This window comes from Pezoporus wallicus, unplaced genomic scaffold (genome assembly GCF_028554395.1).
Source record: "Pezoporus wallicus isolate ANWC-B61680 ecotype Strahan unplaced genomic scaffold, APGP_CSIRO_Pwel_v1 contig_3048, whole genome shotgun sequence".
NCBI classification, from domain to species: Eukaryota; Metazoa; Chordata; class Aves; order Psittaciformes; family Psittacidae; genus Pezoporus; species Pezoporus wallicus.
The window spans coordinates 12,976-157,154 of record NW_026636441.1 but is presented as its reverse complement, the minus strand read 5'-3'; the positions used below and the strand labels follow the sequence as shown (position 1 = coordinate 157,154).

Here is a 144,179-nt window from a genome sequence, read left to right as displayed (position 1 = left end):
AGATGGTTCATCTTTTTTACTTGCCCACTGGCCTGAGGCCTGTATGGAACATGTAGTTGCAAATCAATTTCTAATTTTTTGCTAATTTCTTGTAAAAATTTTGCACTAAAGTGTGAGCCTCAGGTACCCCAAAATGAGGTATTATCTCGTTAAATAATGTTTTAATCACTTGTTTTGCATTATTTATCCTACAAGGGAATGCTTCTGGCCAGCCTGAAAAAGTATCCATTAATACCAACAAATATCAATAACTCCCTTTTCTCAGTAATTCAGAAAAATCTATTTGCTACTGCTGTCCTGGACAACTTCCTCTCCCAATTGTCCCAATTTGATTTCTATTTTCATTTTTAGGATTATTCTTAAGACATACCTGACATTGTTTTGTCACTAATTGAACTGTGGTGTATAGATTACTTCCTACAATTTGTTTAAGTATTCATACGGAGAGTTGCTACCCCAATGAGTTTTATTACATTCCTCCTGAACTAACTTCCAGAATTGGTTATAGGGGATTACAGTTTGCCCATCAGGTATCTGAACCCCACCCTCTTTATTTTCCTGTCCTTTTAGATCCTCAATCAATTTTTTATCCTCTTTTGAATACCTGCGTTTAGTTTTTTAAATTGTTAGTTTGCCATCAGGGATTAAGGACATGATTTGAAATTGTTCAGCTGCTCATTTGGCTTCAAAATCGGCCAAATTATTTCCAATTTCCTGATCAGAGTCACTTTGTTGATATCCTTTACAGTACATAATAGCTACTTCTTCAGGTAGCTGAACAGCTTCCAGTAATTGTAGAATTTCTATAGCATGTTTAATCTGTTTCCCTTGTGTGTTCAAAAGTCCTTGTTCTTTCCAGATAGCACCATGTGCATGGACCACACCAAATGCGCATTTAGAATTAGTCCAAATATTTATCCTTTTATCTTTAGCCAATTCCAGAGTTCTCATTAATGCTATTATTTCTGCCTTCTGGGCAGAGGTGTTCGAAGGTAAAGGTTTATCTTCTATTACCTGTGAATTAGTGGTAATGGCATATCCTGCCTTTTGTTTACCATTTTTCCTGAAGCTACTACCATCAGTAAACCAAGAATCATCATCTTCCAGAGGATTTTCTTTCAAGTCTGGTCGGCTCGAATATACAGTCTCTATGGAGGTCAAGCAGTCATGTGTTAGTGGTTCTGTCGACTGTTGCTGCAAAAAGGATGCTGGATTCACAACGTTAGTGATCATAATTTCTATATCATCTTGTTCCACAAGTGTTGCCTTGTATTTTAAGAAACATGAAGGAGATAACCAGTGGGCTCTTTCTGCTCCAGGACTGCTGATACAATATGGGACACTATTCCTTGTTCTTCATAGGAATATAGACAAAAGGATTTAGTCACATCCGGAAGTCCCAGAGCTGCAGCTCTTATTAGCTCTGTTTTTAAATTTCTAAAAGACGCCTCTTTTGTATCAGACCATTTTAAAGAGGGAAAGTTTCCTTTCAACAGTTCATATAGTGGTCTTACCAGAACACCATAATCATGGATCCAAAGTCTGCATCATCCAGTCATTCCCAGGAATGTCCGGAGCTCCTTGATGGTCGATGGCCATGGAGTGTGACAAATGGCTTCTTTTCTAGCAGTTCCAAGTTCTCTCTGTCCTCCTGTTATTTCCTATCCTAGGTAGGAAACTCGGGTTTGGATTAGTTGGGCCTTGTTTGGATACCCAATAACCATTCAGTCCCAGAAAATTTAATAATTCCATCCTCCACTGGATACATTCTTCCTTTGTTCCTGTAGCAATTAATAGATCATCCACATATTGTAACAGAGTCCCCATCTGAACAGGTGGCTTTCATGATTCGAGTTCCAGTGCTAACTTATTTCCAAAAATTGCTGGACTATTTTAAACCCTTTAGATAATACCATCCAAGTTAATTGAGTTTTTCTTCCTGTGTCATGATTTTCCCATTCGAAAGCAAATAATTTTGGCTTTCTTTGGCCAATGGTAATCAAAAGGAAGCATCCTTTAAATCCAGGATGGCAAACCATTTCTGATTATTATTCAATTTAGTCAATAAGTCATATGAATTAGCTAGTACTGGATGAATATCCTCTGCAATTTTGTTGATTGCCCTGAGATCGTGAACCAATCTGCAACTTTCCCCAATATCACAGGCTGAACATCTGCAGCTTAACTTTCAGTTTTTCCCTGTTGTTTTCCAAAGCCAAAATTAAGGAATCTGGCAGAGCTATATTAATTGTGCATTCAGTATGTCACTCCACGAGATTTCTTAATGTGAAAAACATATCTGCATATATTACTTCATCCCATTTTCCTTGCCCCCTCAAAACAACATTAATTGCAACAATGTATTATAGTTCACAGTTCCATTTTTAGGCCATTTTTCCTGATCTTCCAAAGTATACAATGGCCACCATTGGTTACAATATTTTACCAATGTTTTCTTATTTACCGAGCCTCCAGGAGAGCCTCCAAGTTCTTTCCAGTGTGCCAAAATGCACCCTAAAGGCCTCTTTTTCAACATCTCTTCACTCTGCTGATTTTCCATTATCAATCTCACATTCACACACACAAATAGGATCCCACAGACACACTCCACACAGTTACAACACTTGAGACAAAGAGAGAGACTAAAATTCAAACGAACAAACAACAGTTAATAACACAGTTATAAAATCCTGTCACCAGTACCAAAATCACAAGACCAAAATCATTACTGTAAAAAGCCACAAAATAAGACAAATACCAGTAGAATCAAAAGCAATACTTCCTAACCCCTATGGCTCAGACCATATTGTAACTTTAATAGGGGGGTTTCCTTGACCCCTTTATAGTTGACCAGCCTGTCAATGTCCCAAGAAGGACGAGACCCTTGCGTCCAACCAGCCTGTCTGCGTCCCACTGTGGGAACCGTACTGGACAGCCCACTGTATCGGATGGTGATTCGACTAACCTATTCAGGGACCCACGCTGACATCCTCACTGAATCAAATCCCTTATGGGCTGTTGATAGCACACTGGACCCAAAACCATTTCCACAAGACACCCCTGTGTCTTGTAGGACCCAAACTACAAGATGCCCCCTGCTTAGTTATAACGGTCTGTCACTGATACCAAAATCACAGGACCAAAATCCTTAATGTAACAAGCCACAAAATAAATCAAATACCAACAAGATCCAAAACCATTTCCACAAGACATCCCCTGCGTCTTGTAGGACCCAAACCACAAGATGCCCCCTGCTGCTTGTGCCTGTATACCAGTAAAATCCAAAACCTTTTCTACAAGACGCCCACTGCGTCTTGCAGGACCCAAACCACAAGATGCCCCCTGCTTCTTGTGGGTGTATACAAAACAGATGCTAGCAGCTGGGTATACGCCTTTACCTACGATATTTCCTATCTTGATTTACGGAAGGCTTCCAAACCTTGTGTATGCTTACCAAACCAACCCAATTACCAATTTAGTCTTTATGCAAGATGCCCCCTGCACCTTACAGACTATACAAAAGAAAAGAATACGTTTTATGAGATGATCCTTGTCTGCTCCCGCAGTGATCCAAATGAGTTGAGGGGTCCCTTCGGGAAAAACTCCCGAGGGCCCTAGGGAGCCCTGTCCTCAGCAGGTCGTGCAGCCAAGCAGAGAGGGTCCCATCTGGGGTGCCAAATTGATTCAGAGAAAGCTCCAGGAATAAACTTGCCAACAAAGTTTTCAATCTGACAAGAAGGTATTCTTTATTGCAGCACCGGGAGACATGGGGGATAGCTCCTCCTAACATGTGTCCCCCTATTGCTACACAAGCCGCCCTTGTATAGTCACTGGGCATGCATACATATTCATGAGGCTACATATGGATTACTTAATTTTCCAGAAACTTCCCTGCATGCGTACAGAATTGTGGTGGTGGTCTCTGAGGGTCGTTTATTCTTCCAACAATCTTCATCACATCTGGCAGCCTTTGAAGCACAGTAGATGCTTATACCATCTTAATTGGTTCGTTAGCACCACAGACATAATAATCCTCCTGTCCTCCTACTTATCAGTTAGTTTAACTGTAGCCCATCCTGGACACCTGCCATTCCCAGATACTCCTTATCCTTGCGTCCTGTTCTTCTAGACTGTTTTTCTTAAAACTATGTCAACTATAACTATCTTCTACAAGAATTCTCAGTATGTTCTCTAGCTGTAGTATATTATTTTGTTCTATGTATCATGCACCTCAGTAATTTTCCATTGGAAAAGAAGGACCAGATTCCTCCCAGACCTTGGGAAAAAAACAGGCTGCGTGCTGGCTGCTGACATAGCCCATACCCACCTGGTGAAGACACTGCTGCTCCTGCTTCATGCTGAAATCCTGGGCAGAAAAACACAGCTCAGTCTTCCTGGTGGGCCCCAGGGTCAGCCTTTCATCCCATCTGCTATGAATCACCCACTGTGGCTTGGGACATGAGCAGACGGCTCCAAACCGAGCCACATTGGCTGAAGTCCACAGGGAAAGCTGTCAGTGTGCAACACAGAGCCAAGCAGCACTGGGCTTTAGGATCTGAACACATTACCTTTCCCCTCACTGCTATTACCTATCACTTTCCAGCTACTGACCCCAAAAGGGTTCATATCCCCTAGTTTACTTGCCCACCAGAAAGACACATGCTCCAGAAAAGCACTGTGCTGGATAGGCAGATGGGGAAAGTGATGCACAGGGATGGATCTGCCTGCTGAATCACTGCAGAGCAGGTCATGCACAGAGATATCTCCAAGTCCAAGACTTAATTTTGCTTTTTCCATGTGCTCCCCTGAAGCTGAACTGTAAAGAGGAACTGGTGTCCCATGGGTGGCTATCTGAGCTCTTTCCATTGGTGGCCTTTGGGAGAGGAAGAAGAGCCAGGATCTCCATAGCTGGGTTTGACCAGCTGATCCAAATAGTTTCACTAACACTTCTTCCACAAAACTATAGATCTTTGAATTGGTTTTCCAAAGCTTCAAAACCAAAAAGGAGACTTTCATCCTGCTCTGACATGTTCTCTCCCAAAGTCTGCATTTCTTTTCAAAAGCCTAAATTGAGGAGGACTGGGCTGCTTTCCCTTTTTAAAAAATCCTCTTAGTTTTTAATAACACCCACCATGCAGATGAGATCCAGGAGAGACCCCTGACATTTCACAGTTGAAAGGCTGGGAACTGCTGCAGAAAGGTTTCCCTTTTCTGAGGAGGGACTGATGATACAGGGGCCACCCCTGACAAATGTCAGTCATCCCTTTTTCTTCCAAGCATCCCAAAGGATGCCACAACCCTGAAGGTCTGTTTTATCCTTAACAACTCTCATTTCCAGGCTGAGAAAAGCCAGCTCTTTGCACATCTCTCCTGTTGTTAGTACCTCCTACACAGGGACAAACTAAAATGGGGAATACTGGACTTCACCCACGTCTCATCACCATCACATAAAGCCCAGTAAAGACCTGTCCCATCCCCAGCTATGCTCCTGTTCACACACAGCAGTGTGAGGGCTTCATCTCATTGAATTTGCTGCAGGCTGTCACCTACTGATGTGCTTTTCATTTACAACTGCCACATCGATTCTTCCCCATATGCATTTCAGCATGGTAGGCAGGTTACTTTAGTTGGGTGTCATGGTTTAAACCCAGTCAGGCAACTCATTCCCCCCCTTCTTTCTCTCCCCCTACTCGCGGAGGGACGGAGAGGAGAATCGAAAAGAATGCAACTCCCACGGGTTGAGATAAGAACAGTTTAGTAACTAAGGTAGAACACAAATCACTACTGCTACCACCAATAATAACAATGATAAAGGAAATATCAAAAGAATACAGCACCTCACCACCAGCCGACCGATAACTTGCCCCCCCAGCCCAACCAAGCACCGACCGATACCTCCTCCAGCTCTGCAGTCTCCCAGCCCTTCCAGCTAACTCCCAGTTACATCCTGGGCATGACTTGCTGTCGTATGGAATACCTCTTTGGCTAGCTTGGGTCAGGTGTCCTGTCTCTGCTTCCTCCTGGCTTCCCCTCCTCCCTGGCAGAGCATGAGGCTCACAAAGTCCTTGGCCAAACCAAAACATCATTGTTATCAGCTCTGTTCCCGAGCCAAAAATACTGCACTGCACCAGGTACCAAGGAGGAGAAAAATGACTGTTACTGCTGAACCCAGGACATTGGGCAATACAAGGATTGGGTCCAACTACAGGCAGAGATTTACTGGTCTCAAAAAGTACAGGACAAAGTCCCATTTTCAGTGATTCCTGGGGTCTGCAGGAACAGTAAGTTCCTGGCACCCTCTAATGGAAAATTGAAGTCACTGAATTACCATCCCCTTTGTCTGAGTCTTGGCTCCTGCATTTCTAGTTTTAAACTAATATCACAGGAATAAATTCTACCAGGTACAATATGCCTTGTGCCAGTGTGGACCCAGAGAATGTGCTGAACAAATGTCAAGGCTGCTCTAGGGAAGGAGAGGCTGCCTGGCAATCTCCCTCCAAGCCCTGAAAGCCAGCACACACAGGGATTGCCGCTTTACTTATGGAAATGCAAAACAATAGCTAATCAGCTCTGACATTTGTGCCTTGTTCATGAATTGAAAACACATGCTACTGGGCTAGTCATGTTACATTACTTGTCCCTCCCTTTCCCCCTCCTCTCCCTCAGCCACATTGATAGGGTGTCATTTTCCAGGATACTGTTCCAAGATAGGAAGTCTGGAAGCATCTCAAATCTCTGCTCAGGTTAGACTTGGCTTTGGAGCTGGTTTGTAAACAGAATTACTGCTTGAATTATAAGTTTTTTTTAAACCTTAGTGCTTCCTAGAAAGTGACGCCTATAGCCAGAGAAATCCTTCATGCAGCCCTTTGGCAGAGCCCTCTAAAAGATTTGTCCCTGGGTGGTGGGGGTACCTGACATTTAGAGGCATGGAAAAAGCCTGGGTGGTAACAAGCAGGGATTCCTGCAATGATCCATCAGCTTCATGCAGCCCATGGCCAAGCGGAGGGGGCATCATGTTGCTGGCTTTTGGCATCTCATGCAGGAGCTTGGCTTCAGTGTGAGGATCCCTAGATGGACCATGGGGAAGGACTGGCTTTTCCTTGGGCAACTTGGTGAGATCCCTGCCCCAGGTAAAGCATGGCATTTCTGCCCATTGCTGACCTGCCAATAGAGGATGCAGAGTATAAGGAGGACCCAGCCCATCAATCACGCTCTCACCCTTTACACACTATACTCAGAGATAAGCAAAATAATTTAAATAACTGTTTATTACAGTGAAATCTAATTTCCAGGAAACACTGATCCATGCCAGTCTCAAAGCTCTGGATTTACTGCAGCATGCAGGAGGTTTGCAAACATAGCAGTATGTAAGGTAGCATTTCCCTTGGCAAAAGGCTCCACCAAAATCAATGAAAGTGAAAGAAAAAAGCATACTGCCCCGAGACTGGCAAATTTGACATTGCTGACACCATTGATGCAGTAGTAGACTCCACAACTCATTAAAGTTGTAAAGTAGGTATGCTTTATTCAGCGCTAAGGCGCATGGGGGATCATTCCTCCAAAGGCATGTGCACCTCAGCGTTGTTCTCCTTCATATTTATCCTCTAAACTATTACATATTCATGAGGTTACTCAACACGCGTATACATATTCATGACCTATCCCCGCTTCATATTATAATGAGGTAAAAGGTCCTTGCTTGCATAGTGCCTTCTGGTGGTCATGGGCAAGGGTCTCGAGATGAAGAAAACGAGTCTTCCCTGAACTTTTCATCTCTAGCCATTGCACATGTTCCCTGGTGATTTAGTCACTGTCCAAGCTGCAAAGCTGATTTCAGCTGTTTTAGGGGTCCAGAGAACAGGAGCTACTGTCCCTTCCTCCTATCAATAGCCTTGGTCCTCCCACCCTCTTCCGGCAAGCACAATAAGTGTTGAGCATGTATTTCTTGAGTAAGCATGAGCAAGCAGTAACATTGTTAAGCAAGCGGCTTAACCCTAACCCCCCTGTACATCAGTTAACTCTTCACATCACCATGAGTTTAACACCTCAGAGCTACCTGCACATCTTCTGTCTCACAGAAGAGAGGAAAAAGCAGGATGCAAAATGCTAGATGATAAAAAAAACATAGAGGACCAGTATTCCCTGAGGGCTAGATCATTGCATGTATTTCACCCCTAAGTTTAAGGCACAGTTGATCACAGACCTCTGGAAGTGAAAGCTAGTACTCAAATTCAGTAAGTCTCTTCTAAAATCCCATTAAAATTCTTTTACTTTTAGAACCCCAGTTTCCACATCAACAAGACACACAGCTCTCTATGCAGTTTAGGGCCATAAACAAACCCTAGATTTATAGTTGTGGTATTAGATATAAGGGCTTTAAAAAATGCATGTAGTAATGAAGGATAAGTGCTGAAAGGAAACAAATTTAATGAGGAAAAGATGGTTCCTAACTCAGTTTAGAGCATAGCTCTGAAAAAAAGGAAAATGGACAAAACATCACCTGGGAAGATCCTACCTTTTCTAAGGGTCCTATTGATTTCAATAGGATTGTTGGAAATGGTGCCTTGCAATCTCCATTTCACCTATGTTTAAACTCTGTGTTTAAATGGTTGTCTTATAAAAGGAAGGAGGAATTGCCATTAGCCATTGTTTTCACAGCCTTGCTCTTTCTGAGGAAGCAATTAAGGCACTAACACTGGGCCATATTTTAATAGCCTTATGCATATTGAATCTCACCTGCCACACCAGTGACTCCACTGGCTCTGCTCTAGAGCACGTCCCTATTTAGAAAAGGACTTATACGTGTGCTAACTTGTCCTGGGTTCAGCAGTAGCAGTCATTTTTCTCCTTCTTAGTAGCTGGTACAGTGCTGTGTTTTTGACTTTCAGCCTGGGAATAATGCTGATAACACCGATGTTTTTAGTTGTTGCTAAGTAATGTTTACTCTGACCAAGGACTTTCTGAGTCTCATGATCTGCCAGGGAGGAGGGGAAGCCAGGAGGAAGCAGAGACAGGACACCTGAGCCAAACTAGCCAAAGGGGTATTCCGTACCACAGCACGACATACTCAGTATCTAAACTGGGGGCTGTTACCCAGAAGTTACCCCGATCACTGCTCGGGTTGGGCTAGGTATCGGTCAGCGGGTGGTGAGCGGCTGTATTCTCTTCCCTTGTTATTTCCCTTATCATTATTATTATTGGTGGTAGCAGTAGTGGTTTTGTGTTATACCTTAGTTATTGGACTGTTCTTATCTCAAACTGTGGGAGTTACATTCTTTCAGTTCTCCTCCCCATCCCTCCCGGAGTAATGAGGGGGAGGAAGGGGGTGGAGTGATCAAGCAGCTGTGTGGTTCTGGGTTACCAGCTGGGTTTAAACCATGACATAACTTTAAACATGTATTTTAATTCTAATAGCTTTCCTGAACTGGGACCATTGGCTGCTGCAGGACTGCCTGGAGGGGAAGATGCTACTCCATGAGATGCAGTCAGAGGGCAGGAATATGGTCCTATAGATCTAAAGAAATGCTGTCCTTACCCCTTGACATCAGCATATAAACAAAGATGCAATCCCATAAGGAAAGATATTAGCTGTGATAGAAGCAAAGAGGAAATTAAATAACTATCACATGTCATAAGAACAAGCTTGTCAGGGGAGAGAGAATTGGTGGGTTTGAGCTTGCAGAAGAGATTTGTATACAGCAGTGAGGAGGAGGAAATGAGGAAGGAGAAGAAAGGAAACAAATCAAAGAGCTATTTCAAGTTTACAGACAGAAGGTGCATGTTATTCAGATGTACCACATGTCACCAGTCTTCTGGTGTTTGTTATTGTCCTGGGTTCAGCAGTAGCAGTCATGTTTCTCCTTCTTGGTAGCTGGTGCAGTGCTGTGTTTTGACTTCCAGCCTGGGAACAGTGCTGGTGATACCGATGTTTTCGGTTGTTGCTAAGTGATGTTTACCCTGACCAAGGACTTTGTGAGGCTCATGCTCTGCCAGGGAGGAGGGGAAGCTGGGAGGAAGCAGAGATGGGGAGCCTGACCCGGGTTAGCCAGGGAGGTATTCCATACCACAGCACGTCATGCCCGGGGTGGGGGGTGACTGGGAGATACCCAGAAGGACACGGGCTTCCGGGTGGGACTTGTTTCTTGGCGGGTGGTATTGTATTCTCTTCCCTTGTTATTTTCTCTTATCATAGTTGTCGTTGGTGGTAGCGGTGGTGATTTGTGTTGTACATTGGTTGATGGACTGTTCTTGTCTCAACCCGTGGGAGTTGCAATCTTTCGATCCTCTTCCCCATCCCTCCAGGAGCGCGGAAGGGGAGAGGCCCCGGGGGGGGAGGGGGGCCCTCAATTGCTCTCAGCCAGGCACCACTCATTGGGAGTGAGTGAACAAGCTGTCTGGCTAGGGTTTAAACCACGACAGTTCTTTTTTGGCACCCAACGTGGAGCACAAGGGGTTGAGATAACGACAGATCTGTCCAGATTAATAGTCCCTTGTCAAAATTCTGATTTATTTGCCCTCAAGGTTGTTCCTCTTGATCTCACAGTTTCAGCATATCGTACTTTACTTCCATCCAGTATTTGCTGTATTAGTGTTTTTCAAGTGTGGGGCTTGAGCTAAGGTTTTTGTCTCATTGTACTTTATGGTAATGACTTGTAATACAATAGAATCATTGATCATGAAACTGATCGGGCTTATGTTCCCAGTGTGGTCACCACCTTTATACTTTGGGAGGTACATAATAGAAGTGCTTAGCAATTACACATCTTTTTTCTCCTTCTCAGGTGCTCAACCTGTGAAGGAGGCATTCTTTTACCCTCCCAGTCGTCCCCCCAGACCATTTACATTTGAGAGTTTTGAAATTTTTGAATGGCCTTTTAATGCTGTTGAGACTTGTTTGCTGATGGTGATGGGAATCACCATGCTAACACGCATACAGAGTGTGTTTTGCCCACTACTGATTTCAAGAGTTAAGCAGAGTCAGGTTTGGGTCTTGTCTGGGGTCAAACGATAGGAGGACCAAGAGATTTTCCCTGAGGCTGGACAGCCATGAGTGGCAGGGTGTGTGGGATAGTATGGGCAAGTATCTAGGTCAGTGGGCCCCTCCAGTACTTTGGAATTTCACTACCGAACAACTGCAAAATCCAGAAGAATTAGTAAAACACTTAAATGAGGTGTGTGGTCATTCTGGCCATACCAGAGATGGACAAATCATGGCAACGTGCTGGGGCTTGGCCTATGCTTACAGGGCCTTGTTCAACACTATCCAGCACCTTCAAAAGGAAAAAATGTCTCTGGATCTGAGGATCAGCGCAGCTTGAGTTCCAGGCACAGCAGCTTCACCACCCCCAGACAGTCGCTACTCAAACTTTGGCTGCAATGAACTGCGCAGCTACCCCAGTGGCAAGTACAGCAGCTGCTCAAACTTCAACTGCAACAGACAGCGCGGTTACCCCAGCTCCAAGCACAGCAGCCACACCACCCCCAGCAACAAGTACAGTTGCTACTCAAACCACAGTAATAATCACTGCAGCCAAACCAGAGGACCAATTCGTACCAATATTGGTTGCCCCTGTACGCAAGAGAACAAGCAAAAAAGAGGCAAAAGGGGTGAAGCAAGATGAAGAACCAATGAATTCACCACCCGGTCCAGAATCTGATCAGGAGTCATCATCACATGACGAAGAAGAAGAAGAAGAGGTAACTTCTCGACCTCGGACCTCAACCGAGCTGCGGAATATGCGAAAAGATTTTACCCGTCAACCAGGGGAGCACATCATCACCTGGTTACTCCGATGCTGGGACAATGGGGCCGATGGTCACAAACTAGAAGGTACAGAAGCCAAGCAGCTGGGATCACTTGCTAGAGAAGGGGGAATTGACAAAGCAATTGCAAGAGAGAAAAAGTCCCTCAGCCTTTGGAGGAGGCTCTTGGCAACTGTGAAAGAAAGGTTTCCGTACAAGGACGATGTTACGAGTCGTTCGGCCAAGTGGACTACTATAGACAAAGGCATCCAGTCTCTGAGGGAATCAGCCATCGTAGAGATGATCTATCACATCAAGCCGAATAACGGGGATACACCTATAGATCCAGATGAAGTTGAATGTACACGACCCATGTGGCGAAAACTTACACGGAATGCACCGTCATCATATGCCCATTCATTGGCAACAGTGACCTGGAATGACATAGTACCACTAACAGTGGATGAAATGGTTCATAAACTCCGAGAGTTCGAAGACAATCTCACCCCTTCCATCATCTCAGCTGTGAAAAAACAGTCCCAGGACCTCGAAAATTGAGGGACGATGTATCTGATTTATCCAGCTCCTCACGTGTACCAACACACGTCTCAGCTATTAACAAAAGGCGTCCTATTGTTCTAGAGAGGAGATACAGAAGGTATACGCCACGGGGTACCCTATGGTTTTACCTGCTGGATCACGGAGAAGACATGACAAAGTGGGATGGAAAACCTACTTCAGCTTTGGAGGAACGGGTGAGTGAACTGAAGAGGAGAGCAAGGGCCAAGACTGATCGTCCCATGAGAGCTACGGCTTCAGTCTCTGGTGAGCAGTTTCCCAGATGGAGTGGAAGAGCTGATTTTACTCCAGCTCCTGTGATAATGAAGAATAATCCCTTTCAACACGACTTAAGTGTCCAATGCTGTGACGACCATTAGAGGGGCCCTGCCTCCAGCCAGGTGGAGGTAGGGGACAATCGGATTTACTGGACTGTGTGGATCAGATGGCCTGGCACATCAGTCCCACAGAAGTATAAGGCTCTAGTAGATACCGGTGCACAGTGTACCCTGATGCCATCAAGCTGTCAAGGGGTGGAACCCATCTATATTTCTGGAGTAACAGGAGGATCCCAAGAGTTGACTGTGCTGGAGGCTGAAATCAGCCTGACTGGGAGGCAATGGCAAAAGCACCCTATTGTGACTGGTCCAGAGGCTCCATGCATCCTCAGCATAGACTACCTCAAGAGAGGGTACTTCAAAGACCCAAAAGGGTACCGGTGGGCTTTTGGTATTGCTGCTTTGGAGACTGAGGAAATTGAGCAGCTGTCCACCTTGCCTGGTCTCTCAGAAGATCCTTCTGCTGTGGGGTTGCTGAAAGTTGAAGAACAACAAGTGCCAATTGCGACCACAACAGTGCACCGGCGGCAATATCGCACCAACCGAGACTCCCTGATTCCCATCCATCAGCTGATCCGTAGACTGGAGAGTCAGGGGGTGATCAGCAGGACCCGCTCACCCTTTAATAGCCCCATATGGCCAGTGCGAAAGTCTAATGGAGAATGGAGACTAACAGTAGACTATCGTGGCCTGAATGAAGTCACACCACCATTGAGTGCTGCCGTACCGGACATGCTAGAACTTCAGTATGAACTAGAGTCAAAGGCAGCCAAGTGGTATGCCACGATTGATATTGCCAATGCATTTTTCTCCATTCCTTTGGCAGCAGAGTGCAGGCCACAGTTTGCTTTTACTTGGAGGGGTGTCCAGTTCACTTGGAACCGACTGCCCCAGGGGTGGAAACACAGCCCTACCATTTGCCATGGACTGATCCAGACTGCACTGGAACAGGGGCAAGCTCCAGAACACCTGCAATACATTGATGACATTATTGTGTGGGGCGATACAGCGGAAGAAGTCTTTGAGAAAGGGAGGAAAATAATCCAAATCCTGCTGAAAGCCGGTTTTGCCATAAAACGGAGTAAGGTCAAGGGACCTGCACAGGAGATTCAATTTTGGGAATAAAATGGCAAGATGGACATAGACAGATCCCCACAGATGTGATCAACAAGATAACAGCAATGTCTCCACCAACTAATAAGAAAGAAATGCAAGCTTTCTTGGGTGCAGTGGGGTTCTGGAGAATGCACATCCCAAATTACAGTTCGATTGTAAGCCCTCTCTATCATGTGACCCGGAAGAAGAATGATTTTAAATGGGGCCCTGAGCAGCAACAAGCCTTTGAGCAAATTAAATGCAAGATAGTTCATGCAGTAGCCCTTGGACCAGTCCGGACCGGGCCAGATGTAAAAAATGTACTGTACACTGCAGCTGGGGAGAACGGTCCTACCTGGAGCCTCTGGCAGAAAGCTCCAGGGGAGACTCGAGGTCGACCCCTCGGCTTTTGGAGTCGGGGATACAAAGGATCTGAGGCCAGCTATACCCCAACTGAGAAAGAGATACTGGCAGCCTATGAAGGGGTTCGAGCTGCTTCGGAAGTGATTGGCACTGAAGCACAGCTCCTCCTGGCACCCCGGCTGCCCGTGCTGGGCTGGATGTTCAAAGGCAGGGTCTCCTCTACACATCATGCAACTGATGCTACATGGAGTAAATGGGCTGCACTAATTACACAACGAACTCGAATAGGAAATCTCAGTCGTCCAGGCATTCTAGAAGTCATCATGGACTGGCCAGAGGGCAAAGATTTCGGAATGTCACCAGAGGAGGAGGTGGTGCGTGCTGAAGAGGCCCCACCATATAATAAACTGTCAGAAAGTGAAAAGCAGTATGCCTTGTTTACTGATGGCTCTTGCCGTATTGTGGGAAAGCATCGGAGATGGAAGGCAGCTGTATGGAGTCCTGGACGACAAGTTGCAGAAACTGCTGAAGGAGAGGGTGAATCGAGTCAATTTGCCGAGGTGAAAGCCATCCAGCTGGCCCTGGACATTGCTGAATGAGAAAAGTGGCCAGTACTTTATCTCTATACTGACTCATGGATGGTGGCAAATGCCCTGTGGGGGTGGTTGAAGCAATGGAAGCAGAGCAACTGGCAACGCAGAGGTAAACCCATCTGGGCTGCTGCACTGTGGAAAGATATTGCTGCCCGGGTGCAGAACCTGGTGGTGAAGGTACGTCATGTAGATGCCCATGTACCCAAGAGTCGGGCCACTGAGGAACACCAGAACAACCAACAAGTGGATAAAGCGGCTAAGATTGAAGTGGCTCAGATGGACTTAGATTGGCAACATAAAGGTGAATTATTTTGGCCCGGTGGGCCCATGACACTTCAGGCCATCAGGGCAGGGATGCAACATATAGATGGGCCCGTGATCGAGGGTGGACTTAACAATGGACACCATTGCCTAGGTTATTCATGAGTGTGAAACATGTGCTGCAATTAAACAAGCCAAGCAGTTAAAGCCTCTTTGGTATGGAGGACGATGGTTGAAGTATAAATATGGGGAGGCCTGGCAGATTGACTATATCACACTGCCACCAACCCGCCAAGGCAAACGCCATGTGCTTACCATGGTGGAAGCAACCACCGGCTGGCTGGAAACATACGCTGTGCCCCATGCCACTGCCCGGAACACTATCCTGGGCCTTGAGAAACAGATTTTGTGGCGACACGGCACCCCAGAGAGAATTGAGTCAGACAATGGGACTCATTTCCAGAATAACCTTATAGATATTTGGGCCAAAGAGCATGTCATTGAGTGGGTATATCACATCCCCTACCATGCACCAGCCTCTGGGAAAATCGAACAGTACAATGGGCTGTTAAAAACTACACTGAGAGCAATGGGGGGGGGAAATTTCAAGCATTGGGATACACACTTACCAAAGGCTACCTGGTTGGTCAACACCAGAGGATCTGCCAACAGGGCTGGCCCAGCCCAGTCAGAACTTTTACATATTGTAGAGGGGGACAAAGTTCCTGTGGTGCTTATGAAGAATTTGCTGGGGAAGACAGTCTGGGTTGTTCCTGCTTCAGGTAAAGGCAAACCCACTCGTGGGATTGCTTTTGCTCAGGGACTTGGATATACTTGGTGGGTAATGAGGGAAGATGGGGAAGTCCGATGTATACCTCAAGGGGATTTGATTTTAGGGGAAAACAGCCAATTAACTTAATTGTATGCTGTTGCCTGCTGTGTAATGCTTTTATAGCCCATCAACTAGATGTCTCCAGGTCACCAGCGACTAGCCCTGACTTCCCTCCTACCATCATCCCCACAGAGAATGAACTTTGATAGAACCCGATGAGTTCCGCAGTAAAGGAATGACCAGCATCAGCAGGCAACGATCCAATACTTCACACACCCTTTCCTGCCCTGAAAGATTGTTACAAGAGATGGAACCTGACATCATGGACCGAATGGACTCGGCAGCATTATAGGGATTCGTCCATGCACTAAGAAAATGATCTTTTTCTCTTGGTCTGTGTGTATATGGATGTATATATATGGGAGAGCGGTGGTGCATTGAAAATGTGGGATCCGAGCATGACGTGAATGGTATGGAATAAGGGGTGGATAATGTCCTGGGTTCAGCAGTAGCAGTCATGTTTCTCCTTTGTGGTAGCTGGTGCAGTGCTGTGTTTTGACTTCCAGCCTGGGAACAGTGCTGGTGATACCGATGTTTTCGGTTGTTGCTAAGTGATGTTTACCCTGACCAAGGACTTTGTGAGGCTCATGCTCTGCCAGGGAGGAGGGGAAGCTGGGAGGAAGCAGAGACAAGACACCTGACCCAGGCTAGCCAAAGAAGTATTCCATACCACAGCACGTCATGCCCGGGGTGGGGGGTAACTGGGAGTTACCCGGAAGGACACTGGCTTCCGGGTGGGACTCGTTTCTTGGCGGGTGGCATTGTATTCTCTTCCCTTGTTATTTTCTCTTATCATTGTTGTCGTTGGTATTAGCGGTGGTGATTTGTGTTGTACATTGGTTGATGGACTGTTCTTGTCTCAACCCGTGGGATTTGCACTCTTTCGATCCTCCTCCCCCTTCCTCTGGGAGAGGGGAAGGGGAGAGGCCCGGGGGGGGGATTGTGGGGCGGGCCTCGATTGCTCTCAGCCTGGCACCACTCATTGGGAGTGAGTGAACAAGCTGTCTGGCTAGGGTTTAAACCACGACAGTTATTTTAAGGATGGTCTTAGGAAGAAAATAAATTCCACTCTGAGGGTCCTTTATATCCATTTTAGGCAGTCTGTGGAGAAAAGCCCAGAAAGAGGAGCTGTGGAGATTCCTGCAGGCTGAGCTGATGGTAAATCCTCTGCTCTGTCCCCAGTAGACAATATTACTGAACTGGGGGAAGGAAACACACCAGCAGCTCCACCTCAGTTGGGTCAGGCTGGGGCAGAAACCCACCATGAGCACTGCGGAGCTGCATTGCTGCTGCTTGCCAAGGGATCAAAAGAACTGGGAGAAAAAAGGCATTTGTTACAACATGGATTGACTTAGTCAAAGTCCAGGCGAAATTTGCATGTGCCTACATGTAAATAGGAAGCTTCACTCTGGCCAGCAAGTCCTTACACAGTCCGCAGTGAAGAGACCTCTGCCCTGGGTTGGGGGAACAGAAGAGCTCTGCAGTGAGATTGGGGTGATTCACTTAAATGTGATCCCTTCAAATTCAACCTGGGATCAGGACGTCAGTCTGGGCTCTTCCTGCCCTTATGTCCTGGGTTCAGCAGACCAAGGACTTTCTGAGTCTCATGCTCTGCCAGGGAGGAGGGAAAGGCAGGAGGAAGCAGAGACAGGACACCTGATCCAAACTAGCCAAAGAGGTATTCCATACCACAGCATGTCATGCCCAGTACATAAACTGGGGGCAGTTACCCTGAAGGGCTAGATCACTGCTCAGGTTGGGCTGGGTATCGGTCAGCAGGTGGTGAGCGGCTGTATTCTCTTCCCTTGATATTTCCCTTATCATCATTATTGTTGGTGGCAGCAGTAGTGGTTTGTGTTATACCTTAGTTACTGGACTGTTCTTATCTCAACCCATGGGAGTTACACTCTTTCAATTCTTCTCCCTATCCATCTGGTAGTGGGGGAAGGAAAGGGGGGAGTGAGCGAGTGTCTGCTTGGTTCTGAGTTACTGGCTGGGCTTAAACCATGACAGTTCTTTGTGGTGCCCAACATGGTGCACGAAGGGTTGAGATAAAGACATATCTGACCAGAGTGTGTCTAATTGTATTTGTGATAAGCATTCATTGTTTTGGATTAATAGTCACTCGTCACAATGCTGATTTATTGGCTCTCAAAGTTGTTGCTCTTGATGTCAGAGTTTCAGCATGTCATACCTTACTTACAGCCGGCATTTGCTGTTTTAGTGTTTATCAAGTGTGGGGCTTGGGCTAAGGTTCTTGTCTTATTGTACTTTATGGTAATGACTTGTAATACGGGCGGGCTATGGCAGCAGGGCAGCATGGACATGGCCGTGGACTTGTACCTGGCCATCCCGCTGCTCTTCACTGTCCAGGCCCTCGTCCTTGCCTCCGTCTTTGTGAGGCTGCTGGGAGCCGAGGGGGAGTGGCCCCGGGAGTCGGCAGCAGCTGAAGCGGCCTGGAAGAGCGGCCCCGGGGACGAAGCGGCGGTGGGAGCGGGGCCGAAGGCCAGGAAGGAGGCAGCTGCCAAGCCGCAGGAGAAGGCTTCGGAGGAGCCGAGCCCCACGGCTGAGCCCATCCCCGCGGTGGCTGAGAGCATCCCCTGGCAGCCACCCACAGAGATCCACGAGCCCGAGCCCCAGGAGGATGCAGGAGACCACGCATCATTTCCCAGCAAGGCAGAAGAGGAAAATCTGGTCTCAGAAAAAGAGAAGCTGGTGGTGAGAGAGCCAGCAAGCACAGCAGCTACACCAGCCCCACATGGCCAGTGTGAAAGTCTAATGGAGAGTGGAGACTAACAGTAGACTATTGTGGCCTGAATGAAGTCACACCATCATTGAGTGCTGCCGTACCTGACATGCTAGAACTTCAGTATGAACTAGAGTCAAAGGCAGCCAAGTGGTATGCCACGATTGATATTGCCATTGCATTTTTCTCAATTCCTTTGGCAGCAGAGTGTAGGCCACAGTTTGCTTTTACTTGGAGGGGTGTCCAGTTCACTTGGAACCGACTGCCCCAGGGGTGGAAACACAGCCCTACCATTTGCCATGGACTGATCCAGACTGCACTGGAACAGGGGCAAGCTCCAGAACACCTGCAATACATCGATGACATTATTGTATGGGGCAGGCAATGATCCAACACTGCACACAGCCTCTCCTGCCCCGAAAGACTGTTACAAGAGATGGATCCTGACATCATGGACCGAATGGACTCAGCAGCATTATAGGGATTGGTCCATACACTAAGAAATGATCTCTTTCTCTCTGCCTGTGTGTGGATGTGGATGCATGTATATGTAAGAGCGATGGTATATTGAAAATGTGGGATCTGAGAATGACATGAATGATATGGAATAAAGGGTGGATATTGTCCTGGGTTTAGCAGTAGAAGTAATTTTTTCTCCTTCTTAGTAGCTGGTGCAGTGCAGACTTTCAGCCTGGGAACAGTGCTGATAAAACTGATGTTTTTAGTTACTGCTCAAATGTTTAGACTGACCAAGGACTTTCTGAGCTTCATGCTCTGCCAGGGAGGAGGGGAAGCCAGGAGGAAGCAGAGACAGGACTCCTCACCCAAGCTAGTCAAAGAAGTATTCCATACCACATCATGTCATGCCCAGGATGTAACTGAGAGTTACCCGGAAGGGCTAGGGGACTGCGGGGTTGGACAAGGTATCAGTCGGTGCTTGGTCAGGAGCAGGGGGAGCAAGTTATCGGTCGGCGGGTGGTGAGGTGTTGTATTTTCTTCCCTTGTTATTTCCTTTATCATTATTATTATTGGTGGTAGCAGTAGTGATTTGTGTTATACCTTAGTTACTGGACTGTTCTTATCTCAACCCGTGGGAGTTGCATTCTTTTGATTCTCCTCCCCATTCCTCCAGGAGCAGGGGGAGGACAAAAAAGGGGGGGGGGGGGGAGGGGGGGTGAGAGAGAGACTGTGTGGCTGGCTTACCGACAGGGCTTAAGCCTCAACAACTAGCCAAAGAGGTATTCCATACCACAGCACGTCATGCCCAGTGTATAAACTGGGGCAGTTACCCGGAAGGGCTAAATCACTGCTTGGGTTGGGCTGGGTATCGGTCAGTGGGTAGTGAGCAGTTGTATTCTCCTCCCTTGTTTTTTCCCTTATCATCATTATGATTGGTGGCAGCAGTAGTGGTTTGTGTTATACCTTAGTTACTGGACTGTTCTTATCTCAACCTATGGGAGTTACATTCTTTCGATTCTCCTTCCCATCCATCTGGGAGTGGGGGGAGGAAGGGGGGGAGTGAGCGAGTGGCTGTGTGATTCTGAGTTACTGGCTGGGCTTAAACCATGACACCTCATCACCAGCTGGAAGGATGATGTGAATGATGGTCTGCAGTTGTGCCTCTCTGAAATCATAGAATCATCAAATAGTTAGGGTTGGAAAGGACCTTAAGATCACCTAGTTCCAACCCCCCTGCCATGGGCAGGGCGTTGCAACCCAGAATAAAGTAGGAAGCAGAATGACATTGCAGTCTTCCATAAACACCAGCAGAATCAGGTTTTGTTGGCTTGCTTATGGTCCTGCTCCCACTAAAATCAAAAGGAGTTTTGGGGTTGGCTGCAGTGGGAATAGGAACAGTCCTTAAGGCACCAATTAGTACAGCTGGCTGAATAATGCATAATGAGCAGTTCATTCAGCTGTTTTAATCTCTTTTTCTATTCATGAATTGCCTGTGAACCAATCCAATTTTCTCAGTTTGGCCATCATTCAGAAGTTACTTGTGGGTTTCTTCAGGAAATTATTCCCATTGTGCAATTCCAGTGCATGACATGTAAATAGATGAAGCTTGCACAGAAGTGTTTAAAGCGTGGGGCTAGCAGGTGGGGCAGAGGACATAATCCCTCTTGCCCAAGCTGGCATTTCTGTAACCAACTGTAGCATGAATTTTAAATGTTGCAAGGAAATGCAACAGTAAATACTTGTGCACGTTCCTTTTCTTCTTCATGCTGTCTCCTTGAGCATTGTAATCCATCCTGCTTTTGCTCCTGTCACAGCAAGGACACCTTCCACCACCCTGTCCAAACCAAATGTGTTCCATTTATTACTTGGAAGGCAAACTGCAAGTGATGCTGCAGGCCCAACATCTGGCTTCTTTTTTTCTTTCCCTTTTCCCAAAGCCCATGAGATATTTTTCTATGTGCTTCAAAGCTGGGATTTGGTGTGTTTTTTTCAAAACCAAGAGCTCCAAATTCAGCATCTGTGAGAAACCTTACAGGAAATAACCTGTGTACACAGAAGTAGTTGAGTGAACATGCCATAGCAATATTTATCTTTTCCTTCCATGTAACAGTGCAGATGGCACACAACGCTATTGCACCTGTCACTGCATCCCAGCAGAAAAGGAGATGGGGAGTGCAGGGTGGATCTGAAGGATAAAAAGGCTTCACTGAGGCTGAGTAGGGAAGAAGAATGGGAGAGGTGGACAACGGACAGGTCAGAATGGGCGGTTTTATTTGGCAATAGGGAGCAAGGTTTTGGCAGAGGGCAGCCAGGAAGGGCATGAGGAGAGAGGCAGGGGATGATCAGCAGCAGAAACTTTGCAAGACGTGGGATAGAGCAGAGGAAATACAAGGAGGTAGCTCTGAGTAGCACAAAAGGAGCCAGCAGCTCAAGGGTGAAAGTCCACACAGGTGCCACTCACACACACAGAGCTGGTCCATCAGGTTTTATGGACATCAACAGACAGAAGTATGCTTTCTCTCAGCATGTAGTCCTGGGAAAGCACTCAGTCCCCAAAGAGAGGAAAGCTGGCTTGGGGTGGAACCCACCTGGGGGAAGATGCCCATCAGCTAACTCATCCCCAGTGAGACCAAGCCAGCAGTGGGTTCATCTAGGGCTTTGTAAGTCATTTTGGTAAAAAACTTAGAATTTCCAGGCCTAATTTCTGGCAGAAGTGCTAATATTTAAGCCACATTTAGGAGGTCTAAAAATACCAAACATGCAAAAACTACCCATTTCATGACCAGTGTTGAACAGCCTCCTAAAGGAACTGGAGAACTTCTAAAATGTGATAGCTGGAACTTCTGCTGTGGCCCTTGCTGGAGCTGGTGGAACCTCTCTAGAGCAGAGGGTTAGAGACCTTCCATTTGAGATCCCCTTCCTGAGAAGCATTCCATGTTGCATTGAATCATACTCACACAAAGAAAAAATTATCTTGGTGGATTTGGCTACATTTGCTCTGACATGCTGTTTAAAGGGAAAGACGTACTTCAGCTGGGCTCCTTGGTTAAACAGGATTGAGGAAATGGAGTACAAGATTTCAGACCCTTAAGACAGAAGGTGAGAACCAAAGGAGATGCATCCAGTATTGAAGAAATTTGCTCTGTCCCCTTGCCTGATGGAGGCATTCAGTGACAGCGTCTGCATGTTCTGAAAATCAGAAGAGGAAAATAACTGTGCTCTTGGTTATTGTTTACTGATTACTCTGACAAAGAATCTTCCCCAGCTGTTTGTCTCAAGCATGCACAAGGAGAATTTACAGGATGAGAGGAGATTCTGAAAACAGGACAATCTGGGGATGAAACAAGTAATCAGTTCTGGTGTCCTGAGGGCCGTGCTCTTATGGGATCATGGCTCTACAGACACCCCAGAACAACCTTCACTCACAACCCGATGCCTTGAGCAAGTGGTAACATGAGCTCTTACAAAGTTGATTTATCTTGCTGAACGCAGTTCCTTGCTTTGCCCACTGGCTAGCCAGGAATTCTTGGTGGCTTGTGACAGAATTATATGTCATGCTCTGTCTGGTTTCCTCAGGCTTCACCCAAAGCCACTTCTAATGAGAGGAAAGGCTCCCGGTTCATACACTACACTTCAGATTACGGTTTGTCTTACTGTCTGGCATCAAAGACAAACAATTTCTGCTCTGGGTGTGAACCACAGCTGTACTCGCTCTTTAGCAGCAAAATTCTCATGCAAACTTTCATTTGGGCTCAGGCTTAGACCTAATTCCCAAGCAGAAAAGTTTAAACTTTCACCTTCCTAAGGACCAGGTTGTTACCACAAAATTCAAAGAAACTCTCTAAGACTCAATTTGGAGTTTTAGAAAGCAACATTCTTTACTGCAGCCCTTGGAGTGCATGCAAATCATTTTGAAAAGGTGAGCGCACACATTACTTGACAATAGCAGCTATGTATTTAGCATACTCATACATATTCACACCTTTTCCATGAAATTATTTACATATGGTGACAGCCAGCATGGCTTCACTCAGGGGAAATGCTGCCTGACCAATTTGATGGCCTTCTATGATGAGGCTACGGAACTGACGGGAAGGGTTAGGGCAGTTGATGTCATCTACCTGGAACTGCAAAGAGTTCGACACTGTCCCCCATGACATCCTTGTCTCTAAATTGGAGAGACATCAATTTGATAGGTGGACAACTCAGTGGATAAAGAACTGGCTGGATGACCGCAAGCAAAGAGTTGTGGTCAATGGCTCAATGTCTGGCTGGAGAACAGTAACGAGTGGTGTCCCTCAGGGATCGGTGTTGGGACCGGTCTTGTTCAACATCTTTGTTGCTGACATGGACAGTGGGATTGAGTGCGCCCTCAGCAAGTTTGCCAATGACACCAAGCTGTATGGTTCAGTTGATACGCTGGAGGGAGGGAAGGAATGCCATCCAGAGGGACCTTGACATGCTTGTGAGGTGGGCTGATGCCAACCTTATGAAGTATAACCATGCCAAGTGCAAGGTCCTACACCTGTGTTGGAGCAGTCCCAGGCACAGCTACAGGTTGGGCAGGGAAGAGATTCAGAGCAACCCTGTGGAGAAGGACTTGGGGGTGCTGGTTGATGAGAAACTGAACATTAGCTGTAAGTGTGCGCTCGCAGCCCAGATAGCCAACAGTATCCCGGGCTGCATCAAAAGAAGCACGACCAGCAGGTCGAAGGAGGTGATCCTGCCCCTCTACTCTGCTCTCATGAGACCTCACTTGGAGTATTGTGCAGTTCTGGTGTCCTCAACATAAGAAGGACATGGAACTGTTGGAACAAATCCAGAGGAGGGCCACAAGGATGATCAGGGGACTGGAGCACCTCCCGTATGAAACTGTTCAGCCTGGAGAAGAGAATGCTGTGTGGAGACCTCATAGCAGCCTTCCAGTATCTAAACGGGGCCTATAGGGATGCTGGGGAGGGACTCTTCATTAGGGACTGTAGCGATAGGACAAGGGGTAATGGGTTAAAACTTAAACAGGGGAAGTTTAGATTGGATATAAGGAAAAAGTTCTTTACTGTGAGGGTGGTGAGGCACTGGAATGGGATGCCCAGGGAGGTTGTGAATGCTCCATCCCTGGTGGTATTCAAGGCCAGGTTGGACAGAGCCTTGAGTGGCATGGTTCAGTGTGAGGTGTCCCTGCCCATGGCAGGGAGTTTGGAACTAGATGATCTTAAGGTCCTTTCCAACCCTAACTATTCTATGATTCTATATTAATGAGATTTCCCTGGAACTAATTATATTTGCATCCTAATTTTGCATGCCCTTTCTTGCTGAGTGGGGGTCTCTGGTGGTCACCGATAGTCTTCCTCACTGTCTTAACTGAATGACCTCAGTGCTTGCACATGCTCACAAGGTCCTAGTGCTGAGTTAGCAGTTGGTATGTCTGCTGTAGAAAATATATGGACTCAGTCAGAGATCAACATGATCAGACAAAAAGCCCTTTATTACAAAGCCGTAACCCCTTAAATACTATTTCTTACATGCACTTACAGTGATTTGGCATATTATGATTGGATACATGTCTTGAAGACCCTTTGCAACTAGCATATAATTGGTTAAGCACAGGTGTGGGAACTTGACCTCGAAAGCTTGCCAACAGTCCACAGGTCTCATTAACTCAGTGAATTCCAGCTTCTTCTGATCTTGCTTGTTTAGGCTTCCTCAGGCCTCTCATGGCCTTGCTGTATCTTTCAGGATTTTCAGAGTTTATGTACCAATTATGCATTCTCCTGTGAGAACACTGTCTCCACATCTCCCCCTTTTTGTTTTACATATGTTTTGGGTGACCCTACTTGAGCAGGGGATTTGGGCTAGATCATATCTCCAACATATGCCAACTACAGGCCTGCCCCTTTTTTCTGCTGTATGGCTCTCTGGTAACAGGGGAGGCAATCCTTCACATCAAGGCCTGGTATGGCATGTGTCCCCACCGCTCCACGCCTGCTGGGTTGCAGCCAGCAGCAGAGCTAAAAGTTCTTCTTGGTGGCAAACACAGAGGCCAACCCAGTCTTGCCCTTGACTGTGATAGCAGGCATTTTGTCAGCCTCAGTCCTTGCACCTTGTTGCCAATGCACAGTTTCACCTGCTTCATCCAGTAACAAGTTGCAAGGCACACACAAATTTACATTAGCAGAGTAACTATTACAGGGTGCAGCAGCATGTTGAAGATGCTGATGGCAGGGAGGGACTAGCCAAAGAAATTTCTTACCAGTGGAATTCTCCCACCCTCTTAATTTGTTCCATCACCTGCTTTATAACACTACCATTGTATTAAAATCTTTCTAGCTTTTGCCTTAGCATTTTCTAGCAGCTACTGCAAATTTCCATACTCTAACATCTTTTTTACAAGTGACAAATCTATACAATACAAGGTGTAGTTTCTTATTAGCAACTAGCTAGTAAATACAGGTGGTTTTATACACAAAATCACAACCTCTAATAATAGCTACTTTACAAGAACACATATTTAGGATGTTACTTTTCATTTACCCCCAAGTAATGTTTTGCAGTCATTCGTTTTTCTCTTCCTCTATCTCATTCTGCTTGGGGTATTCACAGTCAGCTCCTGTAGCTGTGGCATCAGGTTTTTCCATTTGTATTGTTGAGGTCATGGCAAGGCTTGACAAACTTTGCAGGCAGTCGCCATGGATCTTGGACCTGTAGTCAGGTGTACACAAATATACCCCCTCCCCCAGGTTATCAGTTCTTGAGAAGTAGACAAGTTAAAGTGCATATTTGCAGCATCTTTCCCCCCCCTTTTTTTTTTTTGATCCCTGCAAAAGCCTGCCTGCTTCAGCAGCAACCATAAATACCTGCCAGCAGCCGCACTTTTACATTAACCCTTTCATGCCCAAAATGTTAAACAGCTTCTCATTAAAAACTTTTACATGAAGCCAACAATACACAAAACACCGATTGCCCTCAACACACACACACACATGTGTGGGGTCCCACAAGCACACGCACACAAGTACAATATTTGAAACACAAAAAGACAATTATTACTCCCACTACACAGTCCCACGTACAGAACGTGGCATAAGGACCCTGTGGAGACTAACAGCAAACCAGCTCCGAGAAGCATCATTGCAGTGCGAGGTGGCAGGATCAACCTTAGCGGGTGTCCCCACAGAGGCTCTGCCTCCCCCACAGCGCATGAGGCTTGGGCTTTTATACTGACCAAAATGCACACTCATTACGACACAGGTGGCCAGCCTGTGCTGGAAGAAGTGGCCAGCAATATCTACAAAGGTCTCCAAAGGTTGATAGAAACCTGGACATACTTATTTTTACCAACTTTTAGTTCATGAGTATCACAGAGAGACTGTATTAAATGAGTCACTGTATGCCCAATACCCCTGATAAGAGCATATGAAAGACCTTCCCACCACTGAAAATGCACACAATACGCCTGTATCCTGTGTTTGTCTCGCTGTAGGTTCAGGGGGGTGGGTGGGGGGTGGTGGATGGGTTTTTTGTTTTTTTCTTTTGTGTGTGTTTTTGTTTGTTTTTTTTTTTTACTTTAACGTAAAAAAGATTGCTCCCTTCACTTCAAGAAGGATTGAAAACATCCATAAAATGGAAGTCCTAAGCTGAAATTTCAATTAATTCAATCACTGACAAGGGGGGTTGTCCTGGGGTAGTGCTGACTCTTTCCAGGGTTTCACCCATCGAGCTGGCACCCACCGCAGACCGGAATCTGTAATTACACATATATAACCTCGACCAGTTAGTTTTACTTTCACAGGACCTTTCCAAATGCCGGTTTCCAAATCCTTGTATTGGACCAGAATACCTGGAGTTTTAGTCATATAACCTGAACCTAATGCCTAACCATGTATTATAGCAGGGGGGGGTCATTAAAGTCTCCTGTCAATTGTACAAAATTCATAACATATACAGCTTCCTGTGTCCTTGCTACCGGTGTACGTCCTTCTTCCCCCGTTTTTTGTTTTTTCCAACAACTTTTTCAAAGTTTGATGTGTTCGTTCAATAATAGCTTGTCCTGTAAGAGAATAGTGTCAATAGTAACATGGACATATTTCAATTTCCCAAAAGAGGGTACATGAGTCACATCCATTTGCCAAAGCTGGAGGCCTCGAGGGTTGACTTCAAGGACCGTAACCTACTGCTTGGCCTTGACAATCGGGACAAGATTAGTGATTTTTGTCATGATGTGATCTAAGGCCTCATACTGAGCTTTTGATAGAACTCTTTTGTCCTGCCTTTGACTCACCCTTTAAAAGGGGCATGAGATCGGTCAGATCATCATTTGAGATTTGATCTATTTTCAAATTTTCAGGGATGTTGACCAGAGGAGCATGTGTTTGCACCATGATCCCAATATTTCCAGTATAGTCAGCATCAATTACACCGGGTAATACAAAGATTCCTTTCCTTGATGTTGATGATCGTCCCAGTAGCAAAGCACATAACCCATGACCAGGAGGCCCATTTAATTTAGATGGAATACAATGAACAGAAGTATCAGTTATGGTAAAATCTATTGCTGTTGCCACGTCCACTCCGGCACTCCCTGTGGTGGCAGAGGGGATGCAGTCCAGACACCCTGATTTTGTGTCGTCGCGCGGAGTGGCATCACACGCACATTCAAGTTTGCCAACGGGGTTCTGTCTTTTTTAAACTTTGAACGACATTCAATTGTCTTGTGGCCAAATTTGTCACATTTAATACATTTGTCTGCAAAATCAGTAACACCACCCTGAGGGGGTCGGGTTGCTGAACTAATTTTCTTTACAGTACGCTGCTTTTTAAAATGTCCCATCCATCCACAACTATAACGTCTCGTACCTTTAGGATCCCCACGATCCCCCTGACCTTGTTGTGGCAGGGGTTTAACAGCAGCGGTGAAGGCAGTAGCCATGTATCCAGCCTTTTCCTCTGCTGTGCCCACTTTAGAACATGCATCCATCATTTCTTGAAGACCAGCAGATTTTGGCAAAATCTGCAAAATACTCTTACAAGCTGGGTTAGCATTTTCCATAGCCAGAGACATAAGCATCGATTCTTTAGCATTAGATGCCAGATCAATATTCTTTTCGATAGCCTCTGTCAATCTGTCAATAAATTGCATATAGGGCTCAGCAGGTCCCTGCTTTACTGATGTATATGAAGGATTAGGCTTTCCTGCTTCTGGCACAGCTTTCAGAGCAGCTAAAGCCAATTGCTGTGCTTGCTGTAAAACTTCAATTTTCATATGAGCTTGTACTCCATCAGGGTGAAATTGTCCCTTTCCCAATAACATTTCAGCTGAAACACCGTGCAAAGGGTGATGAGGATTACACTCTGAATTCTCATCTGCAGCCCTTGCAGCAAGCTCCTCAAACCCACTTTTAAAATGTAGGAGCTGTGAAGGAGTTACACTCTCCTCCTCAGGAGACTCCCACCCCAGCAAAAATTCTTGGGGACTAAGTTCAGGGGCAGTAGCAGCACGGAAAGGGTTAACATCAGTTTGTTTCGGTTGCTCAGTAGCCGCTACTGACTCCCAAGTATCAGCTGGAGCTACCGCCGGTAAAGGCATTGTTGACACAGGATAGGGGAAAGGCGCAGGGTCCTCAAACTTTCGTACTGTACTGCACGCCGGTTTTTGGCCAGAATGTTTTATGCCTGAAGCAGACGACACTACCATGGCTGTAGCACCGGGTGTTGAATCTAATGTAGGTGCCGAGCCCTGCTGTTGTGAAGGCGAGTCAGAGAGAGCTGTAAAAACAGATTTTGCTGCCTGTTTCTCAGCCTTCATTGCGGCTAGAGTCCCTTTTAGTAGTAACCAGGGGGCAGCAAGAGACTTCGCCTCTTTAAACCCACAAGTAACTTGATCCCACAGGCATGCCCCAATTATTTTCCAAGTCCCGAGATCAAAAGCTTCATTAACCCCTCCGAATCAGCTCTTTTTCTTTACTCCAGAGCAACAATCTTTTTAACAGATTATCGTCATATTCTATCCCTCTCACTGAGAGGATACGCTGGAAGAGCTTAAGGATGACCTTTTTTTTTTTTTCCCATCCTAACCCTCTTCCAACCCCTGTCGGCTGTTACCTTATTTGCACTGCGCAGTGTCTTCCGGGCTCACTAGGCTCCGTTCCAAGGTGACTACCTCCCGATCCTGGTCCTGCTGGATCGAACCCAGCCAACGTCCCTGCGGCTCTGCGTTTTCCACTTTCTTCGGTGCCACACGCTTTAATTCTTTCAGCTTCAATATGAAAAATATGGGGGGTCCCTGTTCGGGTGCCAGTTGCCACAGAAAATATATGGACTCAGGGGTCAATATGATCAGACAAAAAGCCCTTTATTACAAAGCCTTAACCCCTTAAATACTATTTCTTACATGCACTTACAGTGATTTGGCATATTATGATTGGATGCATGTCTTGAAGACCTTTTGCAACTAGCATATAATTGGTTAATCACAGGTGTGGGAACTTGACCTCCAAAGCTTGCCAACAGTCCACAGTTCTCATTAACTTGGTGAAATCCAGCTGCTTCTTATCTTGCTTGCTTAGGCTTCCTCGGGCCTCTCATGGCCTTGCTGTATCTTTCAGGATTTTCAGAGTTTATGTACCAATTATGCATTCTCCTGTGAGAACACTGTCTCCACATATGTCCTTGCTTCTGTTCTGTTCCAGTGTCTGTTATCATGAAGGCTGGCATCCTTGGTCTTATTCACTGCCTCCTTAGTTGTTATCAGTCCCATGATGTTCCTTCGCCCATCAACTGGACATTCTTTACTACCTACGTGTTAGCAAGTTAGAGCAGTTTGTTGTATTTTACTATGTTAGTTTAAAGCCACACACGCTATTGTTAGTTTAAACCTATAATTTAAGCCTACAAGGTAATAATCAGATACCTGACTTTAAGCACAGTGCAGCACTTTCAGGATGGATTAATGCTGGGAAAAAGACACCAATATAAACAGAAAAGCCACCAAAGAACTTGGTGTCCTTATGTCTACTGCTGCAAATCAATGCAAACCTTTCCTAAGGGACTGAGAGCACTTCCTCTGTTTTCTTCATTATCCCTTCCTCCAACAGACAATACTGGGCATGGCAGGAAAAGGAAGCACATATGGTTTGCACTCAGTTTTCGGATCGCTACAAGGAAAGGACACAAAGAGGCTGTGTGGAGAGAGACCCTCTCTCGGCAGGAGTCTGCAACACAGAAGCAGAGTTGTGTAGCTTTACAATATATGACATTATGCAGCCCCAGTAAGCGTCCTTTGACTGTTTACTCTTCCATTTAAGTATGGCTTCAATAAATGCAGTTGATGGTGTAAGATATTCCACAGGGAAATAAAAAAGGATAAACTACCAGCATCTGGAATTTTTGTGGTGCATCTTAGCAAGGTGCATAATCAGGTTTCCAATAAACCATCACCCAAATGAATAAGCCTTTTCTTCTTATACGATACCAACACAAATGTTCACATAACTCGTGACAGAAAGCAGTCTGCATTTAGGCACCATGTTTATCCCATAAAGATAAACCCAAGGCAAAATACAGTTGTGCTCCTAAAAACATTAGTGTTAGGTCTTTTGTTTATCTGCCTTGAAGCAATATTGCACTTGTTAAAATAAAAAACACTCCGTCTTCCAAGAAGATTGCCATCATATAAAAATCAAGTCTGGAATCATTCTTTGCCTGCCTGAGGCTGCATTTAAAAATGTTATTCCTGGCCTGCTCCACTTAAAGATCACCACCCATATCATTTATCTATCTGATGCGCAGTCTGGCTACCAGGCTGTAGCAGACATACAGCCAAGTCCCATAGAAAAACAGTCTGGAAAAAAAAGAAATTATGTGTCAGTCTGTTGGCTGCTGGATACTGTGAAATACGAGCTCACTCCTCTAAACAAGATAACAAGGTTTTATTGAGGGACAAAGTCAGTAAAGCAAAAGCAACAGTGCTGGGCGTGTGACCATAGACAGAGGCACACTGATTAGCATTTATTACAGGTTTATATACTTTCACTATTGCATTAGCCATATACATATTCATAATTCCCGTGTATAGGCAGGGAATATTATAACTTACTCCAGGAACTTATTATCATAAGTCTCCTCCTCTTGGCGTCTGCGCACTGCTCTGAGGTAATTGTGGGCAAGGGTCTTGAGGATGAAGTAAGCAGTCTTCCTCATGCAGACTGGGGTCTTCAAGATGAAGTAAGCAGTCTTCCTCACAGTGTACTTTTCACCTTTGGCACAGTTGGACCCCCCAGTAATCACAAAACTAGCTGAAACCAGCCATATCTGTAATTTTCCTGATAGCTGTCAAAGATTTAGAACAGTGTGACCTTCAAGCAAAATTTATTGCAAGCAAAACAGGATGGGCAGACAAGGAGTATCCAAAGCTAGCAGATGTTTGGGAGGCACTGTCTCTAAACTAACTGATAAGTAGAAGGATGGTGTGAAGTAATTCACTCATGTTTAGTGGGGCCACTAAATTCTGTTACCTCACCACAGACTTACAACACAAACATCTTCAACCTAAGTTAAGCTAGAAGTACTTTAACCATATATTTTCCAGGCACTAGCTTTCCTCATATCAAGCTCCTCCCCCTTCTCTTTTACCTTTACAAATTCTTTTGCTATGTGACTCCATTTTGCTCAGGAGTTCTGGCCATTTTCAACTTGTTGTCTAGTCTTGTGTCTTTAGCGAGCTTTGCAAACTCATACAGTTATATCCACATAGCAACACCTATGATTTGCGAAAGCCAATACATTTATGTGTTTATCACAATACCATCCATGCAACCCTTAGGCAAATCTGAAGATGATAAAGCTGTTTCAAAATGTTAACCAGAATCCCAGTTTAGAGTGGGAAGGGGGGGAGGGAATATCACCATTTGAAGAGGCCTTTTAGTGTCGCTTATTTCCACATTTTTTAAAGATAATTTGAAGTCAACTGCCCAATTGGCTTTGACTGCATAGCACGGCTTGGTTCAGGCAAATGCTGGTACCAAAAGCTTTATCAGGATTTTGGCATCACATACCCAGCAGCATCTCGGCCATACCGCATCCCTGCACCAATCAGTGCTAGGGGCGGGATTAAGAGGGGGGCTATAAGGTAGTGATTGACAAATCTCCGAGACCCTGTTTCTGTACGCGAGGAAGGGCGTAGGGCCGGTGTGCTGGTAGCTAAGCGCCAGGTGTGCGTAGACGGTTCAGCTAATCGCTGGGGCGGTGGGTGTGGTCCTCCGCAGGGTCAGGCCGGGAGTGAAGGTGCTCAGGCGCTCCTTCTTTTTCTGCCGCTCCGCTTCCGGTTGTGACTTCTCACTGTGGGATCCTTCCGCCATTAGCCGGCGGTGAATGTACAGCCCCGGCCCCCTCCGCCTACTTGCTGCCTTCCCGCGAGGGATTATTTCCCGCTGTTGTGGCGGCGGTGCGGCGGTTTTGGTAGGGCCCAGTGTGGCGAATGGAGGCAGCTGGCGCCCGGTTGAGAGAAGGAGCTTCCCGGTGAGGGAGGGAGAGCGTGGGAGCCCAGAGACCTGCTCGAGGCGGCCAGGTCCTGCCGGGTAGGGACCCTGCGGCCAGGCCACGCTTCAGCGCTCGGGCTCTGCGCCGCCGGTGGCCGCCCTCGGTGGCCTGTCCCTGTCTGCCGTCTGGGGCTACCCCCGCGCTCCTCGCTACCGGCCCCCCTGGCCACCCAGGGGCCAGGCTTGTCAGGGGGGCGGAAGCGCGGAGGGGGACGCTTCGGGGGTATTGAGGCGCCGGTCTTACGGATCCTCCTCGGGGCGCTGTTGCCTGACTTCGCCGCCGCGGCCTCCAGCAGGGTGTGCGCTCTCCGGGCTGGGGAAAGGCGGAGCACCATGGTGGAGAAGCGGTGCCCGCGGCTGCAGCGGGACGGTGTGTACCGCTGGTTCTCTGAGCTGCCTTCCCCGCAGCGTGTGGAGTTCCTCTGCGGCCTCCTGGACCTTTGCATCCCGCTGGAGCTGCGCTTCCTGGGCGCCTGCCTGGAGGACCTGGCCCGAAAGGACTACCACTCCCTACGTGACTCTGAAATCAAGGCCAACAACCCCGCCGACCTGGGGAGCCTCACCAACCTGACGGACGAGGTGGTACGCAGCAAACTTCTGGTGTCTCTCGCCCTGCTCGGGTCTGCCCACCGTGAGGCAGCCGGGGTCCTCTTCCGTACCCTCACCCACATCGATTCGGTCATCAACAACTATGGGCTACAACTCAACGACGGCCGCACAGGGGACGAGTTCCTGTTGCTCTTTACAATGGCATCCAACCATCCTGCTTTCAGCTTCCACCAGAAACAGGTCCTGAGGCAAGAGCTCACCCAGATCCAGAATATCATGGCCAGCACCAGCAAGAATCCCAGCACCTCTACCCTCGATGCTATGCCAACCTATCCTGGCTGCCCTAAGGTGGGTATGCTGCTTTTGCACACCATGATGGCACTGCTGCAGGGCACTAGATTGTGTCTTTAGCTATGTTTTTAAACCATTCTCTTAGTACAGGCATTCTAGTGGTAAATGGGAGCTCTTAGACTGGTGGTGACCACTTGCTTGGTTAATGATAGGGATAGTCAATTGAGGGCAGAAAGAGGGGATGCATGGGGTTTTTATGGGCTTGTGACCTTTAAATGGGAAGGGGGTCACAAGCTGATCAACGGGCAGCAGTGCAAGCCTTAACTGATTGCTTCTGGCAGTACATCTGCTGAGGGGACAGTCTTGCCAGTTATGTGGAAGACCAGTGATTTAGTAGAGGAAACAAACATATATACTATATCTAGATTTAGGAGCAAGCATCTGTTTTAATAGTTTTCTTGGAAGAAGTTGGAGAGGAGAATCAGCTTTGGGAGTAGCTTTCCAGTGGCAAAGGCATCTTGGCAAGTCTGAGTTTTGTTTAGACAACTGTGATGGCAAACACTTTGAATTTTTGATACTAAACTTGAAGAAATATCGTGGTTGCCCATCACCCTGAATCTCTCGGGATCTTAGTGGTTCACTGTCATTAAATTGCTGTTTGTTCGTTCAGCTGCCAGCAATTAAGCTAGACAGTATTATTTTAAGATGTGCTGCTAATAATTACGTATGTTACTGAATGCTCAAGTGCTCTTGGCCTTCTGCAATTTAAGGGAGTTAAACTGTATTTTTGACAGAATTTAATCTGCTTGAAAGCTCAAGCTAAGTACCAGTGAGGTGGGGGTATGTGATCAGTTAAACAGCCTCTAGCTTTTGAGGATACATGATATCAATCAGTAAATAACTGTGTTAACCTTCTATTAGGAAAGGTGGTGTATACTTAAAGGCTATGAAAATGCCTCTGTTGAAGTAGGATCCTAAATAAAGCTTTTTCAGAGGGCTCAATACAGATTTTGTTGAGTATTGAATTTCAGACTGAGATAGAAATCTATTCTCAGTCTTCCCCTGAATACATATTTTTATAATGGTTTGAGTACTGCTGCTTTAATTGTAGAATTTAAATGAGTATTATTAAACTTTATATTTCTCTTAATCTTCCCTTCCTATGTTAAAGACTGTGAAATATGAACTCACTCTTCTAAACAAGATAACAAGGTTTTATTGAGGGACAAAGTCAATAAAGCAAAAGCAACAGTGCTGGGCGTATGACTGTAGCCAGAGGTGCAAGTGATTAGTATTTGTTACAGGTTTATATACTTTCAGTATTACATTAGTTACATGCATATTCATAATTCCCGCATATAGGCGGGGGATATTATAACTAGCTTCAAGAATTTATCATCACAAGTCTCCTCCTCTTGGCGTCTGCACACTGCTCTGAGGTGATTGTGGGCAGGGGTCTTGAGGGTGAAGTAAACAGTCTTCCTCATGCAGACTGGGGTCTTCAAGATGAAGTAAGCAGTCTTCCTCACAGTGTACTTTTCACCTTTGGCACAGTTGGACCCCCCAGTAATCACACAACCAGCTACATCTGTAATTATTCTGATAACTAGCAAAGATTTAAAACAGTGTGACCTGCCTGCAAAATTTATTGCAGGATGGGCAGACAAGGAGTATCCCAAGCTAGCAGATATTTGGGAGGCTCTGTCTCTAAACTAACTGATAAGTAGAAGGATGGTGTGGAATAACTCATTAACGTTTAGTGGGGCCACTAAATCCTGTTATCTCACCACAGAATTACAACACAAACATTGTTCTTTAAAACTAAAGATACTTTAGAAGACTAGTGTGAAACAATTAATTCATGTTTAGTGCGGCCACCACATTCCACAGACTTAGAACATAAACATTGTTCTCTTTCTACAACCTAAGTTAAGCTAAAAAAGTACTTTAACTCTATGTTTTTCCAGGCACTAGCTTACCTTATAACAAGCCCCCCCCTCTTTCATTTACCTTTACAAATTCTTTTGCTATGTGACTCCATTTTGATCAAGAGATCTGAACCTTTTTAACTTATTGTCTAGTCTTGTGTCTTTAGTGTGTTTTGTTTGTTATTGTGAACTTGTACAGTTATATCCACATAACCACACCTATGATTTGCAAAAGCCAATACATTTATGTGTTTATCACAAAGACAGTGCTTTTTCCTGACATTTTCTTTTGAGGGGAAAGAACAAGGTATGGGAGTGCTTTTTCTTCAGTTTTAACCTTTATGTGAATAAAATATAGAAGGAAAGATTTCATGCCGAGTATAGAAGGGTATAATTAAAACCAGAAAAAGCTTCCTTTCAGATGCTTAACTACTTGCACCTTCCCTTATTCAAAGGCTGCATGGACCCTAGGCTTGAAAGGGAAGAATAAATCAGATACAAGTTTTCCCAAAATAAGATGAGTAAAGAAAAAGATAAATTTTTGTGGGCAGGAATATTTATTTTTTTAGAGTATGCTTTCAAAGCTTCACAATAGCCCACAGTTTATGTAGCTGAAAAACTGTCACTATATCAATCCATTGTACCATCTCTTGTGCCAGCAGTAAGGCACACAGAACAGTTGTTTTTTTTGTTTTTTTTTTTTGTTTGTTAGTTGTTTGTTTTTTGGTTTTTTTTGTTAGTTTTTTTTTCTGACCTCATTGAAGGGTTGTTTCTTTACAAAGTACTTGTTGAATACTGGTTGCCAAGTACAGAATAGTTTAGAGGGAACAAAAAAAGGTGGCTTTGCTTTCAGTCTGTTGATTATGCATTTTGTTTGAACAGACACAGGTTTCCCTTTTTAAGATTACTCTGTTCTTTTTATGTTGATAGCTGGGTAATTTTGCTACTTTTAGAGTAAGCACTTGGATTAAAACAGGAGTTGGATGAAGCAAGTGGAGAAAACAATGTCTTTCTTCATTCAGCCCAGTTTAAATATGCACAAATAAATTCCAGCACTGTGGACTTGTGATGTATTGTCACAACATAATTTGGTAACTTGTATTGTAACATCACCTTGGAGGAAAAAAACAAACGATGCAGATGTCAAGAGAAAGTGAGTGGCAGTGGGCTGCTGCCTGCCAAGAGTTCTGTGTTCTTTGTCCTCTTTGGAACTGGAAAAGAATTTATTCCCCAGTGCCAGCACTTTCTCATCACTCTTGTTGCTTTACTACAGCTTGAGCTATGTGAAGCCAGTACTTGAAGTCAGTGCTGTGTGTTAAATTGTGTGAATGCTGCTCCTATATTCTCAAGTGAAAACCTCTTTGACCTCATCCTTAAAAGTTAAATAGCAGAAATGAGCACCATTTGAGGTCCTGAGAAACTTTGGGACTCTGGAATGGCATGGTTGTATAACGGCATGCAAGTAGGGAGCTCCTTGGGAGCAGGGCTAGTTATCCATCAGCATTTCCCTTGTGCCAAGTGTGGGAATAGGGACTAACACTTGTGTGACCACCATTTTTTCTATATAACTAGAGGTCTGTTACAGTTTCTAGTGACTTGTACTTAAATTGTTTATTCAGGGAGAGGGAGTTGCAACAACAAAAAAGTTGAAGTGATCTGTTGTCTTTGCAGAAACAAATGTAAATGTGCTGCATCTCCTTAGTCCTATTAAAATATGATCCAACTTGATAGTACCTACATTTTTTCAGAGGATTGGAGCTTGCAGTCCTCCTTCCGTCTCTTATCTCTTTCACATCTAATAGTGAAATATCTCAAAAATAAATTGTGAAGTGACTGAACAGTTGATACAAAATTACTGTAAACATTTCATGACCCTTCAAGTTACTTCATATCACTAACCAACTTCAAATGTCTTCAACTACCCCAAAGAACTGCTTTTTGTCCTCTTTTACAGTCTGCTGCAATTGCTGAGTACAAGGAGGCTCAAAACAGCTGCTTTAATTTGTGCTCTTCAAGCTTATTCTTGTAATATATGAATCTTAACAGCAAAAGGTGGCTGTGGCTGGTTTTACGTTGGTCAGTAGTTATTAGATTTGTGGTTTCTACTTGATATTTCCAAATGAACATTGTTACCTTGCCATGAGGAGGGAAAATTCTGCCTTCTCTACAGAAGACTATGGTTTCAGTTTCTATAAAGATGATAATTTCTGCCCCTTGTCATAGAATCATAGAATGGTTAGGGTTGGAAAGGACCTTAAGATTATCTAGTTTCAACCCCCCTGCTATGGGCAGGGACACCACAGCACTAAACTATGTCACCCAAGGCTCTGTCCAACCTGGCTTTGAACACTGCCAGGGATAGAGCACTCACAACATCCTTACATCCTTGGGAAACACATTCCAATACTTTACCACCCTCACACTAAAGAACTTCTTCCTTATGTCTAACCTAAACTTCCCCTGCTTAAAATTTAGCCTATTATCCCTTGTCCTATCTGTGCAGTCCCTGCTGAGGAGTTGCTCTTCAGCGTCCTTACAGGTCCCCTTCAGATACTGGAAGGCTGCTATGAGGTCTCCGCTCAGCCTTCTCCAGGCTGAACAGTTCCAAATTTCTCAGCCTGTTTTCATATGGGAGGTGCTCCAGCGACCTTGTAGTCCTTACGGCATTCCTCTGAACATGTTCCAACAGTTCCATGGCCTTCTTATGTTGAAGACACCTGAATTGTACACGATACTCCAAGTGAGGTCTCATGAGAGCAGAGGGGCAGGATGACCTCCTTTGACCTGCTGATAACGCTCTTTTGATGCAGCCCAGGATATGGTTGGCTGTCTGGGCTGTGGGTGCACACTGCTGGCTCGTGTTGAGTTTCTCATTGACCAACACCCCCAAGTCCTTCTCTGCAGGGCTGCTCTGAATCTCTTCTCTGCCCAACCTGTAGCTGTGCCTGGGATTGCTCCCACCCAGGTGTAGGACCTTGCACTTGGCTTGGTTGAACTTCATGAGATTGGCATCAGCCCACCACTCAAGCATGTCAAGGTCCCTCTGGATGGCATTCCTTCCCTCCAGCATATCAACTACACCGCGCACCTTGGTGTCATCAGTAAACTTGTTGAGTGTGCACTAAATCACGTTGTCCATGGCACTGACAAAGATGTTGAACAAGATCAGTCCCAACACTGATCCCTGAGGGACACCAGTCCTTACTGGTTTCCAGCTGGACATTGAGCCATTGACCAAAGCTGTTTGCTTGTGGCCATCCAGCCAGTTCTTTGTCCACCTATCAAATTGATGTCTCTTCAATTTAGAGACAAGGATGTCATGTGGGACAGTGTCAAAGGCTTTGCACAAATCCAGGTAGACGATGTCAACTGGTCTACCCCTGTCATAGAATCATAGAGTAGTTAGGGTTGGAAAGGACCTTAAGATCCTCTAGTTCCAACCCCCCTGCCATGGGCAGGGAAACCTCACACTAAACCATGCCACCCAAGGCTCTGTCCAACCTGGCCTTGAACACTGCCAGGGATGGAGCATTCACAACCTCCCTGGGCATCCCATTTCAGTGCCTCACCACCCTAACAGGAAAGAACTTCTTCCTTATGTTCAATCTAAACTTCCCCTGTTTAAGTTTGAACCCGTTATCCCTTGTCCTGTCAAAACAGTTCCCAATGAATAGTCCCTCCCTAGCATCCCTGTGGCCCCCTTCAGATGTGTAGAGTGTGTTTGTTGTGTAATTCGTGCAGCCCATTTACTCCATGTAGCATCAGTTGCATGATGTGTAGAGGAGACCCTGCCTTTGAACATCCAGCCCAGCACGGGCAACCGGGGTGCCAGAAGGAGCTGTGCTTCAGTGCCAATCACTTCCAAAGCAGCTCGAACCCCTTCATAGGCTGCCAGTATCTCTTTCTCAGTTGGGGTATAGCTGGCCTCAGACCCTTTGTATCCCCGACTCTAAAAGTCGAGGGGTTGACCTTGAGTCTCCCCTGGAGCTTTCTGCCAGAGGCTCCAGGTAGGACTGTTCTCCCCAGCTGCAGCGTACAGTACATGTTTTTACATCTGGCCCAGTCCAGACAGGTCCAAGGGCTTCTGCGTGAACTATCTCGCATTTAATTTGCTCAAAGGCTTGTTGTTGCTCAGGGCCCCATTTAAAATCATTCTTCTTCTGGATCACATGATAGAGAGGGCTTACAATCGAACTGTAATTTGGGATGTGCATTCTCCAGAACCCCACAGCACCCAAGAAAGCTTGCATTACTTTCTTATTAGTTGGTGGAGACATTGCTGTTATCTTGTTGATTACATCTGTGGGGATCTGTCTATGTCCATCTGTCCTGGGTTCAGCAGTAGCAGTCATTTTTCTCCTTCTTGGTAGCTGGTGTAGTGCAGTGTTTTGACTTTCAGCTTGGGAACAGAGCTGATAGCGATGTTTTGGTTTGGCCAAGGACTTTGTGGGCCTCATGCTCTGCCAGGGAGGAGGGGAAGCTGTGAGGAAGCAGAGACAGGACACCTGACCCAAACTGACCAAAGAGGTATTCCATACCACAGCACGTCATGCCCAGGAGGTAACTGGGATTTAGCCGGAAGGGCTGGGAGACTGCAGGGTTGGAGGAGGTATCGGTCGGTGCTTGGTTGGGCTGAGGGGGGCGAGTTATCGGTTGGCTGGTGCTGAGATGATGTATTCTCTTCCCTTGTTATTTCCTTTATCATTATTATCATTGGTGGTAGCAGTAGTGATTTGTGTTATACCTTAGTTACTAAACTGTTCTTATCTCAACCCGTGGGAGTTGCATTCTTTTTGATTCTCCTCTCCATCCCTCCAAGAGCAGGGGGAGGGCAAGAAAGTGGGGGAAGTGAGCGAACGAGTTACCTGACTGAGTTTAAACCACGACACCATCTTGATATTTTATTCCCAGAAATTGAATCTCCTGTGCAGGTCCCTTGACCTTACTTCGTTTTATGGGAAAACCGGCTTTCAGCAGGATTTGGATTATTTTCCTCCCTTTCTCAAAGACTTCTTCCGCTGTATCGCCCCACACAATAATGTCATCAATGTATTGCAAGTGTTCTGGAGCTTGCCCCTGTTCCAGTGCAGTCTGGATCAGTCCGTGGCAAATGGTAGGGCTGTGTTTCCACCCCTGGGGCAGTCGGTTCCAAGTGAACTGGACACCCCTCCAAGTAAAAGGAAACAGTGGCCTGCACTCTGCTGCCAAAGGAATTGTGAAAAATGCATTGGCAATATCAATCGTGGCATCCCACTTGGCTGCCTTTGACTCTAGTTCATACTGAAGTTCTAGCATGTCCGGTACGGCAGCACTCAATGGTGGTGTGACTTCATTCAGGCCACGATAGTCTACTGTTAGTCTCCATTCTCCATTAGACTTTCGCACTGGCCATATGGGGCTATTGAAGGGTGAGCGGGTCCTGCTGATCACCCCCTGACTCTCCAGTCTACGGATCAGCTGATGGATGGGAATCAGGGAGTCTCGGTTGGTGCGATATTGCTGCCGGTGCACTGTTGTGGTCGCTATTGGCACTTGTTGTTCTTTGACTTTCCACAACCCCACAGCAGAAAGATCCTCTGAGAGACCAGGCAAGGTGGACAGCTGCTCAATTTCCTCAGTCTCCAAAGCAGCAATACCAAAAGCCTCTCGATCAGAAGGTCCCCTGTAGCACACGCAGTAGGTGTTTCTTCGCTGCACGAGTTGTTCTTTGTGGCTCTCATTTTCTTTTCCCCTTCCTTACAGGGTCATCTGGTGTTGGCATGGATTGGTCTTTTGGTTTATCTGCAGTGTCTTTCACTGTAATCAGAGTGGCTGCAGTTTCTGTCACCAGAGATGGAGTGGCTGCAGTGTTTGTTGTTGGGGTTGGTGTATCTGCTGTGCTTTGGGGTTGAGTATCTGTGTTGTCTGTTGCTTTGCCATGAGATCCAGTTACATCTTTTTCCAGAGACGCTCTGTATGCATAGGCCAGGCCCTAGCATGTTGCCGTCATTTGTCCCTCTCTGGTATTTCCAGGATGACAGCACACCTTGTCTAAGTTTTCTGCTAATTTTTCCAGATTTCGCACTTGTTCAGGGTGAAATTCCAAAAACAATGGAGGGGCCACTGGCCTAGGAGCTTGCCCATATGATCCCACACACCCTGCCACTTATGACTGTCCAGCCTCGGGGAAGATCTCTTGGTGGTCCTCTTTGATTGTCATTTAAACTTAGACAAGACCCGAGCCTGACCCTGCTTAACTTTTGAGGTCAGACAAAATAGGGTGTTCTCAGGGTGGTATGGCTGTGGGTAAAACACACACTGTATGTGTGGCAACATGGTGATCCCCATTAAAAGCAGCAGGCAGGTTTCATGGGTATCCAAAGGCAATCCAAAAACTTTGGAATTCTCAAATGCTGCTGTAAATGGCCTGGTGGGGGAGCAGAGGGTGTGAGGGAATGTTTCCTTCATAGGTTGACCCTGTGAAGAGTTAAATAAAGATGTGTAATTGCTAAAAATTCCCATTATATGCCTCCCTAAGTATATAGGTGATGACCACGCTGAGAACGCAAGCCAGACCACTTTCATGATCAATGATTCTAGCGTATTACAAGTGTCCTGGGTTCAGCAGTAGCAGTCATTTTTCTCCTTCTTGGTAGCTGGTGCAGTGCAGTGTTCTGACTTTTGGCTCGGGAACAGAGCTGATAGCGATGTTTTGGTTTGACCAAGGACTTTGTGAGCCTCATGCTCTGCCAGGGAGGAGGGGAAGCCAGGAGGAAGCAGAGACAGGACACCTGACCCAAACTGACCAGAGAGGTATTCCATACCACAGCACGTCATGCCCAGGAGGTAACGGAGAGTTAGCTGGAAGGGCTGGGAGACTGCAGGGTTGGAGGAGGTATGGGTCAGAGCTTGGTTGGGCTTGGGGGGTGAGTTATCAGTTGGCTGGTGGTGAGGTGTTGTATTCTGTTCCCTTGTTATTTCCTTTATCATTATTATCATTGGTGGTAGCAGTAGTGATTTGTGTTATACCTTAGTTACTAAACTGTTCTTATCTCAACCCGTGGGAGTTGCATTCTTTTCGATTCTCCTCTCCGTCCCTCTTGGAGTAGGGGGAGGGAAAGAAGGGGGGGAGTGAGTGAACGAGTTACCTGACTGGGTTTAAACCACGACAACAAGTAATTACCAGGAAGTACAGTGAAACAAGAACCTTAGACCAGGCCCCAGAGTTGGTAAACGTTAAACAGCAAATACTGGCTGCAAGTAAGGTATGACATGCTGAAATTGAGACCAAGCACAGCGACTCTGAGAGCCAATAAATCAACTCTGTGATGAGTGACTATTAATCTGAAACAATGAATGCTTATCACGAATATGATTAGACACACTCTGGTCAGATCTGTCATTATTTCAACCCTTCGAGTCCCATGTTGGGTGCGACAAAGGACTGTAGTGGTTTAAGTCCAGCTGGTAACTCAGGACCATGCAGCTGCTTGCTCACTTCACTGTCTCTGCTTCCTCCCAGCTTCCCCTCTCCCTGGCACATCATGACACTGAGAAAGTCCTTGATTGGAGGGAACATTACTTAGTAACAACTAAAAACATTGGTGTTATCAGTGTTGTTCTCAGACTAAAGTTGAAAGCACAGCACTGCACCAGCTACGAGGAAGGACAAATATAACTGCTACAGCTGAACCCAAGACACAAATTATTAGGGAACATGAATTGCGTCTCTATTGGGAAATAGCAGCTTTTTTACCTAAGACTTCCAGGGTTGTGTCATTGCCATCAAGCTCCAGCTGGAGCATTTTAGAATCACAGAATAGTTATGGTTGGAAAGGACCTTAAGATCATCTAATTCCAATAACCCTGCCTGTAGCTGTGCTTGGGATTGCCCCAACACAGGTGTAGGACCTTGCACTTGGCATGGTTAAACTTGATAAGGTTGGCATCAGCCCACCCCTCAAGTGTGTCAAGGTTCCTCCGGACAGCATCCCCTCCCTCCAGCATATCAACCGATCCACATAACTTAGTGTCACTGGCAAGCTTGCTGAGGGCGCACTCAATCCCACTGTCCATGGCGCCAAAACATGTTGAACAAGATCGGTCCCAACGCTGACCCCTAAGGGACACCACTGGTCTCCACTTGGACGTTGAGTCATTGACCACATCTCTTTGGTTGTGGCCATCCAGGCAGTTCTTTATCCACCCAGTGGTCCACCTATCAAATTGATGTCACTCCAATTTAGAGACAAGGATGTCATGCTGAACAGTGTTGAATGATTTGCACAAGTCCAGGTAGATGAGATCGACTGCTCTACCCCTGTCCATCAGTTCTGTAGCCCCATCATAGAAGGCCACCAAATTGGTCAGGCAGGATTTCCCTTGAGTGAAGCCATGCTGGCTGTCAGCAAGCACCTTGTTGTTTTTCATGTGCCTTGGCATGCCTTCCAGGAGAATCTGCTCCCAAGGTTTTGCCAAGCATGGAGGTGAGACTGACTGGTCTGTAGCTCCCTGGGTCATCCATTTTTCCCTTCTTGAAAATGGGGGTTATATTTCCCTTTTTCCAGTCATCAGGGACTTCACCTGACTGCCATGATTTCTCAAATATGATGGACAGTGGCTTAGCAACTTCTTTCACCAGCTCCTTCAGGACCCGCAGATGGGTTTCATGAGGTCCCATGGACTTGTGCACGTTCAGATTTTTAAGATGGTCTCGAACCAGATCCTCTCCTACAGTGGGCCCAAGGTCTTCATTCTCACAGTCCCTGCATCAGCATTCCAAGACTTGGGTAGTGTGGTCAGGGCACTTGCTGGTGAAGACTGAGGCAAGGAAGTCATGAAGAACCTCAGCCTTCTCCAAATCCAGGGTAGCCAGTTCTCCTGATAGCTTCTGGAGAGGGCCCACGTTGTCCCTAGTCTGTCTTTTGATTGGTACATACCTAGAGAAGCCCTTCCTGTTATCTTTCACATGCCTTGCCAGGTTTAATTCTAACTGTGCCTCAGCTTTCCTGACTTGGTTCCTAGTTTCCTGGACAGTATCCCTGTATTCTTCCCATGCTGCCTGTCCTTGCTTCCACCTTTTATAAGCTGCTTTTTTTCTTTCCAAGTTTTCTCAGCAAAATAGGATTGTTCAGTCTTAAAGACCTTTGCGTTGACCTCAAAATAAGTTGCTTTTAATACTCCCTAATATGAAACTGGCAGGACCAGAGTTGACTTTTTCCTCCTACCAGACTTCTCTGCTCCAATCCCTGAATGCACTCTTACATGTTGCCTGCATCACCCTCAAGCATGGAGGTCAGTTTATGGTTATGAAAAAACTTTTTTAATGGAGACTTCCAAAGCAAATATTGGCAGAAGCATTTACCTGTGGGACTTTCCCAGTGTATCACTGGCTGTTTTCATAAGCTGAGTTTTATGTGAAAACATTTTCCTGCCTGATCAGTGTAATCCTGTGTAATGCAGGACCTAAATTTCATATCTAACTAGGTATAGAAATTGTATTTTATTCTCTTGGGTCCTGTATCATTGTTGCATGCATACTCTAGGTAGTAAGCTGTATTGATTTTTAGTATCGGCTCCACTTCAAACTCAGTCAGCAAATACTTGGTATTAAACCATGTATTTTCTGTGTTCTGTTCAGTTATTTTTAAAAGGAGCATAATATTGCTGTTTTGGTAAAATTCTTACCACATGAAGTTTGACTTAGTTGTGTTCTTTTTATGAAAGACTGCTATATTAAATGTCAGGCATTGTCCCTGGGGAGAAAAGCTAACAGTTACTGAATCTGGCTTCACAGATTTACTGTTTTCTATTGACTTCAATTGTCTTGGACAGTGGCAGAGACTCTTCAGGTAGCAGTGGCTGAAAGAGAACCTGTTGAAGTAACTGTTCCTGGTGATTTTGTTGTGCAATTTTTTTTTTTTAATTATTTTATTTTTTTCCCTCCTGTGTGCTTTTTGATGGATCAAGGGGTTTAGAGAGCTTTCTAGAACTTTTCTTTTTGCTGTCCCAAGAAGATCTATGCCTGTTAGTATATCTATGATACTGAGGAAAAAAAAAATAACTGCACTGCTGGGGAAAAAAAAGAAATAAACGTTTCCTGGAAGGTGGAAAGGGAAAAATGTGATAACGGCTAAAGTTCTAGCAGTGAATTCTGGTACCTTGATATGTTTGTCCTCAACCCCTGAGTCAAAGCAATTGTTCCACTTCCTTGCTGACTCCTGGCGGTGAAAGGCTTCAGGGTGGCATTCTGTGATCCTTCTGTCTAGCCCTTGTTGGGAAGGATGTGCTTTTCAGTTTTGATACTTTTTTTATTACTATGGAGAATGAGGCACAGAGGAGTTCAGGCTGACCCTCAGTCATTAGGTACTGGTGAATTTTCTTTGTTATTATCATGGTTTAAGCCCAGGCCGTAAATCAGAACCACTCAGTCTACTTCCCCCCCTTTCTTCACTCCACTCCCGGACGGATGGGAAGGAGAACTGAAAGAATGTAACTCCCACGGGTTGAGATAAGAACACTTTAGTAACTGTCGTGGTTTAAACCCAGTCAGGTAATTCGTTCGCTCACTTCCCCCCCTTTCTTGCCCTCCCCCTGCTCTCGGAGGGACGGAGAGGAGAATCGAAAAGAATGCAACTCCCACGGGTTGAGATAAGAACAGTTTAGTAACTAAGGTATAACACAAATCACTACTGCTACCACCAATGATAATAATGATAAAGGAAATAACAAGGGAACAGAATACAACACCTCAGCACCAGCTGACCGATAACTCGCCCCCCAAGCCCGACCAAGCTCCGACTGATACCTCCTCCAACCCTGCAGTCTCCCAGCCCTTCCGGCTAACTCCCAGTTACATCCTGGGCATGACGTGCTGTGGTATGGAATACCTCTTTGGTCAGTTTGGGTCAGGTGTCCTGTCTCTGCTTCTTCCTGGCTTCCCCTCCTCCCTGGCAGAGCATGAGGCTCACAAAGTCCTTGGCCAAACCAAAACATCCTTGTTATCAGCTCTGTTCCCGAGCTGAAAGTCAAAACACAGCACTGCACCAGCTACCAAGAAGGAGAAAAAATGACTGCTACTGCTGAACCCAGGACAGTAACTAAGGTATAACACATACCACTACTGCTACCACCAATAATGATAAGGAAAATAACAAGGGAAGAGAATACAACCGCTCACCGACCACTACCTAGCCCAACCCAGCAGTGAACCAGCCCTTCCGGGTAACCCTCAGTTACATCCTGGGCATGACGTGCTGTAGCATGGAATACCTCTTTACTCAGTTTGGGTGAGGTGTCCTGTCTCTGCTTCCTCCCGGCTTCCCCTCCTTCCTGGCAGAGCATGAGGCTCACGAAGTCCTTGGTCAGACTAAACATTTGAGCAGTAACTAAAATCATTGGTGTTATCAGTGCTGTTCCCAGGCTGAAAGTCAAAAACACAACGCTGCACCAGCTACTAAGAAGGAGAAAAAATGACTGCTACTGCTGAACCCAGGACATTATCCACCCCTTATTCCATACCATTCACGTCATGCTCAGATCCCACATTTTCAATATACCATAGCTCTTATCTCAGTGCACTCTTATCTTACTGCATGGACCAGTCCCTGTAAAGCTGCTGAGTCCATCCGGTCCATGATGTCGGGCTCCATCTCTTGTAACAGTCTTTCAGAGCAGGAGATGCTGTGTGCACTGTTCAAACTCGTGAATAACCTGGGTAATAGTTTCCATTGCTAAGTTCACCCCTCAATCCTGAGTCCATCTCTGTGTTGCATCTCTGCCCTAATGGCCTGAAAAGTCATGGGCCCACCAGGCTCAAAATAATTCACTGTCCCCTTCAGCAGTTTCTGCAACTTGTCGTTGGGGACTTCATACAGCTGCCTTCCATCTCCGACACTTCCAAATCACTGGAGGGGCCCACTGGACTAGACACTTGCCCATACTGTCCCACACACCCTGCCACTCATGACTGTCCATCCTCGGGGAAAATCTCTTGGTGGTCCTCCTCTATCGTCGTTTAACCCCAGACAAGACCCAAAGCTGACTCTGCTTAACTTTTGAGATCAGACAAAATGGTCGTGGGTAAAATACACTCTGTATGTGTGCCAACATGGTGGTCCCCATCACAATCAGCAGGCAGGTCCCAAGGGTACCCAAAGGCCATTCAAAACCTTCAGAACTCTCAAATGATGCTCCTGTACTTGTCACTGGGGCTGGTGTAGCTGCTGTGCTTGCCGGCTCTCTCACCACCAGCTTCTCTTTCTTTGAGTCCAGATCTTCCTCTTCTGCCTTGCTGGGAAATGCTGCGTGGTCTCCTGCATCCTCCCTTGTCCCGGGTGCCCAAGGCTGGACCCAGCTGAGCCTCCCAAAGGTGGTATCTTGGTCTCCGCATCCTCCTGGGGCTTTGGCTTGTGGGGCTCGGGCTCGGCGGGCGGCTGCATAGAGATGCTCTCGGCTGCTGCGGGGCTGGGCTCGGCTGTGGGGCTTGGCTCTTCTGCTGCCTCCTCCCGCTGCTCAGCAGCTGCCTCCTTTCCCTCCTTGACCGCCCTGACCTCCTCCACCGGCAGCAGCTCCCTGCCGGCCTCCGGCCCTGCTCCCACCCCCGCTTGGTCCCTGGGGCCGCTCTCCCAGGCTGCTTCAGCTGATGCCGGCTCCCGGTGCTGCTCCCTCTCAGTTCCCCGCAACCTCACGAAGACGTAGGCGAGGACGAGGGCCAGGACGATGAAGAGCAGCTGGACGGCCAGGTACAAGTCCACGGCCACGTCCATCCCGCCCTGCTGCCGGATCCCACCCGTATTACCAGTTATTACCATAAAGTACAATGAGGCAAGAAACTTAGCCCAAGGCCCCCAGCCAATAAACACTAACACAGCAAATACCAGCTGCAAGTATGTCACAACATGCTGAAGCTGTGAGATCAAAAGCAACAAAATTGAGAGACAATCAATCAGCATTTTGATGACTGACTATTAATTCGAAAAAATGAATGCTTATAACAAATACTATTAGACACACTCTGGTTAGATCTGTTGTTATCTCAAACCTTTGTGCTGATACGGAGAAAACTCCAGGAACAAACTCACCACCAAAGTTTTCAAGCTGACAAGCAGGTATTCTTTATTGCGGTGCCGGGAGACACGGGGGATAGCTCCTCCTAACGTGTGTCTCCCCATTGCCACACAAGCCATCCTTTTATAGCCACTGGGCATACATACATAGTCATGAGGCTACGTATGGATTACATCATTTTCCAGAAAGTTCCCCGCATGCGTACAGAATTGTGGTGGTGGTCTCTGAGGGTCGTTTACTTCTTCCAACAATCTTCATCACTTCTGGCAGCCTTTGAAGCATGCGCAGTAGATGCTCATACCAGTTTAATTGGTTCGTTAGCACCAGAGACATAATAATCCTCCTATCCTCCTACTTATCAGTTAGTTTAACTGTAGCCCATCCTGGACACCTGCGGTTCCCAGATACTCCTTATCCCTGTGTCCTGTTCTTCTAGACTGTTTTTCTTAAACTATGTCACAACTATAAAGATTTATCTTGTGAGAATTCTCAGTATGTTCTCTAGCTGTACTCTATTTTTTTCTCTATGTATCATGCACCTCAGTAATTTTCCATTGCTACTGTTACAAAGCCATCAAACTTAACATTACTTAAAACTAATTCTAAAGGTTTCTATATTCCATTTTGTGATTTTGTGCTCCCTTGTTTCAGTGCCCCACGTTGGGCGCCAAAAAGAACTGTTGTGGTTTAAGCCCAGGCCGTAAATCAGAACCACGCAGTCCTCTTCCTCCCCCCTTTCTTCCCTCTGCTCTCTGAGGGATGGGAAGGAGAATTGAAAGAACGTAACTCCCATGGGTTGATATAAGAACACTTTAGTAACTAAGGTATAACACATACCACTACTGCTACCACCAATAATAATAATGATAAGGAAAATAACAAGGGAAGAGAATACAACCGCTCACCAACTGCTACCTAGCCCAACCCAGCAGTGAACCAGCCCTTCTGGGTAACTCTCAGTTTACATCCTGGACATGATGTGCTGTGGTATCGAATACCCCTTTGGCTAGCTTGTGTCAGGTGTCCTGTCTCTGCTTCCTCCCGGCTTCCCCTCCTCTCTGGCAGAGCATGAGGCTCAGAGAGTCCTTGGTCAGACTAAACATTTGAGCAGTAACTAAAATCATTGGTGTTATCAGTGCTGTTCCCAGGCTGAAAGTCAAAAACACAACGCTACACCAGCTACTAAGAAGGAGAAAAAATGACTGCTACTGCTGAACCCGAGACAGTTATTTAAAGTTATGACCTCTACTTTAACTTGAAATTCAAGAGACAATCAAGGTTTTAATCTGGACAATCAGCAGTTCATCTGTGAGCCAGGTGCTTTGATATGGAGGGAGTAGCCATAACATTAAGAGTTGAGTAAAAATAATTTAAGAATCTCTTCTGCACCCATTTGTGTGGTGCATCTTCTGGACTTTTTGAATAAGCCACTCTTGTGTTTAAATAATCTATAAATAATATAGTGAAACTATGGCTAGGTGGAACAGAGGGCTTTCCTTCTCCCTTGTCCTCTACAAAATGCTGTGCTAAGGGTAAGATTAGGTATAGTGAAGAATATTTTTATTCCTTTAACTCTCTGGGGTTGCTGTTCTATTTGATTAGTCTTCATGGACTGTTTCTGCTGATGAATAATTTCAGTTGAGAAATCCAAAGTCTTCTATTCAGATGTCTGATGCTGTACCCTCTTAGACCTTAAATGGTTGATGAATTTTTCTGCACTTATAAAAATGTCACTGCTGTGGTTTTATGATCTATAGCCTGGGCCTTTCTGGTTTGTGAGGCCAGCTTATCCACCTTTATTGTGTACTCTTACTGCTTTAGAAAACAAGCCTTTAACAGTTCCTGAACAGCAGATGCTTATTCTTTAATGGCATCTTGGCTTTCTTCAAAGATGTTACAGATCCCAAAAGGCCCCAAACAATTTACTTGTGACTTTTCAGAATCTTTATCTCACTGGAATGCCTTGTTCTTTATTCAGAATCTAGTGACTGCTTATTAGTAGTTGTGCTGAGCCAAATCTATGGGATTACAGTAATGTTTAGGTATGGTGAATGTTCCTCCCAGAAGTGATATGACACTGAGTTTCTTAAGTTGAACAAGTTGTACAAGTTCTTCCTGGGCATTTATCTACTGTTAAGCTTTTGCCAGTGGTTCTCCTAACTCTCCTAGGACACTGTCTTCTGCAGTTTGTAGCTCATGGGTTATTGTTCCTCTGGTTTGCTTGGCCTCAAATTAAAACAAAAAAGCTGTTACTACTTTGGAAATAAAACTTTGATTTGCAAAACATTTTTCATTATTTTACTTTTCCTAAGCAAATCCAAACCTTTGAAGTATTTGTATGTTTAAGTCAGTGGAAAAAAATATTTAAAATTTGGAATGAAAGTTTCAAGCAGTCGGATTCACTGGTTATAACCCCATTCAGCTCACTAACAAAGTGCTCCATTTGGAACTAATCAGAGCTTTGTGATTTTTCTAGGCCAATTTGAAACTGCTTTCCTTTGTGTGGCTGAATCAGATAGTATATGAGCTCAGTCAGTCAAGACATATGGGCTAAATTAATCTCTACCAAGTATATAAAAATTAAGTCTTTATGGAAAGAACTGGAGATTATGTATAAACAAAATGTGAACTTTAAACTGCACGTGATGCCTATTGTAAGGATGGTGTAGAGAAGGGAATACAAGATAAGAGGCAATATATTGTAGCAAACTGCTTGTTTAGAGATTTTTCTGATCCATGTGAATCTTACTGAGTTCTTACTCAGTTTCATATACTGTAAGTGTTTATATTTGCTGATTGTTCTGAATATTTAGAACCTGGTTGTTCAGGATAACATAGTCTTGCCTGAATCTAATTTTCTAGCTTCTGTTACTCGCTTGCTCTCATGAAATCTCCTATGGCCAGGAGGATGGTGGTGTCATTGCTCAGTCTGCTGGAACTTCCTCTCAGCAGCAGTCCACTGGAGTGAGAGTTTAATCAGCTCCAGGAGAGAGGTGGTGTGGGATAAACTTGGGTAAAGGCTGACTTTGGCAAGGAGACTTAAACTATTCTTCACCTTCCCCCCAAGCTTGATATTTAATGTCTGGTCTTCCTAATGGGAAAGCTTGATACTAAGTTTTTGTTACTGCTGGAAAGCTGTGCTGAAGCAGCATACAAGTAAACTTTATTTTTTGATCAAAAAATAGACAGTGTTGAAAAGGAAAGCAGGTACTCGTAATCCTGCTTTCTTCTGACACTCATCTGTCCTTCTGGATTGATTTCTTTGCACATATAAGTTTTCTTATGGATGCCAAGTATACCAAGTCTTTACTTGTGATACTGCGTATATTTATACTGTGTATAAATCTATAAATGTTGATGCGCGGATTGACTCCACAACTCGTTAAAGTGGTAAAGTAGGTATGCTTTTTATTCAGCGCTGAGATGCACGGGGATAATTCCTCAAAGTCATGCGTGCCTCAGTGTTGTTTCCCTCTACATTTATTTTCTAGAGTTATATATATTCATAAGGTTGCACAATACGCCTATACATATTCATATCCTATCCCCGCTTCGTATTATAATGAGCCAGAAGGTCCTCTGCGCCTGCGCAGTGCCCCCTCTGGTCATGGGCAGGGGTCTCAAGATGAAGTAAATGAGTCTTCCTCCTCTGGGTAGGGGTCTTCAAGATGAAGTAAATGAGTCTTCCTCTTCTTGTACTTTTCACCTTTTTAGTCTTTATGTGTGGCCTTAGAGACTGGTCAGTGTCCCAGCCGTAAATCCTCTACTTCTCCCCTTTATCAGTAGAGTTTGATCAGTGTCCCAGCCGTAAATCCTCTGCTTCTCCCCTTTATCAGTAGATTCAGGCGTCTGCTTATTAACAGGACCGGAGGTCTCTGTTCTGCTTAGCAGGCATTTAGTCCTTTTGTTTAAACAAATTCCTCTAACCCCCTTGTACAACCCTCCTGTACAACCCCCTTGTACAATCCCCCTGTACTACCTCCCTGTACAATGGTCAAGCCTCTGTATCAATCCCCTCTTTTTCTTTTAAAGTTAGTAAATTCTTTTACTATATTATTCATGACAGAGCTATCCATGTTCCTTCTATCGATTTTATACAAGGTACAATCATAAAAGGCCTTGTTTCAGTATGTCCCTGAACCATCCAGTAACTCCTAGGTTATTTAACCACTCATCCAATCTGCCTCCAACAATTCTAAGCTCTTGCATATTTTCCTGCAATTTTTGCAGCTTAGCATGAATTGATTCAGAATGATCCAACATGCCAAATGATGTATATCTGCTTCTGCGGAGGCTGTCCTTCATGTCCTGGACTAAATGCCTTTTGGAGGCTGCAAACAGGGACAATTTACCTAGATAACATGGTCCTCCAAAGGGTTTGGTAGGAATCCCTGGCCATGCATGGTCTCCACATATCAAGAAATATCCTGGGGGTAGAGCTTTAGGTATTGTATCGTACCATGTCTTCCCACTAGTTACCTTGGTCTTAGGGACTTTGCTTGACCATGTATTAAGTTATACAGCTCTGATTAGTCTTGTCAGATCCCAAGAGTTGGAGTAATTTAAGTTTCTTCCATTTGCGCTGATGCAACTGTCCAGTCGGTTCCATGAGCTCTCTGGACCATTTTGATCACTGTGCTAGGATTTAGAATCGAGTCATTCCTAACCCATCCCCGAAAATCAAAGGGGTTCAAGTATGGTATACCAATTAGGCACGTTTGAAAGGGATTTTCCACCTGTGCCAAGGTCGGACAAAAATCAGTAATCCCAGTCTTGTTTGCCCATGTGAGCCAGACATTCGTATTTGAACCCAGTATTGAAGTTTCTTTTTCTATGGCTTGGACCATGGTACAGGTATAGGGGATTAATATCAATAATCGCTCCATTTTAACTATTCTACTTAACTATATATGTTGATTACAATTGCAACATCGTATTGACACCCATGAATCACTCTATTTTTTTTTTTTTTGTTTTCCCAGATTGACCAGAAATTTTAGGAGATAAACTTCTCCCACTTCCAGAAGACTTTCTCCTTTAAACTGGGACCGATATGGTCTTCCACATAAAATTTTTACATAGGATAGCCTCTGGTACTCCAAAACCTACAAGGGAATGCTTCTGGCCACCCTAAAAAAGTATTCGTTAACACCAACAAATATTGGTAAAAAAAAAATTTATTTGTCTAATTGAACTATGATATATAGATTCCTTCCTTCAATATGTACATCTAAGTATTTATAAAGACTTGCTATCTCAATGAGTTTTATTATGTTCCTCCTGAACTACCATCCAGAGTTGGTTATAGGGGATTATAATTCACCCATCAGGTATCTGAACCCAATCTTCTTTGTTTTCCTCTCCTCCTCTGAGATCTTCAATAAATTTTCTATCCTCCTTTGATTTTCTAGGTTTAGATTTCTCAATTGTTAGTTTGCCGTCAGGGATTAAGGGAATGAGTTTAGATTGTTAAAATCAGCCAAATTTCATCTTGTTGATATCCTTGACAACACATAATAGCTACTTCCTCAGGTAGCTGAACAGCTCTCAGTAGTCGTAGCATGTTTATTCTGTTTCTCCTGTGTGTTCAAAGGTCCTCGTTCTTTCCAGATGGCACCATGTGCATGGACCACACCAAATGCATATTTAGAACCAGTGGGCTTCTTTCTGTTCCAGGAATGCTGATACAACACAGGACACTAGTACAGTAATTTTTGTCCCAAGGTAAATAAGCGGGCCTCTTCAATATTCATGACAACTGCTGTCACAGCTCATAGGCATCCGGGCCATCCTTTGCTCACTTCATTCAGCTGTTTTGAAAAATACACCACTGTTCTCTTACAGGGTCCTAGTTTCTGAGTAAGGACCACCAAAGCTATTCCCTGTTCTTCATAGGAATATAGCCAAAAGGGTTTAGTCACATCCAGAAGTCAGAGCTGCAGCTCTCATTAGCTCTGCTTTTAAATTTCTAAAGCCCTCCTCTGCTGAATCAGTCCATTCCAAAGAGAGAGGGGTTTCTTTTAACAGTTCACATAGGGGTCTTACCAGAACACCATAATCATGCATCCAAAGTCTGCATCATCCAGTTATTCCCAGGAACGTCTGGAGCTCCTTGATGGTTGTCAGTCATGGAGTTTGACAAATGGCTTCTTTTCTAGCAGTTCCAAGTTTTCTCTGTCATCCTAGGTAGGAAACTCAGGTTTGGATTAGTTGGGCCTTTTGTCTGGTTACCCAATAACCATTCAGTCCCAGAAAATTCAATAATTCCACCATTCACTGGACACATTTTTCCTTTGTTTCTGTGGCAATAGGTCATCCACATATTGTAACAGAGTCCCCGTCTGAGTGGGTGGTTTCATGAAATTCCAGTGTTAACTGAAACAAGATAATGCTGTCCACGTTAATTGGGTTTTCCTTACTGTGTCAGGATGTTCTCATTCGGAAGCAAATAAATTCTGAATGGTAAACAAAAGAAAGAGTCCTTTAAATCCAAGACGGCAAACCATTTCTGATTCGATTTAGTCAATACGGATTAGTTATTACTGAATATCCTCTACAAATTTGTTGATTTCTGAGATCTTGAACCAATCTGCAACTTTTCTTTACTGGCAAGATAGGAGTATTATATTCCAATTCACATTCATGATTTTTTTTTTTTTTTTTTTTTTTTTAATTCCCTTTCCTGCAATTTTAGGGGCTATTGTTTTATTCTAATTGGGCAGGCCCCCTTTTTTATTTCTACTTTAACAGGCAAAGCATTTTTCGCTTTACCTGGAACTTCAGATGTCCATATTCCCAGGTATACCTGGATTAAGGATTTCTTCTATTTCAGGGAGGTCCTCCTGTTTGCTTTTTCTGTTGAATTAAAGATAAACTCAAAACTGCAATTAATTGATTTTTAACTCTTTAATTCCATTTTGCCTTCTTTAAATGTTGCTTTTTTCCAATTTGTGCCTCTTTTTGCCTTTTTTTTTTTTTTTTTTTTTTTTTTTCTTTTCCTTGGTGGCCAGTAGCTCCCACATCTGTAACAAATTCTTTTCCCTCTGAATTAACGCCGAATAAGTTGCTCCTGTATCCACTAAAATTCCACTTTATTTCCTCTGGTCTCTAGTTTTAATTTAATCAGTGGATCTACTAGGGCAGATTCCCCAGGTCCTTTGTCCATGGCATTCTTCCCCCAGGGCAAAAACTCTCCACAGCACCCGGTCCCATAGGAGAAAAACCCACTTCCCCCACCTTTGCCCGACATTCCTCCTCCACCAGTTTCAAAACATTCAACAACCCCTCAGTCCCGTCTATCAACATGTCTGTTCCCACTTGTTTGCCTGCCCCAGCACTCATTCCGTGCTCAAACACAGGAGCTGCTCGAGCTCCCCTCCTTTCCCCTTTGGTTTTCCCTTTTTTTTTTTGTTTTTTTTTTTTCTTCTCACAGCTGCTCACCCTGCTCTGCAGGGGTTACAGATGCCTGCCTCTGCAACAGCACTTCTGGTTTTGTTGCTTGTTGCGAGTGACAGAATCTCCTCCTCCTTATCAATATCTGATAGGACAGGTATAGAGGATGCTCCTCTCAGAGGTATCTGTGATATATAATTTTTCTATTATTTATTTTCCTGATTCAACTTTTAAACATCATTCTCCCAATATCACAGGCTGAACAACATCTCTTCAGCTTAGCTTTCTGGTTTTCTCTGTCCTTTTCCAAAGCCAAAATTAGGTTTTTCACTTTAAGAAACCACCCGGAGTGGCAGACAGGATGTGAAATTAACATAGCTCTGCCAGATCCCTATCTGTATATAGTACTTCATCCCATTTTCCTGGCCACCTCAAAACCAACATTAATTGTAGCAATGTATTATAATTCAAAGTTCCATTTTTAGGCCATTTCTCCTGATCACAGAATTGTAGAATTAACCGGGTTGGAAAAGACCTTTAAGATCATAAAGTCCAACCATTACCCCAGGACTGCCAAAACCACCACTAAGCCATGCCATTAAAGGCCTCATCTCAATGTTTTTTTTGAACGCTTCCAGGGACACATATTCCACCACTTCCCTGGGCCACCTGTTCCAATGCTTGATCACCTTTTGGTGAAGAAATTTTTCCTAATACCCAGACTAAGCCTCCCCATGCCCAGCTTGAGACATGAGATTAAAATGTGATTTTTTTTTTTTTTTTTAACCTCTTTCCTATAATTCAACCATTTTCATTGCTTTATATAATTAAATTCACTAAGAGTTACCAGACAGACAATGGGAGCTGTAGCCCCATTTTCTGATCTGATAAATTTAAAATAAATAAATTATACATGTACACACTGCCATAGAGGATCCTCTGCCTTAGGCATCAAACATCCTTAAAGAACTGCTATCAAACCCTAACACACGACAGACAGAAGGAGGAATCCAAGTCAGGGAAAATTCCATATCAAATTGGAAAAATGCTTAGCAGTCTCCAGAGCAATCCAAGTCTGGAAAGGCAAATCAAACACATATAGATGATGACCATGGGAAAGAGTCATTTCATTGACACACTGTTCTCTTTCCATATCATTCCTGAATGTCTTATGGGTTTTTTACGGATAAGCATATAATAAATAGGGGGCTAATACTTGTCCTCTGGTACTCAACTTCAGAGACTTCACACCAAAATCCCAATTAATACTTTCCCAATCTCATAAACAATCACAAGCTTGGCAATGAATTTTTCAAAAGTAAGCTTTTTACACTCACAATATTTTTACAGATAGGAACATCACAGTCTTCATAAAATTATATACCTGCACACAAGACCTGATATTCCATACGTATGCATCAAGTACTCAACTTTATCCAGAGAAGTTTCCTATCAAATTTTACAAGTTAAAAATAACAGGGGTGTACATCATGCAAAATTACAGGAATGGAGAATTTTACAATATTTTATCAACGTTTTCTTGTTTACCGAACCCCCAGAAGACCCTCCCAGTTCTTTCCAATGTGCCAAAATGTAACCCAATGGGCTTTTCTTCAGAATTCCCTTATTTCGACCGGCTCCCATTTCAAACAATCTTTTACAAATCTATAGCTTCTCTTTCCTAGTGCTCTGCAAATGCACTTAAAAATGAGAGCACCTACACACAAGTTTTATGATATTCTCAGGGGTTCAGTAAAATAATATCTCTGGGTTCTGCAGATCAGTTCCCCTGTTGTTAGATCATAGTTTCGGTTCCAGCAAAATTTACACTAGTATCCACGGCAGGTTCCACTGTTCAGAAGTTAATATGCACCCATATGTGAGGCTACAAGCCTCTGGTACTGAGTGTAAAGTCCAGATCTCAAGAATAGGACTACAGATATTAGAGGTTATACTTTTCTTATACAGCCACTGGGGCGCAGAGAGGGAACTCTTCTTAAACCCCCATTAGCCACAGTTTACTTTTGTCTACTCCTCCCCCACCGCTTAAACACTAATCTTTAACACTAACGACAGACATACACACACAAAGCACTTGGGCACAACACAAAACAAAGACGCTTCGTCCGTCTCCGGCCGCTCTCCTCGCGGAGAACACGGAACCGCGGATCAGGACTCCACACTCGCTTCGTAGCTGTGCTACGTCTCAGTCACACAGAAACACAAACACACATGGGATCCCACACACTCACACTATGGTTCCGCCTTACCCTTCTCCTGCTTCCTATGGTAGCAGGTCTGTAATTTGAGATGCAGCGGAGACCTGGTGGGTTCGCCTACCGGTTCATCTGGCTTCCACTACGGTCATTAGCAGATCCTTCCTGGCTCCCAAAACTTGGGATGCAGCGAAAACCCGAACTCACCCGATCCACCCTCAGGATCGCTAGCGGCCGCTCTACCGGTCGGCGAGTCCCCTGCTTGCAAGCCCTACCTGCCAAGGGGAACTACGCTGTGCGCCAGACGTCTCTGCGCGCCTTACCAGCAGCCCCGGGCCACGCGTACGCCTTACAGGCCCCCTAAGTTTCAAGCATACCGTTTCTCCGCAGCCGGCACAGGTTGTTGTCTGTCCTCGCAGTGAGCGGACGAGGAGCGGAGCCTCCAGGCAAGCGGCCTGGGGCGCCTAGGATGTCCGCCCCTCAGCCGATCCTGCAGCCGAACAGAGACCTCCTGCCTGGCTCGCCAAATTGATGCGCGGATTGACTCCACAACTCGTTAAAAGTTGTAAAGTAGGTATGCTTTTTATTCAGCGCTGAGACGCACGGGGATAATTCCTCAAAGTCATGCGTGCAAATCCTCTGCTTCTCCCCTTTATCAGTAGATTCAGGCGTCTGCTTATTAACAGGACCGGAGGTCTCTGTTCTGCTTAGCAGGCATTTAGTCCTTTTGTTTAAACAAATTCCTCTAACCCCCTTGTACAACCCCCCTGTACAATCCCCTTGTACAACCCCCCTGTACTACCCCCCTGTACAATGGTCAACCCTCTGTATCAATGTCAGTCTTAAAATGCAGCTTACAATAGGTAATTTTAGAGTAAGTATGTGCTATTTTTAACTTGCATTACGTATTCTGCCTGATGTCAGTGTGTAAGGCTAATGGTAAGGTGAGCAAAGTATCGTTTTCAGCTTAAGTTGTACAAACTCACACTAGTCTCACATAAACAGGGTCTGAGTGAGCCTTTTTCCTTACAGAGACCTGTAGTCACTGGTTTTGGTTACAATGAATAAAGGATAGCTTTTCTTGTGATGTGGAGATGCAGGTTTTCTCCTGTGATTTGTGAAAGGCTAAAATGGATGCTAAATTCTAGTTACAGCTCTCTATACCAGGATTTTGCATTGATTCAAAATGTGCAATTGAATTTCAAGTGATGCATTAGTTAGCATGAGTGCTTTTGTTAGTCTTAACTACCTCTTTAAAGCACACTTTCCTCTTTATGGTACTTAAACCCTTGTGTTCAGTACTGGTAATATAACTGTTCATCGACTTCTGCTTCTCTTTACCTAGAAAACAAGAGAGTAATTGCCTTGCTTATGAGGCAGGCATTGAATGTTATACTGCAAGTAATAGATGTGGTTTTGTTGCTACATAATTGTGAATGCTCTTGTGGACAGCAGCTTGTGGGCAGTGTTTAGTTCTGCTTTTCCTAATGACTTCTGTTTGTTTCTGTAGCTTTAATGGTGAAAATAAGTTTTCTTATGGTAAATGCAGTTTAGAAGGTAGGTGAAGGCCATGAAGTCTGTTTTGATGATGCAGCCTTCTGCTTGGGCATTTTTAGTGTGCAATTTTTCATTGAAATAAGTCATGATAGCAGGCTTTTAAATTGCAAAGACCATTATTTTTTTGTTGAATTGGAATTCATTCCTTGTATTCTTCATGGAAATACTTTGAAATGACCAAACCAAGGAATTTGTTCACCACTTCCCATTGGCAAGCCAATGGTATTCAGCTATCTCCAGGAAAGCAGGGGTTCATCATGCTAATGGTTACTTGGGAAAACAAATGCTATTACTCAGAATGTCTCCTTCTTCCCCCAGCTTTTATAATGCTGAGCAAGATGTCATGTGGTCTCAAATATCCCTTGGGTCAATTGGGGTCAGCTGTGTACCCTCCTGTATCCTTGTGTGCCCCCAGCCTGTTTGCTGGTGGGGTGAGGAGCAGAAGCTTGGACTCTGTGTAAGCCCTGCTCAGCAGTAACGAAAACATCCCTCTATTATCAACACTGTTTTCAGCATAAATCCAACACACAGCTCCATACCAGCTACTGTGAAGGAAATTAACTCTATCCCAGCTACAACCAGCACAGTGCCATAACATAAAAATGGGATTTCCCAAGAGCCCTTTTCCCCTAGTTTTTTTCTTCAAGAGTTAAAACTGCAATGTGGAGAGGTTAAGGATATTGCAATATCTCTACAGTTGACTGCTGTGTGACTATTGTTTAAAAAATATTTATACTTTAAGTAGCTTTATAGATTAGCCAAAATAATCTAAATTTGCGAATAGCTGCTAACTAAAACAACTTCCCTGAACTGTTACTTGTGGAATATCGGTAGTAACACCCCTTGGTTTTAGAAGAAACAAACTTCTAACTGCCATCAAAGTGGTTCTGCTCACTCTGGAGGAAGGTGTGATGTTTGTACATTCCTTCAGTTTATTTTATTGGATTTTTGTGTTTTGTTTTTTTTTTCTTTCCAGGTCACTCCAAGATCCGAGACCCCCATCAACAGTGTCAGTACTAGTTTAGAAAATGTACTACATACATCAGCACATTCCAGTGAGGAGTCATTACCCAAGAGGCCTTCAGGGAAACACTCCAAAGGTGTGTCCTTTTCCACATGCGCACTTCCAATGGGGTAACAAACTCCTATCTCTTGGTGGCAATTGGTGTTATTTTAATTGTGATTGGAGACTGGAATCTTGCTTCTTCTCAACAAAGGAAGTCACAGAAGGGGTTTTGTAGTAAGGCTATCAGTGAAAAAATCGTTAGCAAGAGACAAATATGCTTATTTTTCTGTTGGGGAAATAAACAAGAACTTTCCTTATGAGCTGAAATAGCAGCTTAGCTCTCATGAAATATTTTCAGAGTGAAAATCTGACACTACACCTCTCATTCTTATAGTAGCAGGTTATTTCTTGGATGAAGCATATGGTGGTGAGTGTTGCTTTACTGGGGAGAAGGTGTTTAAAACAGCAGTTAGGCTTCTACTTCCACCTGTCTCTTGGCTCCCAAGAATATGTGAGAAGCTGAGGGAAGAGGAGTGGAAGACAGGAGAGAAAACTTGCACCTTTCTCTGCATATGTGTGCACTCTGAATGTTGTTACAAAATAAGTCTTATTTTTCTAATGCTGTATTACGTCCTGACCTGGCTAAAACCTGGGCTTAGCAAATTTGAGTTAACAAGTATGCATTCCATTTCCACACTCCAGGCTATGATTACAGATATTAAAATGTTGAGGTGAAAAAGTGACTAATAGTATTTTTTTTAATGCGTACAAAAAGCACTGTTAAGTGAGGAAAGTCTTTGAACTGTGAGCTGCTATTTGTGTAGCAAAGAGATACTCTTTGTGGTATTAATAAAAACAGCTCTGTGTGGCAGAGCTAATGTAGGGGTGTCGTGGTTTAAGCTCAGCCGGTAAATCAGAACTACGCAGCCTCTCTCTCACTCCCCCCCCTTCCTTCCCCGCTCCCAGAGGGATGGGGAGGAGAATCTAAAGAATGTAAGAATGGGTTGAGGTAAGAACAGTCCGCTAGCTAAGGTATAACACAAACCACTGCCGCTACCACCAATAATAATAATAATGAGAAGGGAAATAAGGGGAGATAATACAACCGCTCACCACCCACTGACTGATACCCAGCCCGACCCCAGCAGTGATCTAGCCCTTCTGGGTAACTGCCCCCAGTTCTACATTCTGGGCATGACGTGCTGTGGTATGGAATACCTCTTTGGCTAGTTTGGGTCAGGCGTCCTGTCTCTGCTTCCTCCTGTCTTCCCCTCCCTGGCAGAGCATGAGGCTCACAAAGTCCTTGGTCAAAGTAAACATGACTTAGCAACAACTAAAACCATTGGTGTTATCAGCACTGTTCCCAGGCTGAAAGTCAAAACCACAGCACTGCACCAGCTACTAAGGAAAAAAATGACTGCTACTGCTGAACCCAGGACAAGGGGAAATGCACCATCACAGCAGCATCACTAGTATATTGCCTTTAAATGTCATTAAAAATACTGCCGTGGACCATATGAATTTTTTACTTGGAGTTGGTCTTCAGAGTTCTGTTTCCTTCTCTGCCACTGGCTTGCTGCATAGTCTTGCAAATATAGTTTAATTCCACTTAAATGGCAATGAATGATTTCACAGCATATCTTCACTCAGAGAAGCTGATATGGATTGGAAAGGGTTACATGTCTCAAGAAAATGTTCTTAGCTTGCCTGGACCAGACCTCCTTTTCTGTGACATACTCAACTAGAATCCCAGAAGCTGTAAGCAGCAATATTTTTTTACAGCAGAATAGTGCTCTAAGTAGCTATTTTTCCAGCTGTAAAAACTGTCTGGGTAGAAGAAAATGCAGCACTAAGCAGAAGCATGGCTAAGATTTGTGGCTTCCATCTGATTAAAAATAGAACAGGGTTCAACACTGTTTTCAGTTGTACTCAGTGGTTGCTATTCCAATACCATATATGCCAAGATTAGTCATGGGTAGCATTTTGTGACCTTTCTGTCTAGCCCTTGTTGGGAAGGATGTGCTTTTCAGTAGGTTTTCCTCTGATCTGTTTTTCTTTTGTAGAATACCTGCTTAGTTTTCAGGGAATGTAGCTTTTATAGATTTTAGAAGAATTAGAATTTTAGAGGAATTTAGAATTTTATAGATTATTCATAGATTACCTTAGTAATAGCCATAAAAGGAGTCGTGGAACAAATACAATTTTCTTACTAACTGATACTCTCTTTTCTGGTTCACCAGCAACGGTGTTGAATTCTCCATGATATATGATCTGTCCGGTAGGGAGTTCTGCCTCTTAAGGTTGGAGTACAGCTGAAGATCATTTGCCTGCCTGGAGCCACCATTGCTCACTTACATATTTCTGATTCTCATAGCAAATAGACACATCTCTTAATGTAGCAGGACCCACAAACTTCATGGTCAGAAGTAGTGAGCTGCCCAAGTTCGTCATTCCTCTCTTGGCAAAGTACTGGAGCTGGAAGTGTCTCAGTTAAAAAGGCTGTAGCTAAACCAGAAGAAAAATGGGAAGCTCATGAAAGGTGCAGTATCCATGTGCTTAGCTGGCTTAGAGGCAGTTTGTATTAATCCAGTGAATGGTTTTAATCCCGATTTGCAGAAATGTTAGTAATTTAACATACTCTGTAGTTGAACAGTGAACGGGTTTATAGTAAGCTTGGACCTGAAAGCTGTCAGTGGCTGTATCTTCCCTAAACCACATTTTGAAAGTAGCTTTTAGTATAAAGTATTTCCAGTTTCTACATTGGAGAGAGATGAGAAGAATGGAGTATATTGCTGAATACTCCTTAACAAGCTGTGGTGGAGGTCTGTATGCACTTGTTTGCATTAAGTGGTTATCTGGAAACTTTCATACATGCTTCATGTAGAGACTTGTCAAATACATAACTTCTGAATAATTTCACCATCCTATCTGCACAGAATATTGCTGCCTTGGGAAACAAATTTATACAATGAGTGTCACTGAGAAGCTTTTATCTCAGAGGCCCAGCTAACTGTGGGAACACTCTCAAGCATGGGGCTCCTGGATCCATGCTGTAATGCCCAAGTTGTTGGGAGTGGTGACCATCTGGGGGCAATCATATGGTTATTTAGGAAAATTCATCAATTCTTTTATGCTGGTCCTTCAGTCTTAGTTAAAACCCCCTCTCCCTTCTGCATATAACGGTGCTAAAGCAAGGCAAACCAGATGGACATTTCTGCAAAGACACTAGGCACATCCTGTAGCTGTTGACATAAGCACTTTGGGTATCTGCACTTTATTTTATAAAGAAAAGTCCACATAAAGTTAAAAATTTTGGCCTATGCAAGTTTAGAAAAATTACAGATGGGTATTGACATAAAAGGAGGTGGACCTCTTTTGGAATCTAGTAGCTGTAACATGCAGTATGAATTCTGCTTTTAACTCATATCTTTTGGTGATTTAGGATTGTTCAAACCTGTTTTCACAGATGTGGAAGTAATTTTAATTGAAGGTAACTTCAGGAAGTGGAGACTTTCCCTGTTCTCAGGGATTGGCTATTGTTGTTGTTGTAAGCTGCAGACAGGCTTATTTACAGGTTTTAAGGTATTGACAGATCTCACAGGTCAAGGAAAACAGAGGTAAATACAGATTTTTGTGTTAACTGAAATTCCAGGTGTAATGTGTTGCTAGATCTTTGTCTCTTTCCACTATTTCTAGAATGTAGTCAGGTTTTGACTATGGTTTTAACACTCATCTGAACAAAATTATCAAATCCAAATGAAGATTGGGCATCTTTTGCATACTGTGTGAGCTGAGTTGTGCTGTCTTTGTTGTCTTGCCCTGGGCTTTTCCCCTCAATACTACAAGAGCTGAATCAGTGCAAATAAAGCTACGTGTGTCAAACTGGAATCAACGTTTCTGACATGAAGATGAGATTTCATGCTTACAAATTCTTGCCTTATAGGCACATACTTTAGCAACAATGCAGCTGTGTAGTGATGGTCCCTTCCATAGGCATGTTTATGTTTCCCAGCACAATGGCAACAAAGTCAGTAGACTTATTGGAGGGATTCTGATTCTGGTTGTCTGAAACTTAGGATTTTACCTTACATTTTATGGAGAGCCACCTCAAACCTTTTCCCAGTAGCAAGTGACCTGGGTGGTTAAAGGTCACTGGTTAAAAATAGTATATTCACTAGCAACTTCTGTTTTGTGGGCAGTCCTGTGCTGGTAGCTAAAGGAAATGAAGTTACTATGCCAAAGTCCAGAAGGAGCTATCAGACTTAGGGGAAGTCCCATTCACAGAGCTAATTTGTAACAAGCCTATGGATGTAGAGTTGTTCTGACTTTGTGTGGCAGTTCCCAAAAGAGAGTAGTTATCAAAGCCGAATGAAAAATTGAGCTTATTTTGTATTTTAAAATACAAAAGTGATAGGAATTTCCTCTCCACCAGAGATGTTATTAATTACTTTATGGTTCCAAGCAGAACAATTTGGCCAATAGGTGAATAGCACTGTAGGCAAGTACTACTCTGTGCATGTGAAATATTTTAGCAATGTATTAAACATGCTCAGTGACCACAGCATACTTTCCAAAAACACAGTGGAATAAAGTATATTAGACCAGATGTTGAAGTGCAGAACAAAAGAATCTTTATTATAAAGGCAGTGTAAGTTGCAAAATATTACTGTGCAGTCTTCATACTGTAATTTATTGTGATACTGAGTAAAGTTTTGATTTGTCGCAGCCTCTGTTTTAAATTTTCTGCAGTGGAAGTTCTGTCGTGGTATTTATAAGATGCTCATTGCTGCTATGAGGTTTTACAGGTGGCACTTACTACTGCTTTCATCCATAAAGCAATCTGGAAGATGATTTTCTCAACTGAACAAGTCTCATTTTGTGCAAAGTGACAAAACTTCCCCTATTCTTGTCTTTCCTGTATATTTATCTTGCCTTTCTGCTGTTGCAACACAAAACCTTAAAAGCCACTCTGACTTCAAATGAAGCAACTGTTGAAATATGATCCTTATATAGTGAAGCTGAATCACAATTCTTGCAACACATATCTAATGATAGGCACAAACTGCTTTCTGCGAATGGAGAGGTATAAAGCTTTTAGATGTGAAATGGGTGCAGTCAGCTTTATTCTACAATCTGTTCTCCCATTACTGTGCTCAGAAGGAGTACTAAAAACTTCTTGCTTAACTGAAGGTATACTGTTAGTCCATGTACAGGTTCCTGTAAAGCTTCAACAGTATCCCTGTTTAGAATAAATACATAGAATAGCACATGACATACTGGACAAAAGGAGCTTCAGTCTGTGGACATGAGGAAAACAAACTTGAGAGAAAGTGCATCTCAGTAATGTATTGATATAATTTTGGATTAATATTATGTTGCAAAATATATCCTTGTTTGCAGCAATCCTGTTGACCTTGGGTAGGATACAAGTTGTAGGTAGGTTAAGCTGATTATGTGCTGCAAGCTTTGGTATTTGAATTGTTTTGTTACAGTAGTCAGCAGAAATGTGTGCTATAAGCTATCCAGAACTTTGAACCACTGTTTTTGCTACCTGATTTATTTTCCTTGGCAAAATGTATTTGTATGGTCTTGCACCTTTTTTTTTTGTCTCTCACTTCCTTGACTCATCCTTTTTTTACAAGATGCCAGACTGCAGGAGCTCTCTTAGTTAATGGCAATCAGCAGACTTTTTCTCATGAAATACTGGCCACCAGTTGTTCAGCCTATTGAAGGCAGGGAGAAAATACAGGTGGAGGAAAAAAAGCTATGAAATCCTTTTGGTTCGGGGTTCAGACTTTATAGTACCTTGTTATGCATCAGTTATGTAGCTGGATTATTCTATTTTAAATTATATACATCATCTCCAATAATATTGGTTCAGCTACTGTTGGGGTAGGGCTTAAAGAAATATTTAGGCTATGTTAATCCTTCAGGAAAAATCTCCCTCTACCAACTGTATGTAATTTTTTAGCTGTTTGTATATGTTTTCCTTCATCTTTTCTCTGAAGTAGAACTCTGCCGCTAAACTTCAGCAATGTAGGTTGTTCAATCACACACAAGGCATTGTATTCCCAACTACTGCCTCAAACACAGTGGTTGTTTTATGAGTATCAAGTATTTAGAGTTAATTCTAGCAATCAAATCCAAGGGTTAGTGTACTTTAAAAAAAGATGTTTGGATGCTTCCCCTGTGCTAGAAAATTATTGTATATTAAGAAATTTCTTGATGCCTATATGTTGCATAAATCATGCAGCTTGGTCTTCTAGAGTTGTAGTTCACTTAAGGTTGCAGGTCTGATTTAGCAATAAAGACAATACTCAGGAGTTTTTAATTTAGTTTAAAAAAAAAATCAAAACCATTGCATTTCATCTGAAGTCTTTTCTGAATGTGCAGTTGTACTCTGTGCTTATGTAGGCAGGCATTGAAGCCCATTACCTGCCCCCCAAAACCAGGTTAAGTAGCTCACCTTTGGGCTATGTCACAGCTGGGAGTTCCACATTCCTGGGGTTGCACTTGGAGTCTGGCAAATTTATGTTGTTAACTGTTAATAAGTTAACTTTTGTACTCTCTAGAGATCAGAGTCAGTATGTATTTGTCTTCCTTGTTACTACCCTTTCCACATAACAAGACTTGTCAAATGAGATCAGGGATTGCTATGACAAGATGCAAAGGGGGGAGGAAGGCAGAGCAGCATGGACTCTTGTAACTGAATGAAAAGGAGGGTTCTGATCTGCTTACTCATGCAATAATTGTCATAACTTTTTTTGTGCAAATACTCAAAGGTGCTCCTTATTGATGTTTGGAAGTCAAGGCCTAGATTCCTTCATGAGGGCAGCCCTTTTGCGGTTCACCGGAACTTTACATGAGGACATGGTCTACGGCTTGCCCAAGAGTTGCAGTGAGTTGGCTTCAGTGGAAAGTCATGCTGTGTATGGTTACCAGTGGCTCCAGTTTGAGTTCATGACTCATTAATGCACACTTTAAGCACTTTTATTTATATATATACCATAAGCCTTGTTCACATACCTAGAATAATGTTTATATCAAGCATATGCCTAAGGGCATTATCTTGAAGCTGCTGAGTGGTTCTTTTTCTTTAGTCTTGCTTGGGTTCTTGATTATTTTGCCTCAGTAAAGGTGGTAGAATCATACTGCTTGGGCAGCTCTGTCAGTCCCTACATTATTAACTATTGACCCTCTTAATCAAAATTTCACAGAGGTATTTGGAGTTTTTATTTACAGTAGGACAGGGACAGTATTTACAGGGACACCTCACACTAAACCATGGCACCCAAGGCCTCGTCCAACCTGTCTTGAACACTGCCAGGGATGGAGCATTCACAAATTCCTTGGGCGACCCATTCCAGTGCCTCACCACCCTTACAGTAAAGAACTTCCTCCTTATATCCAATCTAAACTTCCCCGTTTAAGTTTTAACCCATTGCACCTTGTCCTATCACTACAGTCCCTAGTAAAAAGTCCCTCCCCAGCATCCTTATAGGCCCCCTTCAGACACTGGAAGGCTGCTATGAAGTCTCCACGCAGCCTTCTCTTCTCCAGGCTGAACAGCCCCAACTTTCTCAGCCTGTCTTCATATGGGAGGTGCTCCAGTCCCCTGATCATCCTCGTGGCCTTCCTCTGGACTTGTTCCAACAGTTCCATGTCCTTCTTATGTTGAGGACACCAGAACTGTACACAGTACTCCAGGTGAGGTCTCATGAGAGCAGAGTAGAGGGGCAGGATCACCTCCTTCGACCTGCTGGTCACGTTCCTCTTGATGCAGCCCAGGGTACGGTTGGCTTTCTGGGCTGTGAGCGCACGCTGCTGTTTCATGTTAAGTTTCTCATCAACCAACACCCCCAAGTCCTTCTCCACTGGGCTGCTCTGAATCTCTTCTCTGCCCAACCTGTAGCTATGCCGATGATTGCTCCGACCCAGGTCTAGGACCTTGCACTTGTCATGGTTAAACTTCATAAGGTTGGCATCAGCCCACCTCTCAAGCATGTCAAGGTCCCTCTGGATGACATTCCTTCCCTCCAGCATATCAACCGAACCACACAGCTTGGTGTCATCAGCAAACTTGCTGAGGGCGCACTCAGTGCCACTTTCCATGTCACCGACAAAGATGTTGAACAGGACTGGTCTGATTTGGAGAAAACTCCAGGAACAAATTTGCCAACAAAGTTTTCAAGTAGACAAGCAGATATTCTTTACTGCGGTGCAGGGAGACATGGGGGATAGCTCCTCCTAACGTGTGTCTCCCTTATTGCCACATCAGCCGTCCTTATATAGCCACTGGGCGTACATGCGTTTTCATGAGGGTACGTATGGATTACATTGTTTTCCAGAACGTTTCCTGCATGCGTACAGAATTGTGGTGGTGGTCTCTGAGGGTCATTTACTTCTTCCAACAATCTTCAGCACTTCTGGCAGCCTTTGAAGAAATTGCAGTAGATGCTTATACCAGCTTAGTTGGTTTGTTAGCATCAGAGACATAGTAATCCTCCTGTCCTCCTACTTATCAGTTAGTTTAGCTGTAGCCCATCCTGGACACCTACGGTTCCCAGATACTCCTTATCCCTGTGTCCTGTTCTTCTAGACTGTTTTTCTTAAAACTATGTCAACTATCTTATACAAGAGTTCTCAGTATGTTCTCTAGCTGTAGTCTACTTTTTTTTCTGTGTATCATGCACCTCAGTAATTTTCCATTGCTACTGTTACAAAGCCATCAAATTTAACATTACTTAAAACTGATTCTAAAGGTTTACATATTTCATTTTGTAATTTTGTGCCCCCCCTTGTCTCAGATCCCAACACTGATCCCTGAGGTACACCACTCGTTACTGGTCTCCAGCTGGACACTGAGCCGTTGACCTCAACTGTTTGCGTTCGGTCACCCAGCCAGTTCTTTATCCACCAAGTGGTCCACCTATCAAATTGATGTCTCTCCAATTTAGAGACAAGGGTGTCATGTGGGACAGTGTTGAATGCTTTGCACATGTCCAGGTAGATGACATCAACTGCTCTACCCCTGTCCATCAGTTCCGTAGCCCCATCATAGAAGGCCACCAAACTGGTCAGGTAGGGTTTCTCCTTAGTGAAGCCATGCTGGCTGTTGCCAAGCACCTTGTTGATTTTCATGTGCCTTGGCATGCCTTCCAGGAGAATCTGCTCCAAGATTTTGCTAGGCACCGAGGTGAGACTGACTGGACTGTAATTCCCTGGGTCATCCATTTTCCCCTTCTTGAAATTGGGTTTTATATTTCCTTTTTTCCTGTCCTCAGTGTCTTCACCTGACTGCCATGATGTCGTGGTTTAAGCACGGTCAGCCCTAAATCACGCAGTTGCTCTCTCACTGCCCCCCTTCTTCCCCTCCTCTGCTCCCGGAGTGATGGGGAGGAGAATGAAAAGAATTCAAGTCCCATAGGTTGAGATAAGAACAGTTTAATAAGTAAGGTATAACACTCATCACTACTGTTGCCAACTATAAAAATAAAGAAAGGAAATACCAAGGGAAGAAAATATTAACACCTCACCACCCACCAACTGATAACTCACCCCCCCCCCCCCCAAGCCCTTCCAAGCACTGACCGATACCTAGTCCAACCCCGCAGTGCACTAGCCCTTCCAGGTGACTCTCAGTTACATCCTCGGCATGACGTGCTGTGGTATGGAATACCGCTTTAGTCAGTTTGGGTGAGGTGTCCTGTCTCTGCTTCCTCCCAGCTTCCCCTCCTTCCTGGCAGAGCATGAGGCTCACAAAGTCCTTTGGCAGACTAAACATTTGAGCTGTAACTAAAAACACTGGTGTTATCAGCACTGTTCCCAGGCCGAAAGTGAAAAACACAGCACTGCACCAGCTACTAAGAAGGAGAAAAAATGACTGCTACTGCTGAACCCAGGACAGTATCTACTCCTTTTTCCATACCATTCACGTCATGCTCAGATCCCACATTTTCAATATACCATCGCTCTTACATATATACACCCACATACACGCACAGAGAGAAAGAGATCATTTCTTAGTGCAGGGACCAGTCCCTATAAAGCTGCTGAGTCCATCTGGTCCATGATGTCGGGCTCCATCTCTTGTAACAGTCTTTCAGAGCAGGAGATGCTGTGTGCACTGTTCAAACTCGTGAATAACCTGGGTAATAGTTTCCATTGCTAAGTCCGCCCCTCGATCCTGAGTCCATCTCTATGTTGCATCTCTGCCCTGATGGCCTGAAAAGTCATGGGCCCAGCAGGCTCAAAATAACTCACCCTCCCCTTCAGCAGTTTCTGCAACTTGTCGTTGGGGACTTCATACAGCTGCCTTCTATCTCCGACACTTCCAAATCACTGGAGGGGCCCAGTGGACTAGACGCTTGCCCATACTGTCCCACCTGTACTTGTCACTGGGGCTGGTGTAGCTGCTGTGCTTGCCAGCTCTCTCACCACCAGCTTCTCTTTCTTTGAGTCCAGATCTTCCTCTTCTGCCTTGCTGGGAAATGCTGCGTGGTCTCCTGCATCCTCCCTTGTCCCGGGTGCCCAAGGCTGGACCCAGCTGAGCCTCCCAAAGGTGGCATCTTGGTCTCCGCATCCTCCTGGGGCTCGGGCTCGGCGGGCGGCTGCATGGAGATGCTCTCGGCTGCTGCGGGGCTGGGGTTGGCTGTGGGGCTCGGCTCCTCCACCTCCTTCTCCCACTGCTCGGCAGCCACCTCCTTCCGTTCCTTGACTGCCCCGACCTCCTCCACTGGCAGCAGCTCCCTGCCGGCCTCCGGCCCTGCTCCCACCCCCGCTTGGTCCCTGGGGCCGCTCTCCCAGGCCGCTTCAGCTGATGCCGGCTCCCGGGGCTGCTCCCTCTCAGTTCCCCGCAACCTCACGAAGACGGAGGCGAGGATGAGGGCCAGGACGGTGAAGAGCAGCTGGACGGCCAGGTACAAGTCCACGGCCACCTCCGTCCCACCCTGCTGCTGGAGCCCGCCCGTATTACAAGTCATTACCATAAAGTTCCATAAGACAAGAACCTTTGCCCAAGCCCCACACTTGATAAACACTAAAACAGCCAATACCGCCTCTGCGTAAGGTTCAACATTCTGAAACTGTGATATCAAGAGCAACAACTTTCAGAGCCAATAAGTCACCATTGTGACGAGTGACTATTAATTCAGTCAGATCTGTTGTTATCTCAACCCTTCAGGTTCTTAAGATGGTCTTGAACCAGATCCTCTCCTTCAGTGAGCCTAACATCTTCATTCTCACAGTCCCTGCATCTGCCTTCCAAGACTTGGGTGGTGTAGTCAGAGCATTTGCCAGTGAAGACCGAGGCAAAGAAGTCATTAAGAACCTCAGCCTTCTTCAAATCCACGGTAGCCAATTCTCCAGATACCTTCTGGAGAGAGCCCACGTTGTCCCTAGTCTGTCTTTTATTTGCAGTGTGCTTATAGAATCCCTTCCTGTTATCTTTCACATGCCTTGCCAGGTTTAATTCTAACTGGGCCTTAGCTTTCCTGACTTTGTTCCTAGCTTCCCAGACAACATCCCTGTATTCTTCCCAGGCTTCCACCTTTTATAAGTTGTTTTTTCCCCTTGAGATTTCCTCAGCAGCTCCTTATCATTCCAAGGAGGTCTCCTGGCTCTCCTGTTGCACTTCCTTCTAGTTGGGATGCAACACTCCTGAGCTTGGAGCAGGTGATCCTTGAATATCAACCAACAGTCTTGGGCCCCCCTGCCCTCTAGGGCTTTATCCCATGGAACCTTACTGAGCAGGTTCCTGAAGAGGCCAAAGTCTGCTCTTTTGAAGTCCAGGGCAGTGAGCTTGCTGCACGCTCTTCTCACTGTCCTGAGGATCTCAAACTCGACCGTCTCATGATAGTTGCAACCAGGGCTACCCTGGAGCGTCACATTTCCAACCAGCCCCTCCCTGTTGGTGAGCTCGAGGTCAAGCATGGCACCTCTCCTTGTGGGCTCCTCTATTACTTACAAAAGGAAGTTGTCTTTCCCACAATTGAGGAACCTCCTGGATTGCTTGTGCCTGGCCATACTGTCCCTCCAACAGATGTCAGGGTGGTTGAAGTCCCCCATGATGACAAGGAATCCTTGCTCCTTATGAATTCATCTTGCTTTTATTTATTCTTATATCAAGATTTGTTCTGAATATGTGTACTGGGCAATATATTTCTCTTATTAAACTCTAGAAAATGACCACCTTTCTGCTAAAGTAAGGTTTGTCAATGAAGTACTTAATTTTGCATACTGTGAAGCCTGTTCAATTTGTCTTTAGTGGGAGTTGGATGATATTTCTGTTTATAATGAATCAGAATCGAGCTACTCTGGAAAAATGAAAATTTTATGAATAGTATGCTGGTAAATTCAGCCATGGCAAGGAGTTTGCCTCACTGTAATGCATTCCTCAGACAGATTCCTGATCTTGGATAATGCAATGTAGTTGTTAATATCTAATGTGAGACTATAAACTCATATTGAATACTATTTGCCTTTTTTATGCCTCTTCAGAAGCACAGGAGGCAACACTGAGGCATGTACATTCCTTGAAGGACTCTCTTGTATTGTCAGTTCATGTTTATGAAGTCCTGGAAATTCCTGCTGTAGCACATCAGTTGCTAATGCAGATGAAATTAAGAGCCATTACCTCAACAGCTATGGAAGCAATTGCATGACTTTCTGTCAGTAATGGAAACAGCATAAGCAACTTGAGCTTTTATTTAAAATTCTATTAAATGAGCAAACCCAGTTTTTCTCAAATCTTTAGGTAATGGCTTAGTGCAGCACATCTGGAAAAAATGTATCAGAGTCAGAATAAAATGAGTTGTGAAAACTTTACCTGTTGGAACTAATGCTTAAACCTGCATTTATACTGAAAATCCTTTATAAAGTGAGGGGGTGGGGGAAAGGAAATTTGAAATCTAAAAACTTATTGAAGTATAGAAAACATGTCAGGCAAGACTTCAAGACAAAATGATGGTGAATATTAACTGCTGATTCTTCTCTCTTGGCAATTCCTGCTGCAACCTGATGGCAAATAGCTCTCACTGGGACTGGACATTTCTATGTCTGCTGCTTGAAGATTAAGGGCTGTGTGAAATGTTCAGAAATACTCAGCTGTTCATTTCATCTCTTTAGAACTTAGCACCCTTTATAACATCTGGAAGTGTCTTTGTAAATAACCCCTTTCACTGCCATGTTAAACAGAGGGATACAGGAATTTAAAATAAATGGTTTGCTTATCCTTACAAAGTGAATTGGACAAAAACCAAAACCCACTTTTAAGAGGAAAATAAGTGATTCATGCGTTCCTAGAAAACCATAATGTCCTTGCCCATTTTATTACATGCTGTCACAAGTGTAATAATGACAAAATGGCAACTTTCTTGTGTATGGCATGCTTCATAAGCTTTTATAGCTGGTTAATTTTTAGCTGGTAGATATTCTTTCCCTTCTCATATCAGTTTATTGTTAAATCCCCCATTTTCCAGAGCATATTTTTCATTTTCACATACCTTTACATTTAGATTGTTTTTTCCAAAAGGTGGTTCTTTGAGGGTGATAGACTTGAAGTACAGTAATTGTATCAATAGCTGGAGTTTTTATAGGTAGTTCTATTTACAAATTAGAAATGTTTACATCCCTCACAGATTTTTTTTTTGGTGTGTGTCCATCTGAAAATTCATGAGAGCTTAAAGTAAATCTTGGGTTTCTTGCTTGACTTTTGATGTCAGCCTTAGAATTCTGATACTGTGGCTTTTCTCTGCAGGCATGAGAGGCTATTTTCAAAAGAATCAGACTACAGTAAGGAAAAGATACCAGGCATTGTAGGACTTGAGTTAACATTAGAGGAATTGGTGATATTGGGAACTGGAAACAAATTCTGGTTCCAAGTAGGGCAGTATGTCAAGGAGGAGATGCATTTTCTTTAGTACTGAGCACTGACATGACATATTGGTCTGGTTTGGAAATGAGGAGGTGAGTGGAGAGGAAAGATGAGAACATGTTGGAAAAAATAAAAAATAAAAAATTGTTTACTTTGCCAGCAATTTTCTTTGCTTTCCCTACTACTACAGCAAGTATTTCTTTACTCTGCTTCCCTTCTTTCTAAACTGGAAGTGACCTGTCCTGGGTTCAGCGGTAGCAGTCATTTTTTCTCCTTCTTAGTAGCTGGTGCAGCACTGTGCTTTTGCCTTTCAGCCTGGGAACAGCACTGATAACACACCAATGTTTTTAGTTGCTGCTCAGTAATGTTTCCTCTGACCAAGGACTTTGTGAGTCTCATGCTCTGCCATGGAGGAGGGGAAGCCGGGAGGAAGCAGAGACAGGACACCTGACCCAAACTAGCCAAAGAGGTATTCCATACCACAGCACGTCATGCCCAGGATGTAAACTGGGAGTTTCCTGGAAGGGCTAGTTCACTGTTTGGTCGGGCTGGATATTGGTCAGCAGGTGGTACTGTATTCTCTTCCCTTGTTATTTCCCTTATCATTATTATTATTGGTGGAAGCAGTAGTGGTTTTGTGTTATACCTTAGTTACTGGACTGTTCTTATCTCAACCCGTGGGAGTTACATTCTTTTGATTCTCCTCCCCATCCCTCTGGGAGCGGGGGAAGGAAAGGGGGGGGAGTGAGCGAGGACTGCGTGGCTGATTTACGACTGAGCTTAAACCATGACATGACCTTATTTAGTAAATGACAGGGCTTTATTTCCATGGAAGTGATCATGATTTCTCACATTCAGTATCTGGCACAAAGGAACAGATGGACTACAAAGAAGAAACAATGAATGTAATGATACTTATGGTAGTGAGAGAGACCTTTTGCAGACGGTAACTCACGAGTCTAACTGCAGGGCATGCAGTTAAAGGGGAGGACATTTTAATCAGTGTTCTCCTGCGCTTTAACTACCAGCTGATGCCAACCTTGATTCACAGATCAGAAGACAGTGGGTGATTTTATTATATTTTTTTAGACTGCAGATTCAAACTCTGAAGGAATTGGTGCCTTGTGTTCTTCAAGGATCACTGTGCCAGAGCTTCCGATTCTTGTGTTCTGGATATGGCTTTGCTCAAGGTTTATTGTAGTGTCTTGTTTATGTATCCATCAAGCTGGGGTGGTTCTTGCTTCACATCAGGGCTGGATTAATGTTTGTATGGCTCTAAGGAAAAGCTCTGGTTTATGTCAAAATATTTTGGATTCTTCCAGATGGTGGTCAGAAAGGCTCTTTGGACACTCTTTTTAGACAGAAACAAGTTCTTCTCCTTTGTTTTGCCTAAATAGTTAGATATTATTTCTTAAATTATATGTGCCTTCACTAACCTGTATCTCCTTTTGCTAATAAACAAATATTGAGTTGATTATAAATAGAATCAAAATAAAGAAAAAATTATGCTGAGGAAAGTCAAAGCAGTGAAATTTTGTTTATGTATTAAATTTTATTTGGGGTTGGTTAAAGAAAGATGGGTTCTGTTTCATGCAGGCTTCATGTGGTTTTCATACACTGCATCTGTTAAAAAATGCAAGAGCAGAGCCAGATATTGAGACCTGGATTAAGAGATTTGACAGTGAATGCTCCATCCCTGGCAGTGTTCAAGACCAGGTTGGACGAGGCCTTGGGTGATATGATTTAGCGTAAGGTGTCCCTGCCCACGGCACGGGGGTTGGAACTAGATGATCTTAAGGTCCTTTCCAGCCTTAACGATTCTATGATTCTATGATTCTATGGTAATGAAAGCGTCTAGAGTTGTTCATGGGTTGATGCTAAGAAGTAAGTTGAGACTAAAATCTCATTTGCGGATTGTAGGTAGTGGAAACTGGGAGAAGCTTAAGGGGTCATGCTGCCCCAAACCTGTGTGGAGCAGGGTATGTTAAGCATTTGATGCTAGTGCCATCAGATGCATTCCTGCAATGGAGGAGCTGTGGCTCCAGTCCATATGGTCATCTGTTACTGTGTGCCACACAAGTACAGGAGGAGAAATATAGTCAACTTTAGCATTGTTAAGGTGCTTTGTCAGATTTTATTTCTAATTTAATGTTCTCTTGCTCTTTTATGCTGGAAAGTCATATGCTGTAATCATGCAATACAGTGGTTTTGATTAAAATGATTTTTTTTCTCAGGTGCTAAGCTAAAAGGTTAACGTTTCAATTGCTTTCTGACTTGTTCTTTTATTTCCCTGGGGAGAAAAAAAAAAAAAGGCAGTAGACTTGCTGTGCTGCATTACTTTACTGGTGCGGATGCTATTTTTAACAGTAATTTGAAGGGGTAGTCCTTCTGAAAGGAAATGGCATAAAACACACCAGTGCCTTAGATATTATCTTCATTGTGTTTTCCACTTCTGTGGTTGAATTAATTTGTATCATTCAAGCAGAGATATAGTTGGACCCCACCATATTTGCAAAGTATTCAGACTTTGTTTTCATGTAAACAGTCCTGTGGAAGAGTGTAATAAGTGAACTTTGTATGCAAAGACAGTAGGTATGAAATGGATATTAGTGGCTTGGGAAGCTCAAAGTTTGTGTTCCTTCCTGTCCCTGTTACTAAATAGTTCAGGGATTTGATGGATCTCCTACTACTGCAAAAGATGCTGGGGAACAAGGGTGTTAAACTCTGGTTTTGCTAGAAGTGTGTTTTGCTTCATTCTGTAATGCATGCTGAAGAACCTAGTGCCAAGTGTGGAGAGTCAAAGCTTTAAAACTCTGAGATTTTTACTGGATGAGGTTTTGTTTGGTTTTTTTTTTGTTGTATTTTTGTTTGGTTGGTTTTTTTCCCCTTTCAGTTTCTGGGCACTCTCACTGCCTTGGCAAATACTAATAAAATCTACTTTCATCATCTTTTCCCTCTTACATTTGCTTCATAGCTATGTTAGAAATAGTTGTCTAATAGTTGACAGTATCTCAAAATAAGCTTAAATGCTGAATTAGAACTTTTTTCTGTCTCTTTGGTCAAATCTTGTCTGGGATTCAGAATGAAGGAACAATGATTTATACAAAAGTAGAAAAGGGAGCAAGAATATTAAAGCCTGAGATCAGGGACCTGAAAATGTACAAGGACATAATTGCCAACAAAAGGAGAACCTCACAGAAGTGGCTGTGCAGAGGTATATCCGTTTCTCGCTGAACTAAGTGCTTGAATGCATTTGTAGCTCTTGGCAAGACTGTATGTACTCATGGTTTTGCCTGTTCTAGATTAGTCCCTGAGCCTGGTGTTTTTACATAGTATGCTAACAGAATATTTTTTCATTGTTAACAAAGTTTTCATGTTATAATTCTTTAAGAAAAAATAAAAAAAAAAAGAAGCTGATATAAAATTATTTTGTCCTTGCTGGTTATTGCAGCCTTAGTCATGAGTTTCAAGATGCCAGTACTGTTCTCAAACATGCAGAAAACAGCACATGCTTATTTGCATAAGCATTAAACTGTATTGGTCTGGAGTTGCTGCCTTTTAAATAAGACTAGCTGCATGTATTCATGTGCCTTTGAGTTTGAAATGCACATTGCTGCTGTATTTTTGCTTCGGAGTTAGAAACTCTCTTAACTCCTTTAGGTAGCTGAAGAAATCCTTCAGCCAAGGTTGGAGCAGGCGGCATCTGACCTCAGAGCTCTGGTGTTTTATCACCAGGTTGCCCTTCAAGCCAGGGCATGCTGGCTGAGCAGCTGCTGTGCTGTAATCTTGCTGACAGGAGTCCAGCTATACTGACATATGGTTACTTGCTGCAGCCCACAAGTGGTATTTGTGCTGTAGAAAAAAATATATGAATATATGTATAAATAGAATGTATCATTAATATGTATACATGTAATATTCAGGTCCTGACTTGGTAACTTTTAAGCTTAAACTGTTGCTGGGCAAATACTCATGTGATGCAACTGTGATTGCAACTAATTGTTTTTATGCAGTGGGGACTGGGTCTTGTTAATAAAGAGTAATAGCGGATTATAATTATCAAAGTGGGACCTAGAAGACTTAAATGAATAAAATCTAGTGTGAGGAAGGAAAACTAATGGATAGTAGGCAACCTTAACTCAGTTCCCAATTTCCTCATCCTTCCAGAAAAGGTAGTTTGTTGGTAGTTCAAACTGCACCCAAAGGTGGCATCTTAAATTACTTCACTGGTGGGTTTGGGTGTGTTGGTGTGAGACTTGATTTGTCTGGCTGTATGTAGGACGCTGCTCAAAGCTTCAAATCAAAGGCTTTGATTCCCAGGATTCCCAACTGTGGAGACTACCTGAATGTGTCATGTTTTCCCCATCTGGTTTTCTTTCAGGGTGCATTGGTGAGGTTTGTATTCTCTTTTTAAGCTCAGGGTAAATATCTCTTCCATGTAGACATAGAAACTTCAAAGGCTTCAGCTGAATTGGGTTTGTTTTCTCTGATGATGTTTAGGATTTAGTGAAGCCTGGCATTTCTGGGGTTTGGCACACTTTAGCACAAAATCTGTCATTAGGAAAGGGCCTACACTACTAAGAGTGTTTTCCATGGAAAACTGACTTTGCAGTTTTAGTTTTGACAGTGAATATAGCATTTGGATTAAAACTAATCATCTGGCTTGCCTTGGGTTTGCGGGGGTTTGTGAATTATGTGCCAGAGAAAATTCTTTCTAGGGAAGTATAAAACTTCTCTAGGATAAGCTAACCTCTTAAAAAATAAGAAAGACAATATTTTCTTTAAAAGGAATCCAAGAACAGCAAATAAAATAATTACTTGATCAGATAAAACTAGACTAAATATACAGCAACCTATTAGTAAGTAAAAGTATTTATATACTAACTTGAACATCTCTCTTGATTGCAGAGATATTTTTACTACCATGGGCTGTGTAATTAGATATGGGCAGCCTGCTTATTTGAATTGCCTGTACAAGAATGTATGTCAGTCGTTACTGAAGCTGCCTTCAAACTGAGTGTTTGGGCTTATGGTCACTTTTGCAGGAGTACTTTTCAAAAGAGAAGTTACTCTAGTTAAATCCGAGAAGGAAGATGAGTCAGACACTGGGCTGGATCTCCAAGCAAATTCACAGCTGTATTCATAACTTACACATGCTTTGCTCAGTTGTATGAAAATAGTTAATTAGCTACTGTTACATGTACATTAGCTAGCTTGGGGAATTAAATTCTGAAGTCCTTTAAAAATGCAGCAGTCCCCCAGCCACCAAGCAACAAAATTTGAGCACATGCTTACTTTCAAACACTGCAACTAGTCTGAATTTGTTGTAGGATACCTTTAAGCCTTCAGTGTTGCAAGTATTTACCTAAAATCATGCTTGAAAATGCCGAAGTGTTTCCATGGTATTAAAAAGCATAGTTAAGTGTTCCTTTCTGGATATGTTCTACCTGATATTACAAAGAGATAAATCTTTGCTTGATTAGAGCTGCTTGAATAAAGGAATATATTTTACCTGTTGCTCAGTTGTCCCTAGCTAATGTCAAACTCTTGCAGACTCTTGGCTCTGTATCATAGCTCTCCTTTTGCCCAAAGCATTATTTTATATATTTCAACAGCATATCCTTGTAAGTATATGTTTCAAGGCGCAGCACCTGTTTAGTGACATGTATTGGTGCTCAGATTTGGTAAGGCAGAGGAGCTGTTACACAAATATGTCCAATACAGCATCCCTTTCTGGATAACTTATTCTGCAAAAGCTTTTTCTGGCCTTAGAAAAGAAAAAAGGCAACTTGTAAGGCAGTTCTCTTCAGTGGCAATGCAGGCAGCTTGGCAGCAGTAATGTGAATGCTAGTGCTCTTGGCACTAAAGTAAGAAAAAGCTTCAAATTAGTGTTTGAAGCTGTAGCTTGATTTTGAAAGCAGCTGACTGATTCTTCTGGGGTTTACATTTTCCTGTCCAGATGGGAGTCTTCTCCAGCCTTCAGTGCAGACAGCTTTTTGGTTTATTTAAGCTTTTTGAATCCAGTGAAGTTGCAAAACCATTCTTTAGACTGACTGGCTTTTGTGGTTGACTAAAGTGCTGACAGTATCATTCAGTAGGCTCAAAACAATATATGAATTCAATTAAATCTTAAAAGCTAAAATACAGATTTTATTAAAATATCTTTTTTTCTTGAGAAACATAAGAAGGTTGCTTAGTTGGCAAGTTAAATAAGCCAAATTGAGGAAATAGCAGGAATGTGAAAACTACTAGTTTGATTGGGGATGAGTGATAGAATTCCAGTGTATTGCTGCTTCCTATATGCAGCCAAAAGCAAACTGATGTCCTTGATTTTATTTTTTTTTTAAGCTGTGTGATTATTTCCTGTGGAATATTGCAGTTTGTAGTCTTAAGTCTGCCTTTTAAATTAAAGGAGGATTAATTTGTCACTTAAAGTCATGTTACAAATGTATTGTTTGTGATGTTAAATATTCTCTAAACTGGAAGGACCCCCATGTCTGACAATGAAAACTGACAGTTCTAAGAGCATTTCTTCTGCTAATGTTGCTCCTAATTTTTTTTCATTATGTCCATGAAGCTTTAATTTCCAGTGTCTTCCTGTGTGTGTTTGTAGAACCAACAACTGGCCAGAAGACTTTCTTGCTAACTAGTAAAACTAGTTACAAGTTTTTTCCTAGCTGTATCTTCCTTTTCAAGCAGACATTATGGAAAAGCTGCTGTCTGCTCTTCTACTTTTAGTCTTAAGAGATACCAGCAGAAAACAGGATAGTGGAACCCATTATGAGGCTGAACTGGGTCCTAACAAATACAGCATACCTTTAACTTGAATTCTGTTTTCTCCCTTTTTCTCCATAAAACTATCTTAGGAAGAAAAAAAATAACAACTTAGCATTGACTCTTAAGGAACCACAAGCTCTCGATCTTAAGAGAAGTAAAGGCCAAAAAGTGGAAATATAGGGAGCAGAAAGTGATATGACATGCTCAATAACTGCTAGCCAGTAATTCTTGGGTCATGCACTATGACAGATGCTGCTTGATAAGCTTCAGTTACAGAAATGGGCAAGAAGCAGAGGCCCCTTTTTGTCCTCTGCTAAATTTTCCCTCCTTTGTTTTTATTTTTTAATGAAAGCTGATGGTAATTTGTGGACACGGGAAAATTTGTCATGGACAACACAGAGACGATCAATGTGATCAAGCGATTGCCAAATTTATTACAAAGCCTTAACCCCTTAAATACTATTTCTTACATGCACTTACAGTGATTTGGCATATTATGATTGGATACATGTCTTGAACACCCTTTGCAACTAGCATATAATTGGTTAAGCACAGGTGTGGGAACTTGACCTCCAAAGCTTGCCAACAGTCCACTGTTCTCATTAACTCAGTGAATTCCAGCTTCTTCTTATCTTGCTTGTTTAGGCTGCCTCAGGCCTCTCATGGCCTTGCTGTTTCTTTCAGGATTATTCAGAGTTTATGTACGAATTATGCATTCTCCTGTGAGAACACTGCCTCCACATCTCCCCCTTTTTGTTTTATATATATTTTGGGTGACCCTACTTGAGCAGGGGATTTGGGCTAGATCATATCTCCAACATATGCCAACTACAGGCTTCTGGGCCTGCCCCTTTTTTCTGCTGTATGGCTCTCTGGTAACAGGGGAGGCCATCCTTCACATTAAGGTCTGGCATGGCATGTGTCCCCACCGCTCCACGCTTGCTGGGTTGCAGCCAGCAGCAGAGCTAAAGGTTCTTCTTGGTGGCAAACACAGAGGCCAACCCAGTCTTGCCCTTGACTGTGATAGCAGGCATTTTGTCAGCCTCAGTCCTTGCACCTTGTTGTCAATGCAGAGTTTCACCTGCTTCATCCAGTAACAAGTCGCTACTACAGCAAGGCACACACAAATTTACATTAGCAGAGTAACTATTACAGGGTGCAGCAGCATGTTGAAGATGCTGATGGCAGGGAGGGACTAGCCAAAGAAATTTCTTACCAGTGGAATTCTCCCACCCTCTTAATTTGTTCCATCACCTGCTTTATAACACTACCATTGTATTAAAATCTTTCTAGCTTTTGCCTTAGCATTTTCTAGCAGCTACTGCAAATTTCCATACTCTAACATCTTTTTTACAAGTGACAAATCTATACAATACAAGGTGTAGTTTCTTATTAGCAACTAGCTAGTAAATACAGGTGGTTTTATACACAAAATCACAACCTCTAATAATAGCTACTTTACAAGAACACATATTTAGGATGTTACTTTTCATTTACCCCCAAGTAATGTTTTGCAGTCATTCGTTTTTCTCTTCCTCTATCTCATTCTGCTTGGGGTAATCACGGTCTGCTCCTGTAGCTGAGGCATCAGGTTTTTCCATTCGTCTGTCCAGCTCATGGCAAGGCTTCACAAACTTTGCAGGCAGTAGGACACAAATATACCCCCTCCCCCAGGTTATCAGTTCTTGAGAAGCAGACAGGTTAAACTGCACATTGTTAACCGGCGAGGAGTTTGCTGCATCATGGCCTCTTTTTTTTTTTTTTTTTCTTTTTTTTTTCTGCCACCCTGATGCTGCTTAGGTGACAGCTCATAAAGCTTGTGGTTGCACTACCCCTCTCGCTTTTTCAGTTAGCAGTTCTTATTTCTATCTATTCCTCCAAGTCTTGGATTCACCCCCAGGTTACCTTAAACATACTAAGCAAGGCTCCTACCACGCACCCACTGTGTTGCAGGTGCTCTTTAGGCTTTGTCTGTGTTGCCTCTACAAACTGCCTCGATACCTCAATAGATTGAGTTTTGTGGTTTTTTTTTTTGTTTGTTTGTTTGTTTCTGTTTTTTTTTTTTGTTTTGTTGCTTTGTTGGTTGTTTTTTTTTCTTTGCTCCTCGGCTCTGGCATCCATCCTGGCCTTTCCGCTGGTGGAGCACCGGGAGTTGAATCGGAGGTCAGCCTTTTTTTTTTTTTTTTTTTTTTCCAAAAGTAGCTCACCATGCTTTGCACAGATACAGACACCGGCTATAAAAGCCTGCCTGCTCGGCAGCAGCTACAACTGCCTGTCTGCTTCAGCAGCAACCATAAATTGAGCGGCAGTTGCTCCTTTACATTAACTCTTTCATGCCCGAAATGTTAAACAGCTGCCCATTAAAAACTTTTACATTTTTTACACCAATCGCCCTCAACACACACGTATGGGATCCCACAAGCACACTCCACACAACTACAATATACAGAATGTGGCACAAGGACCCTGTGTAGACTAACAGAAAACCAGCTCCAAGAAGCATCATCACAGTGTGAGGTGGCAGGCTCATCCTTAGCGGGCGTCCCCTCAGAGGCTCTGCCTCCCCCACATCGTATGAGGCTTGGGCTTTTATACTGAGCAAAATGCACACTCATTCCAACACAGGTGGCCAGCCTATGTTGGAAGAAGTGGCCAGCAGTATCTGTAAAGGTCTCCAAAGGTCGATAGAAACCTGGACATACTTATATTTACCAACTTCTAGTACATGAGTATCACAGAGAAACTGTATTAAATGAGTTGTATATGGGGTCCCAAGTCCATGGTCCGTCACAGTATGCCCAATACCCCTGATAAGAGAAAATCACACAATACGTCTGTATCCCATGCTGAACTCGCTTCCCTGGAGGTTCGGGGGGGGGGGGGGGGGGGGGGGGTGGGTGGGTGTTTTTTTCTGTTGTGGGTTTTTTGTTGTTTTTTTTTTTTTACTTTAACATAAAAAAAGGTCACTTACTTCACTTTAAGAAAGGCTGAAAACATCCATGAAACGGATGTTCTGAGCTCAAATTTCAATTCATTCAATCACTGACTGACAAGGGGGGTGTCCTGGGGTGATGCTGACTCTTTCCAGGGTTTCACCCATTGAGCTGGCACCCACCGCAAACCGGAATCTGTAATTTACACACGTATAACCTCAACCTGTTAGTTTTACTTCCACAGGACCTTTCCAAATGCCGGTTTCCAAATCCTTGTACTGGACCACAATACCCGTAGTTTTAGTCATATAACCTGAACCTAATGCCTGACCGTGTATTATAGCAGGGGAGTCATTAAAGTCTCCTGTCAATCGCAAAAAAAATCATAGCATATACAGCTTGAGTATAAGAGGATTTTAACCCATATGTGGTCACTGCTTGTCAGGCCTCCTTAATTATTTTGAGATCAAAAGCTTCCCACTCTTTACCCCCTGCTGTGTAGTAAACACAGGATATGCAGAGAGGCCCATTGCAGAAAATTCACCAGTAATAATCACATCTTTGATTAACCCGTGCCAACAGTGCGCAGGATTTGTGCACCCCAATACCTCTCCCACCCCCTCCCCTGGTTGCCTTCTTTAAGGAAGGGGTTTTGCGGAGGATAAGGTGGTGGCACTGATAGAGATGTGTCAATCCCAGTCTCGAGGGCTTCAAGCTTTTTCATCAACTGTTGCAGCTGAGCGTCTCCAAGGCCAGTGAGTAGTTGCTGATGAACTGAGCAGACCGACCTGGGAGACGAAGAGTCAGAGTCTGGAAGCAGAGGATATAAATCTGGCTTGGATTCAGGGGACTCGGAGTCTGATCCTGGGCCGAACTCAGGGTCTCCGTTGTTCGCAGCTATGTCTTTCTTGTCAGGTGTCTCTTGTTCGGTATGTGGCCATCTGCGGACCTGGCTCTTGCTTTCATCGGCTCAGGGCGTTGATTTTTTCGGCGCCGTTCCAGGTACCACAGGAGGTGCAAAAGTCATGGCCACAGCACTATGATGGGGGTTAGGGGAGACAGCCCTTTCTGGAGCTGTGGTGGCAAATACAGAAGCTACCACCGCCCTTTAAAATTTCATCTCTTTCAAAGTCTCAAACACCAGTCTCCGAAGTGTAGAGTGTTTCAGTGCATCTTTGGTCTCTTTACTAACCTCGTGATCACAGGACCACTTTAACAGCCTCTGTAAGGCGGCTCTATCATATTGCAGTCCTCTCTTAGAGAGAATGTGTTGGAGGAGCTTCACCACCGCCTGTTCCTCTTTGGATAGCAAGTGCCCCATCTCCTCCCCGGCTGCTTACCTGATCAGGGCAAGATTCCCAAAGTTTTGCAGACGTCTGACTTCCCAGCGCCGGGGCAACGCTGAATTTCAGCCGGCTCTCCGCCCCCTCCTTTTCGTCGGACCTTCAAACTCATCTTCGTCGAGTTACCGATCGGAGGGTCCCTGTTCGGGCGCCACTTGTTGACGTGGGAGTCACGGACAACGCAGAGATGATCAATGTGATCAAGCGATTGCCAAATTTATTACAAAGCCTTAACTCCTTATATACTATTTCTTACATGCAGTTACAGTGATTTGGCATATTATGATATGATACATGTCTTGAAGACCCTTAGTGAGTAACATATAATTGGTTAAGCACAGGTGTGAGAACTTGACCTCGAAAGCTTGCCAACAGTCCACAGTTCTCATTAACTCAGTGAATTCCAGCTTCTTCTTATCTTGCTTGCTTAAGCTTCTTTGGGCCTCTCATGGCCTTGCTGTATCTTTCAGGATTATTCAGAGTTTATGTACCAATTATGCATTCTCCTGTGAGAACACTGTCTCCACAGTAATTAGTCCTATCTCCTGAATTTGTGTTAGCAGAATTAGTTCCTGCAGAATACTTGGTTTAAAGAGTTTGGTAATCAGAAAATGCTGCTCCATTTGGAGTCTCAGGTGAATGTGTGATTTTTTTAAGAGTGTTTCGATGAATTTTTTATTTTATTTTTTTGTATTGCTGTGGTCACTACTAGGTTTCAAAGCTATTGTACATAAAGTAGTCTCATCCCTGGAACACAGTCCATGATTTCCTGGATGGATCAGGCTTCATGGAGTATTTTGAAAATACTTGATGTGGGAAGAATAAGCAAAGATCTTATTGTGTTTTCATACCAAGGTTTTGGGATCACTTAAGTGTCCCAATTATGCCTCTTCACATTTTTTCTCAATCCATAACTATTGTATTATATAAAAACAGGTTAATATCTTAATAAATTACCCTGCTGTGTCTGGAGAGTTCTGAGAATATGTCATTTCTCTTCACTAATATAATAATGAAAGGTCATTATTATATGACAACTCAGTGTAGTGAACTGTAGAGAAATTGCTTCATACTTTCCTAGGTTTGACTTTTTCTAGAAGTAGTAAAATAAGTTAATTTTCAAAAAGAAACACTTCCCTACCTGTTTTCCCTCACTTTTAAGGAAATAATCTAAAGGTGTTTCTTGATGCTCTTGAGTGGAAGCTTTTTTCCCTCTAGTATAGCTATAGATAGACAAACTCATAACTGAGTGATATGCACTTGTCACTTAAGTTAAATTTACCTGATGCCTTTTAACTGTTTGATGCACTTACATTCCAACAATGTATTGTTTCCTGTCTTTTCATGTTCTTTCCCTCCCCAAAAGCACAGTTTCTGTAAGTATAAACTATTTCATAGCAGAGAGCATCTCTTGTCATTCTATTATTTGGACTCTGGCCCATCAATATTTTGATGCAGACTGGTATTTCTTAAAAGGAATAGTTTGTGAGTTAATGTGTCATGAAATAATCCAAGGTATGATTTTGCTGGTTGTTGAATTGAGCAGAGTTCAAGCTGAATGTTTTCAGTGTCATCCTCTTAATATTTAGGGATTCAGAACCTCTTAGGTCAAAGTCTGAAGTGAGGATTTGGGGACATGCTTCCAGTGAAATCTTCCTCTAAAGGAGTCTTGAGGACAGATCAACAGTGTCATCTCTTTCTTGGCTTTGATGACAAAACTATTACAAGCTAATACTGCAGTTCTCTGATTTATTACAAGGGATTTTAGTAAATAAACATGAGACTGACCTTATTTGAGGTCCTGGGATACATCATTACCATCAAATTCTCAGCAGCCTGGAAGTTCCTGATCAATACCGGAGTTAGGTAGATCTCAGTTCTCACTTATCTGCTCATCTTACAGACTTTGGCCAACCATTTCTGTATGTGCTTTGAAAACCTAGTATTTGATCTGCAAGTTTTCTTCAGGCTTCCAGTATTGTTGTTAATAAATAATTTCAGTTTTGAGAAGTACGAGGCTAGTGAAATAAAATTAGTTGATATGAAAACAGTCGTGTGTGTGTGTGTGTGTGTGTGTGGCAGAAGAGGTTCAATGTATTTGCTGATGTCCTGGGTTCAGCAGTAGCAGTCATTTTTCTCCTTAGTAGCTGGTGCAGTGCTGTGTTTTTGACTTTCAGCCTGGGAACACCGCTGATAACACCGATGTTTTTAGTTGGTGCTAAGTAATGTTTACTCTGACCAAGGACTTACTGAGTCTCATGCTCTGCCAGGGAAGAGGGGAAGCTGGGAGGAAGCAGAAACAGGACACCTGACCCAAACTAGCCAAAGGGGTATTCCATACCAGGCTTTGGGGCCTGGGCTAAGGTTCTTATTTTGCTGTACTTCATGGTAGTGACTTGTAATACACTAGAATCATTGATCATGAAACTGGTTTGGCTTGCGTTCTCAGTGTGGTCATCACCTCTGTACTTTGGGAGTCATGTAATGGGAATTTTTAACAATTACACATCTTTTTTTCTTCCTCAGCTGGTCAATCTATGAAGAAGACTTTCCCTCACATCCCCTGCTCCCCCACCGGGCTATTTACAGCATCATTTGAGAATGCTAACGGTTTGGAATATTCTTTGCATACCCATGAAACCTGCCTGCTGCTTGTGCTGGTGATCAACACCTTGCTACACATACACTGTGTGTTTTAACCATGACCATACCAACCTGAGAATGCCCTATTTGTTCTGATCTTGAAAGTTAATCAGGCTTGGGTTCGCATCTGGTCTGAGTTTAGACGCTAATATAGGAGGACCACTGTCCTGGGTTCAGCAGTAGCAGTCATTTTTCTCCTTCTTGGTAGCTGGTGCAGTGCAGTGTTCTGACTTTCGGCTCGGGAACAGAGCTGATAGCGATGTTTTGGTTTGGCCAAGGACTTTGTGAGCCTCATGCTCTGCCAGGGAGGAGGGGAAGCCAGGAGGAAGCAGAGACAGGACACCTGACCCAAACTGACCAGAGAGGTATTCCATACCACAGCACGTCATGCCCAGGAGGTAACGGAGAGTTAGCCGGAAGGGCTGGGAGACTGCAGGGTTGGAGGAGGTATGGGTCAGAGCTTGGTCGGGCTTGGGGGGTGAGTTATCAGTTGGCTGGTGGTGAGGTGTTGTATTCTCTTCCCTTGTTATTTCCTTTATCATTGTTATTATTGGTGGTAGAAGTAGTGATTTGTGTTATACCTTAGTTACTAAACTGTTCTTATCTCAACCCGTGGGAGTTGCATTCTTTTTGATTCTCCTCTCCATCCCTCCGGGAGTAGGGGGAGGGCAAGGAGGGGGGGGGTGAGTGAACAAGGTGTCTGGCTGGGTTTAAACCGTGACAACCACCAAGAGATTTTCCTCGAGGCTGGACAGTCATGAGTGGCAGCGTGTGTGGGATCGTATGGGCAAGTATTTAGGCTAGTGGCCCTTCCAATGCTTTGGAACTTTGCCACTCAACAAGTGCAAAATCCATAAAAACTAGTAAAGCACTTAAACAAGGTGTGTTGTCATCCTGGTCATACCAAAGAGGGACAAATCATGGCAACATGCTGGGGCTTGGCCTATGCCTACAGAGCCCTGTTCAACACTATCCAGCACCTTCAAAGGGAAAAAGATGTCTCTGGATTTAATGGCAAAGCAACAGACAATGCAGATACTCAACCCCAAAGCACAACAGCTACACCAACCCCGACAACAGACACTGCAGCCATTCCATCTCCGGTGACAGATACTGCAGCCACTCCAAACACAGTGATAGACACTGCAGCTAAACCAAAGGACCAATCCGTGCCAATACCAGTTGCCCCTGGAAACAAGGGGAAAAGCAAACAAGAGGCACAAAGAGCAACCCGTGAAGTGAAGAAAGATGAAGACCCAGTGTACTTACTAGAGGGGACAGCATCTGAACAAAAGTTATTAATACAGGAATCAGAGGAAGAGGGAGAAGAAGAGATGACTTTTCGATCCTGGACCTCGACTGAGCTGCGGAATATGTGAAAAAATTTTAGCCATCTTCCAGGGGAGCACATATTCACCTGGTTGCTCTGATGCTGGGACAATGGGACCGACGGTCACAAACTAGAAGGTAGGGAAGCCAAGCAGCTGGGATCACTTGCTAGGGAAGGGGGAATCGACAAAGAGATTGCAGAAGAGAAACAAGCCTTCAGCCTCTGGAGGTGACTCTTGGCAGCTGTGAAGGAAAGATTTCCCTACAAGGACGATGTTATGAGTTGCTCAGCCAAGTGGACCAGGATAGAGAAAGGCATCCAGTATCTGAGGGAATTAGCTATTCTAGAGAAGATCTGTTGTAGGCCAGATGCCAGGGATGCATCTGTAAACCCAGATGAAGTTGCATGTACACGACCCATGGGGCAGGAATTTACACAGAGTACGCCATCATCATACACCCAATCATTGGCATCAGTGACCTTGAGTGAGGCAGCACCACGAAGAGTGGATGAAGTGAGTCTTCAACTCCAAGAGCCTGAAGACTCTCACCCCTTCCATCATTTCAGCTGTGGAAAAACTGTCCCAGGAATTTAAGCAATTGAAAGGCGATCTATCTGATATATCCAGCTCCCCATGTGTGCTGACCCACGTCTCAGCTATTAGCAGAAGGTGCCCTACTGCCTGAGGGAGAATATACAGGAGGTACATTCCACAGGGCACCCTATGGTTTTACCTGTAGTATCATGGAGAAGACTTGAGAAAGTTGGATGGAAAACCAGCCTCACTTTTGGTGGAACGGGTGCGTGAATTGAAGAGAACACCAGTCAAGGATGATCCTCCCAAGAAAGCTTTTGCTCCAGTCTTTGGTGAGCAGCTTCCCAGATGGAGTGGAAGAGCTGATTTTCGTCCAATTTCTGTGATAAGGAATTCTAATCCCTTTCCTCAAGACCTAAGTGGAGAATCTGATGATGGCTATTAGAAGGGCCCTGCCTCCAACCAGGTGGAGGAGAGGGGCAATAGTTTTTACTGGATGTCCTGGGTATGAACTTTGATGAAACCAGAGGAGCTCAGCAGTGACCAGACGAGTTCCGCGGTGTCATCAGCAGGCAACAATCCAACACTGCACACCATCCTTCCTGCTCTGAAAGACTTACAAGAGATGGAGCCCGACATCATGGACCAGATGAACTCAGCAGCCTTATAGGGATTGGTCCATGCACTAAGGAACTATATCTCTCCCTTTGTGTGTGTGTGTGTGCAAATATATATATATATGAAACAGAAGCGATGGTATATTGAAAAATGTGGGATCTGAGCATGACGTGAATGGTATGGAATAAGGGGTGGATATTGTCCTGGGTTCAGCTGTAGCAGTTATTTCTCTCCTTAGTAGCTGGTGCAATACTGTGTTTTTGACTTTAGCCTGAGAACAGTGCTGATAACACTGATGTTTTTAGATCTTGCTAAGTAATGTTTACTCCAGTCAAGGACTTTCTCTTTCATGCTCTGCCAGGGAGGAGGGGAAGCTGGGAGGAAGCAGAGACAGGACACCTGACCCAAACTAGCCAAAGAGGTATTCCATACCATAGCACGTCATGCCCAGTATAGAAACTGGGGGGAGTACCTGGAAGGCCCAGATTGCTGCTCGGGTTGGGCTGGGTATTGGTCTGTGGGTGGTGAGCACTTGAATTCTCTTCCCTTGTTATTTCCCTTATCATCATTATTATTATTGGTGGTACCAGCAGTTGGTTTGTGTTATACCTTGGTTACTGGACTGTTCTTATCTCAACCCATGGGATTTACATTCTTTCAATTCTCCTTCCCATGCCTCCAAGAGTAGGGGAAGGAAGAAGGGGGGGAGTGGCTGTGTGGTTCTGAGTTACCGGCTGGGCTTAAAACCACGACAGAATAGATCTTAGGGTTTTTTTGGTTTTTTTTCATTCTTCATCGTAACCCCGATAAAAAGCTTCTAAAAGATCAGAAAGTTGAAAGCAGGAAAGCTTTCTGAAAACAAGCAAATAAATAAATAATAAAAATCCGTCTTTAAGTTCATACTTATAAGCAGTTTCTCAGGTTCAGTTCAGTTGATCATTGATGGTTTTGTTAAACAAAAGCAACCATGAACAACTTTAATTTCATGTTCTTGTAGCCAAAAATATGATTTGAAACTAGCAAATAAACTGTTTCTTGTCTGTTTTCCTCTCCCTCCTTTGCCTGTATGTATGGGATTATAAATACTGGTGGGTTTGAGGGTTGAGTGGGGAGACTTTGTGGGTTTTTGTTTCCAGTTTTGGACAGTCATATGGGATTACCTTCTGATGTCTTATGGAAAACAGTAATTGAGTAATGCTGCTTTTGAAGTGTTTCTTTTAGCAAAACTAAATGAGGTAGCATATGAAAGTCTTGGTGTTACATTTTTGGTTACCGCTTCCGTGGAAATAAGGATATGGAAAGTATTTTATTAGGTCCCTTTTGTTAAGTAGACCTTTTCAGCAAAAGTTCAACTGCTGTATTTGTGTTTGAATGCCTGTTTCCATGAAGGCACAGCTTCATGAATGAAAATTAATAAGTGTTTAAATGCAAAATCATCAATTATGATTATGTACTTGGCCTCCTGTATAACACAAACTAAAGGATTTTAGTTAGGATTCTTTCCTGCTTTACATAAATGCTATGATTAATTTTTACTTTCTTGTCTGGTACCATGTCTCAAGAGCTGTACAAGTTCAAGCCAGTCTCTTGACACTCAAATTTTACTACCTCAGTGCTGGAGAACAGTGTTTCCATGCCACAAAAACTGAACCTACAAGCAGTGATTTAATAAAAAGGAAAATTATGAGCTGGATATGGAGTATAATTACTCTTTCAGATGGTGTGGTAAATTCTTCCTGGTAGTTCAGTGTCATTCACTTTAATCCAGTTGCTCAGCTCTTGTGATGTGCTCCTGGCTTGCAGTCTTTTCTGTGGTTTTCATCTAGTGTTGTACAGAAGAAGCTCTAGACTCCCATGTATGTTTTCTTTTGGTAAAGAAAATGGCTTAAAGAAAGGTGTTCTTTTAAAGCTATTCATGTAATCAAATATAAAGCACACTGGTACAAATGATACTGATACGCACAGTAAAACTAGTGAAAGATGGAATGGGTGTTTGATTTAATTCTGATTGTTAGAGCTGAAATATTGGATGTTATGAAAAAAAGGTAGCCTTCGATCAGCACTTATGTGATTATCTCAATTTTATTTTTACTTTTTCAGGAGGAATACAAAAAAAAATCTCAGTGTAGACTGAGACATTGATCTGTCAAGTCCTTTTACTGATTAGCAGGGGTTCCTTTTACTGGTTAGCAGTGGCTTGATCTAGAAGTTGAAAAAGAGAGTTACAAAAAACCCCAACCTACAATGGGGTATTAAGGTGTCTTCCTCAAATGATGTCTCTTCTGCTCTTGCTCATATCCACTGCATGTTTTACCCTGACCTGCCAGGAGTGGCTAATCTGAAAATGTTTAACTCAGTCTTTCACTTTATGTAGCTGCTGATATTTTGGGAGTAGGAGGAGGTCCAATATCCTGCTCTTTCAGATGGAGAGGATCCTTCTGTTGTGGGGTTGCTGAAGGTCAAAGAACAAGTGACGATTGCAACCACAACAGTGCACCAGCGTCAATATCGCCCCAACCGAGACTCCCTGATTCCCATCTATGAGCTGATCTGTAGACTGGAGAGCCAAGGAGTGATCAGTAGGACCTGCTCACCCTTTAACAGCCCCATATGGCCAGTGCGAAAGTCTAACGGAGAGTGGAGACTAACAGTAGGCTATCGTGGCCTGAATGAAGTCACACCACCATTGAGTGCTGCTGTACCGGACATGCTAGAACTTCAGTATGAACTAGAGTCAAAGGCAGCCAAGTGGTATGCCACAACTGATATTGCCAATGCATTTTTCACAATTCCTTTGGCAGCAGAGTGCAGGCCACAGTTTGCTTTTACATTCAGGGGCGTCCAGTACACTTGGAATTGACTGGCCTACGGGTGGAAACACAGCCCTACCATTTGCCATGGACTGATCCAGACTGCACTGGAACAGGGGCAAGCTCCAGAACACCTGCAATACATTGATGACATCATTGTGTGGGGAGATACAGCGGAAGAAGTCTTTGAGAAAGGGTGGAAAATAATCCAAATCCTGCTGAAAGCCGGTTTTGCCTTGAAATGGAGTAAGGTCAAGGGACCTGTACAGGAGATTCATTTTCTGGGAATAAAATGGCAAGATGGATGTCACCAGTTCCCCACAGATGTGATCAACAAGATAACAGCAATGTCTCCACCAACTAACAAGAAAGAAACACAAGCTTTCTTGGGTGTTGTAGGGTTCTGGAGAATGCACATCCCAAATTACAGTCTGATTGTAAGCCCTTTCTGTCACGTGACCCAGAAGAAGAATGATTTCAAATTTGCCCCTGTGCAACAACAAGCCTTTGAGCAAATTAAACGAGACAGTTCATGTGATAGCCCTTGGACCAGTCTGGAACAGGCAAGATGTGAAAAATGTGCTTTACAGCACAGACGGGGAGAATGGTCCTACCTGGAGCCTCTGTCAGAAAGCTCCATGGGGGACTCGAGGTTGAGACAAGGGGGGCACAAAATCACAAGATGAGATATATAAACCTTTAGAATCAGTTTTAAGTAATGTTCAGTTTGATGGCTTTGTAACAGTAGCAATGGAAAATTCCTGAGGTGCATGATGCATAGAAAAAAAAGTAGAGTACAGCTAGAGAACATACTGAGAACTCTTGTATAAGATAAACCGTTGTAGTTGAGGTACTTTTAGGCCCTTATGACTTTAGTACAAAATGAGTGTAAGGAAAACAGGCTAGAAGAACAGGACATAAGGATAAGGAGTATCTGGGAATGGCAGGTGTCCAGGATGGGTTGCAGTTAAACTAACTGATAAGTAGAAGGACAGGAGGATTGTTATGTCTGTGGTGTTAATGAACCAATTAAGCTGGTATAAACATTATCTACTGCATGTGCTTCAAAAACTGCCAGAAGTGATGAAGATTGTTGGAAGAAGTAAAGGGTCCTCAGAGACCACCACCACATATTTGTATGCATGAGTGGAAACTTTCTGGAAAATGATGTAATCTCTACATAGCCTCATGAATATGTATGTATGCCCAGTGGCTATATAAGGATGGCCTGTGTAGCAATACGGGGACACACATTAGGAGGAGCTATCCCCCGTGTCTCCAAGCGCCGCAATAAAGAATACCTGCTTGTCAACTTGAAAACTTTGTTGGCAAGTTTTTTCCTGGAGTTTTCTCTGAATCAAGGTTGATCCCTCAGCTTTTGGAGTCAGAGATGCAGAGGATCTGAGGCCAGCTATACCCCAACTAAAGAAGAGATACTGGCAGCCTATGAAGAGGTTTGAGCTGCTTCAGAAGTGATTGGCACTGAAGCACAGCTCCTCCTGGCACCACGGTTGCCCGTGCTGGGCTGGAAGCTCAAAGGCAGGGTCTTCTCTACACATCATGCAACCGATAATACATGGAATAATTGGGCTACACAAATCACACAACGAGCTCGAATAGTAAATCCCAGTCATCCAGGAATCTGAGAAGTCATCATGGACTGGCCAGAGGGCAAAGATTTTGGAATGTCACCAGAGGAGGAGGTGATGCGTGCTGAAGAGGCCCCACCATATAATAAACTGTCAGAAAGTGAAAAGCAATATGCCTTGTTTACTGATGGGTCCTACCATATTGTGGAAAAGCATCGGAGATGGAAGGCAACTGTATGGAGTCCCCTCAGACAAAGTTACAGAAACTGCTGAAAGAGAGGGTGAATCAAGTCAGTTTGCAGTGGTGAAAGCCATCCAGCTGGCTTTGGACATTGCTGAATGAGAACAGTGGCCAGTACTTTATACTGACTTATGGATGGTGGCAAATGCCCTGTGGGGGTGGTTGAAGCAATGAAAGCAGAGCAACTGGCAACGCAGAGGGAAACCCATCTGGGCTGCTGCACTGTGGCAAGATATCGCTGCCTGGGTGCAGGAGCTGGTGGTGAAGGTACGCCACGTAGTTGCTCATGTACCCAAGAGTCAGGCCCCTGAGGAACACCAGCACAACCAACAAGTGGATAAAGCTGCTAAGATTAAAGTGGCTCAAATGGACTTAGATTGGCTACATAAGGGTGAATTATTTTTGTCCCAGTGGGCCCATGACACCTCAAGCCATTAAGGCAGAGATGCAACAAATAGATGGGCTCCTGATTGAGGGGTGGACTTAACAGTGGGCACTTGGAGGGTTGGTGTTTGCTTCTTGATGTTATTAAGATAAGTCCATGCACGTTTGATTAGCACTCTGTTATATAGATGAGTGGTATGATAAGGCCATGAGGAACTTTGCATTTAGTGTATTGTTTGGGTGCTTGTTGAGACGAAGCCTTGCTAAGGCTGGAGTTGAAAGCATCACACAGTGGTGTTATCGACCTTCCTGTCTGCTGAGCGAGGCAATCCTGAACTGTGCACCTGAAGGACTTCCACAAGCATCAGGTGCTCTCAAAGCAAGTCCTGGCACTCACAGAGAGTCATCACTTTTGCATGCATTTAAGAATATCTGCTTCATTGTTCTGATCTCTTTTTTTTTTCATAGTGAGTGTTGAAAAAGTAGAACTAAAGGGACTGGCACACAAGAAGAATGAAAGAAATGTTGAATATTCCTTTGAGGTAAGTTGTTTTTTTTTTACTATGAAAGAAGGGAAGATAATAATACTTAAGGAGGATTTAAGTTCTCAAACCTCATTGCTAGATCCCAGAAATTGGTCTAGTGGATCTCCTGTGAGATAGATGGTAGCATTTTTTAATCAATGATTTGGAAGTAGTCATAAAATGCTGGTTATGAACATATGTGGATGATGCAGAGATTGTCCAGTTAGTGGGATACAGGCAAAGTATCTAATGCAGCAAGTTATGGCTAAGTATATATTTAGGAGAAAATATCATGCCACACTTACAGAACAGTTATCTATGTGCTGAATGCAGAAGCTAGAAAGAATTTAAGTCTTAATCTGGACAAATGTGAATTTAAGGCACTTTAGGCACTGCTGCATATACAGAAAAAGAGGTGGGATGGTCATTTAGCTTTGCATGCAGCTCTGAGGGGAATGGAGACTGGTGTATTCTTCAGGCATTACTGGTTATAAAAGGGGTGTTGAGGAGTACAGAAAATAGCTCTGGAAATTATTCAAAGCTTGAGGAAAATGCCCTGTAGTGAGACACTTAAAGAACTTGACTGAAAGATGATTTTCAGTATCATATAAAAGCATTTTCAAAGGTAAGAAAATGTTATACTGTAAAGGGGGCATCACCTAAAAAATCCACTGTGCAGGCTGGAAGGGCTTACTCTCACTTGTCTGTATGGACGGGTGAGGGGGTCTAAACGGTAGGTGACAAGGTGCATGGGAGATCCAGCGCTGCATGTGGGCGGACCAGCACATGGGTAGCTCGAATTAGCTCAGGAGTTGACAGTCGTGGTCGGACACTTCCTGATTGCCTAAGCAGCCTTTTTTCCAATCAGATTTGGATATCCGACTTGCCCTTGGTCATCGTGCTTGTAGTAAGCGTGGTTAAAGCCCTTCCCAAATCTTCGCTCATGAAGCCAAGCCATCAATCAGTCAATCTATCAGAAAAAGGCATAACAGGAACTGTGGTCTGGAAATTGAAGTCAGACTAATTCAAACTGGAAATGAGAATAGTTTCTTTTGAATGAGGGTGGTTAGCCACAAGCTGCTAGAAATGGCTCCCGCCCCCCCCCTCCTTTCAGTCAGCTTTTGGAGGTCCAGTCATTGCTCATAGTTTCTGTGGAGGGATGACTTCATTCTGTGAAGCCTTGTGTTAATAGTGGAGACTGAATTCTGGGTGCTGGTGAGCAAGAATGACAAACTGCTTGTCTCCCATCTAGTTGGAATGATGTATTCCAAAATTCAAAATGCAAAGCCCAGAAAATGTCTTTGGTTTGCTTAATGAGGCAGCGGAGCCAAACAGTTGGTGAGAAAAGGAGAACCTGAAAGCAAACAGCAGAATTTCAATTCTCTACGACTTTTACCAAAAAGAAAAAGTTATTAGATAAAACTACCACCCAAGATAGAGCATCAGTTCAGCATCTGCTTGTGGTGTTGACAGTGTTAAACTCTGTGACTTGGATAATGTTCTGAATTTTCCAAATCCTGTGATTGTTCCAAATATCAATATTAGAAAGGAGTTTTTCAAGGGGTTTTAAAAAGTCTTTATGAAGTATGCAGTTGTGGTGATTCCAGTTGCATATTAGCATCTTGTAAAGCATCTTTTCTTATTATAAATTTTTCTATAAATACCAGAAATTGCTTTTACCAGCTTTTCACTTGACAGCTTATAGCTCAAAGAATAATATGTAGTGTAGTTTAGTTAAGCTAATAAATTGCTGTTTGCTTGGTTAGAAACCCAACTATTAAATGTTTTGCTTAGCAGCTTGGGAATAGAAGGTCAATAGTGTAGTTTAGTGTTTTCAGCATCACTTCCCTGCAATTATGGTTCATATTTTTGTTTTATAAGTATTGAAATTTATAACAAGTTGGCAAAATGGAAGTCATAGCAAATATTGGGTTATTACAAAGCTATAAAGTTCTAGTTTTTTTCTGAAATTTCTCATGAATCTAAAAAAGTATTAATTTATCATGAATGTAAAAAAAAAAAACAAACAAAAAAGCCCCACCAAACAACAAAAAACCCCACAGGCTTTGTAAAACCAGCAACTGCTTAAGTTCTCTTTATCTTTTCCTTTTTTTTTTTTGTGTAGCAGCTCTTTAGAGAGGAAATTCCTCCATTATGTAATATATTTTGAAATACTTTTCTCTCACCAGTCTTTTTGGCAGCATTCTGATGGCTGGAAAAACTTTCTGTATATTTTCAGTTGTCATTGAAACTAGTGTCATTTGAGAAGATGGTCGTCTGATTCTTAACACATAAACCCAGCTTTCTTCCCTAGCAGTTCTAACTGCTGAAGATCCATATGCTTCCCAAATGCCGTGAACAGATACTTGAAGTCTGAAGGCATTTATCATTGGTCAGTATCATGCTGATGTCCTTTGTGGCAAGAAATCCTGGCTTTGGCTCAGTTAAACTAATCATCTACCAAGCAATAAATGCCGTTGTATCTAAGAATGTAATGACTTAATGCATATGAGAAGGGATACTGAGCCTTTTCCTTCTTCTAGGGCATATACAAGATGGTGTCTAAAGAGCATAGCTAGAGCAGGAACTGCAGGTTTCCTTTCTAAGGCTATACCTTTCTTTGCAGTGGAGTGATTTACTGCCATCTTCGATTTTGCATGGCATATGGAGTTGTTTAACTATAAATGGGCTCTGTTGTGCTGTGGTGAGTTGTTCATATTGTATATCAGATTCTACAAAGCAGGTGTTTTAACAGTAATGAGAGGAAAAAATCTATTACTTAGTCTGTTGCTTAATGCAACATCTGTAGCATGCAATAGCTGTGTAAACTATGGAGTGCTTTTTTAAGCATTTAGAATAGCTGTTAAGTATAATAACAGCAAGAACAGGGCAGTGAGGGAGAACTGAGTAATAGTTACTTGTGCGCAAAGAAAAAAAATTTCCTTATTGCTGTCACACATTGCAAACTTTATTGCAGTCTGGGGGGTGACATTTGATACCTATTATTGATCTTTTGGAACCAAATTTAAATCCCTGACCGTTAGTTACTCAACTGAATACTATTTACTTCCTAAGGTCCTGTGGTCTGATTCTTCAATGACATTGGTAACCAAATCTTCCATTGAAGTGACTGAATTTATTTCAAAGGTAAAGGCAATATGAAAAGTACTTTGAACATGGAAAGATATTTTATTCCTGCATGTAGTTTTGTTAAATGACATTTTTAAAATTAGATTGAATTTCATAAAATGTTTGACTTAAAAGTTACTGTGCATCGAATCTCATATGAGTAACAAGTCTTCTTTTCACTTATTATTTGTACTATACTCTACATTTAGCTATCTCAGCTGTATCCAGAAGAAAACTTGGAGAAATTCATTCCTTGCCTAGCTGGTCCAGATTCATTTTACCTAGAACGGAACCACATGGACCTGGAATTGGACCTTAGGTATGCTGGGATTTCTGTTGTTGTGGTTTTTTTTTCTTGACACTTGGCTTTTTTCACCGACTGAAAGAAAAAAAAACCAACCAGGAAATAGAAATAATACATTCATATTCTAAATTACTCTCAAGAAATTACAGTCTGATCCTAAGCATTATTTCTTGATGTTCTACTAATTCCAGTGCAGAAGAATTTTCCACGAATTCTTTCTTCAGAAACATAGATGGTAATAATATTCAGTATTAAGCTTCCTGGAGAACTGACATTTCCTCATTCCTTGTTCAAAACAAATAGAGGATCGTGGGATTTGTAGAAGCTTGGTTTGGGATCAAAAAATAGCCCAAACTGCTTTAATAAAAAACAAAAAAAAAACCCAAACCCACAACAAACAAACCCACACCCCAAAACTCAGCAAAAAGATAGCTGCCTGAATAGTCATCCTTCTGTATTGAGGGATGGGTTGTGGGGATTTTCCCCCACCACCACCACTTTAGAGAGGTGTGATTTTTTGTTTGTTTTTTTGTTTGTTTGTTTTGTTTCGTTTTGTCTTTTTGTCTCAGTTTAGGCTGTCATGGTATTTATTTTATTTTAGTTTTTAAAAGGTAGGTGTGTATGTATATGTAATAGCATTACATTTGTGGAAGCCATTAACAAATAAGATGTTTTTAAAGCATTAGATAGTACCTCCTTGAATTATCACAAATCACTTGGCCATTATCTAATCTAAATCGCCATTTAAAAAAAAACTTCATCTATGCCAGGTCACATCAGTTCTCTCTTTCAAAATACTGAAATAGTTTTGCTAGGAAAATTTGAGGGACTTCATTATTTTCATCTACTACTGTCTGTATCTATGCAAAGTATTAAATGGCATTTTAAAATACTAACTTTTATTAGAGCTTCTGCTGAACACCTATTTTCCCTAAGTTAAGAAAGACCACAGGCAGAGCCACCATGGATATTGGTTTTCCACAGTCAGAGCCAATAGATGCATGCCTAGATTATTTTTCATGGCAAACAGCATTACAGACCAGTCAGTCTCACCTCTGTGCCTGGCAAAATCTTGGAGCAGATTCTCCTGGAAGGCATGCTAAGGCACATGAAAAACAAGGTGCTTGGTGGCAGCCAGCAGGGCTTCACTAAGGGGAAATCCTGCCTGAACTGGTGGCCTTCTATGATGGGGCTATGGTCTGATGGACAGGGGTAGAGCAGTTGGTGTCATCTACTGGACTTGTGCAAAGCATTCAACACTGTCCCACATGACATCCTTGTCTCTAAGATGGAGAGCCATCAATTTGATGGATGGACCACTCGGTGGATAAAGAATTGGCTGGATGGTCGCACGCAAAGAGTTGTAGTCAATGGCTCAATGTCCGGCTGGAGACCAGTAACGAGTGGTGTCCCTCAGGGGTCAGTGTTGGGACTGATCCTGTTCAACATCTTTGTCGGTGACATGGACAGTGGAATTAAGTGCACCCTTCAGAAAGTTTGCTGATGACACCAGGCTCTGTGGTTTGGTTGACACACTGGAGGGAAGGAATGCCATCCAGAGGGACCTTGACACGCTTGTAAGGTGGGCCAGTGCCAGCCTCATGAAGTTCAACCATGCCAAGTGCAAGGTCCTACTCCTGGGTTGCGGCAATTGCAGGCACAGCTACAGGTTGGGCAAAGAAGAGATTCAGAGCAGCCCTGTGGAGAAGCACTTGGGGATGTTAGTTGATGAGAAACTGGACATGAGCCGGCTTCAGTGTGCACTCGCAGCCCAGAAACCAACCGTATCCTGGGCTGCATCAAAAGAAGCGTGACCAGCAGGTTGAAGGAGGTGATCCTGCCCCTCTACTCTGCTCTTGTGCGACCCCACTTGGAGCACTGTGTACAGTTCTGGTGTCCTCAGCATAAGAAGGACATGGAGCTGTTTGAGCAAGTCCAGAGGAGGGCCATGAGGATGATCGGGGACTGGAGCACCTCCTATATGAAGACAGGCTGAGAAAGTTGGGGCTGTTCAGCCTGGAGAAGAGAAGGCTGTGTGGAGACCTCATAGCAGCCTTCCAGTATCTGAAGGGGGCCTACAGGATGCCAGAGAGGTCCTCTTCATTAGGGACTGAAGTGATAGGACTAAGGTTTAATGGGTTATAACTTAAACAGGGGACATTTAGAATTAGATATAAGGAAGAAGTTCTTTACTGTAAGGGTGGTGAGGCACTGGAATTGGTTGCCCAATGAAGTTGTGAATGCTCCATCAGTGTTCAAGGCCAGGTTGGACAGAGTCTTGGGTGACATGGTTTAATGTGAGGCATCCCTGCCTATGGCAGGGGTTTTGGAACTAGATGATCTTAATGTCCTTTCCAATCCAAGCCATTCTATGATTCTATGATTTTAAATAGTCCTTTCTGTGCTTTGAGGATCACAGCCTATTGATGAGAATTAGGGAGGGTAAGACAGAATGCGTGTTGCTGCAGTTCAACAAGCAACAGTTTCTACAAATCTAGGTTAATGGATCAGCAGTCTATGTTCACAGAATGATGGTTGTGTCTCTGGAGCAGAGAAAGAAGCTGTTCTGTTAAATGCTACATATTTGAAATATTCAGAAATGAACTGTGATTTTTCAAGGTGGAGAGCACATTTGTGTGCATGTGTATAGTTGTATTACTTTTTACTCAAAGACTTTTTAAACTCGGCAAAGATATGTTCAAAATTATCTCTTTTTTAAAACATTTTTCTATATATTTTTGAAATCTATAGAAGATTTGGCCAAAGTTTTTGCATGGCTACAAGTTTAGTCATGTTGATAGAACACACTTTATACTTTGCAAAGTTTTAGGATATTTTCCCCTAGAAGAGGCACAGTAATCCCAGAGAAAATGTGACATAAGTTTTACAGACTTTTTCCCTACACTGCCGGACTATGCCTCTGCTCTTTATCTCCAAGAGGAGAAAATTAAATAACATATCTATCTATACTTTATGGTTGTCAGATTTGTGAATTTGAAAGGAAAATTTCAAGTTTATATTTGAACATTTTCTGCCTTACAGGTGTTCAGTGTTCCTAAATTAAGCATCTTTACCAAAATACTCAACAGAGTTGAAAGCAACACAATGGTAACATGTTTAAGTAGTATTCAGCATATGAACATCCGTACTTTGATTCAGTATTGCATGGTGATATTAATTTGAAAGGTCTTTTATGTTTTAATTTTAAAATTTCCAATTTAATTTCAAAATGTCATGTACATTCTGTAATCTTGATTGTATAGGCGGCTGCAAATCAAATATAACAGAATGGGGGGGGTGTTTGCTTTTGATGAGCATGCAGGTGTTTGGCACCATTACCTTCCCATATGGTGAAAAATGACCACGTTAGAAAGTTCTTCAGCACTTCATCTCCTTCACAGCAACTTCAGAGCTCAAGTAAGTTTAAATAAAGTTTCAATTTATTTTTTTTTGTACTGATACACATTTCATAAACCAATGCCACTTGTAACTTCTGTTTCCTGTTTTTTAGATCCTGGTGACCCCTCCCTTTATAAAGTAGGAGCTACACTGGGAACATCTGGAAGGTGAAACATTTATTATGTTTAAATTTGTTCTGATTAGTTGTAAAACCCCATCACCTCAGGAACTATCTGTCATTGGCAGTTATGAAATCAGCAGTGGCTCTCTTGCCCTAAGAAATGTGTATATTCAGAGAGAAGAATTTAGGGAAACCTTTTGACCAGTGTTAACATGGGAGATGAGATCAGAGGACTGCAGTGTTCCTGCTGGCAGAAAAAGCCTATGAACACCTGCTCTAGGCAGCCTTTCTCTGAAGGTTTAAAGCTTCAACACTTTAAAGTTAAAGCTTTAACACTTCAGTGTTGAGCTGTGGTGATGGATGATGTCTTTGTGATACACTGCTTGCTGCAGAAGTTGTAATGGTCTCAATCACATACTTAGAAAGAATTGTTTTGCATCCGAATTGTAGGCGTGTCATCCCTAGTACAGGTCTTTGTGGGCAAAGGGAGACTAGATCATCTCTGAAAGGGTTTTCTTCTCTGTACAGCATGTTTGAATGTTTCCTTGTACATCAGGGTTTTTCATTTCAGAGGGAGGAGGAGACCTCTTCCAAGGGAGGTAGAAATCAGCTTTTGGAAAAGGAGGAAAGAAATTCTTTTGCCTTTTGTTAGGATTTAGCCAACTCAGAACTCATTCTCTTAAGAGGCAATTTTAATTTTCTCCAACAAAACCCAAGACCCTCCAAGGAGCCAATATTGTGAATTATTTTGCTACCTCCACATGTAAAATTTCCCACAGGATTATATTTGGGCTTCTTTTTAATAATGCGAAGAATTACGATGAACCATGGCCATTATCTCTAAACTTATTTTAAATCGCAGAGGTAGTAGAACATGCACTATCTGTGATTATAGAAGGAAACCTCTGCTTAAGCTAAAGATAATACTATTTGCCCTAAACTGCACTGGTTTTATTGTGCTGTTGAACAGCAGAGAGATAAATCTGTAACTTGGATCCAACAGTGCAGGTTTTACCAGAAATCCTGGAAGTGGTAGATTTGTATGGCCGTAGTAGCTGAACTATGGGTGAGATGGATTCAGTGTGCTAAACTGAATTATGTTATTGTTTTGCAGACCTATATGTGGAGTGACTGGCATTCAGTCTTCTCAGAATCACATTCAGCACTCAGCTGCTGCTGCCGTTGCACTACCCCACTGTTCCCATGCAGGAGGTACTGGCTCATCGTTGGCCTATCGCACCCAGGTGGACACCTCTTCTTCACCCATGTTAATGTCTTCCAGTCCACAGACCCCTCAGATGCAGGAGCAAAATGGGATCTTAGACTGGCTCAGGAAACTGCGGTTGCACAAATACTATCCTGTCTTCAAACAGCTCACAATGGAAAAGGTAGGGCAGTAGGTTAAGCAAAGGGAGACGGCTTTTAAATCATACTTATGTTCTCTAGTGCAGAGAGGCTGCAAACATCTGCATCAACAATTGCAGAAATTATTAGCAAATACTGTGAAGGTTTTGCTCTCTTGAAGCAATAATATTTTGATGAAATCCTTTCTATTTTGGCTCTGTGTTGTGTCCGGGGCCTGGGCTGTTCCACAGCTGCCTCCTGTTTCAGAATTCTTAACTGAATGCTTGAAGATCCAACTTGCATGCGGCCTTAGGAGCTATGCTTTGGCTCCCCCTGTTCATCTCTTTGATATGCAGTACATAACTAAAATTCATAAAGATTTTTTTTATTCTGCTTCTTTGTGGATTTTTCTCTGAAAATATTTGGTTATCCTGATTTAAAAAAAAATAGATTCAGAGACTTTTGACATGATCATTAGTGTGGCATGTACCTGCAAGTGAACGTGTGGTGTTTTTTTTTCTGCAGAAATTCTTGTGGAAAACTAATCACTTCTGTATTTACATAGTAAGAGTCACAAATGGTATCTTTGTTTGCTGGCTTTTATCTAAATGGAATACCTTTACAGCGTTTACCCAACTCCATCTATAAAATTCATGTCCTCTTACTGTCTTGAACGCCCTCCAGTGGAGCAAGTGCTTAGGTTGAGCTAAATCTAAATTGGGGTGGCTTTGTGCTTGCTGGTTGTAGTATGTTGTATGGATTTAATTATAATCTGTTACCAGAGTCATCTGATTCGATTTTCTTCATTATGTGAGGGAAATATATAGGAGGTTTTTTCCTTAAAAAAGTAGCAAAACTGTGCATATTCTAGCGTGTTTTAAAAAAGCATGTGTTGTTATGCATACTTTGCTGCCTTTAATTTTCATTACATTATATTATAAATGTGTATATTCCAATTTCATATTCTATGTTTATATTTTATTTTAAGATTTAGTTTTGGAGTATATTTTCTAATTAAGCTGATGAGATGATTGCACATTGATTTCTATGTTAAATGACACAACTAGGTAAACTAGAGTGGTTTTGTTTGGGGTTTGTTTGGTTTGGTTTGGTTTTGTATTCAGAGAATCATATCCTTAAACCCATTATAGCACAAAGTTCTATTTAAATTATGTATACAAATTACTTCATCTTTATTGTGAGTAGTTAATATAAGCACATGCCTAATTAATCTATGTATGTTCTTTCTTTTGTTCTGGTCCCCCACACTTTCTTCTACATTGATTCTATAGTTAAAAACTAGAGAGTTTCTTTGAATTAACACGTTAAAAAAATGGCTTTAAAGTTGCTTTTCAGAATTCATCTCTACTGAAAATGTACATAAGAATATTCCAGGCTGTAAAACTAAGCACACATTTTTTTCTTTACAAGTTTCTGAGTCTTACTGAGGAAGATCTGAATAAGTTCGAATCCCTCACCATGGGAGCAAAGAAGAAGCTCAAGACCCAGCTAGAGTTGGAGAAGTAAGTGTGTGTGTGGGAGCTCTTTTTAAGGCCATAAGATATTTAACACAAGTTCCGTGATGGTCTTTGCTTTCTAGAGCATAAACCTATCAGGATTCCCAGCTTTAAATATAGGTAATGCTTATCTCCCTTCCTCTGAAGTTGTTGGTTACTTTGAAAAGCTCTTACTGGATAATATTTAGTACTTAGTGGTTTACTGTTGCCTGTTCAGGGTTGTGGTAAGGATTACCAAATGGAAAGAATTTGTGAACTCTGTTTTAAAAGGATACAACGACCCAGTTGTAACATAAATACCTGTTGTCACCTGGTCTCAGGAAGACCACAGCTTCATGTGGTGAAGGTGATATAAAAAAGGTGACATAATATTGCCAGTGCTTTGTGCAGTATTAATAGCCCTTTGGGGAAACTGATGCAACAGACTGTCCTATTTTTTGCATCTCCTCTTAGAGGGAAATATTTATTCTGAAGCTACTGCAGTTACTTACAAAGTAATTAAAAACCCAAATCCATGCCCATTTATCAAAGCTCCTTGACAGCACTTTTCATCAGTTTTAGTTTTTCCAAAGTGTGTTTACGAAAAGAAAACTTTGGGCTGCATTTGGCTTTTCTCTTTGGTTTTGGTGTGCATGACTAGGCTTTAGGATGTGCTTATGTGATAGAATTTAGTCACTGTTCGGTGATATTTTCCCTTGTACAAATAAAAGCATTAGTAGCTTCTTGCCAGCAGTTATATTTGGACTATGTGCCAAGATTGATGTGTTTTCCAAATGTTTCCAGTTGAAATTAGCATAGCATTTAGTGGATTATTTAGTGGGCTCTGTCTGCTTCAGTTTCATTCAGAAATCGATTTATCTGTTGTGATTTAGCCAGTTTCTGTTTCCTCATATGCTTCTCCATCACCCTATAGAGAAAAGTCAGAGAAACGGTGCCTAAACCCCACAACACCTTCTTCAGTTACCAGCAGCGGTGTGGCAAGGGTTCCCCCTACTACACTCGTAGGGCAAATCCAGAGTATTCATGGCAACCATGCTTCAGGTAAGAAAGAGGAGCAGAGGACACTGCTCTGCTATCAAGGCTGAATGTGTCCTTGCACAAGAGTAAGCTCATTCTTACTGTGCTTTTTCACCAACCTGCCATAAGCTTTTTCTTCCAAAATGTCATTGGCTTAATGGGAGCAACCAAAAAGTCTGATTCCTTACTGTGAGGGTGGTGAGTCACTGGCACAGGTTGCTCAGAGAAGCTGTGGCTGCACCATCCCTGGCAGTATTCAAGTCCAGGTTGGACAGCGGTTGGAGCAACCTGGTCTAGTGCAAGGTGTCCCTGCCTGTGGCAGGGGGTTGGAATTAGATGAGCTTAAAGGTCCCTTCCAACCCAAACCAGTCTGGGATTCTGTGTATATGTAGTGCAATAAAAAGTAGTTTCCTCCTCGTGGTTTCATGTGAATGGCTGGCTGCACTAGTCAGCAACTCCAGACTTCTGCTCCTTAGCTGATGCATGTGTCTGTAAACCTTGACCATCACTGTATGTTACATGGTGTCATGAAACAGTTGTAATTAGGTACTGCCAAGTAGGCGTTACCACTCTTGTTTGCACTCCCTGATGGCTTGTACACCCTTTATCTGCAGAGCTGCGAGTGGATGTGGATCAGCCAGCACACCCACTGCCCCCTGAGGGCAGCTCTTCGGAGTACTCCAGCTCTTCTTCCAGCCCCATGGGGATCCAGACAAGGGAAGAGAGCTCGGACAGCGCTGAGGAGAATGAGAGGCGTAAGCAGAACCAACCAAAGAGGGTGCCTGTGTTGCCCAGCTTTGTCTAATGAAGCAGTTGTATTTATAGATGTTTCTGTCCCTAGGTTTAGAGATTCACTTAGATGGTTCAGAAAAGGAGAAGTCAGTGATGTTACTGAACCATTTCACTTCAAGCTCTACCAGACCCACAGCTCAGGTCTTACCAGTGCAAAATGACATGGGCTCCAATCCGTCCAGCCACCATGCTCTGCCCATGCAAATGATGTCAGCAACCTCTACTCACATCACCCCCATTCGGATGCTAAACTCAGTGCATAAATCAGAGCGTGGAAATGCAGACATGAAGCTACTTTCATCGTCTATGCATTCTCTTTTATCTTTAGAAGAAAGAAATAAAGTTTCTCCTGGATCTAGGAGCAGCATAAAAGTGGAAAAGAGCTTTGGAAATACAGTGGTGGATGTAATGTCTGCATCTTCTCCCCACCAGCCCTTGCAAGTGCTGTCAGGGGCCACTGAGAACATCTCACCCACTTCTACTATTAATTTTGGTCCTCGAGCCAAAGCTGTGCATGCTTCAACTCTGGACAGAGTGATAAAAACAGCTCAGCAGCCAGGATTAATAGTAGAAACGAGTACTGCTGCCACTGTAACATCCAGCACGGTCTTCCATGTGGCTCGTCCACCCATCAAACTCCTGGTGTCTTCATCTCTTCCTACTGATTCTGCCATTGCTGGACAGACTTCCTGCTCCAGTAATATGCAAATAACAGTGTCTCCTGCAATAATAAATCCTCGAACTGCTCTGTACACAGCCAACACCAAAGTTGCCTTTTCTGCAATGAGCAGTGTGCCAGTGGCGCCAATTCAAGGCAGCTTCTGTGCAAACAGCAACACAGCCTCCTCCAGCAGCCACCCCTCCATGTCTTTTGTGACCATGGCCAATCTGCCCAGCTGCCCCGCACCCAGCTCCAGCCCCACGCTCTCCTCTGTTGCCGAGAACAACTTCTACAGCAGCAGTAGCAGCAGTGGATCCGCAGGGAGCATCCCAGTACCAAACCAGAACCACCACCACCATCACCACCAGCAGCTTCAGCCGCCTGGGTGCATGGTGTGCAGCTCCTGCGGGTGTAGTGGGAACTGTGGATCAAGCGGTATGACCATCAGCTACACTAACTATTTTCAGCACCCGTTTTCAGGCCCGTCAATGTTTACTTTTCCATTTCTGCCCTTCAACCCTTTGTGTAGTAACAGCTACATCAACACGCAGCAGTACAACAGCAGCACAGCATTCCCCATGGTCCACACCACTTACAACAGTGGTATAGCACCAGACTCTGTGATGACTGGACAGTCGACGTTTGCGGTACCACCAGTGCAGAACTTTATGGCAGGGACAGCAGGGGTGTATCAGGCACAGGGAATGATGGGAAACAGCAATGGTTCAAGTCACAAAAAAAATGTGAATCTCTCCTGTTACAACTGCGGGGCTAGTGGTCACAGAGCTCAGGACTGCAAACAGCCTCCAATGGATTTCAATCGACAAGGTAAAGCAGAAAGAGGGACTGATACAAGACATGGCTTACACATGGAGTGCTGTGCTTAGCCAAGGGAAATGGGTGCATGCCCTGAGGGCTGGAGGGAGGCTGATGGCAGTGCCCTGTCTTTAACTTCTGATTTGCATAAACAAAAATTTGTTCTTGAAAGCTGGTGGGGTTTAGCTGTATTTGTAAATTGAACTTGGTTTTGTGCAGACCCAGTGCAAGGACACAGGGCCCAAGTATGGTCCAGGGTCAGACCTGGGTGCTCTGAAAGGCAAGGGGAGAAGCATGGAGGGAGGGAAGGAGCTTCTGTTGATAGGTTGCAGCTGAACTGTTGCTGCTTATACCTTGTCATCCAGGTCATCTTTGGTTCTAATGGCAAGTTCCCCTGGAAGTTTACCAGCTGAACAGCTCTGTTCCCCCTTTCCCTTCCTCCCCAAAATAGTAACCTAAATGAAGAATTACTGTTCAGATGCTCCTGAAGGTCCTGTGTTTGCTGCTATAATTTTTTTTTAGGGCATATTGCTTACACAGTTATAGCCCAGGCTTCTTCAGGAGAGAGATGAAATCCTTAATTTCAGGTGGGAAACTGCTAAGATAGAGACATTACTTTTGCTGAGAGCACTTTCTAGTCCCATTTTAATTTATTTTGATTGACATACTGTGGTGGGATAATTTGCATGTGGTATAGGTTTAAAAAATGAAATATGAACTTTTGACTGGAGGGAACTGCACTGAGGTGCTCATTTTACACAGTGTCTTGTCTGTAGTGGGTGTCTGTATTTGGTTTTATATGGTGCAGACAAGTATTTGAACACTATAAAAAGTTACTCTAGTTTTGAGGCAGCAATTGAGAGCACTGCTAAAATGTACATAATTAATGGTGTTTCTGTGGATAATATTTTGATAGTGGCCAATGGGGAAGAAGCGACACTGCCTCATCAGTCCTAATTCAGAGAACTTCAGAAACACAGTCCAATCATTTTTAATCTGAATTTCATTTCATTAATTAAATTTCCATTTAAACTATCCCAAATGAATTTTTGCCAGCCCTAAAACTATATCTAAGCCAGTGACGTTGACTGTGTAAAACCAAGCTTTGATTTTTAGCTCCACCAGCTGCAGATATACGTTTATCAGCCTCTTCTGCAGCTTCAGTGGCATGCTGCAAGCCAGTGTTCTACTGTAATATTGTTCTGTGTCTATGAAGCAGTTTGTTTTAGAAAGTGCAGGGAAGTAATGGATGTGAAGGGGTTGATGTTGTTTAATTCTTCTGTTTCCTCTCCCCCAGGTACGTTTAGGCTGAACTATGCTCCTCCCTCTGAAGGTCTTGACTCCACAGACTGATATTTTATCAACTGGCAAGAAAATACTGTAAGCCATGGAGATATAAGGAGACTGAAAAACAAAACTGAAACTTCAAGTTGCTGTTAAGCTTAATGTATTTTTTTAATCCAAAGGTGCTTTACTTTATTAGACTAGGTAGAAAATCTACTTAGGGGTGCATCAAACCCATTTTTGATTGCCAAATTCAAGCTTGGATCTTTTTGTTGGAACTTCTGAGTACGTGTCATAGGATTGATGGATGGTGGAGCTGGCCTGATGCGAGTACAACATCTAAGGTACTTTCTTTTTGCTGGAGCACGTTTCCATATGCAGACTTCTGAAGGTGAAATGTCAAACTCCAGGGCAACTACATTCTGAAGTGGAGGCTGAAGGTGGGAGTAGCTGTTTGCCAGAAGGACTCTGGCACCCTTGGGCTAGGTAAAATGTCTACTTTTTTTTCAAAAGTGATCAGGCACTGATCTCTGCGATTTTTAAGGATTACACTACGGAAGAATGTAAAACTCTTCAAGCTTTCTGCACTTGTAGCAGACAGTATCACTATGAGACCAGTGCAAGAGGCAAAAGTTCCAATTTTTAACAGTTGGCACCAGTAGGCTATGTGACTTAACCACACAATAAAAATCTGAAGTAAGGCTCTCCTTTCCCTTCCAGAAGAACACACATGGCAGTTTTGTTTTCTTCTGGAAACAAACTTGTACTTCATTGTCTAACTTATTACTAGATAGTGCTAGGTTCCCAGCAGTGGAATAAACTTAGTTTCCAAGGGTCCAAGTCCCAGAGACTCCAGAGTCATAAAGGCTTCAAGGATATATTCCTGTAATACACAAAACCTTTGTATCCTCTTACTGTACATAGGTCTCTTTCACAGAAACCTTATTATTCTGCTTTTGTAAATGAATTTTAAACCATCCTAAAAGGAAAAAAAAACAACAACAAAACCCTCTGGCAGCAGAGTTTGTAAGCTTTTGCTTTACTTTATATAAAAAATACCCCCTTGACTCCTACCCTGAAGCTTTTGCTACAGGATTCAGAAGTGGTAGAAGTCAAACATGTAAAAGGTAGTAAACTTCATTATTATCAAGACTTTGGAGGATTACTCGTCAGCCTCCGTTGCAATAGATTGTAGATGACTAGCTTTGGTGCTAACCACTTAGTGAACATCATTTGTGGGTGACAAATCTAAATTAGGACTTGAGAGGAAGCCAAACAAATCTTGAACTGCTAATTTGAAACAGTTTGGTCCTGTCTGGTTAAAAGAAGGTACTAATCCTCATGGTTCACCCAGGGAATCTGATGGCATTAGATGGGCGAGGCCTTCTCTTTAAAACATCTGACATCATAGCAACATTTGCTTACTGTAATTGAGAAGACACCTTGAAAGTCTGAAGCCTTGTTTATACTTGGAGATATTTCTTACACCCATTTAAACCACACCAGGACGAAGAGTATTTGTAGTGGTGCAGCCGATTTTGCTTGGAAGCAAGGGAAGTTGTATCGGAGAAGTTTGTAGAGCTGCCCTGAGGGGCCTTAGCAGTGAAACATTCATGTGAGGGGGTGACACACTAGCTTGACAGCTGAGACCTTTCTGGACCGTGTTCATAGGAAAGAAATGTTCTGGGCCATTCTTCAGTCCTGTGTTCTCAGAGAGAGGTTGTCAGCCTCACCAGGGAGGTGAGCAGGAATAAGGAGCGTTGCTGGAGAGGCACAGCAACATGAAATGGCCAGGAACCAAGCTCAGTCCAGGTAGTGATCTGTGGCTTGTAGTGGATTTGGCTTCATGGAAACCCAAATCTAAATTTGCCTAACATTCAGTTTTAAAACAAACAAAAAAAGAAGATTAATTTTTATTCCTATGCAATGAAGAAGAAAGATTTGTGTATCCCCAGCCCAGCTCACGTCCTGCAATACTGCATGCACTGTGGAGATTCTTCCTTCGCTCTGCCCGTCATAGAGGAGGTTCCCTGAATTCTAACAACCAACCTTCAGACCTACAACACTGAAGTGACGAAAACTGACAATGCAATTTACTTTGCCTTAATGAGCTTGAGACAACGGTAGGAACAATCTGTCATACTGTGTTACGCTAAGGAAACATGCAGTTTTCAGTGGTGATGTTTACTCTTTACAGCTTGGAGGGTCTCTCCAGTGGCCTGGAACATGTGCTGAAAGCTAAACCTTATTTTATTGGGGGGGGTGGATTCACTTCTTTTAAACAATATTTTAAAACTGAATTGTATTTAAGTAAACTGTATTTCAAAACACATGCAAGTGTTACAATCCCTCTCAAAATAGCAAAAATCAACAGCAAAAAAAATTAACACTAATTTCTGTACCAGTTGTATTTTGATTTAATGCCTAAGGCTGGGCTCAGTGTCTTGACTAATATTTCTCACAGTCTCAAAACTGTAACAAAAGGACTGTAAAACTGAATTTCTGTTCAGCAAACTGTTTCATTCCTTTCTTCCGAGCTTTCTTTGGGATAGTTTCCTTTGTGTAAAGTTAAGGCTGATGTTTCTTAAACTGGCTTCTGTGTACTTTTAGGGAACAGTTTTAAATGGTGGAGTCTGGGTTTAGAGTAAGTTCAACTTCAGAGGTCTCGAGTACCTTAAATCAGCACAAGTGTTTGATGAGCTAACAGCAATTCCCAAGCCTTCCCTACACCCAGTGAGCTGAGGCTCCAGATCTGTGAGCAAATGCTGTCCACTTTAAATTACCAAGAACATCCCAAGTTGGTAAGTCTGAACAGAGTACTTTAGTACCATAAAATAATCTTTACATCTGTTTTTAAAGGCACAAATCCATCTTTTTAACCAAAAAAAGCAAGGCAGCTTGTTTTAGAATTGTAGTTCCAGCTTTACTGGCTGAAAGAACCAGTTCTTAAAGCCTATTTTTATACATTGAGAGATGGGGATTTCAAGTAAAGCTATTTATTCCTGTCTGTGTCCTAGAAGTATCAAAAGAATTAATTCTCAAAATGGATTTCACTGTGGAATAGAAGTGATTTTTAAATATAAGGTGGAAGGGACTCCTGAGTCCTCTCCTGCAGGGGCACAGAGAAGTTAGTGCTCAAGGGAGTGAGTGATGTGCAGTGCATTCTCAGAAGCGGTTTCCATTTGGGAGTGTTGGTGATGGAAAGATTTTAAATAGGATGGAATTTCCAGCAAGCTCCTCCTTGCACTGGCAGTCTGCAAGTTAAGCGTTAATAAATAGGCTAGGCTTGCCACTGAACAGCAGGAGGGCAAAGAAGGAAGCCTTGTTTTAGCAAGCGGGGTATGGATCAGAGTTCCATGAGACTTCTTCAAACAGCATATTGCACTCCCCTTTATGTGAAACCTTTTCATACCATAGTCAGTAAATCTTGGCAATTTAAGTAAGTGCTAGACTTCCAAAAATAACAGTCTAATGCTAGGCCTTTACCATTGCCCCAGTTCCATTCTGTGCTATTCCTGGCTGGCAAGCTGCAGGGTGAGAGGGTACTTGGAAATGAAACGGGGCCTGGTGGCATTCAGAGCAACGCTCCTCCCCAAAATAAACCTGACGTCATCTGAACCCCCAGAGCATTGGTCCACTACCTGGTTTTTAGTCTGGAATGCTGTTAAATGATAAGGATGTGGACAGAGAAATCTGTGACTGAGCACTTCAAGAGGCCCAGAAATATGTTGGGTGGGTGAGGCCACAGCCCAATGACACCTCCTGTACCAAACCCTTGGAACTACCCCTTTGCTCCCTTCCATTTTTCCTAACATAAGGAAGAACCATGTTGGTACTGAAGCAGAAAGCAAATCTTGTGTGTTTGCAAGTGCAGTTTAACAGCTTCTCTTGAACATAACTTTCCACTAGGAATGAAAGAAACTCCTGTTACATTTGAGCCATTTCTTTTACTTCGGTCAATTCTAGTATTACAAATTGCGCATGTAACTTTATAAATATTTTAAATAGTTTTGGAAATATTTAATATTCAGCTAATTTGATTTTGAATTGTAAATGTCAGGTATTCTGGTATTGGGATTTTTATGTTTTATTATACTTTGTTAAAAGTAAAATTGTACATTTTTAGAATGTTTTTATCTGAGTAAATTTAATGTATGGAAAATAAAGAGTTAAACAGAATCCCTTTGTATTTTTTGTTTTGCTTGGGGGGGGGGGGGGGGGGTTGGTTTGTTTAAAGGGGCTTCATCTGTGTGAGGGCTTCTCCTGCCTGGCACTTACCAGGGGCTTTTCTTTTTGATTCCTTTAATTGCTGCTGCTGTCTCTCCACCCATAGACATCTGGTTGTGAAGCACAGACTTGTGCTTGCAAATGCTCCGTTCCCAGCTGAGCCAAGGAAGCCAAGCTGCTCTGAAAGGATTTGTTACCAAGAGTATCTGTGGCCCAACTCTGGTGCCTACCCATGGCAACATCATGGGGGGACAAGCAGGGAAGCTTTGGCCCCTGTTCTGTAAGAAGGTGGCAGCTGAGCCTCTGGGCTCCACTCAGCCACCTCACATCAGCCCTCATGTGCTGACTGCAGAGCAAGGTATGGGTTGGGGGTGAGCAAGAGGAATTGCCACCTTGCTGTGTCCTTAAACCTTCTGTGGCTGGTGCCTGGGCTCATTCCAGAGGAGCAGAGTCCCACTTGTGAGAGCATAAGGATTCTGAAGCCATGAGGGAGAGGTAGGTCAAGCAGGAACAGCAAAATGGAGATATGCAGGCACACCCTGGGCTCAGTGATCAGCACCAGCAGGTCCTGTACCCTAAGTAAGCTGTCTAGAAATAACCACACGAGCTGTTGGGATGTAATCCATCTGTATTGGCACTGTATTAAGTTTAAAAAAGCAAAATTTGTACAGGAGTATCAATCATGTAATTACAAGTATGGTTGTCAGTTATGAGTTAAACAATTCCTTACACGAACAAAACTAAACATAGAACAAGCTGCATTTAAAAGTTTACATTGGAGTACAAACACAAAGAACAATAAAAAATCCCAAGTCCGTCAGCCTTGTGAGGGCAATGCGTGCAGAGATGTGTAGGTAGTACAAAGTGTACACCTTGCTGAGCTAGAGTGCTGAGGTGCAGTAGTAGTATTGCTTCTTTTTTCCCCCATTATAATAAATTAGCATCCAGTAACAGTTGCAGTTAGTTCACAGACACATAATATACATGAGTAATCTCATCCTGCTACGCTTCACTTGACAGCAACTCTAGAGGAGAAACACAGGTCCTACGCCATACTGTTTCTCTGCACAGGCTGCTTCCCTGCTCAGGACAGGCCTAATACCAGGATCTTCCCAATCCCATGCAAGTGGCAGGAAACATCAGTGATGGCAAAAATTATTTGCTCATCTCTGGACAGCAGCTCCTGGGGCTGAGCTGCTTCCAAAAGCCATTCTCCCTGACCCAAAACAAGTGCCAGACTGGTTAAGCAGCATGGGCTGGTAATTCCAGTGGCAGGTCCGAGTTTAGTGCTAGGTACAACAGGAGGGGTACAACAAAGCCATTGGAGGGCTTGAACATGCCAGCCCTGCCGACAGAAGGAGCGAAGACAGGTGCTGCTCATCTCAGCCAGCTCTGGCCTGCTCCATGGCTGGCCACACACATCCCAGCAGCCCCAGTGCTGCTAGCAGGTCCCTCCACTGACTCCTCCTGACAGGCTTTGCTGAGCAACGGAAGGGGCAAACCTCCGTGCTGGGGGGGGGGAAATCTTTAGGAAGCAAGCTCATATGAATGGTGTTTCACTGAACACACAGGAATTGGAAATTCATAACAGACTGGAGTTTATTTCAATGTTACCTGTCCATGTATGTATTTTACATTTAAACACTTCCTAAACCTACAATAAAGCTGTGGTGTTTGGTATGAGTATTTCAGAAACTGACACCGTTCCTACATTTGAGGTGCCACAAAAAACAGAGACAAAAAGAGTTGGACTCTCCCAGCTCACCTCAAGCGCTCGCCTTTAATCACTGCAGCACTGACACGAGTCTGACTGAGCTGCAGAAGACAAAGCTCCACTCTGGAACATTAAAACATATTTGCATAAGAAGCCTTCCCATTATTTAAAAAAAAGAAAGCTTTAAGGAATCAGGGATATTTTCTATAAAACTGTCACAGAACACTTTAGGTACTCCCTGGTGCCTGTTTGCTTGTTAAAAGTCAATCAAGTGTCCCTTTATTTGCAATGGTCACATGCACAATCGGGTTCCATTCATAAAGTCCAGAAATGTAAATGTGCCTGTGTGGAATATTACAGCAGGTTTCAAAGCTGGAGGCGCTCATCTATACTGTTTGTCACAAACAAAGCAAAGTAAGATGAGACACCTGCTAAAGCAAGACTGTGCTAAGGTACTGAGAGCATAGGTGACATCTGTTTCTTTTCCTGGGGAAGAGTGGGGGTGACAGCCAAGGGTAAACCAGAATGCTAGGCTAGAAACCACTTGCATGTCTTAGACGGAAGACTACACTCCAAAAGTCTCCTGAGAGGCATACACCATGTACAGGAATCCATCCTCATCCTTCTCGCTCTTGTACACCTCGGATATGGGTGTGGAAACACTCACCATGCTGTGTCCATTCACCAGGAGGAAGAACGCCTGGTTGGAGTTCAGCTGCAGGCGTCGCCTGTGAGGGAGAGGTTAGGGGAGCAGAGGAGGAAGGAGTGTGACAGTGATGACTTGGCATTTCCACACACTTCATAAAGGCTTTACAACAGATGGCAAAGCAAAGTCCTCCACCACTGGCAGCAGTAAGATGACCCCACACAAAGCAGCCCTGCCACTGGAGAAGGCATTTGCTTCCCACCTCAAAGTTCTACTAAGTTCAACTACTCAGCCCAGTCAGACATATCCACTGGCAGAAGCCCTTATTCCTCTAGAAAAGCTCCACTTGACAAGGCTTCTAAACTGAAGGGAAAAGGAGAAGCCAAGGTGATCCTGGTACAACCAGGGCCTGCAGGTCCTTGGGCTCACACCTTAGCTCATTAAATCATAGAATCATAAAACAGTGTTGGAAAGGACCTTATGATCATCTAGTTCCAACACCCCTGACATGGGCAGGGACACCTCACACTAAACCATCTCACCCAAGGCTTCATCCAACCTGGCCTTGAACACTGCCAGGGATGGAGCATTCACAACCTCCCTAGGCAAACCATTCCAGTGCCTCAGCACCCTTACAGTAAAGAACTTCTTATATCTAATCTAAACGTCCCCTAAGTTTGAATCTGTTACTCCTTGTCCTACCAGTACAGTCCCTAATGAAGAGTCCCTCCCCAGCATCCTCATAGGTCCCCTTCAGATACTGGAAGGTTGCTATGAGGTCTCCATGCAGCCTTCTCCAGGCTGAACAGCCCCAACTTTCTCAGCCTGTATTCATAAGGGAGGTGCTCCAACCCTCTGATCATCCTCATGGCCCTCCTCTGGACTTATTCCAACAGTTCTATGTCCTTTTTATGTTGAGGACACCAGAACTGTACACAACACTCCAGGTGAGGTCTCACAAGAGCAGAGTAGAGGGGCAGGATCACCTCCTTCGACCTGCTGGTCATGCTCCTTTTGATGCAGCCCAGGATACGGTTGGCTTTCTGGGCTGCGAGCACACACTGAAGCTGGCTCATGTTCATTTTCTCATCGACCACCACCCCCATGTCCTTCTCCACAGGGCTGCTTTGAATATCTTCTCTGCCCAACCTGTAGCTGTGCCTGGGATTGCTCCGACCCAGGTGTAGGACCTTGCACTTGGCATGGTTAAACTTCATAAGGCTGGCATCAGCCCACCTCACAAGAGTGTCAAGGTCCCTCTGGATGGCATTCCTTCCCTCCAGCGTATCGTCCGAATCACACAGCTTGGTGTCATCAGCAAACTTGCTAAGGGCGCACTCAATCCCACTGTCCATGTCAGCGATGCAGATGTTAAACAAGACTGGTCCCAACACCGATCCCTGAGGGACACCACTCGTTACTGGTCTCCAACTGGACACTGAGCCACTGACCACAACTCTTTCCAACCCTAACCATCCTATGATTCTATGTGGAGGTGCAACCAAAGAAAGAAGGAAAGAACAACATATCAAAAGAGCTTCCTGTCACTTCTGCTCGCTGCCGAGGGGCAGCAGCAGCTGGGAAAAAGGCTTTATTTAGCCTTCCAGACACAGCCCTGGAAAGGGACCCTTTGAAACCCAATCTCTCATTACCCCAAAGACACCAGGCTTGGAAAAGGCAGCAGCTACCTGAGGGCTGGGAAAGACAGGCCTTGCTATGCACAAGAGGGGCTGGCAGAAGACCAAGTCCAGCTGGTACGGAGTTATCTATTGACAACAAAGCCAAAGCAAAAAGGTGGGAAATATCCTTCAGCTTGCTGTTAACCTTTTTGCCCAGGGCCTTTAATATTTATGAGAAATTCTGGAAGACTTGAGAAATCTAGATCCTGCTTCCAAAACCCTATCTCATTTTCTTGCTCGTGTAAGAGCTGGGATTTGTTCGCAACAGACAGTTTCTGTACAAGCCTTAGAGACAGGGGATTGTTTGAACAACCTGGACAAGTCTCAGTTTTTACAGCTTATGGCCTCCAGGAACCAGCTCCCTGCTACACCATGACCAACAAAAAGCAAACTCTGGTTTGTTGCTAACATTCAAGTTTACCACTTCAGAACTTTTACTAATCAACGACTATTCCTTCTAAACCAGGAGAAATGCACTTCTAGCAGAAATTTTGACCACACAACTTCCACTCCATGGCTATTTTTCCTGCTCTTGTAAGCAAAGCTGCAGCACCAGAGTTGAGCAGTCCTCAAGCCACAGTCTGTGCAAACAGCCGGGACAAAGACACTAGTCTGAAGGGGTGTTTCTTCAGGCCTCAACATCATCATTGAGGGAAACCTCATTTCAGGATCAAAGGGTGCCAACATCTACCCTGAGCAATAGCTCAGAGCTCTGGCTGTGAGCTCGCACTCCCCCTCCAGTGGGTGGGAAGAGGCAGGAACTCCAGAGAGGGACTCCCAAGTGGAACACCAAGAAGGCAGACTAAAATAGCCAAGCAGGAAGGACTGAAGCACTGAGCTGGAGGCACCACTGTTAGATGGGGATTCACAGACCCAGACTCTCTCCTATGTCTCAGGGAGACAGTTATTTCTCTTGAAAGCAGACTAACAGCTCAGCAATTTTCAGAGGTTTGGGGTTTGTTTCCTGAAAAGCCAAAGGAAAAGTACCGATTCATCCTAATGATGATACCAAGGGCCCATTAGATGAATTTTCTATTTAAAGAGTTCCCAAATGCATACACCAGGTGGAGAATTAAGAAAGAAACATAGTCTTAGGCTGATGCAACTTACACTGAAATCACAGCATACTACCTGATAATTTTGATTAGCTCGCTCATGTTGACATGATCTGGCACCAGGAATTTGGTCTTATCCAAAACTGGAAGCTGCTTCTCTCCCTTGTACCTTTCAATGATCACCTAAGGAAAAACACAAAAAGAAAGGAGCAGAATATGTGAAAGGCAGAAACCGTGCCTGGTGCCTTCATCTCCCCCCTCCATTCTAAACACAACAAAGTATGAGCATTTATACTAAACTCCATTTCCCCTAATTTGTGAATGCAGCCTCTCACATCTGAAAAGAAACAATTACTATTGTCTTCATGTGCTCCTCTTGTTCTGTTCACAAGAGTCACTGCTCAAAGGGGGAACAAACAGGGATTTAGCAGCACACATTCACAGCTTCAGTGCAGTTTTAGAACTGCAGTTAATTTGCTGGAATCATTTAATCTAGCATTGAATTGCCCAGCAACAAGGAAACCCATGATTTGTAGAAAAACGCTAAGAACTCACCAACAAAGTTTAAGTTGACAAGCATGTATTCTTTATTGCGGCACCAGGAAACACAGGAGATAGCTCCTCCAAGAGTGTCTCACTCAAGCACAAAACAAGCCATGATTATATCATCATCAAACATATATATTCTTTCCATTACATGCATATTCATAAAACTACTTATACATGACATCACTCTTCTAGAAAATTCCTCCCGCATGCACACAAGAATGTGGTAGTGGTCTTTGGGACTCCTGGTGGACATTTCTTCATCATCTTCCTCTTCATCACTTGGTCCTTTGGCTGAACTTTGGAGTTGGCCAGTCTTGTCCGTTTGCCAGCTCCTTAGTTGGTTCTAACTGGTTTCCCTAAACATTAACTGAAGGGTTCTCTTCCTTATCACTATTATAGAGTCTACCTGGGGTCCAGGTCACTTAGTTATAAGCAAAAGGTTCATTCTATAACAAGCTATCCTTCATTCTATCTTTCTTGTTCTTTCCCCATTCACCCAAGAAAAAGATAAAGCACACTTCACTCTAGCACATTACAATGGCTGATTAGGAGCTTGGGCTGCTACAGAAGTCTGCAAATTCAAGCAGTTTTCACTAGAATTTCACCACTTTACAGACTTCTCTTTCTAAGAACTACACCTCCAGATTAGTATGTGATTCCATTCACCTCCCACTGTAACTCGAATGCATGAGAGAAAGCTACTTTTGAAGACTATAAAACCTCAAAGGAAAGAACTTTCTCCTCCTTAATCTCAAGACAGCACGCTTAGGAACCACTAATTCCATCAAGATTGCTAAGTAGTAAATACCAAATTCACAAGGAAGTTGCAGATTTGCCAATTTAAGCAGCACCCTGCCCAGCAACTGTATGTAGCTCCTGCTTTTAAGAAATGATCTCAGAATTTGTGCACTCCTGCTTCCACATCCATGTGGGGTTTGTTGTTTCTAAAGCAACGGTAGCAACGTGACATCATCCGCTTGGATCATTTCCATGCTTACAGGGCCTGGCTGTGTTGATATTCAGAATCTGCACAGATTAAGAGATAGCAAGCCAATTTAATTATTTCGGAGAAAGACTTCCTTACAGCAGTATAAATAATTGCTGGCTAATTCTGGAAAAAAAAACCCACACCATTATTTTTAAAAAAGCAGACCATAACCAATAGATAATATTTCCAACAGCAAAATGAAGGATATTGACAGCATGGGAGGGATTTACCAGCTAGCGTGACACTGCCATTTTATCTCAAAGCTAGGACACAGACAGGCAACTCCAGCAAGCCTCCAAGTATCCCAGCAGGCCTCTGCCATCACTGGGAGTTTGCATCACTGTATCTTCACCAAGTTGTATAGGTCCCTTTGAATTTTTGCTAGTAGTATATCTGTGGCTGACTTAAAATGAGAGCTTTGCTATAATCCAGTGGCTTTACATCTGTGATCACAGAGCTTGGGGACTACAGTGATCTGTGAAAGGTGGGTGTAAAAGCATGAGCAGATGGTTGAAGGAGGTGATCCTGCCCCTTTACTCTGCCCTCGTGAGACCTCGCTTGGAGTATTGTGTACAGTTTTGGTGTCCTCAACATAAAAAGGACATGGAATTGTTGGAACAAGTCCAGAGAAGGGCCACGAGGATGATCAGGGGACTGGAGCACCTCCCGTATGAAGATAGGCTGAGAAAGCTGGGGCTGTTGAAACAAGGGGGCACAAAATCACAAAATGGAATATAGAAACCTTTAGAATTAGTTTTAAGTAATGTTAAGCTTGATGGCTTTGTAACAGTAGCAATGGAAAATTACTGAGGTGCATGATACATAGAGAAAAAAATAGAGTACAGCTAGAGAACATACTGAGAATTCTCACAAGATAAATCGTTATAGCTGACATAGTTTTAAGAAAAAACAGTCTAGAAGAACAGGACACAGGATAGGGAGTATCCGGGAACTGCAGGTGTCCGGGATGGGCTACAGTTAAACTAACTGATAAGTAGGAGGATAGGAGGATTATTATGTCTCTGGTGCTAATGAACCAATTAAACTGATATGAGCATCTACTGCATGTGCTTCAAAGGCTGCCAGAAGTGATGAAGATTGTTGGAAGAAGTAAACGACCCTCAGAGACCACCACCACAATTCTGTACACATGCGGGGAACTTTCTGGAAAATGATGTAATCCATACGTAGCCTCATGACTATGTATGTATGCCCAGTGGCTATAAAAGGACGGCTTGTGTGGCAATGGGGAGACACATGTTAGGAGGAGCTATCCCCCGTGTCTCCCGGCGCCGCAATAAAGAATACCTGCTTGTCAGCTTGAAAACTTTGTTGGCAAGTTTGTTCATGGAGTTTTCTCCGAATCAATTTGGCACCCCAGATGGGACCCTCTCTGCTTGGCTGCCGGACCCGCTGAGAACAGGGCTCCCTAGGGCCCTCAGGAATTTTTCCAGGAGGGACCCCTCAACTCATTTGGATCACTGCGGGAGCAGACAAAGATCATCTCATAAAAGGTATTCTTTTCTTTTATATAGTTTGTAAGGTGCAGGGGGCATCTCGGTTTGGTAAATTGGTAAGCGTACGCATGGTTTGGAAGCCTTCCGTAAATCGAGAGAGGAAATCTCGTAGGTAAAGGCGTATACCCGGCTGCTAGCCTCTGTTTGGTATACACCCACAAGAAGCAGGGGGCATCCTGTGGTTTGGGTCCTGCAAGACGCAGAGGGTGTCTTGTAGAAAAGGTTTTGTATTTTACTGGCATACACCCATAAGAAGCAGGGGGCTTCTTGAGGTTTGGGTCCTGAAAGATGCAGGGGGTGTCTTGTGGAAATGGTTTTGGATCTTGCTGGTATTTATTTTGTGGCTTGTTACATTAAGGATATTGGTCTTGTGATTTTGGTATCAGTGACAGGATGTTGTAACTAAGCAGGGGGCATCTTGTGGTTTGAGTCCTACAAGACTCAGGGGGTGTCTTGTGGAAATGGTTTTGTGTCCAGTGTGCTATCAACAGCCCATAAGGGATTTGATTCAGTGATGCTGTCAGCGTGGGTCCCTGAATAGGTTAGTCGAATCACCCTCCGATACAGTGGGCTCTCCAGTACGTCCCACAGTGGGACGCAGACAGGCTGGTCGGGCACAAGGGTCTCGTCCTTCTTGGGACACTGACAGGCTGGTCAACTATAAAGGGGTCAAGGACCCCCCCCATTAATGTTACAATATTTTGTGGCTTGTTACAGTAATGATTTTGGTCTTCTGATTTTGGTACTGGTGACAGGATGTTTGTCCTGGGTTCAGCAGTAGCAGTCATTTTTCTCCTCCTTGGTAGCTGGTGTAGTGCAGTGTTCTGACTTTCGGCTCGGGAACAGAGCTGATAACAAGGATGTTTTGGTTTGGCCAAGGACTTTGTGAGCCTCATGCTCTGCCAGGGAGGAGGGGAAGCCAGGAGGAAGCAGAGACAGGACACCTGACCCAAACTGACCAAAGAGGTATTCCATACCACAGCACGTCATGCCCAGGAGGTAACTGGGAGTTAGCCGGAAGGGCTGGGAGACTGCAGGGTTGGAGGAGGTATCGGGCAGAGCTTGGTCGGGCTGAGGGGGGCGAGTTATCGGTCAGCTGGTGCTGAGGTGTTGTATTCTCTTCCCTTGTTATTTCCTTTATCATTATTATCATTGGTGGTAGCAGTAGTGATCTGTGTTATACCTTAGTTACTAAACTGTTCTTATCTCAACCCGTGGGAGTTGCATTCTTTTCAATTCTCCTCTCCATCCCTCCAAGAGCAGGGGGAGGGCAAGAAAGGGGGAGGAAGTGAGCGAACGAATTACCTGACTGTGTTTAAACCACGACAATGTTATAACTGTGTTATTAACTGTTGTGTGTTTGGTTGAATTTTAGTCTCTGTCTCAAGTGTTGTAACTGTGTGGAGTGTGTCTGTGTGATCCCGTTTGTGTATGTGTGTGTGTGAATGTGAGACTGATAATTTAAGAAACCACCCGGAGTGACAGACTGAATGCAAAATTACTATAGTTCCGCCAGATCCCTTAATTTTGGCTTTGGAAAAGGACAGGCAAAAACTGAAAGTTAAGCTGGAGAGATGTTGTTCAGCCTGTGATATTGGGGAAAGATGTTTAAAGTTAAAAAACAGTAATCAGGAAGATAGGTTGGAAAATCATGTATCACAGGTACCTCTGAGAGCATCTGTCCTATCAGATATCGATAAGGAGGAAGAGATTGCTGTCACTGGCAACAAGTGGCACATTCACATTCAGAGTTAAGAAGGGGTTAAACCAGAAGTGCTGTTGCAGAGGCAGGCATCTGCAGCTCCTGCACAGCAGGGTGAGCAGCTGTGAGGAAAAAAAAAAGGGAAAACCAATGGGGAAAGGGGGGGGAGCTCGCGAAGCTCCTGTGTTTGAGCGTGGGAGGAGGGATGACGGGCAGAGGTTGGGGGAGTGGGCTCTTCTTCGGAACCAGATCGGTGTGCGTGCTATGGGGTGTTTGGACGTTGGAAGTGAGACTGCCCTGGGGGGGGGAGGGGGCAGTGCCATGGGGTGGCTCCGGTGACTGAATTGGAACTAGACTGACAGGGACATGGGGAATCTACCCTAGCAGATCCACTGATTAGATTAAAACTACAGACTAGAGGAAATAAAGGGGAATTTTAGGAATTTTAGTGGATACAGGAGCAACTTATTTGGTGTTAAATCAGAGAGAAAAGAATTTGTTACAGATATGGGAGCTACTGGCCACCAAGAAAAAGCCTGGGGAAAAAAAAAAAGCATTCTTTCTGAAACCTTTAAAGTACAAATTGGGAAAACAAATAGGAATGCATAAATTTTTATGCATGCCAAATTCTCTACAATCTTTATTAGGGTGAGAAGCAACATTTAAAGAAGGCAAAATGGAATTTAGAGTTAAAAACAATCAATTAATTGCAGTTTTGAGTTTATCTTTAATTCAACAGAAAAGCGAAAAGGAGGACCTCCCTGAAATAGAAGAAATCCTTAATCAGGTATATGTGGGAGTATGGGCGTCTGAAGTTCCAGGTAAGGCAAAAAAATACTTTGCCTGTTAAAGTGGAAATAAAAAAGGGGGGCCTGCCCAATTAGAATAAAACAGTATCCCTTAAAATCAGAAGATCAAAGGGAATAAAAAAAAATCATTGATAAATTTTAAAATATAGATTATTAATTGAATGTGAATTGGAATATAATACTCCTATCTGGACAGTAAAGAAATATGATGGAAAAAGGTGCAGATTGGTTCACGATATCAGGGTAATCAACAAAATTGCAGAGGATATTTGTCCAGTAGTAGCTAATTCGTATGATTTATTGACTAAATATTGAATAATAATCAGAAATGGTTTGCCATCCTGGATTTAAAGGACACTTTCTTTTGCTTACCACTGGCCAAAGAAAGCCAAAATTATTTGTTTTCAAATGAGAAAATCTTGACACAGGTAAAAAAACTCAATTAACTTGGACAGTATTACCTCAAGGGTTTTAAAACAGTCCATCAATTTTTGGAAATCAGTTAGCATGAGAATTAAAATCATGAAAGCCACCTGCTCGGACAGGGACTCTGTTACAATATATGGATGACCTGTTAAATGCTACAGAAACAAAGGAAGAATGTGTCTAGTGGACAGTGGAATTATTAAACTTTCTAGGACTGAATGGTTATCGACTATCCAGACAAAAGGCCCAGCTAATCCAAACCCGAGTTTCCTACCTAGGATATGAAATAACAGGAGGACAGAGAGAACTTGGAACTGCCAGAAAAGAAGCCATTTGCCAGACTACATGGCCATCAACCGTCAAGGACCTCCGGGCATTCCTGGGAATGACAGGATGGTGCAGACTTTGGATCCATGATTATGGTGTTCTGGTAAGACCACTGTATGAACTGTTGAAGGGAAACCTTCCCTCTTTGGACTGGACTGATAAAGCAGAGGAGGCTTTTAGAAATTTAGAGGTAATGAGAGCTCCAGCTCTGGGACTTCCGGATGTGGCTAAACCGTTTTGGCTATATTACTATGAAAAACAAGGAATATCCTTGGGGGTCCTTGCTCAGAAACTAGGATCATACAGAAGGGCAGTGGTGTATTTTTCAAAACAGCTGGATGAAGCGAGCAAAGGATGGCCCAGATGCCTAAGGGCTGTGGCAGCAGTCGTCATGAATATTGAAGAGGCTCGCAAATTCACCTTGGGACAAAAGATTACTGTGCTAGTGTCCCATGTAGTATCAGCAGTCCTGGAACAGAAAGGAGCCCACTGGTTATCTCCTTCAAGTTTTTTAAAATACCAGGCCACCATTGTAGAACAGGGTGATACAGAATTGTGATCACTAACGTTGTGAATCCAGCATCTTTTTTGCAGGAACAATCGACAGAACCCCTAACACACGACTGTTTGACCACCATAGAGACTGTATATTTGAGCCGACCAGACTTGAAAGACAAACCTCTGGAAGACGCTGATTCTTGGTTTACTGATGGTAGTAGCTTCAGGAAAAAGGGTAAACGAAAGGCAGGATATGCCGTTACCATCACTTCAGAGGTAATAGAAGCTAAACCTTTACCTGCAAACACCTCTGCCCAGAAGGCAGAAATAATAGCATTAATGAGAACCCTGGAATTGGCTAAAGATAAAAGGATAAATATTTGGACTGATTCTAAATATGAATTTGGTGTGGTACATGCACATGGTGCTATCTGGTAAGAATGAGGACTTTTGTACACACAAGGGAAACAGATTAAATATGCTACAGAAATTCTACAATTACTGGAAGCTGTTCAGCTACCTGAAGAAGTAGCTATTATGTACTGTAAAGGACATCAACAAGGTGACTCTGATCAGGAAATTGGAAATAATTTGGCTGATTCTGAAGCCAAACAAGCAGCTGAACAATCCCAAATCATGTCCTTAATCCCTGACAGCAAACTAACAATTGATAAATCTAAACCTAGGTATTCAAAAGAGGATAGAAAATTGATTTAGGATCTAAAGGGACAGGAAAATAAAGAGGATTGGGCTCAAATACCTGATGGGTGAATTGTAATCCCCTATAACTAACTCTGGAAGTTAGTTCAGGAACAAAACAATGTCAGTTAGAACATAATAAAACTCATTGGGGTAGCAACTCTTTGTATAAATATTTAGACAAACAAATTGTAGGAAGGAATCTATACACCACAGTTCAATTAATGATGTCTTAAGAATAATCCTAAAACTGAAAACAGAAATCAAATTGGGACAATTGGGAGAGGAAGTTTTCCGGGACAGCAGTGGCAAACAGATTTTTCTGAATTACCAAGAAAAGGGGGTTATCCATATTTTTTGGTGTTAATGGTTAATTTTTCAGGCTGGCCAGAAGCATTCCCTTGTAGGACAAATAATGCAAGACAGGTGATTAAAACATTATTAAATGAAATAATACCTGGTTTTGGAGTACCAGAGGCAATTTCCTCAGACTAAGGTTCACACTTTAGTGCAAAATTGTCACAAGAAATTAGCAAAAAAATTGAAATTGATTGGCAACTACATGTTCCATATAGGCCTCAGGCCAGTGGGCAAGTAGAAAAGATGAACCATCTGATTAAACAACAGATTAGCAAAATATGTCAGGAAATGAATTTATATTGGCACCAGGCGTTACCACTGGCTCTATTAAGAATTCGAACTAAACCTCGGTCGAAAGAAGAGGTCAGTCCATTTGAGATTTTGTATGGAAGACCATATCAGTCCCAGTTTAAAGGAGAAAGTCTTCAGGAAGTGGGAGAAGGCTATCTCCAACAGTTTCTGATCAATCTGAGAAAACAATTGGAGGAGATAAATAAGAGAATAGTAGGGACAAGAGCAAGAGGTTTGGATTATCCGATTCACCCTTTCAGACATGGAGACTGGGTTTATGTTAAGAATTTTTCAGGAGAGTCTCTACAGGAGAAGTGGAGCGGACCATACCAGATATTACTGACCACCTTTACAGCAGTGAAGATAAAGGAATGACCTGCTTGGATACATTATTCAAGAATAAAGAAAGCACCAGAGCCAGAGAAGACATGGCGGATCAAGCCTTCAGGACCCTTATGTATGAAATTACATCGGTCATAATTTGGACTCATATGATAACTGGTGCACAATCTTGGGACCAGAATTTATATCTGAAATGAGTGCAGAATGTTACTAATGTTTTAATAGTAGTGACTGTTGGGTGTGTGCACAGTTGCCTAAATCAGGAGAAAGCCTGGATCTCCCATTAATTGGAGTTCCAATTCCTAACACTGTCTCATGGACAAATTTGTGGGTGAACACTAGCAATCTGTATTTGAAGGAAAGGTTAAAATTTGGCATAGTTAATCCTAATCCAGGTAATAAATATTACACCTGCACACAAAGATATATTACACCAGGAACCAGGGTAAGAAATCTTGCTTAAATACCATAGATGTAGGTCACCATTCAAATTGCATGGTATCATAGTTCAGTGGTGGCCCATTCCTAAAAAGGATGGTATTGGTTATGTGGAAAAAATGCTTATAAGACTCTACCCCCAGCTGGAAGGGGGCATGCACCTTAGGTGCTGTAATACCCAATTTTACTATTATCGACAGATATCCTTCTGGGACCTGGATTAGAAGTTTTGCTAAACGGATTAAGCGAGGGTTTAACCCTATTACCGAACGGCATAGAGCATTTCATAGTTTTGTAAGAGGGCTAATTCCATCTTTGGGAGTAAGTGAATTAGAGAAGGCAATTGTAAATATCTCAGCAACCATAGAGGAAATGGAAAGTAAAACCATTGATATAATTCAGGCAGAACAAGAAGAGATAACCAGCCTGTCTAAAGTGGTATTACAAAACTGAATAGCTCTAGACATGTTACTGGCATGACAAGGAGGGGTTTCTTCCATAATCAATGAAAGTTGTTGTTCCTATATAGACCGAAGTGGCAGAATCGAAACAGATCTTGAGGAAATTTGGAAACAAACTAAGATATTTCATGAAATGGCCAGGGATGACACCTCCTGGGGTTTTGAAGGAATATGGAAAAAGTTAACTTCATGGTTACCCAATCTCTCCTGGTTGAGGCAACTGGTTGCAGGAATATTGATGTTAATTATTGTAATATTGATTACTTGTGGTATGATACAATTTTCCCTCTGGTGTTGCAAACAGTCTATGATTGGAAAAGGAATGAAATTAAGCACCAAGTAGAAATGATAAATTATTTCAAAAAGAATTTTGACGGTAATGGTAATAAACAAAATGTTGCAAAAGAATTTGCAAAAGGACAGAAAAAGAGGGGAACTTGAAACAAGGGGGCACAAAATCACAAAATGAAATATAGAAACCTTTAGAATTAGATTTAAGTAATGATAAGTTTGATGGCTTTGTAACAGTAGGAATGGAAAATTACTGAGGTGCATGATACATAGAGAAAAAAAATAGAGTACAGCTAGAGAACATACTGAGAATTCTCACAATATAAATCGTTATAGTTGTGACATAGTTTAAGAAAAACAGTCTAGAAGAACAGGACACAGGATAAGGAGTATCTGGGATCCGCAGGTGTCCAGGATGGGCTACAGTTAAACTAACTGATAAGTAGGAGAATAGGAGGATTATTATGTCTCTGGTGCTAACGAACCAATTAAACTGGTATGAGCATCTACTGCGCATGCTTCAAAGGCTGCCAGAAGTGATGAAGATTGTTGGAAGAAGTAAACAACCCTCAGAGACCACCACCACAATTCTGTACGCATGTGGGGAGCTTTCTGGAAAATGATGTAATCCATACGTAGCCTCATGACTATGTATGTATGCCCAGTGGCTATAAAAGGACGGCTTGTGTGGCAATTGGGGTGACACACATTAGGAGGAGCTATCCCCCGTGTCTCTCGGTGCCGCAATAAAGAATACCTGCTTGTCAGCTTGAAAACTTTGTTGGCAAGTTTGTTCCTGGAGTTTTCTCCGAATCACTCTTCAGCCTGGAGGAGAGAAGGCTGCGTGGAGACCTCATAGCAGCCTTCCAGTATCTGAAGGGGGCCTATAAGGATGCTGGGGAGGGACTCTTCATTAGGGACTGTAGTGACAGGACAAGAGGTAATGGGTTCAAACTTAAACAGGGGAAGTTTAGATTAGATATAAGGAAGAAGTTCTTTACTGTGAGCATGGTGAGGCACTGGAATAGGTTGCCCAAGGAAGTTGTGAATGCTCCATCCCTGGCAGTGTTCAAGACCAGGTTGGACAGAGTCTTGGGTGACATGGTTTAGTGTATGATGTCCCTGCCCATGGCAGGGGTGTTGGAAGTAGATGATCTTAATGTCCTTTCCAACCCTAACTGTTCTATGATTCTATAAAAGCAATCTTTGGTCAGGAAACAGGATTTGTTAGGAAAGGGCCTTTTGGGAAAACTACATTCCAGAAAAGTAAAAAAAAAAAACCCTCTGCTGTAAAATAGAACTTGTTCCCATGCCCAACAGCACAGTAAAACAGCAGCAGCAGATTTGAGATGAAACATTTTAAAGCTGAACAGAAGCTGAAAACCTTTCGGTTTCTATCCAACATGGAAGCAACAGCTGCTTTGTTAATGAAGTTGTACTGGAAGTGCAGACAGTTTGCAAGCAATCTGCTCACAGCAGAATTTCTGTTGCAGAATGACTCTAAGAGCAGGACCATAGAGCCCTGGAGGACTGTGCGAGCAAGGCAGGGGGTGGCCCCCACAGGTAACCGGAAACCGGACATGGGAGGAGAATGTGGAGGAAGCTGTGTGGGTCTAACCAGTACTGTTGTGAATACGAGGAGTGGCTGAATACCACTCCTATATAAGTGAACTGCGTCACAAATAAAGTAGAAGTTTGCTTATCACCCATATTGGGTTGGCCTGTCTGCTTCTCCTCGCCGCTTACAAATTTCCACTCACAGGGATCATCTGCTCTCATCACTGAGTACCAAAGGCTGATACATCCAATACAGTTCTCTCTTCCATCCCCCAAGATCTCCTATGACCACCCCTGTTCCAGGAATATGTATTTATTGCTTACTGCAGTGACAGCCATCACAAAAAGCCCACCAGCTGCAAAGAACTCATCATCAATAGAACATGATCCATGCATTTTGCTTCCTAGGATGCTTTACTTTGCATTTGTAACCTCTAGGGTGCCATAAGTAAATGAAAACAAATATTCAGGCAGCATTTGGAGATGACCAGCTGAAGAATAAGAAGGTGAGGGCTGATCTCTTCAAGGTAAGGGGTTTAATAGCCAAGCAGCATTCTGGGCCCTCAAGCACAAGCCCATTTCCCAGAAGACAAACATTTCTGTCTGTCCTGGGTTCAGCAGTAGCAGTAATGTTTCTCCTTCTTGGTAGCTGGTGCAGTGCTGTGTTTTGACTTCCAGCCTGGGAACAGTGTTGGTGAAGTTGATGTTTTCGGTTGTTGCTAAGCGATGTTTACCCTGACCAAGGACTTTGTGAGGCTCATGCTCTGCCAGGGAGGAGGGGAAGCTGTGAGGAAGCAGAGATGGGCTGCCTGACCCAGGCTAGCCAAAGAGGTATTCCATACCACAGCACATCATGCCCGAGGGGGGGGGGGGGGGTAACTGGGAGTTACCCGGAAGGACACAGGCTTCCGGGTGGGACTCGTTTCTTGGAGGGTGGTATCGTATTCTCTTCCCTTGTTATTTTCTCTTATCATTGTTGTCGTTGGTAGTAGCAGTGGTGATTTGTGTTGTACATTGGTTGCTGGACTGTTCTTGTCTTAACCCGTAGGAGTTGCACTCTTTCCATTCTCCTCCCCCTTCCTCTGGGAGCGGGGAAGGGGAGAGCCCCGGGGGGGGAGGGGGGGGCGGGCCTCGATTGCTCTCAGCCTGGCACCACTCACTGGGAGTGAGTGCACAAGTTGTCTGGCTAGGGTTTAAACCACAACACTGTCTCAGCACAGATTGGTGATAAAAGGTGGATCTGTCTCTACATTTCTGTGCATTCTCCTTGGTTAGCCCCTGCAGACTCTTCTATTGGAGAAGAAAAACACTGAGATGAGGAGAGCTGAACACTCAAGGGAATCTCAGAACCAAGCCAGGGTATAGTTTTCTTTAAGTTACAATACACAACTACAATACACAGGAAACCCCACTTCCTCCAGTCCCAGCTAGCACCTTGCTCTGCTACACCAACTGCTGGCTACTCATTTTAGATTGTTTCTGAAATCCAGGCTTAGCGACCCTGAGCAGCCAAACTTTCATCTGGTCTCATCAGGACAGCACTTTCACATGTTTCTGACTACTAAAAGGAATATGAGACTGGAAATTGAAGTGAAAAATGAAAAGAACCAGACTTACCGGTATTTTAGTTGGGTGCTGCTCTCGAATCAGCTTTACATCTTCCACTCTTTGCTCTGTAAGAGATTTATGAAAAGTCTGTTCAAAAATCCACACTTAATGCTGTTATTACCTTATTGCTCCACCACTGAAGACTGCATGTTAGCAAAAGCAAATTCAGGAAAAGAAGTTTTCAAATGGAACAGCACTGTCACAAGTAAAACCTCTCCTGTGACTGATGACACTTTGCTCTTAAACCCGTGACAAGTAGTACATGCACACTACCTGGGAATCCTAGAAAGCATTGAAGGAGACAGCTTCCTCCCCACACACCCCTCATTTTCTGCCCACTAAAGTAAACATTTAATCTCAAATTTATGGCACCAAATTACACCGCCCAAGTGAATGACTAAGTATTCTGTACAATTTCTATGAGATCCCAGAAGAGGAAATAGTAAACAATTATGTGAGAGCTGAAACAAGCCAAAGCCTGGCAGCATCATCTTACCCTGTGCGTTCTGGTATTACCAAATTACAGTTTTCTGTTTTGATTATGCTGCACCCATTGTTGCAGAAGCCATTGGTAGGTTCTTCTGTACCTAGACATTGCATTACTCCCTGTGCCAGTTTTCAGGATAAAGTTTGCCTCTCAGGCATAAATATTAATAGCACAGATATTATAAACCAGGCTAAAGTACATGTCCCAGGCAAAATAAATAGGTGCAGTTGCTTTTAAAGTCATCTGCTTATACCCTGCCTACTTTCAGATTCAGCAAACTCAATTTTAACCTCACCAGTCCTTTTCAGAGGGTCAGGGCTTTCCAGGTCATCTCCATCTTATAAACACCTCTCAGAGAGGAGATTTAATGTTGCATCACAGTTTTAACAGACACTCAGCTAGGGAAAAGTGCTTCTCATAGGAGAGGAAGAGCTTAGATCAGCACCCATCAGCCCAACCCGCTGCTGGTATGCTAATGCACAGGACACATTACCTGTCCCGTTGCTCAGCAGTAACATCACTCAGCTCTCCATTAGTCTATATTAAATTTGGGTGCATGAAATACATCCATGTGCCTTTTTACAAGCCTGGTTAAGGATATGCAACTCCCGTGAATCACAGTTTTGAGCTGGAGATGAATCAAGCTGAACTAAGGCAAGGAGCATGCAAAGCCTTCACCTGACTGCAGGACTGAGAACCTGAAAGCCATTCTGCTTCACATCCCACAGGGCAAGCCACGCTCTTACAGACCAGCATTAACACACCAAGGGCAGAGGCAGAGATTACTAGCTAATTAAAATACTTTCGAAGATCAACCAGAAACACAAGAGATACAGGGAGGAATGAGACCAACCATCAACCTAGAAAGCACAGGGTTTGATTAACTTTGCAACCGAAACAGCTTTGTTCACTGCAGTGTTATTCAACAGAACTCCCTGGAATAGCAGGAACATAAACCGGACAAGTCATTGAGATTATTGTATATGGCATGCTCAAAATCAGGCTTCAGTCAGCTACAGATAAACACTGTTCTCTGATGATATTAATTGCAGTGGCAACTGCTTGGCTACCATCCTAGCTGAATTTAATACCTGCAATAGAGGCTGTTGACAGGCGATGGGGTCAACAATAGTTTTGGAAGACTCCAAGAAAAGGGGCAGCTTAAACAAAGACTTTGTTAGATCAAAATTCTCTCTCTTTCAGTGCAGAGAATGGCTTATGGCAAAGGGTGAGCACACCGGAAAGCTCCCTTAAGCTGCGTGACTTTAACCCAAAAACAGAAGGAACAGAAAATCTGGATCAATTACTTCCATCAACTCTATTTTACATATGGGATTTTATAGTTCACGCAGAAATAGGTTACGCTGCCAGTTCTTGTTATCCTCGGAGCATTTCAGCCTACCTCAATGACACACATGAACAGATACCAAGCTCTTTGATTGCTTTGGTCCCATCCTAAGCATAGAAAGAAGTGTTGGCACCGCTCTGTCAAGGCTGTTCCTTCTAGAAAGGGACTAATCTCATTTCCCTAGCCATCATTACACAGCTCTTTTCAATGCCTTGATAGTTTTCAATAACTAAATGGAGACAGAAGGCATACATCTCGGTCCACTCATGGCTCCCCGGGTAGAGAATTCCTCACCCCACGCCAAATACCAAACTTCAAGTGGAGCTTAATTATCCTCTTAATAGCACAGATGAGGCTGGATGCTGAGCAGACACATCGGGAAGGACGGGCAGGCCCAACTCCTGGCACACAACTTAAAGCTCCTGGGAATTTTGCAGTCGATAATGGATGATGTGAAGAGGCCATCTCCCCATCCCAAACCCTTCTCCCAACGCAGAGCTCACCCTGACACAGCTCTGTGTCCACCTCCACACCTCACTCATCACCCCCGGACACCCGAAACAGAACCCTAGCACAAGCTCTCAGGCTCGCCCGTCTTATCGGCGCGCGGAGGCAGGCCCGGGGTGTGTTTCCATCTCAGTGCTGAGCAGGGCTGTGACTCCCCTTCCACCCCAGCACCAGGGATACCCGCGCAGCCCTCGGCGGAGCGGCACGACGACGCCGGTGATCGGAGCAGGGAGGCCGGGCCCGCTCCGGCCGCTGAGCCCCGCTGTCAGCAGAAGCCGGCCCCAGCCTGGGCTGCTCGGAGATCTCATAAGCTCCTACTCAGACCTGTCCCCTCCCCGCTTCGCCTATCCCTCCATCCTGCAGCCAGGGCAGCAGCCGCCACCAGCCTGCCCCGCCGGCCGCCTCCGAGCGACGAGGCCCAGAGGGTACAGGGGCAGCCGGCGGGCTCTGTCAGCGACCCGACCCCGCCGCATCCCTTTCCGGGGGGGGGCTCACCGAAGGTGCGGCGCTGCTTGAAGCTCTTCTCCGAGGGCATGACGGCGGCTTAACACAGCGACGGCAAACAACCCTTAATACCGACGCCCGCCACCGCCAGCGACTCCACCGTCAGCTGACGCCGCGCGTCACGGCGAGGCGGGGCAGGCACGGCTGCGGCGACATCTTGAGTGTGGCGGGATGGGCCGCCTGTCGCCGCCCGGCTGGGTGCTGCGCCCCGGTGCATGGTCCCGCGGAGTGCGTGGTCACTCTTTCGAGCTCTGTCACGTTCCTGCTCGGTGACACAGCAATGACTGTCTCAGAGAGCCCTGCCACTGTAACCCCATAGCCATGGCTGTCTCAGAGAGTGTCACCAAAAGTCGGGAGAATAAAACTCCTTAACACCAATGTATCATTAAGAAGCAGGCATTATTTATTGCAGCGCTGGGTGGGTGCTAGGTGGAATTTCCACAAATCAAGCACATCCCATGCTGATTTCGTCCATTATATTTATACACAAAAATTACAAGGTAGTACACTCCCAGTTACAATGATTGGTTAGTGATTTATGTACAATTATAATATCTGCAGTGTCATTCTCTTCTGTCACTATGCTTGTGTGGGGGAAGGGTCTTCTCGATCTGTGGGTGCGTTTCTTCCTATTATAATGAAAGCAGTTTACTTCAGGACACATTAAAAGTAAGTTTTGTTGCCAAGTTGGCCGGCTAGATTTATACCTTGCCAGGTTGTCAAATAACTCATCCTATATACAATAGACCCTAGGTGCTTTGGTTATGCTCTAGAGAGTAAGGACTAAGGCTAACATGTTACGGAGAACAGGGACTTCAAGCAACACCGCATCAGATTTCAAATAACACAGCAACCGGTGCTAACATAAAGGCTAACTTCTTAAATCAAGATGCTCCTATAGATAACTGTTTCACAAGCAAACACAAAATATAGAAAGATTCAGTAAAACTTAAGATAATCTACAACAAGAGCACTGCCAGTGTACCCACACAGCGAAAACACAGCCATGGCTGCCTCAGAGTGTCCTTCCAGTGTGCCCCCTCAGTGACACACAGCCATGGCTACCTCAAAGCACCCCACCATGTACCCCCTCAGCAACATTTGTCTATGGCCGCCTCAGAGCACCCTGCCAGTGTTCCCCCTCAGTGACACACAGTCATGGCCACCTCAGAGTGGCCCACCCTGTCTCCCCCTCAATAACATGTGCTTTTACGTGACTTCGCCTCCATGCAGAGTTGCAAGTTGAGTTATTTGCCTTCAGTTTACATTCAGCATCCATAGACACGAGTATGAGGAGGCTGTGGTAAAACTTATGTTCAGGGAACAACATTTTAGTAGCAGGTGTTGCAATTCACTTGAAGCCCACCACCCGTTCTCATGTGGTTTGTCAGGAATTGCTTCAAACTTGGTGACTGTGCTGGAACAGGGCCCTTTAAAAACCTAGCCTACAGAGCATTTTTAATTCTAGTCTTAGAATGCTTTACAAAGCATTTAACCGGAAAAAGAGAAGACTTAACTGAAAGAAGACATTATATCTTCAGATATGCTAAAGGTTGCTGAAGAGCAGGAGGGAATTAGCTCTTCTCTGCATGCAGTGAGTCTAGGACAAGAAACAATGAGCTTAAATCTTGGAAAAGGTGATAGAAATTACACATTGGGTTAAGAGTAAGAATAGGTGAGCACCGGAACAAATTGCCCAGGAAAGCAGTGGAAAAGTCATCATTGTATATTTTTATATAACAAGAAATTAGTAAAACATCTGTTCTGAAGAGTTTAGAGACAATTGTTCTTATCTCAGGGAGAAGAATGGAGAAAATAATCTCTTACAACATCTGTCAGCCCTAGTTTTTCATAAAGCAAAAGAGATGTGATTTGCCCAAACTTACAAAGCAGGTTAGAGCACAGTCTGGATTTGTATTCCAGTTAAGATCCTCATGTCTGCACCCTATACATCAGGCTATATTAAATCTGAAGTTGAAAAAAAAGCCAGGTTTTCCCATCTGTTCTCTCTTCCACAAGGCTGGGTTTGTTGTTGGTGTTTTTTTTTGTTAAAAAGCCAGCATGTATGGTGACTTCAAGACCTAGCTGATATTTACAGCATTTCCCTGGAGAAAAACCTCCCACTTTTCTTTTCTTTTCTTTTCTTTTTTTTTTTTTAACATATGAGCTGCTTTACAACAAAGTGAGAGAGTTTCACAATCAGAATTATAAATCATCCCTTAATTTCTCTGGTACTTTTTACAGTGAATACATAAAGCTATTCCTCTGCAGTGCTACACCCTTGCTGGAAGACAGCACTTAAGTGCTTAGAGCTATTAGCTCAGCAGCTGTCAGCAGTATTAAATTCACCAGAAACACAGACAGAAAATCCCCACAAAATAAAAGGAAGGAAGGACACTGTACTGACAGTAACTTGCATTTAAACCTGAAAAAAATACCTTCCCTCAGTTATTTTCACATGAATTGTTATTATTGATCTAGCTCAGGTAAAGATCAATGTGGACCTTGATTTTTTAACACAGTGTACAACCATTACCTAGCTAATATGGAGATTTTCAGACAGAAATAGATTGTAGTGAATTGTTTTCAATGCCTTAAAATAAGTTTTCTGAGAAGTTTTGATCTTAAATTCGTCCTAAGATAAGATTACCCTATGAACAAATTCCCAAACTTCACATTTCTCTGCAGAAGTCACCTTTTGAGTTAGTAGAACTCTAGCAAGAAGTGATGAGAAGGACAAAATATCTCTCTTTTTGGGAGTTATGAAAAGTGAAGCTAAAGAAACCACTTGCAGAACATTTTCCATGTGTGGGTTTTCTCTGAGATCTAACAACAGATGAGCCCGTCCCTCAGTAGGAATGCTGACTCTCTTCTATCTATCTGGCCACATATTTCACAAGACTTCTGGAATATAACACTTTTGAGATTAATAGACAGATGCTTTTCTGGATGGTAAATCAAAACTAACATACCTGTTCAATGTCACCACAAAATCACCATTTTCTTAGAATGTTTGGCTAAAATCTCATTGTACTCCCCCTGCCCAAGACATCATTGCCATGTACCATAAACCTGACATCAGGTACTGCTGTTATTTTTATTCCAGCAAATATTGCTTGGCTTCAGGATCACATTTTAAATGGGAGCCATTGGTTTCACAAGGAAATACAGTGAATCGGTTGGTGTAAGCAATAACAACTTATGTTTATGTACTACCTTTCGCTCAAACAGATCCATAACCTCTTGGCAAACTCACAATAGTGTGAGTGCAGAAGGCATAGCAGGGAAATTGTGGAATAATACAGCATGCAACAAAGTCTTCCACTGATTTTTAATACTCCTAGGATTTAAGCAATTCCACACATATTTAAATATTAAGAGTACTACTGTCCTGGGTTCAGCAGTAGCAGTCATTTCAGTAGCAGTCATTTTTCTCCTTCTTAGTAGCTGGTACAGTGCTGTGTTTTTGACTTTCAGCCTGGGAACAATGCTGATAACACAGATGTTTTTAGTTGTTGCTAAGCAATGTTTAGTCTGACCAAGGACTTTCTGAGTTTCCTTCACTTTGTGAAGACTTTGCCAGGGAGGAGGGGAAGCCAGGAGGAAGCAGAGACAGGACACCTGACCCAAACTAGCCAAAGAGGTATTCCATACCACAGCCCATCATGCCCAGTATATAAACTGAGGGCAATTACCCAGAAGGGCTAAATCACTGCTCAGGTCGGGCTGGGTATCGGTTGGCGGATGGTGAGCGGTTGCATTCTTTTCCCTTGTTATTTCCCTTATCATTATTATTATTGGTGGCAGCAGTAGTGGGTTTGTGTTATACCTTAGTTACTGGACTGTTCTTATCTCAACCCATGGGAGTTACATTCTTTCTATTCTCTTCCCCATCCCTCCGGGAGCAGGGGGAGGAAGGGGGGGGGAGTGAGTGAGTGGCTGCGTGCTTCTGGGGTGCCGGCTGGGCTTAAACCACGACAACTGCATGCATCCTGGACTCAGGATGACCATGGCAACACAGTTCAACCTGATGAATAATCAACAGCAGCAAAGAGCAGAACAAGACCTGACATACAGTCACTACAACTCCCCCTTCAGACTTGCAGAAACTCTAGTAGGATGGTAGTGAGTGGCCAGGGAACAGGTAAAGTGAAGTCTGACTTGAAAGGAAACTGCTCCAGACACTAGTTGAATAGTCTATGACAGACAGCCTTATGCATGCAGTGAGCCAGGTTTCCAGAGGACATAAATAGCTGCAGTTTTGTTGAAGCTAGTAGACCTGTGCTGGGCGGTAATAAAATATATTATTAGATGCAAAGCGATTTTAAGGAGAGCTTTAGTTTTCCAAATAGCCTATCCTGGCTAACTTGTTTCAGAGGTTTTAGAGCTGATCATTCCAGAAGAAAACCAAAATACCCTCAACAAAATAGATGCTGTAACATGGGAGTTTATGATATCTTCATTAGTCTATGATGTCGGGCTACATCTCTTGTAACAGTCTTTCAGAGCCGGAGAGGTGGTGTGCAGTGGTGGATTGTTGCCTGCTGATGATATCACAGAACTTGTCTGGTTCTACAGCATCCAGGATTCCCAGGCGGTCTCCCATCCAAATACTAACGGAGATCGACTCTGCTTAGCTTCCGAAACAAGTGAACTTATGGAAGGAAAAAAGAGCAGTAGCAGTTTGGCAATAATTCCTCACATCACTAACTACAACTTATTTAAGCCTCCTGTCCTGGGTTCAGCAGTAGCAGTCATTTTTTCTCCTTCTTGGTAGCTGGTGCAGTGCTGTGTTTTTGACTTTTGGCCTGGGAACAGTGCTGATATCACCAATGCTTTTAGTTACTGCTCAAATGTTTGGTCTGGCCAAGGACTTTCTGAGCCTCATGCTCTGCCAGGGAGGAGGGGAAGCCGGGAGGAAGCAGAGACAGGATACCTGACCCAAACTGACCAAAGAAGTATTCCATACCACAGCACGTCATGCCCAGGATGTAACTGAGGGTTACCCGGAAGGGCTAGAGGACTGCAGGGTTGGACGAGGTATCGGGCGGTGCTTGGTCGGGCTGGGGGGGCAAGTTATCAGTTGGTGGGTGGTGAGGTGTTGTATTCTCTTCCCTTGTTATTTCCTTTATCATTATTATTATTAGTGGTAGCAGTAGTGATTTGTGTTATACCTTAGTTACTAAACTGTTCTTATCTCAACCTGTGGGAGTTGCATTCTTTTGATTCTCCTTCCCATGCCTCCAGGAACAGGGGGAGGGAAAAAAGGGGGGGGGGGGGAGGGGGGGAGTGAGAGAGCAACTGCGTGATTTATGGCTGACTTTGTTTAAACCACAACGCCTCCTTTTTCCCAACACTCACATGCTGAAGCCTGTGGCTTCAGTGAACACACTCCTTATTTACATTGTGAGAAACTGAGGCACATAGAGTTTCAGTGAGCTGCCTGTGGTTGCAGCAAACCCAGTAATAGCATCTCAGACACCTGACTGTATGTCCCATGATCTGTCCTGGACAGGATAATGCTTCTGTGAACTAAGCTGGCAGAAGTGTTGGGCACAGTGAAATTTTTCAGGCTGGACAGTGGCCAAAGCAGAAAGAGCAATGACTGCTTCTAGCAGAAATGCCATAAAGTCTTTGTTGACCTCTGGCACTCATGACCACGGCTGATCATTTGGATTGACTAATACCACATTGCAAGGACAGTGTATTATAGAAATACCATAATCTTTTTCATAAAGAGAAGGCACTAAGCTCAGCTCTAAAGCAGAAGGATGCAAAACACTTCCTGAATCATCCACAGCATTTTCTGCAGTGCTCTGGATTTTCCTTGAAGAGCCCTGTCTGTCCACTAATCAGTTTATCCTGCAAAATCAACATCCAGACAGAAAGGAAAAAGGTAGAAAACACTGAAATCAGGATGAGAAAAGCTATTTTCCAGCTTAAAAAAATCAAAGAAAGGCTATCTGAGAGGAAAAGATTATACCATAAAAGTCAGTCGGAGAAGCTCTCTAAGACTCAATTTGGAGTTTTAGAAAGCAGTATTCTTTATTGCAGTGCTGGGCACACACACAAAGGTGAGCCTTTACTTGCTTGCAGCAGTTATGTATCTATCATACTCATGCATATTCACAGCTTTTCCATGAAATTATTTATATATATTAATGAGATTTCCAGGAACTAATTATAATATTTGCATCCTAATTATGTATGACCTTTCTTGCTGAGTGGGGGTCTCTGGTGGTCACTGATAGTCTTCCTCAATGTGTTTATTGAATGACTTTAGTGCTTGCACATGCTCGCAAGGTCCTAGTGCTGAGTTAGCAGTTGGTATGTCCTTGCTTCTGTTCTGTTCCAGTCTCACTCTACGTTGGGTGCCACTCTGCTATCTTGAAGGCTGGCATCCTTGATCTTATTTACTGCCTCCTTAGTTGTTATCGATCCCAAGATGTTCCTTCCCCATCAGCCGGACATTCCTTTCTTTCTACATGTTAGTAAGTTAGAACAGTTTGGCCTATTCTACTATGTTAGTTTAAAGCCACACACACTATTGTTAGTTTAAACCTATAATTTAAGACTACAGTGATAATGTACTTTTACTGTTTTCCCTATCATCACAAACAAAGCTGGTAGATTCAGATAATGGATTCAGTAACAGAGAGGGGAAAGTGCCGGTTTTATAGTCTGATGACAGGGTGGTAACCACTGAAGTTGTAAGTTATATTCAGTTATAAGCACCCTGCTCTGCTCTCTGCCTTCCAGGCCCCAAGTACCTTTGCTGTGCCCAGCCTACAAACTCTGCATGTAACTACAGTGGGATGCTCCACAAGAACAGCACTGGAAACCTTTTCTGTCTGGGTCCTGAAACTTAGGGTGGAGACAATGATTGTTTCTCCTCTCTAATGTGATGAAAAGCTGAGATTCACCCCCCCCCCCTTCTGCTCTATGGGAAGGGGAAATGCAGTCACCCCGAGCACTGGAAGCCCATAGGGCTTGTCACATTGCCTTGTCTTTGCTGGGCTTTGTTCCCTGCCAGGTGACATCAGTGCATCATGGAGGTAGCACTGCCTTTCAGCCAGATGGACTTTTCCCCTTCTTAATCTGAAGGAAATGAGCATGGGGCAATGGAGCTCTGTGGAAATTGGCATAGATTTATGATGGTCTTTCCTACCTTCTGCTGGGCCAGGCTGGAAAGGGGGTCAAGTGGGCCAGGGAAAAGTCTGAGCACTGAGGGACGGAATAGGATGCAGTGGCTAGGCACCTGTGGAGCCAAGGCTGGTGGATAAGGTTATAGGGATCAGGTGAGTGACAGAAAAGGAGAGAAGGTTGTAGGGAGATTAGGCACAGCAGAGTATTCAGAGGAAAAGGAGAAAGAACAATGTCCAGATAAAAATAGAAAATGCAAAAGAGTGAAAAGCTTGTGTGTGCTGTAGACTGTTGAGATTCTGCTCTTTTGTATCATTCACATAAAAACCCTTGCCATTAGTACTTTTCCCCTGTCCTCTCCATGAGTCCATCAGTTCCTCAACAAACAGACATGATGAGGCCTTCTAGAGGTCTGTCAGAAACTGTGAGTACCAGATGATGCCCTGGGTTTGGCTGTAACAGTTATTTTTCCCCTTCTTAATAGCTGGTGCAGTGCTACGTTTTGGCTTTAATCTGAGAACAATGCTGATAACACAACAATGTTTTAATTGTTGCTAAGTAATGCTTACCCCGGTCAAGGACTTCTCAGTTTCATGCTCTGCTAGTGAGGAGGGGCTGGGAGGAAGACGGGAGGAAGCAGAGACAGGACACCTGACCCAAACTAGCCAAAGGGGTATTCCATACCACAGCACGACATACGCAATATAGAAACTGGGGGAGTCACCTGGAAGGCCCATATCGCTGCTCAGTTCAGGCTGGGTATTGGCTGGCAGGTGGTGAGCAATTGTAGTGCGCATCACTTGTACTTATTCTTTTTTCTTTCCCTTTTATTTTTATATTTTCTCCCCTTTTTATTTCCCTTATTATTATTATTATTGGTGGCGGTAGTAGTAGATTTTTATTATACCTTAGATACTCTACTGTTCTTATCTCAACCCGTGGGAGTTACATTCTTTGGATTCTCCTCCCCATCCCTCTGGGAGCAGGTGGGAAGAAGTGGCGGAGTGAGTGAGCGGCTGCATGGTTCTGAGTTACCAGGTGGGCTTAAACCACTACAGTCCTTTGTGGCTCCCAAGGTGGGGCTTGAGATAACGACAGATCTGACCAGAGTGTGCCTAATCATATTTGTGATAAGCATTCATTGTTTTGGATTGATAGTCACTCATCACAATGCTGATTTATCTGCTCTCAGAGTTGTTGCGCTTGGTCTCAGAGTTTCATTATCTCACACCTTACTTGCAGCCAGTATTTGCTGGTTTAGTGTTTAGGAGTTTTGGGTCCTGGGCTAAGGTTCTCATTTTGCTGTACTTCATGGTAATGGATTGTGATACAATAGAATCATTAATCATGAAACTGGGCTGGTATGTGTTCTCAGGGTGGACATGACCTCTATACTATGGGAAGCATGTAATGGGAATTTTTAACAATTACACATCTTTTTTTTTTTTTTTTCCCTA

General features: G+C 43.6%; 2 protein-coding genes across 7 annotated transcripts; one reads left to right on the top strand and one right to left on the bottom strand.

Annotated features, from left to right (window-relative positions):
- The first annotated feature begins 32,815 nt into the window (after window positions 1-32,815).
- On the top strand, window positions 32,816-110,700 carry LOC130594434 (zinc finger CCHC domain-containing protein 14-like). 2 transcript variants are annotated; one of them, XM_057400314.1, is made up of 13 exons: window positions 32,817-33,476; window positions 60,536-60,659; window positions 96,110-96,183; window positions 99,241-99,312; window positions 99,504-99,613; window positions 102,921-103,015; window positions 103,110-103,164; window positions 104,233-104,506; window positions 105,894-105,985; window positions 106,893-107,020; window positions 107,611-107,751; window positions 107,838-109,277; window positions 110,563-110,700. In XM_057400314.1, the coding sequence occupies exons 1-13, from the start codon at window positions 32,913-32,915 to the stop codon at window positions 110,616-110,618; spliced, it is 3,225 nt and encodes a 1,074-aa protein (XP_057256297.1). In that variant the 5' UTR covers window positions 32,817-32,912; the 3' UTR covers window positions 110,619-110,700. The 2 variants fall into 2 exon arrangements, with proteins under 2 accessions (XP_057256296.1, XP_057256297.1); XM_057400313.1 differs by lacking the exon at window positions 110,563-110,700 and having other exon boundaries at window positions 32,816-33,476; window positions 107,838-110,562.
- On the bottom strand, window positions 97,290-135,711 carry LOC130594435 (microtubule-associated proteins 1A/1B light chain 3B). Of its 5 annotated transcripts, XM_057400315.1 has the most exons (6): window positions 135,571-135,711; window positions 132,743-132,798; window positions 119,947-120,053; window positions 117,158-117,218; window positions 99,609-99,673; window positions 97,290-97,519 (listed from the first exon to the last, which is right to left on the bottom strand). In XM_057400315.1, exons 1-6 carry the CDS (start codon window positions 135,608-135,610, stop codon window positions 97,414-97,416), a joined length of 435 nt encoding a protein of 144 aa, XP_057256298.1. In that variant the 5' UTR covers window positions 135,611-135,711; the 3' UTR covers window positions 97,290-97,413. The 5 variants fall into 5 exon arrangements, with proteins under 5 accessions (XP_057256298.1, XP_057256302.1, XP_057256303.1 ...); XM_057400319.1 differs by lacking the exon at window positions 97,290-97,519 and having other exon boundaries at window positions 99,007-99,673; window positions 135,571-135,707; XM_057400320.1 differs by lacking the exons at window positions 97,290-97,519; window positions 99,609-99,673 and adding an exon at window positions 110,696-111,432 and having other exon boundaries at window positions 135,571-135,708.
- Window positions 135,712-144,179: the final 8,468 nt, after the last annotated feature.

Coding starts and splice junctions, on each gene's coding strand:
- LOC130594434 (XM_057400313.1), top strand. CDS start 32,913: ATGGTGGAGAAGCGGTGCCCGCGGCTGCAGCGGGACGGTGTGTACCGC. Junction 105,986..106,892: donor ACCCAGCTAGAGTTGGAGAA/GTAAGTGTGTGT, acceptor ATCACCCTATAG/AGAAAAGTCAGAGAAACGGT. Junction 107,021..107,610: donor TCATGGCAACCATGCTTCAG/GTAAGAAAGAGG, acceptor CTTTATCTGCAG/AGCTGCGAGTGGATGTGGAT.
- LOC130594435 (XM_057400315.1), bottom strand. CDS start 135,610: ATGCCCTCGGAGAAGAGCTTCAAGCAGCGCCGCACCTTCG. Junction 120,054..132,742: donor AGCACCCAACTAAAATACCG/GTAAGTCTGGTT, acceptor GTTTTTCCTTAG/GTGATCATTGAAAGGTACAA. Junction 117,219..119,946: donor GAGCTAATCAAAATTATCAG/GTAGTATGCTGT, acceptor TCTCCCTCACAG/GCGACGCCTGCAGCTGAACT.